We start from the raw sequence: 144,179 nt of genomic DNA, 5'->3' as shown, positions 1-144,179 counted from the left end.
CGCTGTTGTTTACTTGGATGGGGCTGTAGGGAGGCGATGGTGAGGCTGAGAATGTACAATAATGCACCAGGAGGGACCACTGACATCAGTCTGTTGCTCTCATCAATGCACTTGGATGGCCCCACAGTCTCACCCAAGCCCATTAGCAGTGCTAATGTTGGAGTGGTGGCTGCACCACCCATGTTGCTACTGTTTGATTGGTAGAACAGTCTCTGGAATTGTTGACTTGGCTCTGTTACATATTTGACAACACGATTTGTGAGCCACTCTGAGATTTTTAAACTTAAGGTAAGCATATAAATCAACTGAATTAATATGAATACAAGAAGAGTCTGCTGGTTCAGGCCAATGGTCCATCTAGTCCTGCATCCTGTTCTCACAGTGGCCACCCAGATGCCTGTGGGAAGCCTGCCAGCACAAGAAGAGAAGAAGAAGGGTTTGGATTTGATATCCTGCTTTATCACTACCCTAAGGAGTCTCAAAGCGGCTAACATACTCCTTTCCCTTCCTCCCCCACAACAAACACTCTGTGAGGTGAGTGGGGCTGAGAGACTTCAGAGAAGTGTGACTAGCCCAAGGTCACCCAGCAGCTGCATGTGGAGGAGCATGGAAGTGAACCCAGTTCACCAGATTACGAGTCCACCGCTCTTAACCACTACACCACAAGAGCACTCCCCTCCTGTGGTTTCCAACAACTGATATTCAGGAACATCGAGTGTGGAAGCAGAGTACTCCACAGAGCATCCCTCTGCGGAACGCCCTCCCTTCAGATGTCAAGGAAATAAAGAACTACCTAACTTTTAGATGACATCTGAAAGCAGCCCTGTATTGGGAAGTTTTTCATGTTTGATGTTTTAGTATGTTTTATATATGCTGTAAGCCACCCAGAGTTCCCCAGCCAAATGGGTGGGGTATAAATAAAATAATAAGAAGAATCATAATCACAGCTACTGTGGCTAGTAGCCATTGATTGCCTTATCCTCCATGAATTTGTCCAATTCTCCCCAAAAGCCATTCAAGTTGGTGCCCATCACTGCCTCCTGTGGGAGTGAGTTCCACAGTTTACACGCTGCACGAATAAGTGCTTTCTTTTATCTGTCCTGAATCTTCCAAAGTTCAGCATCATTGGATGTCCACTAGTTCTAGCCTTATGGGGGAAGGAGGCAAACTTCTCTCTCTCCACTTTCTCCAGACCATGCACAATTTTATAACCTTCTATCACGTCACTTCTTATAAATTTTGACATTGCCTGTGGATGTGATGATGTCCCTTAAGGTAATCATAGGATGCTTTGCCTTTCATTGCCCAGCCAAACATATTCCGGTGAGAAACGTGACAGCCTCCTTCTCAGGCTAAGAAGCTCTTGGTTGCTAGAATGCAAACATTAGCCAAGCTAGCTTGCAGTTGAGCTTTGGATGTAGGACAGGATTGGGTTTTCACAGGAGCAGATCAGTCTGTTGCAGTTCTTGTTTTAGCTCAGAAGAGGTTACAGCAACAGGCACTTGAATTCTCAGAAGGGCAAAAGCTATTCTGGTTGCATTACCAAGACAAATAGTGCAGTGAAATCAGCTCATACAGGCATGAATGGGTCCCCAAAGGTTGGCTAAGTAAATTTTCAATCCAATACAATCTCTATGGTCCCCTGGTGTGTTCTAATTTTTTCCAGGCAGCATAGTGTGTGGCAGGCTCCCCACATTTTGAATAAGAGTGTGTATCTCTTTCCTTATGTTCATATCTTTCTCCTATATCTCCATGGCCAGCAGTTCAAGACCTTATGATTTGTTGGCGCTAAATCAGGCATATTGCTGTCCCCCATATCTCCAGCTTGACAGCTGGAACACTGAGGAATTCCAGTCCTATCTGATTTTCACTCAAACCAGCTTAACATTTTGCACATATACATCTTTTAAAGGTCTCTCAGCCACCCAGGGTTGAGGAACAAATTCACTGGCAGGAGCAATTCATCAGAATTTGGAAAGGGGACAAAAAAAAAAGAACTGTCATTGTTCAGAATACACAGGTCTGTACAAATGCCCTCATGGTTAATAGTTTTGCCATGTGTGTAAGGCAGAAATTGCTTGATTTTACCCCCTATATGTACCATACATTTTTCATTAGAAAATAAACACTCCATACCTTTCCATTCTCTTACTACAATTCTTTGAGTCACAGGATAGTATCCAGCTAAGTCATAATCAGAGTAAACCCACTGAAATCAACTGGCATGACTCACTTCAGCCCATTCACTTCAATTTGTTTACTCTTAGTTGGATACAGCCAAGGGGCTAAATACACACTACTTAAAATGCATTGTGATCCCAGGTTGTTGTTTTTTAACCTAAGGGGTCCCTACCCTGGATCAGGACCATAATATGAAAAGAGGGGAGATTTAACTCTCTCCTCCCCCACCACGCCCCTGAAAAAATTGTCACCATCACAAAGCAAATAGCAATGATAATTTAAGCTTTGTTGTTTTAAAAACCCACTTCCATGGGCACCACTGGGAATTCTTTTAATTACTGCCATTGGCTTAAAACTCCATTCCCTGCATGCGGTGGTCTGTTTGGTCCAAGAGCCTCATACTTGGTTTCAGTTTTTTAAAAGCCTTTGTCTCTTTAGGGCCCACATTAAAATTAAGATGTAACTAGGCCTCAACATGTCAATGCAGTAATTTAACACATGTAGGAAAGTAGTTAGGCTACATGTCGGATGTGTGGACTGAGGGGCCCATAGTAATGAAATTCAAGTTCAAGGTGAGTCAATATGAAATGGTAACATTGGGACGGTTGCAGGAAGTACTGTCTCTTTGAATTAACTGTTGCTGATAATATCAAATCATCTTAAATGTTTTTAAAACAGAAAACAAAAACGAACAGGAAACTGAGTCTACTGAGCGAGAGCAAATCATCCCATTGACAATGATGACTGGCTGGTATTTGGAGCAGGAAGGTGTTTTTGCTCAGCAAAGGTTATCTTGAAACATATGCTACAATATTGTACTTCTCTCTACCTGCAGTTCCTAGCCACTCCTGAGTGATGGATGGTGACTCAGAATGGATTCTTGTGACCATGAGGTGTGCTGTGGACTGATAAGCCTGGCCTTGCCCTCTTCCCTGTCGGGAACGACTTGGGTCTGTAATATACATGCCCACGTAGAACGCTGATTTCTCTTTAAGGTAGTGAAGATAAAAGTACAGGCACGTGTTGAGGAAGAGGCACCAAATTATTTTGACAAGGCAGCGATTACTTATCCAGAATTCCACTCTTGTGTAGAAAAGAAGAAAGCGTAAGAAGTTCAGTGATAAGGCAGGCCAGGTTGGGTTCCATAAAAGCTTCTGGCATGCCAAAAAGCAACAACGGAAGCAGTCTTCCGTTGGGGGCTGCTTACGGAAGGGAATGACAATAATTAGACGTTGCATCAAATCACCATCCCAATCTTTGCAAAGCCCTTAGTGTCTGCCAACTGAAGGCAAATGGGATCTCGGCATTTATTAGCATCATTTCCCTCCTCCTGCTTTTCAGCTCATAGGCACTCAGATCAACTTAGATACATTGCAAAATAATAATTTCATAAATTTAAAGGCAATGCAATTTTAAAGTCGCAATTGGTTAAATAATCAGTTTAAAGCAGCAAAACATTGTGTTCAAAATCATTCCAGTGTCTTAAAAGAATGTATTAGATTAGACAGATTAATGATATTGTCAATTCCAAGGTGTACATTTGCAAACTATGTGGCTTTGTACTTGAGAAGAACGTAAGAATTGCTAGATGTGTCTTTATTGGTGTTTACTTTGTAGTGATGGTATTCTGTATTCTTGAATATGTCTCAGAGGAAAAAGATTCCCAGAATCTAGAGATGGGGGAGAAATATGATTTAGTTAAGATTTAAAGATGAACTTACCTAATTTGCACTTTTGGAACTATATGCAAACCGAACCACAGTCATCTTTCGAAATGTGCATTTCTCTGAATTTTGCGGTTCAGGTCTTCAGTAAAGTTATTGCACAAAAATGCATATAGTAGGGTAAAGAATGCATTAAAATGCACATATTCATGAAAATGGCATACAAATATGCCTTACATTCAGCAAAATTGCATTTAAACATGTGCATATTAGGAGAAATTTGCACTAAAATGCAGGTGAATTTTTGCAAGAACTTCAAAACAAAAAAGCTTGTGAAACAAGAGAAACTGAGAGAAACCAAAACTGATGGTCGCCCAATCCTACTGAAATCCCGAGATAAAGTAAAGTTCTTTGTAGGCTGCCACGTTCTGTAGACATTTTGTTCTGCAGTTAGTGGGGGAAAGCATTCAAATCATGAGAAAAGCATCCAAATCTGATCTCCTTTGATAAGATTTCACCTGGAATGTTGTGTCCAATTCTGGGCAATTCAGTTGAAGAAGAATATCAGCACTGGAACTTATCAAGAAAATAGTCGCAAAGATGGTGAAGGGCCTGGAGACCAAGTCCTGTGAGGAAAGATGGTAAGAGCTGGGGGTGTGCAGCCTGGAAAAGAGATGGTTAAGCTGTAGTTCCACTCTGTAGGTGGAAGTTAGTGTTACTCCTTTGCTTAGTGCAAGCATTTGAGTTTGCCAGGTGGAACTATTTCCCCTCTCCTGCCCCTCCCATTCTGTTCTGGGTGTTCTCCAGACACCCTGCAGAGCCATAGGGGTGGGGGGAGGGAGCACAGGGGCACGTGAGGGAATAGAGCCCTACTGCTCAAGTTACACTCTAGCTGCCACTAGCACAACTATTTTGTGGACTCTGGCCCTATGATTCAACCCTATTGGTCTTACTAATCAGTGAAAAATCAATTACCCCTCACGTTAATTCCATCATAATTTTGTATCTTTTTATCCCCTTCTAATGTAGGGAGGCACAGTTTTAGCTAACACTAAGTAGCTTACTATGATATTGATGCCATGGAGAATAGCCTCTCCCAGGCCACTACAACAACCCCCTGAGAGCTTCTGAGAGTGACAGAACTACCAATAGGGGCCCCTCTGTCAGTATTGGTGCCTGAGAGGGTCTGTAGTGAAGGAGGCTGTCTCTCAGATCATAGAATCATAGAATCATAGAGTTGGAAGAGACCACAAGGGCCATCGAGTCCAACCCCCTGCCAAGCAGGAAACACCATCAGAGCACTCCTGACATATGGTTGTCAAGCCTCTGCTTAAAGACCTCCAAAGAAGGAGACTCCACCACACTCCTTGGCAGCAAATTCCACTGTCGAACAGCTCTTACTGTCAGGAAGTTCTTCCTAATGTTTAGGTGGAATCTTCTTTCTTGTAGTTTGGATCCATTGCTCCGTGTCCGCTTCTCTGGAGCAGCAGAAAACAACCTTTCTCCCTCCTCTATGTGACATCCTTTTATATATTTGAACGTGGCTATCATATCACCCCTTAACCTCCTCTTCTCCAGGCTAAACATGCCCAGCTCCCTTAGCCGTTCCTCATAAGGCATCGTTTCCAGGCCTTTGACCATTTTGGTTGCCCTCCTCTGGACACGTTCCAGTTTGTCGGTGTCCTTCTTGAACTGTGGTGCCTAGAACTGGACACAGTACTCCAGGTGAGGTCTGACCAGATATTTATTTAGGACAAGAACTAGGAGTGAACCTCATAGCAACAGTTCACTGAATTGCTATACATTTCTGTCGTGAGTCTGAAGTACAACTCTCCTTTCAAGTATGGTACAACTATATGATGAAACAAAAAGGTTTTTGAATTCAACTTCATAACGTATGCAGCCGGGAGGAATGAGGCAGACAAGAGCCCATCGGTGGTGTCAAGGGCCTTGTATTGCAGACATTTTATTGCTTTGGTGAAAGCTCACAGTCATATCGCCAAAATCCATGTTTACACAGAAATGACTTAACCAGGACTCGATATTTACTCATTCAGATTATATCAGTGCAGCTTCTCTATGCCTGTGGCGGGGAAGAAAAGCTATTTGCCTGTATTTGATCAGATTCTCTGTAAAAACTCCACATTCTTTAGAGCAGAATAGAGTTTTATTCTACAACTGTATAGAGTTTTATTGTATAACAACACAGCTAACATCAAAGCAGAAATGAAACATACAGTGGTACCTCGGGTTAAGTACTTAATTCGTTCCAGTAGTCCGTACTTAACCTGAAACTGTTCTTAACCTGAAGCACCGCTTTAGCTAATGGGGCCTCCTGCTGCCGCCACTACGCCAGAGCCCGATTTCTGTTCTTATCCTGAAGCAAAGTTCTTCACCTGAAGCACTATTTCTGGGTTAGCAGAGTGTGTAACCTGAAGCGTATGTAACCCGAGGTACCACTGTATACAAGATACAACTTTCACTTTTTATGCTAAGTGCCATAATGGTCCCCTACCTATCCTATCCATATATAGAGCTAACATGACCCAGCCTTCAAGACCAATGCCCATATTTCAGTTTTATAATATGCAAACTAATGATAGACCTGGTTTACCAATAAACGGACTTGGGGCAATAAGAAGCCATGTTCTGCAAAGAAGTGGCATATCTGGAGAAGATGAGAACCGTGTGTTCTTTTGTCTACACCAGGAATGGAGACCCCCCATGCCCCTCCAGATGTTGTTGGACTCCAACAGCTATCAGCCCCAGCCAACATGGCCAATGATGAGGAATGGTGGCAGTTGTTGTCTAGCAACATCTGAAGGCAAAAGACTCACAGTCTTTGTTCTACACATTGGTAAGTACTGTCATTCCTTCACTACCACCACCTCCAGCATGTGTAGAAGGAAGAAGGGAAGGTCTGCTTAAGATGCAAACAGGGTTCCGAGTCTCACACAGTGTTGCAAACCTAAAGGGTTAGGGTTTGCAAAGTATGGAATGTTTCATGAAGCTCCAGTTTTATGGTATCTCTAGCTTCCTGCCCTCCCATGGGTATTAAAGGTAAAGGGACTCCTGACCAATAGGTCCAGTCATGACCGACTCTGGGGTTGCGGTGCTCATCTCGCTTTATTGGCCGAGGGAGCCATCATACAGCTTCCGGGTCATGTGGCCAGCATGACTAAGCTGCTTCTGGCGAACCAGAGCAGTGCACGGAAATGTCGTTTACCTTCCCGCCGGAGCGGTACCTATTTGTCTACTTGCACTGTTGTGCTTTCGAACTGCTAGGTTGGCAGGAGCAGGGACTGAGCAACGGGAGCTCACCCCGTTGCGGGGATTCGAACCGCCAACCTTCTGATCGGCAAGTCCTAGGCTCTGTAGTTTAACCCACAGCACCACCCGTGTCCCCCCATGGGTATTATAAAGCTACAATAGTTGCTGCCCAGGATACATCAATTGCAAGAGAGAAAAGGCTTATATCAAGGATGGGGAGATTGACCTATTTCCATTCTATGTCACAACTGCATGTGCTCACCCATAACTCTGTTTTGTAATTTCCACAATTTAATCTGCAATTTTAAAAAAATCTGCACAAAATTACATGTTTAAATACACAATTAAATATTCTGCCAAAATACACAGGATTGTACCTAAGTCATACTTAGAGCAAACCAAATGGAATTAATGGGCATGACTAACTTCAGTTCTATTTATTTTAATGGGTCTATTCTGAGAGTGTTTAGTGGGAAACAACTAAATAGGTTTCTTTAAAAAAAATAATCAGTGATGATTTTCTAATGAGCGTATGAGAGAAGTCATAAATATGCTAGCACAAAATATGTGCTGCAACATATTTTGGAACAATATCTGTAGATGGGGTAAATAGCAAGTAGGATAAATAATGGCACATTGCTGCCCGTTGGGGCCTGCCATTCTAGCGAATTCCCACTACAGACCAAATTCATTTTAGCAGGAGAGTTTTAATATATAACATTAGCCTCAAAACTCTTAGAGGAAACCTCTATGGTGTGAAAGTGTGTCATTAGTTTCTCACATCTACCACACAGCTCTCCATGTGGCGTCTTGACGCCATCCTTAGAGCACCCGATGTTTCCAATTAGGAAGAATGTAACCCAGCTTTCATGTTTGGGAGAAAAATCAGTGGCTTTTGGATTGCCTTTGCCCGCAAGCCTTTATTATGTACTTGTTGAGTCCCTACTGATAAATGCATCTCTAGCCAAGAGATGTTTCCAATGTGTGGGGAGAGTGCATAGAGCCAGTGACTGGCAATGAAATAGCCCAAGGCCCAACTGCTTGAGGTGGTTTTTTTGCTACAGAAATGCACAATACAAAGTGTTTTTTTCTCATTAGTCTTATCAGCCCTAGTGAAGCACTCCTGCTAATCCTCGCCTCCTGCTGTTCAATCTGGCCCTTCAAGCAGCCACTTCCAATGGTCACGGATTAATGATACACAGAACTTGAAAAGGGATAAGAGAAAACAGAGATGGAACACTAAACGCAACGAAACAGAAGCTTGAAAAGTTGGTCAGGAAAGCCTGGGAGGCTTCTCAGCAAAGCAGCATATCATAAGGCAGGCTTCCCCAACCAGGTGCTCTCCAGAAGTTTTGGAGTACAAATCCCATCAGCCACACAGTGGTGGGTGGGTTGGTGGGGGTTGTAGTCTTAAACTTCCAGAAGCACTGTATAAAATAAGCCTTCCTTTTCTCTCTACAAACTATAATCTGCAACGATAAAGCAAGTGAATGTGGTTAAACAGAAGCCTAAATGTGTTTCAGATGAGATAAAATAGAGGACCTGGGTATCATAGTTAGTCACTAAAAGTTCCACAACACTTTAAAAAGAAGAGGCAGTGGGTCCTCGTTTCCAACGTGTGAAGCCAAACCCACAGTTCAATAATTATTATTTCAGAATGAAGCAAAATTCCTCCATGACACTTTTCCCAGATTAGAATTCAGTGTTCTTTGATTACTTCCAAGCAACCCATTTCTTGAGCCTTTACCTTGATTTGTTTCCATGAAGTTTGTTGGTAGGTTACATGACATCCTCTGTTAACTGAGCATTCGTTCTGATTGGTTTGCAGGGAGGTTGCACAAAGTCAAGTTACCGTAAGTGACTGTTACCCTGCACTTTTATCCTGCCATGGAAGATGTTGCTCTCAATACTCATCCCATTAACACAAAGAAAATAATTCTGCTGGTGACTAGCTCAGGTCTGCCTCCTTTCAGTCTGAGCTCTTGCTTAGCGGTAATTCAGAAACAGAACATATTGTGACTATGGATCACTGCCAAATTACACCAAGGTGATTTCTAACAAGGGGAAAAGCCTGTTAGTTGACAAGCAGCTACAAAGAATACTAGACTATCCCATCCCTTTCACATGCTGGCTCATTCCCACCCACTTTCCACCGAATTGGCAGCTAATTGAAAATTATGTTTTTAATTCAAAGCCACTTCTTAATTCATCATTGTTTCAAAGCACTTAGGGATCCTGTCTCTTATTGAATCCATTTTTAGGGAAGTCAGGAGAGGGTCTTGTCAACATTTTACTGGCAGGGCTTTCATCCAGACTTGGCTGATAATTGGGAAGGGCTGATCCATGTGTTTTGTACACTTGCACTTCAATAATTTGGTACAGCACTTTAGGGATTCAAACCACTAGGTTGGGCATCCTATCTTATATACCAATAACAAACTCATTTTCCAAGCACTTATCCATATGTAGAACATAACAGGGACATGACTTGGAGAAGTACAAGTAAAGTGACCCTAAGGGAGGAGAACCTTCCCCCCCCAAAAAAAAAGCAACAACAACCAGTCAAATGAGGACTCAACATGCTCAGCAGGCATGGGAATATGACTAATTGTCTGGGGTGTGGTTGAAATCCAAGGAGATGGAATGGGGAATCCTTGAAAAGGGCATAATCTCAGAATTGTTTGACGAGTTCCTAAGACATGATTTTGTTCCTCTAGCAATGAATTTGTTCATGAACTTGTTGGGAAGGAGCCTATGTGTAGAGATAGCAGTGTATCTAGAAACAATAGCTGGGCTACTGGCGAAAGCATTTTCCTGGATTGCAAAATAGGTTCAGGAAATGGAAACAAGGTAACTATGTTGGGCAAAAATATTCCTGCATTGCAGAGGGTTGGGCTAGGTGTCTTTCATGATCCCTTCTAAAGCTACAGTTCTATGATTCTATATATGCTTATTGCCTTGCTCTTCAAGGAAAATAAAATAAATACTGTGGAAGTTTAGGCCAAAATCAGAAAATAAATCTGAGACTGTGTGCCTCTTGCTGCTCTAGTTCACACATCCAGGGTTGAGTAGCAAAGGACAAGTGCCAAAAATGACTCTCTGGAGCCATCTCTGTCAACCGCATTCAAGGAAAGCCATTAAGTTCAAACTAGTTCCAGATCCTTAAATTCCCCTGTCAGTTTCTGTGGTTTTTCAATCACATTTTCCTACTAATTGAATTTCTTTCCTCAGCTTTGCTCCTGTGTGAGTCCCCTTCAAACAAGAAAGGATAAGCGGACTGTAGATGGTAGAAAGGCAGCTTGTCAGAGATTAACAGGAGCTCGAACGCACATCAAAAACAAACCAAGCGGCTAAAGATTCACGGATAGCATTCCCTGTGTAGCCCACTTCAGGTGACCCCAGTCTGCAGAGGAAAGCAATATAATTTATTAATTTTGAGATCTGGCACCCAGCACTCCATGCAGCTCCTTTGCTTGTCAGCTCAGGGTCAGAATACAAAGTTACCCAGCTCAAAATGCTCTCATCTGGATCATGGCCACCATTCCATCCCCAGAAGTTCTTCTCTGACTTGGAATGCTAATTGAAATTATGGGGAAAGAAGGTGGAGGAAAATGTTATTAGGCTCAGGTTCTGCTTGAGTGGCAGGGGCATCTAGTGGGCCACTGTGAAAGCAGAATGCAGGACTAGATGGATCCTTGCTCTGGCCCAGAAGGACTCTTCCTATGTTCTTACCTGCACACTGAACTGAATCCTCTCCCAGCTGCTGATTGTCCTGTTGCCTAAAGGTATTTTTCCCCTGTGGGGCTAATGACAACTAGAGGAGGGTGATTTAGATGAAGAAAATGATGTGCATAAAGATGAAACATCCATTCTCCCAGTGTTGCTCCTCTGATCAAATTTGGACCAGCATCCCAGCTGCCTATTAATTTTAAAAAATAGAGCCATTCACAGATCTCCCACATCATGTATGGCCTGGCCCTTTAGTAAAAAAATATAAAATGTGATTTCTAATTGTGTTCATAGGAGACTGTGCGCATTTAGTCAGAAGGAAATCTCACAGAGTTTAGTGGGGCTTATTCCCAGAGAATGATACATAGGATTGTAAATGTACAGCACAAACCTTTGTGGAGGTGGGCGTACCTAAGCCCACTGAAATATCTCATACGATCACTATCAAGTGCAATCATGATGTCAGGCTTAGGGTGCAATCCAAGCTCTGCCAGGAAGTCAGATGAGGAGGAGACAGGAAGTGGTGTAAGTGCTGCTCTTCTGTCAGAGACAGATGTGTGCTGGCACAATAACACGCTGCTGGAAGTCGCATCCCTGCCCTTCAACCACCTGCATGCTGGTGGAAAGCTGCACCATTGTAGATGGGTGTGCAGGCAGTCACAACAAAATGGCAGGGCAATGGGTGTGGTAGTCTTGAAACAAGCAGATTCCTTGTTCCCCTACACCACCATGAATGTATGCTAGGATTGTTCTGTGTATGAACTCTCCAGGATAGAAATGTTAGAACCTCCCCCTCTGGAAATAGCCAGACACATTGAAGTCTGCAATCCACAAGTTGTAAAGTTGCACAAAAATCTATTGATTCATAGAATATTTATTAATGTTCTGAATAAACTGTGGCGGTTCTGCCCTTTCTCCCCTCTGTTTTCAGTGTGAGCCTGCCTCCCATGCAAAGGATCAAGATACAGTGGTACCTCAGGTTAAGCACTTAATTCGTTCCGGAGGTTCGTACTTAAACTGAAACTGTTCTTAACCTGAAGCACCACTTTAGCTAATGGGGCCTCCTGCTGCCACTGCACCACTGGAGCACAATTTCTGTTCTTATCCTGAAGCAAAGTTCTTAACCTGAAGCACTATTTCTGGGTTAGCGGAGTCTGTAACCTGAAGCGTATGTAACCTGAAGGGTATGTAACCCGAGGTACCACTGTATTCTGTCACAGTCAGACTTCTCTGCTGCCTGTTGTTGTTCTCCTGGCAGTGTCACTGTCATCCCCAAAAGAACTCTGAAAGACTTTGCTTCCCACTATATTCCTAAAACCTTTTTTAAAAAAAGAAAAAAGAAAGAAAAACCAGATTTTAAATCTCACAAATAACCATTCCTTTCACCGCCTCATTCATCTCTGTGAGGAAAGATCCATTGGCTCCTTGATTGGCCACTTAATTACAATTGCTAGAGGCAGCCACTACCTAGGAGGTTAATTGTCACAGAGGGATTTCCGTCAGCTTTGAGAAATAGGGAGGGAGGGGGGAATAAGTCCAAACAGAAAATCAAGAAGCAGAGAACAGACACACCTCTGTGACATAAGAATATTTTGGAAGGCCTTCAAGCAGAAAATATGTAGTGTAATGAGTAGAAGGGCAGGGTAGATAACAGGGCAAGAAAGTGGTTCAGTAGGAGGATATAGGTGATTGCTGTGTGTCTTTGCTGCCTTTGTTTTAAAAATAAAAGTGTCATTTTTCTTCTTCATTTTCAGGTTCCCTTGTCTGATTTTGAGTGTGACTCTTTCCTACAACAAAGGAATGTAACTTTTGAAACTGTCGTCCTCACTTATCTCTTGGAATAGAAATTAAGCAAATGTTGCTCTTATCATATTGCTATTGATAAGTAGCGGTTATTGTTACTGTACTGTTAGGTAATCTTAGATTAGAAAAGAAACAAAGAAAGAACCTTGTTCGTTACAAGTCTGAACAATCTTTTCTCTTAATACTTTAGGTTTGTATCATATTTCTTGGGAGATGTCTGTAGTAGGGATGGAAGTGTGGATATTGAGTATCCCCTGCTGGGCAAATAAAATAGAACAGAAAGAACCCAATTTTTACTCTGTGCCACTTTAACAGCCCATGTCAAGTTCAGAGCACCTGTTTATTGAACATTTGTCTTGTTGGATTTGCACAAAGTTTGTGGGAAGGTCAGATGGCAGCAACTACCTTTTATGCAACCATTCTGATTTGATTGCAGAGAAGTTAAACAACATTGTGTCAAGCGGTTGTTATCCATACTTTCCAGGGCAATTCGCCATCACTTGTTGTTGTTGTTGTTGTTGTTGTTAACTGAATTTGTTGGTTATAGGGGAAAGTTTCTGCCTGCTGCCTAAAGATGATGGCTCCATGCAATTCTCCCTGCGTAAAGCAGTCCACAAATGGGGAACCACTGCAGAAAAGGCCTGTTCTTATGTTGCCACCCTCCAGACCTCTTGAGGAAGGGGCTTAGATGATGCTTGTAGAAGCCAGGTTGGTTCACATGGGAAAAGGCAATCCTTGAGGTACTGCAGTCCTGAGCCATTTAAGGCTTTCAAAGGCCTTTCACTTTCCTTATTGCGAAAAGTTTGATTGGGGGGGGGGAGCAGGTTCCTTGTGCACCAACAGCAAATCAACTTTGCCAGTAGATGATAGAACCCCACCCAAAAAATAACAACAATTTGGTAGCATTCCCACTCCATGAGCCATTTAGCCTAGCAAATTAGATTTAACCTAATTTATTCCCATCAAAAATCATAGTTCAATTCCAAAGAGTCTTGGATTACACGCTTGACTTTAAGGCTGCAATCCTAAACATACTTACGCACTGTTCAAGCCTTCCACCACAGGTGAGTTCAATCGTGTGAGGTGGAAGAGCCAGGATACTTGCTCTGTATCTGCCCCCTCTGTGGCATCACTGTCACCAAATTCATCACCCTCCAAACACTGGGGATTGAACGTCCACACCAGGCAGCCTCTTGTACAGTCATACCTCAGGTTACAGATGCTTCAGGTTGCACATTTTCAGGTTATGGACATGCTGAAACCTGGAAGTACTGGAACAGGTTACTTCTGGGTTTCGGCACTCACGCATGTGCAGAAACACTAAATTGAGTTTGCGCATGTGCAGAAGTGCCAAATCGCATCCTGCACATGTGCAGATGCGGAACTGCAGGTTGCAGATGCTGCGGGTTGCGAACGTGCCTCCCACACAGATCACATTCACAACCCAAGCATCCACTGTACTCATTTAGAATCATAGAATCATAGAGTTGGAAGAGACCACAAGGGCCATCGAGTCCAACCCCCTGCCAAGCAGGAAACACCATCAGAGCACTCCTGACATATGGTTGTCAAGCCTCTGCTTAAAGACCTCCAAAGAAGGAGACTCCACCACACTCCTTGGCAGCAAATTCCACTGTCGAAAAGCTCTTACTGTCAGGAAGTTCTTCCTAATGTTTAGGTGGAATCTTCTTTCTTGTAGTTTGGATCCATTGATCCATTTAGGTGCCCCATGTGATTTAAAACCTTGGACAGCTAGGATCAGGTGTAAAGGAATGCCTGAAAAGAACTCTACTAGGAAGCAACTCCCATCAAAGTCAGTGTGACCTACTGCCAAGAAAGTATGCATGCAGCTTCCTGTTTCCTGTGCGCCAGGGGATGGAAGCCTCTGCCAACACTACAGAGAGAGACAGACAGAGATAATCAGAATATGATGGGGGAATTGCATTTTCTGCATTCCTCTTCAGTTGGAAGAGGAACATGGCTCTCACCTACTGTTTGCCTGGAAGTCTGGCACTCACTTCCCCATGGAATGCGAGGACAGACAAAGGCACTGGGTGCAAGGAGTACTCTGGCTGCCACAACACCCCACCCCCAATCCCATTCCTGGAAGCGCAGGTTATCCTGCTAATTGGTTCGTTTTTTTTAATTGGAGTAAACTAAAGGCGCATGCTAGAGATGATGGGATAAGAAACTGCGAAAACGAACCCAGCTACAAGGATTTAAAAGGTTTGAACTGAGAGGGAATTTCATTCAGTGAAAGAGACGATAGGGGGAGGGGAGCATGGTTTGCTTATATCAAAGTTTTTCTCTACATTTATGATATGGCAACCATCCCTGGAATGCAAGATTTTTTTAAAAAAAACTGTACAAGTGAAGGAAGAAATTGAAATATAAATATGGAATTTAACAAAACTGGAACTGTGTGTGTGAGGGAAAGGAACTGAGAGGGAAGGGGAGGGAACGCCATGCTTTGAAAATATGGAACAAAGTCCTCCCTAATTGCCGTTATCCACAAAGGAATGTGTTTGAGATAAGAACAATTGGCCATAAATCAAGCAGCAGGGAAGAAAGGAGTTTACCAGCTGCGGGAATAGAAGCTTTTGGATTAACTATTTCATAGAATCATAGAATCTTAGAGTTGGAAGGGACCCCAAGGGTCATCTAGTCCAACCCCCTGCAGTATAGGAATCTCAGCTAAAGCATCCATGACAGATGGCCATCCAACCTCTACTTAAACATCTCCAACAGTCCACCACTTCTTGTGGGAGTCTGTTCCACCGCTGGACAGCTCTTACTGTCAGAAAGTTTTTCCAAATGTTTAGTCAGAATCTCCTTTCTTGCAACTTGAAGCCATTGGTTCATGCCCTACCCTTCAGAACATGAGAAAACAAGCATGCTCCCTCTTCCATGTGACAGCCCTTTAGATATTATATATTAGAAGATATTTAGATATTAGAAGATGACTATCGTATCTCCTTTCAAAAGTCTCCTCTTTTCCAGGCTTATTTTCCAGACCCTTGATCATCTTGGCTGCCCTCCTCTGCACATGTTCCAGCTTGTCAACATCCTTCTTAAATTGTGGTGCCCAGAATTGGACACAGTATTCCAAGTGTTGCCTGACTAAGGCAGAATAGAGTGGTACTATTATTTCCCTTGATCTGCACACAATACTTCTCTTGATGCAGCCTAGAATAGCATTAGGGGGGGGGGGTTTGCTGCTTCATCACACTGTTGACTCGTGTTAAGCTTGTGGTTCACCAAGACCCCTAGATCCTTTTCACATATACTGCTAGTAAGCCAGATGTCCCCCATCCTATATTTGTGCATTTGGTTCTTCCTGCTTAATTGCAGAACCTATTTGCAGTCTGGATTCAGACTGTTCTTCCTAGGCTGGAAAAATTGTGAAGACTGCTTGTTTACTGGAAGCCAAATCACAGGCCGAAGTGATGCAGAGACTTTTAGAAACTGTGAGATAACAGCTTCTCCCGAGGCATGACGGGAACCATCAACAGTTGTAGCAATGAAGGATATAGCACCATACATGGATGAGAAAACATCATGGGAGAGAACTATCACACTCGGGAAAGAATAAGCAATACAGTTAGAGTTCCTCACTTGAAACTTTATAAATTACCTAATATACCAACACGAATGAAACACAAGATTGTAGCTGTTATATAGGGGATTATTATACTGGAATGGAATGGAAATTTTTAAGATTTTGGAATGCAGAAAAAATGAAGTCATCAAATCTTGCATGCAGGGAGACCAGTTTGATTAAATTGTATAATTTGACATTGGAATAATTGGCATTAAACATTGTATTAATTGGATAAAATTGGTATAGTTATAATGAGGCTGCTATTGGAATGATATTGGAAAATCAATAAATACATATTTTATTTTTAAAGAAAGTATGTGTGCAATCAGCTTCATGTCTGCTGGCAGGCACATGGAATAGATTCATAAATAAATAGAAGTTGCCTTTCAGGAATAAAGACTGGAATATCCTTAGAGAAATGTCAATGAAGGGATTCATTCAGTGGGCAAGCAACACAATAATTGGTTGTATTAAACAAGAAGTGAGGGAATAATAAGCAAAGTATCATAACACTCTACTGTGAGCATATGTTATGCCCTTGCTTTGAATAATTCATATCGTCTGGAACATTTCATATTCAAGAGACATAATATGAATAGCAAATTTCCAGAGAATGGTAATAGCAATTATTGGAAGCACTAGAGGAAGAAGGAATAAAGTTACTGTTTACAAGTGAAGCAAGTTAGCACTCTTAGAGCATCTCTTAATATGTCCCTACGACCTCATGAATCTGATCACACGAGAGTAGTAGCACAGAATTATCTGAGTGTTTTAAAACGTTTATTAGAAGTGAGTGTGCAAAATCCTTTGCTTGGAAAGGCCTAATATTCCCTTAATGCCTTGCATTCACCCAGAAATACTGCTTTCAAAAATAAAATAAACAGTCATACATTCATAGCTGGCATAATCACCAATGATCATCTAGGAGTTGATAAGATGCTGTCTCATTTGGGAGAAATGTCCTAAGAAATGTTCTAGAAGCTTGCAGAAAATCAGGTTCATGATTTAATCTTTTGAATCGAATGGTTATACCCTTTCTAATAAAACCCAGCAAATGTTATTCAGTCGTACCTTGGTTATTGAATGGTTTGTTGCCCAACAAATTGGCTCCTGAACACCACAAACCTGGAAGTAAGTGTTCTGGTTTGCAAATGTTTTTCAGAAGCTGAACTTCCGACGCGGCTTCTGCTTGACTGCCAGAAGCTCCTGCAGCCAATCGGAAGCCGTGCCTTGGTTTTCGAACGGTTTTGGGAGTTGAATGGACTCCCAGAACGGATTAAGTTCGAAAACCAAGGTACCATTGTAAATTTATTGCCTTGCTCTTGCACCTTAGAATCTTGCAGGGACACCAACTTGCCCCCAAAATTGAGGTGACCCAGCACACGGTGTGTGTGATGTCACACGGATTGAACTAACTTAGTTGGTCTTTAAGGTGCTACAGGAAGGAATTTTTTTATTTTGACTATGGCAGACCAACACGGCTACCTATCTGTATCCTGACTTACAAGTAAGAGTCGCTGTCATAGTGTTTTGGGGCAGGGCCCTGACATAAATTACTGTGGGGAAACACAGACAACTGTGTTGGCGCAGAGGAAGAACATCTAGAATGTACTATAGGGCAATGACTTTATTAGGACCAAGCGTAATGGCACAGAACAGAGAACAAGCTTTCTAGAACCCTTTGTCAGGATGGCTGTCCAGCAAAATGGCGGTGAGGAAGGAGAAAGATGGTATGATGTTAAAGCCATGAAGTCAGCCGTTGCAGGTAGGATGACAGATTTAAACCTGGGAACTTCTGCACTCAACGCAGATGCTGTACCAGGGAGCTATGACCTTTCCATTGCTAACAGGTTTTAGAGACAAAGAAATAGCCATTACATATTCCCCATTTTTTGGAAATGTGAAATCCAGCCAGTACTTGGACCTATCTCCAGCTCTAAGTGAAAGGCATACAGGTTCCTTGTGAAGCAGCAAACAGAAGTAAAAAAGAAATGAAGTTCTATTTTATATTAGTAAAGCTGGAGATTAACTGCAGGTAGACGTTGAACATTCACTTATTTACTGTAAGGGTTTTGTTGCATTGCCCTGAAGAAAGCAGGAAAGGGGCTAATCGTTTAAAAGTCAAAACCTAGCATAAAAATATATAATTAAACCTTATTAAATTATAAACTGTAACTGAATTTATCAAACTTATCCTTTGATTAAGGTGGTACAGCAAATGTATCTGTGCAGCTTTGAAATGTCCTTCTGTGGGTTTCCAACAATGCAGCTCAAAAGTGCCATGGGAACCCACCATTGCAAGTTTTTGTTTCTTTGTGTTTTTCTTACCAGCCAAGGAATTAAATTTTTTTGCTCCCCACTAGTGCTTTATTTCCACACAAGATAAATTGATACAGTGCCAATGCTTGGGTAGATGAAGACTGCCATAGGATCTTACTGCCACCTAGAGGCAATCAGTTACATTCAGCCTATTTCTGCTTATTCACGTCAAAATGGCTAAATGCTACCAAAAAGTACAGGTTATGCCACAGTCTATGGCAAAAGCATTTTGAGATTATGCCATGGTAACTCACACTTCATTTGCACAATGGTAATAACATATTTTGCCTTCTAATTTTTAAAAAACAGTTTCTGCTTTTCTGTCCAATGAAGTTTAGATATTTAAATAGGGTTGTTATTCATGTGTTTTTTAATACTGGTGTTCCTTTTTGATCCAATAATGTAGCCCCCAAGTACCATCTGCTCACAATAGTGGGGTATCTACAGACTTGAGGAAATTTTGCAGGTCTTCTCCGTGTTCTTTCAGAAATTTTTCTTTGTCTTCCACTGATCTTATTTTAAACTTTTTCCCTTTAAAGGTAAAGGATAGGCCTTGGGGGAATTCCCACCTAAAAATTGCTCTGTTTCCTCTTAACAGGGCCACTAGATCTCCGTAGTTGGACCTGAGATCCAAAAGAGTAATCTGGGACGCAAGTAAAGCAGTTATGAGGGGGTTTCTAATTCAACAGAATGCAATAAAGAAGAGAACTCAAAATGAGAAAAAAGATAAAATTTTGGAAAAAATAAAAGAGGGTGAGAAGAAACTGAGAGCGAAACCAAAGTCACAAGAGATTCTGAGAGAAATAAAGTTATACCAAGTTCAATATATGAAGATGATGAATCAGGAAATAGAATGGAAAATTAAACAGATGAGACAAAGGACATTTGAATCGGCTAATAAATGTGGAAAACTGTTAGCTTGGCAAATGAAAAAAAGACAAAAACATAACACCATTACCAACTTGGAAGTGGAAGGAAAGAACATCCAGAATCCAGTGGAAATTAGAAAATGCTTCCAGAGGTACTTTAAACAGTTATATACACAAGGGCCACAGAAAGAGTTTGATTTAGACCAATTCTTAAAAACAAATGGACTTCAAAAAATCTCTCAATAAAATAAGTTAATGTTGAACTACAAAATAACAGAACAGGAGGTGGAAGGTGCCATTCAGAACATGCAGTTGGGCAAATCTCCAGGGCCAGATGGCTTAACCTCAAAATATTATAGATCTTTGAAGGATTGGATAATTCAACCACTAAAGGAGGTTTGTAATGAAATTTTGGAGGGGGGGAAAGTGCCAGAGTCGTGGAAGGAAGCTTATATTACACTAATACCGAAAAATGAGTCTGAAAAGACACAACTTAAGAATTACTGCCCCATATCCCTGCTTAATGTGGATTACAAAATTTTTGCAGATATATTGGCTAAAAGATTGAAAAAAGTTTTAGTTGAGGAGATACACAAAGACCAAGCTGGCTTTCTCCCGGGCAGAAACTTGTATGACAACACGAGAAATATAATTAACATTTTAGAGAAGTTGCAAGTGAATATTAATACTAAAGCTGTTTTAATTTTTGTAGATGCGGAGAAAGCCTTTGACAATATTTCTTGGAGTTTCATGAAGAAAAATCTTCAGGGGATGGGGGTTGGTCAAGGGTTTGAAAATGGTATAAGTGCAATTTATTCAGAACAAAAGGCTAAACTAATAGTTAACAATGTGGTGACAGAGGAATTTAAGATAGAGAAAGGGACACGACAAGGCTGCCCAATTTCCCCATTGCTCTTTATTTCGGTCCTGGAGGTTCTGCTAAACATGATCAGAAGGGACCGTTTGATCAAAGGTATACAGGTCGGAGCTAAACAGTACAAATTGAAAGCTTTTGCAGATGATTTAGTATTGACGTTACAGGAGCCAGAATCTAGTACTAAAAGAGTATTAGAATTGATTCAGGAATTTGGTCATGTGGCAGGATTTAAGTTGAACAAGTTAAAAACTAAGGTGCTTGAGAAAAATTTAACACCGATTGAGAAAGAGAGGTTTCAGAAGGAGACAGGTTTAACACTGGTTAAGAAAGTAAAATACCTGGGGGTTAAAATGACCGCTAAGAACTTAAACCTATTTAAAGACAATTATGAGAAATGTTGGTCAGAAGTGAAAAAGGACTTAGAGATATGGTCAAACTTGAAGCTTTCCTTGTTAATAATAATAATAAATTTTATTTATATCCCGCCCTCCCCAGCCAAAGCCGGGCTCAGGGCGGCTAACAACAATCAAATAATCAAACAGTAAAATAGTTACACAATCTAAAAATATTTCATTATAAAAATTAATTAAATCAAATTGAAGGCAACCAATTAAGCAAAATTCTGTGCAGGTTGCCAGAGGAAGGAGTCAGGCTGCGCCCTGACCAAAGGCCTGGCGGAACAACTCTGTCTTGCAGGCCCTGCGGAAAGATGTCAGGTCCCACAGGGCCCTAGTCTCTTGTGACAGAGCATTCCACCAGATTGGAGCCGCAGCCGAGAAGGCCCTGGCTCTAGTTGAGGCCAGCCTAACCTCTCTGAGGCCTGGGACCTTGAGGGTGTTATTATTTGCAGACCGTAGGTTTCTCTGTGGGGCATACCAGGAGAGGCGGTCCCGTAGGTACGAGGGTCCTAGGCCGTATAGGGCTTTAAAGGTTAAAACCAGCACCTTAAACCTGATCCTGTACTCCACCGGGAGCCAGTGCAGCTGGTATAGTACCGGGTGAATGTGATCTCACAGCGAAGACCCCATAAGGAGTCTCGCCGCGGCATTCTGCACCCGCTGGAGTTTCTGGGTCAGTCTCAAGGGCAGCCCCACGTAGAGCGAGTTACAATAATCCAGTCTGGAGGTGACCGTCGCGTGGATCACAGTGGCTAGGTCAGGGCGAGAGAGATAAGGGGCCAACTGCTTAGCTTGGCGGAGATGAAAAAATGCCGCCTTTGTTATAGCTGTAATCTGCGCCTCCATAGAGAGGGAGGTATCAAAGATTACACCCAAACTCTTAACGGACGGCGCTGGCACTAATTGCACCCCCACAAGAGATGGGAGTTGCTGTTGTTTTAAAGCAGAGTCCCGTGCCCAGCGGAAGGATGAGGAGTACGTGCTGCATACTCTATATTGCTTTATTTACAGTCCAAAACTGGTATATTACAGAAAGACATCTTGCCTCTGCCGGAGCAGAGAATGCATCCTCTCTCCTCAACAGCTCGGAGAGAATCACACAGTGAAAAACAGGAAACCAGTGTACGTCACATCCAGCCTCCCTTTCCCGTGAGAAACTCCAACAGTACAGACTGTGGAATGTAAACACCTGTCTCGTGACAAGCCCTTTCGCTGCACAGTGAAGGAAAGCAGAAACCAACATCCTCCCCCTTTCTGTGAACATCACTGGGCAGCGTGTTCGTACAATATCAGTACAAACCCAACTTCTGTACATAGGTACAGTGTTGATCCCTTGATACAATCTTGGACAATACATCAGCAGGAATTTCATTACCTGGCATATAGGACACCGTTACGAGTCCCTTCTGAATACATTCCCTAGCATGCTGCAACTTTAATTGCAAGTGCTTCGTGCTTTGCTTACAACCTTCAGACTTCAGCAAAGCCAAACATGCTTTGTTGTCCTGGTAAACCTGGATTGGACATTTGACAGGAATTTTCATATCTTTGCACAATTGTACTAACCATTCACAATCCTTAAGTTCAGCTTAAGTTCAGTTCAGCTTCACAAGTACTTAAGCTAACTGTTGTTTGCTTCTTGCATGACCAATCAAACAGACCCTGATTGTACATGTAGCAAACTCCAGACGTACTTTTCCTGTCTGTAGTGTCACTTCCAAAACTTGCATCTGCAAATATTTCAAGACCACCAGACTTCTGATTGTTAAGTCTCAGTCTGTAATGCATAGTGCCTTTCAAATACCGCGCTATGCGTTTCAGAGCTTTCCAATCCTTGACACTAGGATTGTTGACTTGTCTGCTTAGCAAATTACAGCTAACAGCAATGTCTGGTCTTGAACATCTGGCAATGAAGTTTAGCTTGCCTAGCACACTTCTGTACAGTGTAGTGTCAGAAAATGCTTCTTCAGTGTCATCTACCTGAAAACCTGTTGTCATCGGTGTGTCTACAGGGTTAGCATCCATCAGGTTTAGTTTGCTTAACACATCAGCAATTTTCCGTGACTGGTGTACTAGAATGTTACCATCTTGATCTTTCTCTATCTCCAGAGATAGGTAGTTGTTTACCTCACCAAGATCTTTCATGTCAAAGTGCTCTTTCAGTTGAGCTAGGGCGTTATTGTACATTGCGACATCTTTCCAAAAGAATAATAAATCATCAACATAAAACAAACAGTACAGTTTCTTTTGCCCCTCCTCTTTGACAAATACACATGGATCAGCTTTCCCTTGCTGAAAACCTAGAGAAAACAATACTTCAGTGAGTTTTGTGTGCCAACACCGTGCACTTTGTTTGAGACCATAAAGGGATTTCTTCAGAGCACAAACAAATCCTTGTTTTACCTGTACGCCATCAGGTGGAAGCATATAAAGTGATTCATCTAGAGATCCGTACAGAAAAGCTGTATTAATATCATGGTGACTAATGTGTAGATTTTCCTCTGCAGCTAGCTTGAGCATAAGCCTAATGCTTTCATATCTCACTGTGGGTGAGTAGGTCTCGTGATAGTCTTCACCTGGTACCTGTGCAAATCCTCTGGCTACCAGTCTGGCTTTGTGTCTGACTATCTTGCCATTTTGATCTGTCTTCGCTTTGAAGACCCATTTGCTTCCAAGCAGTTTCATTCCTGGAACTACTGGAACTAGTTCCCATGTTTTGTTCCTTTCTAAGGAATCAAGCTCAGCCTTCATGGCATTTAACCATGGCTCAGCTTCCTTTGAATCCAAACCCTGGATTTCTTGGAAACTTGAAGGTTCAAATACCTTCTTGGAGCTTTTAACATCTGTTACTGCTATCGTAGCAAACTCATCAGCAAATCTCTTTGGAGGTTTGCCTTTTGTGGCTCTTTGTGACCTACGAATTAGCCTTAAGTCTTCAACACTCTCCTCTTCCTTCTTAGGAGAAAAGCAACCTATTGTGAACAATGGTTCCTCCAATTCTTGATCAGAGCTTTCAGAGGGTCGCATAGAGGCTTTCGCACTCTTGAAATCCTCTGAATCACCCGATTCAGTTTCAAATTCAGACTCAGAACCTTCATCAGTGGGTGTGGGTTGTTGTGGTTGCTTTTGACTATCCTCAGTCTCATCACCGTCATCAGGATAACATTGGAAAATTCCCACATTCTCCCCCCACTTTGCATTGTACTCAACACTTCTTGTGAGCTTAATTGTCTTGGAGTCAGTCATCATTATTCTGTAAGACCCTTTCTGATAACCTAGAAAGATACCATGCAATCCACGCTTGTCTAACTTGGAGTTTTGTGGTGAGCGAACCCACATGTCCGAACCAAAAATTTTCATGTGTTTGATGTATGGCTTCTTGCCAAACATCTTCTCATAGGGGGTACAACCAATCGCTGAAGATAACCTGCGATTGTAACTGTAAACAAAACACGAGAGAGCTTCGGCCCAATAACTCTCTGGAAGATTGGCATCATGCAGCAAGGTTTTTAACCCTTGAAGCAATGTCTGATTTGCCCGTTCCGCAAGTCCATTCTGCCATGGCGAGCGAGGACTAGACAAATCGTGTTGAATTCCTTTCTCAGTCAGAAAAGCTTCAAACTGCTGAGAAGTGAATTCTCCCCCGCGATCACTGAAAAGAGTCTTTATCTTCTTACCATGCACATTTTCCAACCAAGCACAGAATTCCTTGAACCTAAGAAAAGCCTCTGATTTCTGCTTGAGATTGTACACAAAAATATATCTAGAAAATGCATCAATGAGAACCATGAAGTACCTATTTCCACCCAAAGAGGGCGCTAGTGGTCCAACCAAATCAGCATGAACAACCTGGTATGGTTCTGTAGCTTGCCTACTAGACACCTTACCTTTTGCAGCCATTTTCACCTTGTTTGCTGCGCATGCTTTGCACTTCATGTGGTACCTGCAGGGTTTAATAGTCATACCTTCAACCAAGGCAGGCATTTTAGATACTGCCTCAAAATGCAAATGACCAAATTTTCTATGAAAATCATGAATACATCCTGCATGCAAACCTTTGTTAGAACCTGCAATGCAACAAGTGTCATCCTTTTCAACATCATCATAATACAAAACAAACAAACGATCAACATATTCAGCATGCAATACATAATCATTTTTCTTTGTGATGATGCACTTCTTGTTCTTGAAGGACACGTCAATGTTCCGCTCAATCAGCTGTCCAACGCTGAGCAGATTATGTTTGGCGTCTGGCACGTAAAGCACATTCTGTATCGATAAGTCCAAACTGTGAAGAACAACAGTTCCGTAGCCTTTACTGGGAATAGTGTGGTCATCCGCCTGGTGAATCGCACCTTCCTGCGGTGTAAAAGACACAAACAGTCTCTTATCGTTGCACATGTGGTGAGTTGCCGCTGAATCAACCACGAAGAAAGATCTAGACGTCTTCTGGACCTCTGCAACCTTTGGAGTGAAGCGTGAAACCATAGCCTTGTGCTGCGTTGTCCTAGACACCGGACCTTTGCATTTGCCTCGGCCTTTTCCACGCGATGAGCTTTCGCTGCGCTGCTCTGTCTTGGCCCTGGGATATCTGCATTCCCTCTTCATATGGCCTAAACGTCCACAAGAGTAGCATTTCACTGCCTTCAAAGCTTTGGCGCCATCTGGTGGTTCCACTGCACTATGGGATGACGTCTGTGAAGACTCCCCCTTGCCCATGCAGCTAGCACCCCGGCGATCTGCTTCATTTTGAATCACGGCAGTAACAAAGTCCACTGTCAGCTGAGCGGTTGGCTGCACAGCAATCTGGGTTGCAACAGACTCCCAACCTGAACCCAAAGATTGTAGTATCATGAAAGAATACACAGCCTCTGGAAAGTTGAGTCCTCTCTGTTGCAGCTCATGTCTCAGATTTTGCATCTCCATCAGATGTAAACGCACATCTCCACCTTCAGCAAGAGCCATATTATGCAGCTTGTTAAAGTAAAACATAGTAGATCCAGCTTCTGTCCTTAAGTGAGCCTCTCTCAAAGCGTCCCAAATTTCTCTGGCTGAGGTCTTATCATGCAATAGACAGAGCTCTTCTGGGGATACTATCAATGTAAACGTTCCCCTAGCTTTGGAATCTTTAGTTTCCCATGCATCTGTAACTGGAACTGGGGGGGTTTCTGTAATCACCTCAAACAAACCCTCTTTCCGCAGAATTGCCTCTGCATATAGTACCCAGTCGGCATAATTTTTCTTGTTGAGCTTAGGAATCCCACAAGCATCCTGAAGGGCCATCATGACTCTGGCATTAGCCTTCAGCGTCATATATGCTGCTTTAAATCGTGCTGCGTCACTGCTGCAGCTGCTTTATTCCAAAAGCGCACTTAAAAGTTACTTTCGATTTCCCCAGCATAGTAACTTGAGCCTGGGAGCCTTTTGCCTATCCCCGGCAAAACGGCTTTAAAAGTTCAAAGTCCAGCCATAAAGCAATTAACTAGAAGCTGGCAGGCTGCCCGGAGCAGTAGCACATACCTCATCAATCACTTTTACGCGCAGAGCAGATACCGTTCCGATCTGTCCCTCTGCATTCCGATCCTTTGCCGGCACTCCGATTCGACTTCTGGAGCCCATAACCACGTGTTGTTTTAAAGCAGAGTCCCGTGCCCAGCGGAAGGATGAGGAGTACGTGCTGCATACTCTATATTGCTTTATTTACAGTCCAAAACTGGTATATTACAGAAAGACATCTTGCCTCTGCCGGAGCAGAGAATGCATCCTCTCTCCTCAACAGCTCGGAGAGAATCACACAGTGAAAAACAGGAAACCAGTGTACGTCACATCCAGCCTCCCTTTCCCGTGAGAAACTCCAACAGTACAGACTGTGGAATGTAAACACCTGTCTCGTGACAAGCCCTTTCGCTGCACAGTGAAGGAAAGCAGAAACCAACAGTTGCCCCCTCAATCCCATATCGTCCCGCCCCAGCCAGAGGACCTCTGTCTTCGAAGGATTTAGCTTCAACCGGCTCCCACGTAACCATCCAGCCACAGCTTCCAAACATCTGGTCAGTGTGTCTGGGGCCGAGTCAGGATGGCCATCCATCAACAGATAGAGTTGGGTGTCATCAGCATACTGATGGCAACCCAGCCCATAACTCCGGACAAGCTGGGCGAGGGGGCGCATAAAGATGTTAAAAAGCATCGGGGAGAGAATCGCACCCTGAGGCACTCCACACACCAAGGAGTGGCGCGATGACAATTCCCCCCCAAGCGCCACCCTCTGTCCCCGACCAGAGAGAAACGAGCGCAGACATTGAAGGACTGTGCCCTGGATCCCCACATCGGCAAGGCGGTGGTCCAGGAGTTCGTGATCGACCATGTCAAAGGCTGCTGACAGATCTAGAAGAATCAGCAGCCCCGACCCGCCTCGATCCAGCTGCCTACGGAGATCATCTGTTAGGGCGACCAGAGCCGTCTCGGTCCCATGACCAGCGCGGAAGCCGGACTGGAATGGATCCAAAGCAGATGTTTCATCCAGAAACCTACCAAGCTGTTCAGCAACCGCTCTCTCAATCACCTTACCCAGGAATGGAAGATTCGAGACCGGGCGGTAATTGGATAGATCTGAGGGATCTAATGATGTTTTCTTTAAGAGCGGACGCACCACCGCCTCCTTTAGTTCCCCTGGGAATATCCCGGTGCCAAGGGACAAATTGATGATATCCCCCAGGGGGGCCGAATTTAGGTCGAATTGCTGTTATAAAGATGAATGTATTGCCAAGAATGTTATTTTTGTTTCAATCATTGCAAATCTTGGACAAAGCGGACTGTTTCAAGAAGTGGCAGAGAGACATTTCTAGATTTGTCTGGCAGGGCAAGAAGCCCAGAATAAAATTTAAAATATTAACTGATGCAAAGGCCAGAGGTGGATTTGCCCTGCCAGACCTTAAACTTTATTATGAATCAGCAGCATTCTGCTGGCTGAAAGAATGGCTGCTTCTTGAGAACACATACATTTTGGATTTAGAAGGTTTCAATAATGTTTTTGGGTGGCATGCATATTTGTGGTATGACAAGGTTAAAGCACATAAAGCATTTAAAAACCATATTGTTAGGAAAGCATTGTTAAATGTTTGGATAAGATATAAGGACTTACTTGAAAATAAACCCCAAGGTGGTTGTCACAGATGGAAGCAAAGTCTCTGAAAAAGCTCAATATGGAGGCCAAATGGCTGAAATATTGGGAAATTTTGGAACAAGGAGACAAATTGAAACTGCAGAGTTTTGAGAAATTAAAAGATAAAGTGCGAGACTGGCTTCATTACTATCAGATAATGGAGGCATACAATTTGGACAAGAAAATTGGCTTCCAGGTGGAAAAATCAAAATTAGAAACAGAACTGTTAGAACCTAAAACTAAGATTTTGTCAAAGATGTATAACTTGCTGTTGAAATGGAATACTCAGGATGAAACGGTGAAATCTGCTATGATTAAATGGGCACAAGATGTTGGACATAACATTATGTTTGCTGACTGGGAACAGTTGTGGACCACAGGTATGAAATTTACGGCATGTAATGCCCTAAGAGAGAATATTATGAAAATGATATACAGGTGGTACATGACACCAGTCAAGCTTGCAAAAATCTATCATTTGCCCGATAATAAATATTGGAAATGTAAAGAAAACGAAGGTACATTCTTTCACCTTTGGTGGACGTGCCCAAAGATTAAGGCTTTCTGGGAGATGATTTATAATGAAATGAAAAAGGTATTTAAATATACCTTTCTAAAGAAACCAGAGGCCTTCCTGTTGGGCATAGTCGGCCAATTGGTGCTAAAGAAGGACAGAACTTTCTTTATGTATGCCACAACAACAGCAAGAATACTTATCGCAAAGTATTGGAAGACACAAGATCTACCCACCTTGGAAGAATGGCAGATGAAGGTGATGGACTATATGGAACTGGCAGAAATGACTGGCAGAATCCGAGACCAGGGAGAAGAGTCGGTGGAAGAAGATTGGAAAAAGTTTAAAGACTATTTACAGAAATATTGTAAAATTAATGAATGTTAGAATGATGTTGGATAGAAACTAAGTGGTTTCTAGCTGTAATGTTATAAGGGAATATGAGAAAACGGACTATTAATAGGTAAAAATCTAATGTTACAATACTTTAAGATTGAAGACTAGGATGAACAAAGAGGGGAGGGATTTGCTGAACTAACAAACTGAACTGGAATACAGAAAAGGGAGGCGTGAGGAGGTCCGGGAAATAAGCAAATGAAAGATAAGTGATTGAAAGACTGAATTGTTTTTAACTATTTTTATTTTGTATTTTTCTTTTTTCTTTTTTTATTTTGTAATATTTTGAAAATCTTAATAAATATCTTTAAAAAAAAACAAAAACCCAACTTTGCAGTGCAAAGCCAGGCCGGGGAGCCATCTTAAGTTGAGGCTGCATAGGCCTTGTGGTGCATGTGATTCAGATTCTATTCAGTTGAACCTCTGGTTACAAAGTTGGTTGGACAGTGTTCTCGAAGCTACCAGCATGAGTTTGACCAGACTGCAGGAGGACAGGAAGACTGGAGTGCATGGAACAGGTGAGGCTGCAGGTCCCTTATTTTGGCTGCTGGTCCCTTATTTTCAAGGCTGCTAGTCCCTTATTTTCAAATCTGTAAATTGACAGCTATGAGTGAGAGGGATTCCTGAATGTGACTGACATCACTCGCTCCGCTTCCGCGCCGGTTGCAACGACACCTCCGCGACGGCAGGAGCCGCTGTAGGCAGGACGGGGGGCAGATGCGCCCTCTTCCCACCGCCGCCGGAAGCCGCTCGGGGCCTGACTAGGCGGTTCCGCTCGCTTCCGTCCGCGGGTTGGAGGTGGCGTGAAAGGGAGAGCGGTTGTTTTCGTCGCAGCTTCAGCCGGAGATTGAGAGAGCGAGAGAGGCCGGCCGTGAGAGGACCATCCGCGGCACGATGCCCACCGTGGAGGAGCTGTACCGTAATTACGGCATCCTAGCCGACGCCAAGGAGACCGCGGCCGAGGTGAGGGCGGGCGGGCGGCTCGTACTGTGCGCGGGGCTCCTGGGCCTAGGCGGCGGCGGGGGAACATCTACGCCTTTATGCGGCGGAGGCGGCTATTGGGGGGGGGGGAGAAAGGAGGACGAACCAGGCTCCCCACTCTCTGCCTCTGCTCACATCCCCCCCCCCGTCATGAGTCTGGAGTCGGACCCCCCCCCCTTTTTGAGGGGGCACCTCCTCCCTCTCCGCTAGAAATCTTCCATTGAGAAGGTCCCCTTCCTTAGCTAAACAACCTGAGGGTAGGAGCTTGAAATCACGGGTGGGCCGAGGGCTCTTGGCAATGGCCTGCTTAAAAATAAAATAAATAAAAATCCGGTTCTTCATAAAAGGATAAAGAAGAGCTGTTTTGTGAGGGGGGCGGGGAACGTGCAGCGTAATAACCCCGTGCTCGCTTCTCCCAGCGCTCGTTTAGTTCAACGGGTTTTTTATTTCCCCTCAAAAGTAAACCTGTTTAGAATTGCGGCCGCAGCATACCATGTGCTGCCTGCTGCGCTTGCTTATAGAGGCAGGGTTGTAGTCGTGTTTACGTGGGCGTTCATTCATTCAGAAATCCAGTCGCAAGTGATGCGATATAACATCGCATTTTGTATAACATGCAGCATTACGTTATCGTGAGTATGCATCCCTGTAGCTCAGTCCTATGCATGTTTACTTACCAATCCTCCTGTGTTCAGTGTTTTAGAATTGTGGCCTTAGAGACTTGTGTGCTATGCATCTTCTAACGCCATTGCCCCAAGGGATGCCCTTTCCCCAGTGGTGTATTGTACTCACAAACACAGGGTCCCCCCCCCCCTCAGCTCTTCTTGTAAGCATCTGTGTTTGCTGTGTTGTACCTTGATGTGTAAAAGACCAGGGGGGGGGAATCTTTTTCCCCCCCGTTATACTGCCACCCGGGATGATCCATGGCACTGTCTCCTCCAACACTTGGGGACACCTAGCAGTAGGTTATGAAGAGCATACTGTATAACATATCCATCTAAAATTAAACACTGCACACATAATGGTAAAAGTGTTCAGCTCTTTCCCAGATTAAGCCTGCTCCCCAAAAGCTAGGACAAATAGGATGATATTGCAGTATTTGTAGAAGATGCTTGCAATGCAATCCTATACATGGCTTACTGAATTGAGTGAAACTTACTCCCGTGTACATGGGCATTGGTTTGCAACCTTAGACTTTTAGGAAAGGTGGTTTTATATTTATCTAACAGACACTAAAAATAACTTTATGCGTGCTGTTTGGCACATGAGTAGTGGTGGTGAGATCTGCAGTGGATAGTGGTGATATACTCTCGGATATGCCTAAGCTATAAATATCTCATTCTTTATATGTAAATTTATTCAGAGCCTTAGAACAGTATTCTGATATTGCAGTACATTATTGCATCTGTTAACTGCATAAAGCAGAGAGTTTCTATCTTCTGTCTTAGCACAAAGATGCTTACCAGGTGATCTTGGATGGTGTCAAGGGAGGTGCCAAGGAGAAGAGATTAGCAGCACAATTTATTCCAAAATTCTTCAAACATTTCCCTGAACTGGCAGATTCAGCTATCAATGCCCAACTGGACCTTTGTGAGGATGAAGATGTTTCTGTAAGTATTTTTTCATCAGCACTTAGCACTTGCCTCTTGTTCCTTCTTATTTCATCCGTTCCCCTCTCGTCCCCACCCCACTATCAGATTGACCCTAAAAAAATTGTGGGGGAACAGAACACTTTTCACTCACAAGGTCTAAACCAGGAGAAACTGCTATTACATCTTTGGGTTATTTAACGAGGATTGGCATGCTTCTCAATTGATTGGTAAATTATTTTATGAAACAAAATTATGGGAAGTTGGTAGTGTATTTTTTTAAAAAAATGTACCATATAATCATCTGGGAGCAATCAGAGTGTGGGTGCCTTTTTTACCTGTTCATCAGGAGTTGGGGTTCATACAAACTTCATTTAGGCACAGGCATCACTTTTCAAAAATTATTTTCATATACAGTAGTTTATTTATGAATTTTGTAGCTTCTCTTCAACATGTGCTCCCAACATATATGGCGTAAAAATTAAAATGAATTAACAAAATAATTTAAATACCAATTTCAAAATAACTAAAAGAACAATGCAAACTAGCAAAACCAAAACAGGAATGACTCCCCAAGGCAGGATGAAACTACATCATATTTGCCTGTTTACAAAACATTGACATAAAGTCAGAAAGTTGTACAGAAAAGGTTCATCCTTAAATCTGTTTTAGTTGTTAAAATGTTTAGCAACAGTGCAAGAGGAAATTTGTCATTTTAAACTTGTCTGTGTTGTAGTTTTATTTGGGTGTGTGTTAACCTCAGTAGATATTGATGTGACTTTTAGACTGTTCATCTGTTGTACTGGGATGGTCTAATGACAGATAAACTTGTCATATTTACATATCTACCACAAAGTAAGTCCCATTTTCAGAGGGGCTTCTTCCCAGGTACATTGATAGAGGATTTCAGGCTAAATCCCTTAGTGGAGCTCATGGTAGCCTTAGGCCTCTTGCAATTAAGTAACGGTGAACATAAAAACTGACAGCACAATAAGACAGTAAATTGTGTCTCACTTTCCCAACCTTTTGTTTGAAGCTGTATCATCTGTGTAAGAGAATTTTAATTCATTGGTTGGTGAATGTGTGTGTCTTTGTTTTGTTTATAGATCCGGCGCCAAGCAATCAAAGAATTACCTCAGTTTGCTACCGGTGACAACCTCCCCAGAGTGGCAGACATACTCACCCAACTTCTTCAGTCAGGTAGAAGAGATTGGTGTTTGTATTTGTAACCTCCTTACAAGGTGTAATCAGAGCAAGATTCATTGCTATGGTTGTCTTCCTTAACCATCTTGTTTTTTCCATGTCAATATTTGCTGTTCTGTATTTTAGTAGTATTCACCACCCCATAACTTTTGCTGTCTTACCTCCCATTTAAATTCCTAAACGCTCTGAACCTCCTTTGATTGAAAACTCAACATGTACAGGGAGCTGGCAATCTGTACATTCTGAAAGGTGCCTGTCAATCTTGATTCGTGCTAAAAGGTACATATTCCACAGTGCAGGAAAGGGCTATGCTAATGTACCATTGCAGGCAGAAAAGCACAGGCATGCCTCAGAACCAGGTGGAACCCCTACCATTCTGTGTCTTTCCCTCATTCTTTCACTAGAAGGTGCCTTCTTCTAGTGCACTGGCACAGCAGCTGGTACTGCTACTCTGGCTAGTGCAGGAATTCTTCGTGCTAGCTTCTTGGGGAAGAAGTATCCACAGCCTCTAGGTCTTTGTCTTAAAATCTGCATAGGTTTGTTGGAAACAATGCTGCTTCACATGTTGCAGTGAAACTTTTTGCTTGCCACAGTTAAATGGGATACATAGATGTATATGGCTTCTAGACATTGGGTGAAATCCAGTGGTGTTCATTCACTGGTGGAATGTACACTTTTGGCAGAATGAATTCCTTCTCCTGCCCCTATCACCTAAAACAATAGATTCCCTCTGGAGCAGAGGGGCAGGTGCAAGGGGATAGAAATGAAGGGGGAGGTCTGCTTGTGTGGTGTTGTATGTTGCCCATTGATTAAACATTGTTGTCTTTCTAAGTTTGTTCTGAGTATAAGCTTTCATGAGCATGCACACTTCTTCAGATATTCTTCAGTGTGCATGCACACGAAAGCTTATACCCAGAACAAACTTAGTTGGTCTCGTAAGGTGCTACTGGACAATTTTTTAATTTATTTCAACTGCATCAGACCAACACAGCTACCTACCTGAATCTAGAATTGTTGTCTTTGTGCTTGTTTCTGTTGTATTCTGCTTCTTTTGTTTGTGTCTGATGTAAAATAAGCAGTGTTATTTATAAATTATAAATTCTTTAATTTTCGCAAACCACAATATGGATTATAATAATAGCATTCAGATAACAGAAGAAATGGCATAATGATTAAAGAAGCAGTTTATTAAACAGATAAGACAGACCCGCTTTGAGGAAGACGGAAGTCTATTGGGGAAGATAAGGAATTGGGAATTAAGAATATGGTGGCATAAGTTCTTTTGTCAGAACATATGGCTTTATGGATATATGTATGGGTTTTTTTGGTTTATCATTTTTGTTAATTTCTTGTGTGTGTTTGCTAAGTAAGAAAACTAGTAAAAAGCATATTTTTAAAAAGCAGTGTTATTATTATGTTATCATTGTGCATGGTGTTTTACAGGGAATGTTTTATATGCTTCTTGTAAGGAAATAAACATAAGTCAGCTAGATGCAACTTTGTATTTCTACAGCTGTGTTATCTGCCTTCTGTTTTTCAGACAATGGTTTTGCCACTTTCATTCTTCACCTGGTTCTTTGAATAATTTCTTATCACATGAGATTCTAGTTTGTGTTGATTTCCAGTGCTTCACTTTATTTAGCTAGAATTAAAAATATTTTTCATCTTTAATTTTCTCTTTTCCCCAGATGATTCTGCAGAATTCAACTTGGTTAACAATGCTTTGCTAAGCATATTTAAGATGGATGCTAAAGGTAAAGCAAGCATTATATCCTGACATTTATAATTTGTTTGTACGCTCTGTTGGATCTTTTGGGATGAGAATTGACTGTCTTTTGGGAGATATGGAATAGTTACCAGTCTGAATACCTTTTTGACAATAATAATAGGACAGTTTGCAAAGATACAAAGAATATCATTTTGTGTATTAAAATAATAGCCATTCCAGAGGTGTAGATGTTTTAGAATCAACAGGATTTTTTCTACTAATGTGGTATATAACATTTACAATTATTTATGCCATTTCCATGATTTCCATGTAGCTGACTCATGCTATTCTTTGGCGATCACTTGTAGTCGAGTAAGATTGTCTTCCATACACACGGTTTTAACAGTGAGTCCATAAGTGACTGTGGGGGCCATTTCTGGATCCACCCGTCCTTCCACAGTGGAGACATAGGTTTCTGGGCAGGAGTTGATCACAGTGAGGGTTTGCCAAGCGTGCCTTCCTCTTAGCATGTTTCGTCCTGAGCTCGAACGTCTTCAAAGCCCATGACACCTTTGGTAAAGGCTGTTCTCCAATTGAAGTGCTCTCAAGCCAGTGTTTCCTAGTTGTCAGTGTATATACTACATTTTTTTTTTTTTTAGATTTGCATTGAGAGAGTCTTTAAACCTCTTTTGTTGACCACCAACATTACGCTTTCTATTTTAAAGTTTGGAATAGAGTAGTTGCTATGGAAGATGATAATCAGGCATCCGCACAACATGACCAGTCCAACGAAGTTGATGTTGAAGAATCATTGCTTCAACACTGGTGATCTTTGCTTCTTCCAGTACACTGGCGTTAGTTCACCTGTCATCCCGAGTGATGTGTAAAAAATTTTTGGAGACACCGTTGACGAAATCTTTCAAGGAGTTAGAGATGGTGTTTATAACATATGTTATGTAACATATACTTGGAATACTCAAATATCTAACAAAATTTTATTCCTTTCAATTGTAAAGGGATGCTTATGTGGTATTTATTTCTATTTTAGGAACACTGGGTGGTTTATTTAGTCAGATTCTTCAAGGAGAGGATATTGTACGAGAAAGAGCCATCAAATTCCTCTCCACAAAACTCAAAACACTGCCTGAAGAGGTGTTAACAAAAGAAGTAGAAGAACTCGTACTAACAGAATCGAAGAAAGTGAGTACCTTAGTTTAGTTAAATTACGTTCTTCATAGCAGAATTGCTTCCTATCAGAACACATTAAGTACCACCTATGGGTGTAAATTAAAAATGCACCTAATAGTGTTGCTTCACCAGTTCAAGATTCTGAAACGTTTTAGTTGAGTCTAACAAAGGTATGCTATTTTTACTGTGGGGTGGTTGCTGCCCCCCCCCCACCCCCAATGAACTATCAAGACTTCAAACATTTTTGTCAATGCTTTGGAGAATACCTAAGTTAGCTATCTAGGAGGGTGATACTGGAATTGGAGGAATAAATTTTACTACCTGACATACCATACATGTAGGAAACACGTTGTCAAGCCACTTGATAATGTTACCTATCTAACATCTATTGGATCTTACATTTTACATTATCTAAAATTGAATATCAGCTCTGCTAATAAAAAGACTATAATCTTCGTATTCACTTTTGTTCACAGCCACATAAGGGTCATTTTCCATTTAGTGCTGGAGACGCATCCAAGTGACAGCTGGCATTTATTTTAAGATGGAGAGGAGCCATTGTTCCTTAATCCCATTTTTATATTTGTTCAGAGAAAAGTCCCACTGAGTACAGTAGGGCTTTGGCCCAGGTAAATTTACAAAGGTTTGCAGCCTTAGACCCATTGTATTAAATAAAGCAAGTTAATTTGCAACAGCACTTAGGTTCTATGTGGCATAATGTACAAAGTGTTGGATTCAGAATGTTTGCCCAAGATTCAAATTCTGCTCAGATATGAAGCATTGGGGGAGATCATTCCATCTGACTTTTATTGCATGGAAGCTTTAATACTAAAGGAAGAGCTTTTTAAAATGGTTTGTACACTGAAATGTGCTGTAAAAAAATTAAGCGAGGAATGATCATTTGCAAGGAAAAATAACACATGGGCACTTGTTTCCCACCTGCATTGATATGATTCTTCATTCTTTTCTCTTTTTTCTCTTTTCTTAAGGTGCTTGAGGATGTGACAGGAGAGGAGTTTGTCTTATTTATGAAGATACTATCAGGCTTGAAAAGCCTACAGACAGTAAGTGGGCGGCAGCAGCTAGTTGAACTGGTGGCTGAACAAGCTGATCTTGAGCAGACCTTCAATCCATCTGACCCTGATTGTGTGGATAGACTCTTACAGTGTACTCGTCAAGCAGTCCCACTTTTCTCAGTAAGTATTCATGATGTTTTTTAAGTGTTGTGACTGTTGTGTCAACACAGCATGGCTGTATTGGTTGTGTCAGAATGACTATCCCATAATACAATACATGACTGTGAAAAGCTGCAAGATTGTTGCATGTGTCGCTGATATATATTTATAAAATGGCTTGTATGCTACTTTTGTCCCCTCAAGGACTCTCCCAATAAATAAAGCAAGGCCATCAATTTCATTGGATCTCCCTGAGTATGATTAATGTTTGGTATCACCCAATAAAATCTAGTTAAGATAGATTAAAGTCAAGTGCAGAATAAAATCAACCAAAACAAATCAGGGAGGAGACAACAAAATTCAAATCAGATTAAAAACCAAGTGGAATTAAAATACCTTGGAAGCTGAGTTTAAAGCTTTAAAGAAAGGAAACCAACCCAGTTAAGATACCTGTTTGCTAGAGTTGTAGCTTTCCTATCTCTCACTGTATGTAAATTGCACCACTGTTTTATCTGAGCATGCTTGCTGTCTAAAATCTTTGAAGGTGTTTCAGTCTTGGAAAACAGTGTCATGTTTACTTAGTAGTATGCTAACTTAATGATCTTGTGATTAAAAAGGCTTTTAGTGCTAGCTGCTATCAGTGCTAGCTGAAAGATTGAAATTGTGCAGCAAAGCATTGGAAAATGTTGCTGTTACAGCTGCTATTTTGTTTTTCTACAGAAAAATGTTCACTCCACAAGATTTGTCACTTACTTCTGTGAGCATGTGCTGCCAAACTTGAGTTCCCTGACCACCCCAGTTGAAGGCCTTGATATACAGTTAGAGGTAAGCTAATCTGGAAATATCTCGTGGAGCCTGAATTATAGTTATCCAAGGTATGCCAAAAGAAGATAGGAAGAAATTTATTGCTAATTTGGACCACTGACAAGGCTGATTCTGCTTGTCTTATTTTATACTCTCTCCTAAAGTATTACATAGATTTGCTTTTTTATCATGTGTGCTGCTATGCAGAACAAAATTCAAACAATTTATGCATATAGTCTGCAGCCTGAAAGAATGCTGTTCAACTAAGATCCTACAGGAGGCACTATCTTCCACCCTCTAGGCACATTTTCTGATTTGCACTGTCATATCCAGGAATAAGCCATTTCTTTCTGTCTTTAAATCTGTTCTTTTTTTATAATTGTCATGGTATAAAGTTGCAACTGTTAATTTTCCAATGGCTTTTTTCCTCTCTCCCCACCCACTGTAGGTGCTGAAACTGCTTGCTGAGATGAGCTCCTTTTGTGGAGACATGGAAAAGCTAGAATCAAATTTGAAGAAGCTTTTTGATAAACTACTGGTAAGAGGATTATTAGTCTTAAGAGAGAGAGTGAAAGTTTGTAATTAGATTTCATTATGCCTTTTATTTTATTTGAATTGAAAAGCACGTAGTGTAATGATAGTACTTCCAGAGGGATAACCGTGTTGTAATAGCTAATTGCTTTAGCAGATTTGAACACCAGATGTTGACTAATTTTCATACACAGTGTGTTTACAAGTGTGAAGAAGTTCAATTCTCTGTGGATAGCACAGCACTTGAAAGATGCTTGAACAGCAGCCGGGAGGAAATACATGCTTGGCTTCAGTCGTAGAGAGCAGGGACTCACAAATTGTGTCCAGCTTTGGTAGCTGGACCACCAAACCACAGGTGGGGTACTGTTGTCATCCTCCAACATTGGGCTCCCCTGCCCCCTGCCTTGGTGTAATCTGTAAGGGAGCCATAAATTTGTGGGGCTGGGTGTAGTCTTCCCATCTCTGTCTTCCTGTCTTCTAAGTGGGCTGCAAGAGGAGGATTTATTATTTATAATCTTTTGCATACTGCCCTTCATCCAAAGATCACAGGGTGGTTTAAAATATAAAAACACAAAAATATATACAGTGGTACCTCGGGTTACAGACGCTTCAGGTTACAGACTCCACTAACCCAGAAATAGTACTTCGGGTTAAGAACTTTGCTTCAGGATGAGAACAGAAATTGCGCGGCAGCGGGAGGCCCCATTAGCTAAAGTGGTACCTCAGGTTAAGAATAGTTTCAGGTTAAGAACGGACCTCCAGAATGAATTAAGTTCTTAACCCGAGGTACCACTGTATCACAATAGCTAACAATAACCCCACACACCTTTTTAAAAAATGTCTCTGTCCTGTGGTCTGATTGCTGAGGGTCCCCACCACCACCACTTCTTTAATCACTCCCTTTCCCCATGTTTCCATCTGGGCTCCCTTCACCGACATGAAATTGGGGAAGAGTCTGCCCACCCTTGTAGTAGGCAATGGGAATGAATTCCATCTGAATACATGCCTATGTCTTTGTCTTGCTGCCGAGGAGAGTGTCAGGAGGAGAGCAGGGACACTGGAATGTATAAACACTGCAGACGTCAAGATGCAGTGGAAAATGGCAGACAAAAGCAGACTAATCTTGACAAAGTGAAGTAAAAGGAAACATTTAAAATGTTGCTACCTACTGTCACTCAGTCGGAGAAGTAGAAGAGAGGAGCAGGGACAGAATAATAGGGGAAATGTTGGCAGTTTGTGTGTTCTGGTTTTTAAAAGGACAAATATGTCTTGAGATTGCACCCTAATTCTGACAGCTGGGATTAAATATACTTGGTTGTGCCGCCATGTTTGTGGACCTCTTTCGGAAGGAGATTTGGTAACGAATACATAGTTGAGGCAATGACATCTTAAATACTAGATGAAGTAACAAGTGTCAATTCTTCTGGTTTCTGTTTCTCAGGAATACATGCCACTCCCTCCAGAAGAAGCGGAGAATGGGGAGAATGCTGGCAATGAAGAGCCCAAATTGCAGTTCAGCTATGTGGAGTGTTTGTTATATAGCTTCCATCAACTAGGTCGAAAACTTCCAGACTTCCTGACAGCCAAGCTGAACACAGAGAAAGTGAAAGACTTTAAAATCAGGTAGCATTAAAGTGTGTGCATGTGCAGACTTTATTAGAATAGCAGTAATGGAGTCATATAGGAGCCTGCTGATCTTTCCTCTGCCAGTTATAATTAACCATATGATTAATAAGCAAGCATTAGCCAATAATAGAAAAGGTTAACTAAAACTTCAGTCTGAAAATATTGAAGATACTGTTCCTAGTTTTCAGGGCAATAGGGAAATGTCTATGTCAGAATAGCTGTATAGCCCCAAACTGACATTTCAAACTTGCTTCTGACCCTCTAAAATTAATGAGAGAATTCTTCTCAGTTTCCTTATTAAAAGTTACTTGTTGGATATGTCATATTGTCTTTCTGTAATTCAAACTAGCCTATACTTGTATAGCAATGAAATGAATAGTTTACTGGGTGGTGAAACAAAATGCCGTTAGCTTATTAATATGCACCGAAGGCTTATCGAGTATAAAAGCTGTAATGCTTCCAACAAAGAATTACCTTTACGTTCATGAGCTGTAGCGTATTAATACTGAACTGCAATTTAAGCTGCTCTTGAAGAACTCATAAAGGGCTCACATGTTCCGAATTCTCAGATCAAATGGCACTTTGACCAATAGTAACCCAAATGTGTCTAAGGATTATTTAGTGGATTTTAGTGGATCTCAACATTTGTGTCCCTTGGTGTCCCTAGGTTTAGGGCTTTGCTCTGAGGTATTCTGCTAACCTCCATGTGAGATTTCCTCCATGCCTTTGTTCCATCATCAATTTCTAAAATTGATAAAGGAGTGGTTAGATGCCAAAGACTACGTAGTTCTTTCAGATTTCTCTTCAGCATCAGAACAATCTTCTCCATGGTCAGTGACAGCATCTGGCATCCTGGGGATAGGACCCATCCTTAACACCTGCCTTAGACACTTTGATTCCATCCTGCCCCCCGGCCCAGTGATCCAAGCAGCACAGAGTCTACCCAGCATTTAAAGTGGGCATTATGGGAAATTTTTCATATATATTTGCATTTTCTATTTTACATAATACAAATGAAAACATAAACATATAAACCCCTTTATAAATCAGAGCTTGCCGTCCACTGCCATTCCATGGTAACCTGGAAGTCATTATGGGAAATTTCTCATGGTAGCTGTCGCAACTAGGACCCCCGGTAGACTAGAGAGCCAACTTTGATTTTAGTCACATTTGGCACCAGCTTGGCTGCAGGAATTGCCGGAAGGAGACATACAAGGCACTATCCAACTGTCAAAGGGACTCCACTCTAGGTTTGTGTAGGGTTTACACCTTAGCCTTTTCTTCTCCTGGAAATATCCTTCAAGGCAGTGAAGGATTGGGATCAAAGTTCCCCTTCTCTCAGTAAAATGTTCTTGGTTTTGATTGATGTTTAAATTATATTTGATATTAAAAAGTCTTGATTCATAAATCTGCCCCAATGTTTATTCCTCTATAGAGACACCTTTATTTAGGTCATTCTACATATGGTCTCTTACTTACTCAAATTCAGTTTGCCAAATGTCTTTCTGTTGAGGCTTTTCTTTTTTCAAGATACTAGCAGTTTTCCTTTTTATCATCTTGATTTCACTGTGTGTTGCAAAACTTACTGTTCAGCTATTCTCTTTTGTTAAAGATTACAGTATTTTGCTAGAGGACTGCAGGTTTACATCCGACAGCTTCGTTTGGCACTCCAGGGCAAAACAGGAGAAGCATTAAAGACAGAAGAGGTATGTAGTCCTCTGTGATGGCAGTACCTTAGCTGAATTTACCATAATGATTTTATCACAGTATAGTCTGATGGATAAAGCTTGTGACAGTGGCGTTGATCAATAGTAACTGGGGGTGTTGCTCCCAAAAAATAGTTTTTCCAAATTGCCCTGTGCCTTCTGGAAATCTGCTCCCGAGGGTGGTGATACTGTCAGGATATGATATGGGAGCTGCACAAAAGGGGAATTGATGAAAACCTTTTTTATGACATTTATTGAAAAAAGAAATTTTTTTAAAATTACAAAGAAAAAAGACAAAAAATAAAAAATAAAACTATCATTTTCAAATTCTCCACTTTCATTACCTTCTTTCTATGACCTCCTCCTCCTCCCTTTTCTTGTATCTTGATTAATAGTTGTCACAGCAAATCCTTTCCATAATTCATAGTATTCTGTCATTACATTACCTTACTCTATTTTCATCTTATCTTATAAAAACCTTAAAGCTTAAGACTTAAATCTTATTTTTACCAACTTCTTATAACCATTACCTTTTTACCTAATTCTTTAAACATTTTTACAAGAGCCAAGTAATTTCATTTCAACATTTTTCTAACATTCATCAATTTTATAAGGGAATTGATGAAAATCAGGGATGTCTTTTTCCATGAGCAGAAGTATCTCTCCACTTAAGCAAGCACCCTTGGATTGAACTAATTGAAGAGTGTCACTGTATCGCTTCTATTTTTATGCATCCACTCTGTTTCACAGAGAACAGAAAAGCAGTGTGTTCCTAGAAGTATAGCAAGAGAGGTGGGGGGGGGGCAGTTCTGCACCAATCCTCCACATAAGTCAAAGGGCCATAACTAAACTACATGTTCAGTACATGTGATTAAAGATATTAAGCATGAAAGATTCCAGACTCTAGCAACTGTAATGTTTCAGATGGAAAATAGTTCTCCTCAGTGTTGTTCGTTAAAAGAAAAGAATGCACTGAGCTTCATTGGAAACATCTTAAATATAGACTTAAAAACAATTTAATTTTAACATTTCTAAGATAGCCTTTCTCCTTTTTTGCAGAACAAAATTAAAGTGGTTGCGCTGAAAATTACAAATAACATCAATGTTTTAATCAAGGTAAGCCCTTCTATATTTTATTACTGGATTTGTTTAAAAAGGATGGTTTGGTGAAGATATTAGTCCTGGAGCTATTTGTGACCAATCAATTCTGTGGCCCTAACTCTGTTCTTTCTGGAAACAGTAATACTGTTCCAATAACTTTTGCTGGGTGCTGCTCAGAGCATCTGGCACAGCCCAGTCAGATGGGTTGCATTATTATTATTATTATTATTATTATTATTATTATTATTATTAAATGTAGTAGATTCTTTCCTCACCTGTTGTGTTTGATCATTATACCAAACCTGTAGGGAAATTTAGTCTGTTTTCAAAAACAGTGCAGGAAACAATGGAATTCCATCAAATACTTTACAAGAACATAAAAGAGAAGTGAGAGAGAGACTGAATTCATACTTAATGCTGATCCTAATGATGGATTTTCCCAAATGTGGATTTTGGAGTGAATTTTTTTTAAAATCCAGGAAATCTGTCATCATGCAAGAAATTTTTAATTTGGGGAACTTTATTTTTTAACATCTATTCTTCAGCTGTTTAAAGTACTATTCCCAGAAACATATAATTCCTATTTTGTCTCTAGGATCTCTTCCACATTCCCCCTTCATACAAGAGCACAGTGACGCTGTCATGGAAACCAGTACAGAAATCTGAAGCTGGGTAAGTTAGCAGTGAATGACTTCCAACTATTTATGTATTTCTCTCTTGTCTTTCTGCGCTCCAGCAGATCTCGGTTAATGTAATGTTGGAGTCTTCTTTTAAATCTATTTATACATCTATAAAGTTATGCCAAAAATGTTATTCTGCACAAGTTACGATTTTGTATACATTCATTGGTTGAGTCAGTGTGTTTGAACATCCAAAAGAGAGTTAAGATAAAAGGAATAATAGAATTGTAGAGTTGGAAGGTACCTTGAGGGTCATCTGGTCCAACCCTGCAATACAGGAATCTCAGCTCGATCCTACTTGTCAGATAGCTACCTAACCTCTGCTTTAAAAAGGATATACTTTATTTAGCAAAACAAATAGTCGCTTCAGCAATTGTAATAACTACTCTGGAGAGAGAGAGATGGGTTGGGATCCAGAGAAGTTCAGCAACACGTTCCCATGCACACAGGAGAAGTACAGGGAGCTGATAATCTTTGCGTTCCTTCTAGAAGTACCCACTCCTGATGAGGAGCTGCTCCAAAGACTCCTTAACCTTTCAGAGACTAATGCTGCTAGAATAGGGAGAGCTACAAATACTGCGTGTCTGAGCAGAATACCATATGCAGTGCTTGGGATCCTGGCATCTTGCTCCTTAAAAAGATGCCTAATCTAGGAGTCACCTCTTGTCTAGGCAAAACATAAGGCTACTAGTATCTTCTTTACTTGAGAATAAGCAGATGGTGGGCTTTTCTTTTTGTAAAAATAAAAATAAGCAAGCTGCTTTTATATTTTTCTGCTATTGGTGTCTGGAAATTGAGTAAAAGCCCACCTGTTCTTGCAGAGGAGCAGGCTTTTCCAAACTCAGGGTAACCAAGATGGTGTCTTCCAGATGTTACTTGACTTGTAACTCCAACCATCCCTGGCCCGTAGCTATGCTGGCTAGGGCTATGGGGAGATGGAGTCCAGCAATATCTAGAGAGCACTTTGGTTACTTACCCCTGCTCTAAGAAAAATAGAAGCTTTGGTTGTTAAGGTGATGTTCAGTTTTATCAATTTTGTGATGTCATATTTGCTGAAATCTGCCCTGAGCGCTCTCACTTTATTTTAATTTTTAATTTTACAAACAAATGGGCTAGAGAGTAAGGTAATAGGAATCTTCTTGCTTTGAAATGCTAGGAATTTTTGTTCTATGCTATTAATGTTGCATGTCTGTAAATTAACTTTATACAAAAAGCCTTCATTAAGTTTTCCATTGGTGTACATATTGGGTTCAGTTTTTTAAGTCTTACTTGTCTCTGCAATATTTTTATCCCCTATTTTCTTTGAAGGCAAAAAAGAGCAAGTGAGGATGCAGCTTCAGACTTGCCAACAAAGAAGGCTCCAGCAGGACCAAAAAGGGATGCCAGGCAGATATACAACCCACCCAGTGGAAAATACAGTAGTAACCTGGGAAATTTTTCTTATGGTAAGCATTGCAAGAGATTGTGTTATTCTGCGCAGGGGAGAAATAGGATTCTGTTCTGTGTTGTAAGATGAGCTGCCAGGCTCTGTTGCCTTTGGGGGGTGTTGTTCTCTGGTATTCCTGTTCATGAATTTTGTGTGTGCTTTTTTGAGATACAATATTGGCATGATTTTGCTTTACATATCATATTGAACAATATCTAGACAGGTGTAGCAAGCCTGTGGCCCTCCAGATGCTATTGGACTGCAGCTGTTGTTAGTCGAGCAACATCTGGAAAGCCTGAGGTCTCTTGTCTGTGGTCTAGTACAAGATCTTTATTTTTGGTCTCATTGGCATTTACCTGTATAAAATTTCAACCTGTCACATCCGATTCTTGAGTCAGGTTTTATTCACATTGAATGGGGGGGCTGTAATGATAGGAAACACTTCATTCGGATTTATGGGAAGGTCTTCCATGCCATCACTTAATTCTTTCATGAAAGAGCAATCCAAACTCGTATTCACTATGCCAGACACTGCAGACCCTGCAGCTCTCATATGACAGCAACGGGCCTGATCCAGGCTTCTTTGCTTTGCCTGCCTGAGTACTGGTGCCGCACAAAGGCTTTTTGTTCTGTCCTCCCACCTTCTTTCCCGGCCAGGGCTGTAGGAGTGGCAATGGCTGTGTTGTTCCATGAATCTCTGCCACTGTTGGTCAGTATGGTAGGACTGCAGCCTACTATAATGCTGGAGAAACAAAATAAGAATTGGAGAGATCACTATAAGCAGCTTCAATTAATGCCCTTTCCACACAACATTTTTTTCTCTTTAAAAGGCATTGTTCAGCTTTCTCAGTTAAAGGCTGAAAAAAAATGTATGTTTGATACTCATTCACAAACTTTGGCTTTCATATGCAATCTGTTTACTTAACAAAGACATTGTCTGGATTCGAAAGAGTCTCATAAGTGTATATCGGCAATTAGTGCTTCATCGGAAGTTCCCCAGAGTTTTGTAAGTGGCTTGTCTAGTGTTGCAAACGGCTGCAGGCATAATGAGGAACACTGGAAACTATGACATGGACACTTCCAGAATAGTCCCCTTTGATTCCAACACTTAATAATATACAGGTAGTCACATGCTCCATAAGTGGTGAAGTTATTTTCTATTCTGTTAAACAAATAAGTCCACAAAGAAATGATTAGCCTACCTGTACCTGTGTAGCATAATTGGGGGGTGGAGAGAGCCAATTGACTTGCCATTTGCAAAACCTTTCTTGGAATGAGTTATTACCATAGGTAAACTGGCAAGCGCCTATTTTCAAGTTTGTGTTCAGCTTAGACATCTTGCAAGCGGAAGTAAATTGCTGACTATACCTTCCACTATCTCAAGTTTGTATTTTTTAATGTAACTCAGCCTGTGATCTTAAGAGTAAAGGATGGTTAAGAAATAATGATAACAAGAGACGTGCAGTATGTGTAAAATATGTACATACAGAGTAATTACACGGATTACTACTACTTTTTCTATGTATCAGAGACTTAGATGTTAAAATAGTTTTACTGGATAAGGAGGGGTAGCACACATAAACATGCTAAATATTTCATACTCAGCCTTGTTTCAGAGTTGGGAGGCACATACGAGCAGGTTTATATTCTGACTTGAAATATATTTGCCATAGGAAAAGCTATTCAAAGGCAGATTCACACTGTCCTATCCCTTGAGTGGTTGTGTAACTGGGAGAATGACCATGTGGATCAAGCCTTATGTGAACTGGGCAGTATGCGCTGGGAGCTGGTGTGGTTCTTACTAGTCTTGCTTCACACAGTTGGGCTCCGCACCTACATGATTAGAGAGTATGGTGCAATTCTTACTGTCATGTTTGTTTAAGTGACACTTGTATTTAAAAGCTAGAATTATAACTAGGGGTAGTTGCTGTTTTCCTTCTAGTCAATCAGAGATCTATATGTTTTAAAACAGACTTTTATTTCTCTTTATTTTCAGAGCAGAGAGGTGGTTTCCGTGGTGGACGAGGGAGAGGATGGGGTGGCCGTGGTAATCGCACTCGTGGAAGAATCTACTAAAATCAATGGTGTTTTCATTGCCATGATCATCTTTCAAGTCTTGACGAATTGCCTGTAGGGCTGCATTGTTTAAAGAACTGTCTTCTGCAAAAGACTGATTTAAATGTTCTTATACCTTTGTATGTATGATCTACTTTTCTAATGGACTGCAGACTCACCCACAGTGAAGCTACAACTGTATTTTTGGATGTTTAGCAGCTGGCAGTTTGAGTTTGTGTCTGGGTTTGTTTTTTAAGCATCTTCAAGACTTATTCAGGAAGAAAGCATGGGTTTTCCTGCTGACGTTACATTCATCTATAAATATGGCTATACAAAGTAGGCTCCTTAGTGTACAATAATTTTCATATGCTAGATAAGAGGTGGAAATGTTATAACTGAAGTTGAAATCAGCGGTAACCCTTCTCCAGACAAAATCGTATTTTTTTTTTTTTTTTGCAGTAAGTGGGAAAGAATGATATTGCAGAAAAAGTAGTATAGGCTACCAGTGGTAGCATGATTGTTGATAGGAATCCTTGATTTTTAAAATGTGCAACATGGATGCAGAAGAATCTGTGCTCTTTATCATAAGTCAGTCCATTTACTTGTTGGGAAGGGTGGGAGGGAGCAGGGAAGACCAGGTGTTAACGTGAACACATTTTGCTCTTCTCCATATATTGTAACATAATGTGTGTTTTGCAAATGGCTTTTTAAATGTTCTCTATAAATGTGTGTGTGCATATATATATTTATATATATGCCATAAAATTATAGTGAAAAAGAATAAAACTGCTAGAAATGCTACCCCAAGAATGGCAAATTTGTGATGCTGTAATAACTCTTTTTTGTTAAAGAGCTTGGATCAGTTTAGCCCTTAGAAGAAGCTCTTTTGTTTTTGTGTTTTTTTGTCTTTTTAATTAGTTGGATACCTGTGTTTCCAAATATTAAGCATGGCATTAGGCACTTGAAATTACTGCTATTCAGTTGCACTTGGGTAAAAAGTTAAAACATCTTGGTAAATCTTACGTAATATTGGAATCATCATAGTGATAAGGATTCTAGATATTTTATTTAAAATAATATTATGTAGCAAACTTGATTCTCACCTCCCCTCAAAAATATTTCCCATTAAAAATGTGTGTTGGGTCCTTAGGCATGGGAGGAGGAAGAGTGAGCAGCATAAAATGTCAATATCAGTAACAGATCATAGGAAAATTTAAAACACTGCAGGAATGTTTAAGTTACCCAGTGTCAGACTTTATTTTAAAAAATTGCATATTCATTCTTCGCATCACTCCCCTCTAGAGCTTGATGCCTGTACTGAAAACCAACATTTTGTACAAAGCATATTTCCAGCAAGCCTCATGTATATCAGAGAGAAACAGTTTCTAAACTGGACAAATAAATCATTTTAATCATTCTTTGGGCCCCATCTGTGCTATGAATTTAAAGCAGTATCCTACCACTTTGAACAGTCATGGCTTCCCCCTGCCAAATAATCCTGGGCACTGTAATTTGTAAAGCAGGCTGAGAGTTCCCTAGGGAAAGCAGCTGATTGTTAAACCACTCGAATTGCAGCTCTGAGGGGAACAGGTGTTTCTCACAACTCTCAGACCCTTTAACAAACTACAGTTCCCAGGATTCTTTGGGGCAAACCATGACTGTTTAAACCAGTATGGAACTGCAGGTGAAGCCTTGATGTGTACAACCTTGTTTCGTTTTTCTTTCGATGGCCACAAACATGATTCTAATTAAGGAGAAACATCTACATCTATTCAGATTTTTATTTTAGAAACTGGCCAGGTCAAAGTACAAATAATTGATCAAAATGGATTTTGGGGGGGGAAATTGTTCATTCAGTATGCTGCATATTTTGGTTATCATGGCAATTTGAGGTCCTTTAATAATGTGAAAGCCTAATTTTTAAGGATGGGCATTCAGTGATTACTACTTGCCCAAGTATCTTTGGACAGGTGGTGGGGACGGTCCCCTAGGTAACAAATTGACTAAAAACTATTTCTGTTCATAAATGATGTGCAGATTGTCCTTAGAAACAGCTAGCTTTTTCACTTTTTGTTGTGGCTGCAGTGGCTTCTTTTTGGAGACACCCATTAATCACATTCTCTTTGTAAAATTTCCTTTATGCCTTTGCAATAAATCCATTTTGTAATTTTGTTAGTGACTTCTTGTTGCTTGGTCTTTTTTAAATGATAGCTTCCTGAAAACACACTGGACTTTTAACAAAATATGTCATCTCTAGGTTTTAGGGATAATCTAAATGTAAACCATTTTTGTGTGTTCTTATGAGTTAGGTGTGATGCAAAAGAGAGTTAAATATAATTAATTCAATTAAAAGAGCTTGGTTGGGTGTTGGTGATTCTCTACTTGGCTCAGTCATCAAGGGATAATGCACTTGCAGCATGGTGCTTTTGCATAGAAAAAGCAATGTTCATCCGAAGAAGGTAGAGAATTTCCTACAACAGCAACATCCTTTCTCTTCCTCATCATTCACAGCAAATTTACAGTGTTCTTGGATAGGCAGATTGTGAATAGGAATGGCCAAGTGAGGGAGGGGGTTCCTGCACTTCGTTGTGAACAGGGATTTCAGGTGTAGCTTGCGTGACAAGCCACTCCCTCTTCTACACAACTATTAAAGGTGCAGGAAGGTTCTGTCTTCTTTTTTTCTTACTGGCCTCCATAGTTAGGAATGAACATGCCTGAAGACCATGTTGGTAGACATTATTGGGACGCTGCCTTAAGCTGAATTAAGTCATTGGATCTTCTAACTCTCTAATGATTTCCAGCAATCCTCTAAAGCCATTTGGGGGGTTGCAAGAAGACTGCATGAGGAGAAGGGAAGTCCCATCATGGAAGACCCGTACCCTTGCTTTTGACACCTGAGGTGTATATTTTTAGGGCCCACCTTATATTTTTGAGATAGTACATTGTTTTTAATACTGTGTTTTAATGTAATCTTCCCCAGGGATCGGAGGGTGAAGGACATGTAATAATGTCCACTCACACAATCACCCATTCTATGTATTTCTAAGGGTATTCTATAATCCATAGCTATATTCCTGGTCCTGCAGTTATGTTTAATCTTCAGCCATTGACAAATGTCTTTCTTTTCAATGATGCAATGACTTACATAAATCTCTGGATGGTTAGGAATATTCCTAAATTCTGGTTTGAAAATCCCTAAATTCTTGTATCTTTAATTAGTCCTATTTGGTAATGGGGTGTGCATGTGCAAGTGTTCATCCTGTCAAGTGACAGACCCTGTCATCCCCACTGTATTCAAGCTGTTGAATGCCTTAGATAACTTAATGTGTTGTGCACATGGCACACATTAAACAGCCCCATTTAACTATAGATGCATACTGGAAAGGTGGTCCATTCCTTCTTACTAAAGTCATAATTAAAAATTCAAAAATATAGTACAAAAATACCAGTTTAAAATTGATTAGATGCAGAATGGGGGAGTAGTATAATTCACTTCGTACGTTGAGGAAGAACATTGTTTTTGATGAACAGCGGGCACATGGTCCTATGTTAGAAGCAGTCCGTCTACTCTGGCCCTCCGTGAAAAAGGGGTTCCTCTCGGGAAAGCGGGCACAGGATTGCAGCCTAAGGCACACGTGCAACCAAAGGACTGCAACGCGCTCAGCCAGCTGGCGGGTGCTCCCTTGGCGGAACAAAAAGAGCGCGCCTCGTATTCACCTTCCGATGACAGCGGCTGCGAGCCCGCGATTGGCTGCTGCCTCTGAGCAGCACGTGGGAGGGCGTGTCGGAGGATGCGTAGAGGGCGTGGTCTCCACTCCACTCCCGGCGCCCTCCTTTCGTAGGCCACGCCTCCTTTCGCCACATTCTTTCTCCGCCTCCTCCCGCTTTCCGGGGCGCAGCCACGCGAGACGTCCTCATCTGTTTGACCCACCGCTCTCCTCCCCTTCTTCCGGCCTCTCCCGGTCACATAGAGATAGGAAGGGAGGAAATTTAGAGTGACACGCGCACGCAGGATTTGTGGTCTTAACAGGGAGCTGGTTTCCCACATTTCACTCACAAGGCGAGTAGACTGAGGGAAGAAAAAGCTGCTTTGCTGCTGCCGCAGAGAATCCATCCGCGCCCAGCGGCGTCTCGAAACATCTAAGCTTACAAGTTCGGGCTTCGCGCGAGTCTACACCTTTTCGTACCTCTAAGCTTTCTGAGCGCGCGCGCACACTTCCTTCTCCAAAATGGCGCTGGAGGCCAATCCGCTTCCGGGTGGCGCGGGTAGGCCGGGCTTGAGGAAGATGGCGGTAGCAGCGGCGGCAGCAGCAGGAGCAGGAGTGTCCGGGCGGGGTGGTCGAGGGCTGGCGTGCACCTCTCCGGGCTGGGCGCTGCTGGGCTTTTTCCTGCTGCTGAGCTCTGCGGCTCAGCCTGGCGCCGCCACCACCCACTGGGTGGTCACCGAGGATGGCAAGATCCAGCAGCAGGTGAGGGAGGGGCTCCTCTGGCCGCTGTGGGAACCGTCGCCATAGAAACGCTTCCTCCCCCCCCCCCTCTGCATTCTTCTCCCGGTGCCAAGGAGGGTCCGTCCCCTGTGTAGGGAAGGAGAGAGAGAGAGTCTCTGCGAGCGCGTTGCCGGTGCCTGAGGTGCAGCCCCTTCCCATCCCTTTCCAGCGCTGCTTCCCTTGCTGACTCGAGTTTCCTTCCCTCCCTCTCAGGTCTCCAGGTGCACATGGCCGCGAGGTTCTTTCTAGAGAGGTGCGTGAGCAGATTACTGCAGGATCAGGCCCGTGGCCCAAATAGCCCAGTGTCCTGGCTGAGCTCTTGCCTGTGGGAAACCAGCAAGCGGGGTTCGAGCACAAAAGCAGCTCCCCTCCTGTGGTTTCCAGCAACCTCGTTGCTGCTGTTCTTGAGGCTCTTCCTTTGATCAGCGTTTCTGTGGTGGTGACCTAAGAAGAGCCCAGCAGGGATCCCTTTAGGACAGCAAAGTGCCTCTGAGGAAAGTGTGTCACGTAGGAATAGCGTCAGCAGGCCCTCCTTGTTGTTTTTCTGCCCACACCCCTTCTGGGTGGCCCAGGATTTGGTCTTCAGGTGTATACTCCCTCTGCTCATGGACATTCTCATTTAGTTACGGTAAAGGTTGACCTCTGCGAATTTAAGCTATCACCGTGACACATTATGTAGTGGTGAATTCCGTAAGTAACCATGTGTTACATGTAATAGAGAGATAAAGGTACTATCGGCCGCCTGCCGGTTTCATTGGGACCTTCGTTCCGGAATAATGAGAGAGGTGAACTGAAGACTCCTCAGTTTCTCCACATGATTTTATTAACATGTCATGTGTCTTCATAGTCATCTTTCTCTAAAGAGCCCCAAATGTCCTAGCCTAGCCATTCCTTGTTTGGAAGTCCAGCTCCCTGATCACTTTAGTTGCTCTTGTCTGTAGTGTTTTAAATATCTCCTAATAATTCCCAACATTTAGTTTTTCTTTCCCCACCCTACAATGCTGCACCTTCTGTTGAAGCTTTCATTTAAGGTTTTCTGTGGCACACAGTCATCTTCCACCTGAAATGCCCTTTTGGAGTCCTACAAAATCTCCTTCAAGTTTCATCTACAAACATGGCTATCTCACGGCTCACCCTAACTCCATATATAGGAATATTAAATGGCAATGGACCCAGTACAGAGTTTTCTTCAGAACATTTTGAAAATGTTCTGCTTATTCCTACCCTCTTCTGCATGATCTTTAACCAATTACCATTTCATAACCAATTACCATTTCACAACCATGACTACTGTTTACTTAGGAGCCTTGTTGGAAGTCCAAATATGACTACTGAATCTCCCCTACCTTACATGCTTGTTGACACTCGAAGAATGAAAAGCAAAACATCCTTTGCAGAAGCCATTCTAATTAATTAATGTTGTTTAACCATCTAGTTTCAGTAATGCTTTCTACTAGTTTACTCAGGGCAGTAATTAGGATAAGTGGTTCTGTGATTTATCAGAGCCCCTCTGGCTCCCTTTTTAACAGGCTTGATTTCATAGGCAGCCATGTCAGTTTCACCTTTGCCCTCATTCAGTTTGTTCTGTTTCTTTCTTTCTTGATGGAGAGACTTGATAAGTACAAAGTTCCATGTCACTCTCTATTTCACACATCACTGCTTTTGAGTGAGTTTTATAAGTGAACCACAGAGCCATTAAACCCTCGCTTTAAGTATTATCTGGGCTATACCTGGGTGAAACATTGCTCATTTATTGATAGGAAGATTTTCTGTTTTGAATGGCAAGGCAAGGCATCAGTCCACTAGACAGCAATGACTAGGCAAGGTATAGAAGGTGGTAAATCTATTCAGCAGGTACAGTTAACCAGAAATGTAGTTTGGAAAAAGAATATCATGGCAGCTTGATCCCCCTGTTTTATAAGTTAAATTTTTGCCAGCAGCTTGGAGCATTCCTACCAAATTAAAAGGACTTATCTCATTTGAATTGCTTTTCTGTTATAAGTTGATGGGCTTTCATATAAAAGATACTCCCTTTTATAGAGTTAATTCAGTGGTTATCTACATATAATAACCTGTTTTTATAGGGCTTCCTGGTTTTCATTAGTATTACAAATCACATATTTTGTTGTTACCTAGATTTATTGGTTCTCTTCTGTGCTTTATAATGTATGTCATATGGTGGTGGGGTGAATCTGTAGGTAAGTTTAAGATGCTTGGCTATGCAGTTTGGCTATGCTTAAACTTCATTGTACATTGTATGAAAGTTTGGCTATGCTTAAACTTCATTGTACATTGTTGAGGTCTGCAACTAAATTTGTTTTCTGATCATAACTCTCTTACTTGTTACAAACTGTTCTTAATCTAGAGCCTCTGCTGATCACTTCCCAGTTTTGCTAGCTTTCTGATTTTCCTGTAATAATTAATATCCATACCATTTACCATACGAGATATTGAAAGTGACTCTAGTATTTATTAAACTTCTAATGCAATCTCCTTAAAGGGTACAAAGTCTGAGAGTTGGACTTGCTTCCCTGCTATGCAAAGTTGCCTCAGGTTTTGGTTGGTCCTAGTAAAGCTATTGCCTGACCATGAATTTTAGATATAAAACAGATGGTAAGCAACAAGTGTTTGTCTGCTACTGGACAGAATTAGTCAGCAGAATGGGCAGGGGGGCAATTTTTGGTGTCCCCTTCCTTCTGCCCCTCCTTAATCTGCTCTGGAGGGGACCCTTCGGAGCAGATTTCTGGGGAGCTTCAAGGGGTGAGGGGACAATTGAAATTGTCTCCCTACCCAATCTTGCTGACAGTTTATCTTCTAACTGATCAAATACCAATGGATGTCATACTTTATTAGCTATTCTGGTATGGAGATGCCTGTTAATTAAAAAGTTAATATTTACTTATTAAAATGTGTATACTTTCTTTTATTTCAAATAAATATTGAGGTGGTTATAAATCAATAAAACAAACAACATATAACAAAATATGATAAAACGATATTAATGAAGCAGAAATAAAACCTCAGGATCAGCTGCAGTAGCCAGAAATGCCAAGAATCAGTATTAACTCTTGGGCTGGGTTTTTTTGTTGCGGGGGGTTGTTGCTGTTCGTTTTTTGTATCTTTATTTTAGGTCTTGTGTTTTATGTGAAAATTGTTCCATTTGGTTCTGTATTTTTAATGTTTTATTTATTGTTTATGACTACTTTTGCTATGTTGTAGATATGTATTTTTTCATGTTGTAAGCCATCTTGAGCATGGTTTAAACTGTGGAAAGGCAGCATACAAATAAAATTATGTAAGTGTGTATGTCAGTTGGGAAAACTTTGGGTAAAGAGCTATGTTTTAAATTGTTGGTGAAAGCTTCCAGGAGTTGCTGTGCACCTGATCTCCATAAGGAGATCATTCCACAAGTTAGGGACCACTGGGGAAAGCCCTTATCTGTACATAGACATCTTCAGGCTATGATAAAGTTAACCAGGTCTGTTCAGCAGATCACAGTGCCTGAGCTGGGCTGTGGTGTTAAAATCACCTAAAATGAGTAGACAGTCTTTTTTTGAGATCATGGGTAGAAAGTAAGTTGGTGCTGAATGGTGCCAGCAGCAAAGGTGGACCGGGGCCACATTTCTAACATCTCCTTACTCTTACTCTCCCTCTCCACTCAGCAGGCTGCTGAAGGAGAGACAGATTGTACCCTTAGGACCACATGGGGCCCACTCCTGACTTCAAATATTACTGATTGGTAGATCAGTTTAGTGAATATTGCATTTGGGGGGAAATATCTAAATAATATAATTGTCAAATTATGCTAATTAGATGCTGCAAAATCTTCAGCTGTAACTATTCAAATTTCTTACAATATTCACACCACAGCTGATGTTGTCTATTATGTACAGTGTTTCCAGGGCTTTTTAAAAGAGTTGACAGAATTTCCTCATCTCAGACCTCTGCATTTAGCAAGTTCTGATGTTTTTGCGTAAGTGGCGCAGTGATTTTGCAACTTTGTGCTTGTTTAAATTGCTCGTTCTCCTTTTGCCCAAGCCATAGTGACCCTTTTTGATTTCCAATGGAACTTGCATATGAGAAAATGTTTATAGGCTTAAATCCTACGTTCTCTTAGTTGAAAGTTGGATCCATGGAAATCAAGAGCACACATTTGCACAGATATAATTAGGATCAGAGATGCTCTCCACCCACAGTCACATAGGGATTGTTTTTCCGTCATGTAATTTTACACAGTTGGGGACTGATGTGAATAATGCAATTACTTGGGTGGGGCAGATTGTGTGGGTCTTTCTGTCTACTTATTCTTTTCCCATAATTCATGGATTCTATAAATGTTGCTGTATTCACCGAAATGACCTCCTTTACTTGTGTAAGTAAAGAATAGTTGTAGAAATTCATAGTGCAGTTCGTATTTACTCAGTGTAAGACCCAGTGGGGCTTAATCTCAAGTAAGTGTGCTTGGGGTTATAGCCTTAAAGATCTGTCAAATAGTTCCTCTAAAATACTGTTCCACCATGCTCATTTTGATATTATTAAAGAGGATATGGAGAATATTTTGCAGTTTTGTGTTGTGATGAAAAAGCTGGATAGTTGTTGAACACTCTGTTCAGAATAGAGATAAGACAGGATAGAAATATTAAACATGTTTGATTATATGAATAGTTAACAATAAGGTGACCGATAAAAAGGCACAGGGTGCAATGCCTCTCTGCAATTAAACTCTTCTGAATTTCATGGCATGTTATGGCTGCCTATGCTTCTTCATAGATGTGTAGCATAAGCAAACTTGGCACTTAAGGCCCCATCCTGAGATCCTTGACTAATTCAAAACTAACATTTTTAAGCATGCACCTGGCCTTTCGAAAAGCACCTCTGACTATAAACTAATTTACCATAAAAGATTCAGCAAAACAAGTAACAGAATATAAGAATCTAAAAACAAGCAGAGTATCCCAGTAGACTGTATTATAGAAACAGATAACTCCCCTCACACTGTTAATGGTAGTCTGACATGAGAACTTACCAGTACTGTGTCATTTGGTTGTTATTTTGCATGCATTGCCTAAACACTTATCTTCTGATTTAGGGTGGGATATTTTATTTTTTATCTTTATGATCTTGTTAATACTCAAAAGAAAACTGCTAAACCACCCAGGAGCTTCAATGGGGTCCCACCCCACCCCCATCTCTTGGCAGCTATCAGAATCCAACCAACATCAGTCCCAACTGCATCCAAAAATCTAATTGAAATGGGTTTAGAATGATCTGTTTCATGCAGGAGTATCTTGAACTGCTTAACAATTGCCTTCCCTGCTCATTTGTGAGGAAAGGGAAGCTTATACATATTTGTAATTCTTCAAAACCAGAGGATCTGTGAAGACCTTTGGATAGATGGATGGATGGATGGATGGATGGATGGATGGATGTGTGCGTTTGCACACAAGTTATACTACTTACCGTATTTTTCGTCCCATAGGACGCTCCGTCCCATAGGATGCACCTAGTTTTTTTGGGGGGGGGAATAAAGGGAAAAAAATTTCCCTTTATTTCCCCCCCCCCCAAAAGCAGGTCGGGGAAACAGAACCAGGTCGAGGAACAGCGGAATGGCGGCGCTGCGCCTCCCTGCTGTCCCATGAGCTTGTGGGGCTGGCCGATGTCTGCCCCGCGCGAGGGGCACTCTGCATCAGGGCGCCCCCCCCCCCACGGGGCGGCAGGCTGCTATCCGCAGCGTGGGGAGCCCTGCGGGGAACTCCTGCAAGGCTCCCCACGCTGCGGATGTCTGCCTGGCGCGGGGGGCACTCTGCTTCAGGGCGGATGTCTGCCCCGCGCGAGGGGCGCTCTGCATCAGGGCGCCCCGCCCGCCGGGCAGCAGGCTGCTATCCGCAGCGTGGGGAGCCTTGCGGGGAACTCCTGCAAGGTTCCCCATGCTGCGGATGTCTTCCTGAAGCCTGGAGAGCGAGAGGGGTCGGTGCGCACCGACCCCTCTCGCTCTCCAAGCTTCAGCAAAAGCCTGCATTCGCCCCATAGGACGCACCCAGATTTCCCCTTCATTTTTGGAGGGGGGAAAGTGCATCCTATAGGGCGAAAAATATGGTAATTGGCAACCTTCTGAAAATAGATGTTCTGTTTCTGCCCTAAGGTACAAAGGTGGACTCGTGCTAAATGGCATTATTCCATGTCCATTGAACCCTGCTGCCTGCTATGAAATAGAATCCTTTCCCTACTTCTATTATTATTTGCAAGGGTCCATTTAGGTGTGCTGTCTGCTTTCAATGAAAATGTGATCATAGCCTAGCCTACATGAGAATTCCTCCAGGGTAAGAACATAAGAAGAGCCTCCTCGATCAGGCCATGGCTCTCATCCAGCATCCTCACAGTGCCCAGTCAGATGCCTATGGGAATGTGCTAGCAGGACCTGAACGCAACAGCGCACTCACTTCCTTCACTTTCTAGCTCTGGACCCCTGCCCACTTAGCTGATAAAAACTAGCAGGGATGTGACAGCTGGCTGGGCCAGCGAAGTGATTAATACCTCAGCATCTTTTGATACCATTAACCATGGTATCCTTCTGGGGTGGATGTCCAAGGTAGGGGTACATGGCACCGCTTTGCAGTAGTTCTAGTTAATTCAGTTATGTTCTGGGGATTTTGCTTTGGCCCTGTGGAGCCTTCAATGTGGGGTTCCTCAGGATTCAGTTTTATTTCATATACAGTGGTACCTCGGTTTACGAACTTAATCCCTTCCAGAAGTCCGTTCTTAAACCGAAACCGTTCTTAAACCGAGGCGCACTTTCCTTAATGAGGCCTCCCGCCACCGGTGCCCATCCATTCTTAGACTGAGTAAGCTTCCGTTCTTCGACCAAGGTAAAGTTCACAAACCAGGACACTACTTCCGGTTTTGCGGAGTTCGTAAACTGAACACAGTGGTACCTCGGGTTAAGAACTTAATTCGTTCTGGAGGTCCATTCTTTTCTTTTTTAAAAACTTTTTTTAATTCAAAATTAAAACAAAACATGTTATCCAGAAACACATCATCCTTTTTTATTTCCCCATTTTTCCTCCCTCCCCCCACCCTCCCCCACAAAACCCACCCACCCCCGGCTTCCCTCAGTTCCAGTCTTTTATTTCTCTAAGAATGCTGTTTTCTGCATGTTACACAGTTGTATAGATCCTCAAACTATTTAGCTGATTATTATCAATAAAAATTCTGTTCTTAACCTGAATCGGTTCTTAACCTGAGGTACCACTCTAGCTAATGGGGCCTCCCACTGCCGCCGCGCGATTTCTGTTCTTATCCTGAAGCAAAGTTCTTAACCCAAGGTACTATTTCTGGGTTAGTGGAGTCTGTAACCTGAAGCGTCTGTAACCCAAGGTACTACTGTAGTTCGTAAACAGGACTGTTCTTAAGCCAAAGTACCACTGTACTGTTCAACATCAACATGAAATTGCTGCATGGGGATATCTGGAGTTTGGAGTACGTTGTCAGCAATATGCTGATGACACACAGCTTTGCTTCTCCTTCACATCTGCAGATGTGACAGTGGGTGTGCTGGACCTTTGTCTTTCCTCAGTAACGGACTGGATGAGAGCCAACAAGCTGAAGCTCAATCCAAATAAGGCTGAGGCACTGTTAGTGGGTGGTTCTCTAGACCAGATGGATGGGAGGTTGCCTGCTCTTGATGGGGTTGCACTCCCTTTGAAGGAGCAAGTATGCAGCTTGGGGGCACTCCTGGATCCTTTGCTGCCAGTTGAGGCTTAGGTGGCCTTGGTGGCACAGAGTGCTTTCCATCAGCTTTGGCTGGTGGCTCAGCTGTGCCCCTACCTGGACAGGGATAGCCTTACATCTGTCGTCTATGCTCTCGTAATCTTTGGTTACATTATAGCAGGCATTCCCAACCTGCGGCCCGCCAGATGTTTTGCCCTACAAATCCCATGATCTCTATCAAACAGGACCAGTGGTCAGGGATGATGGGAATTATAGTCCAAAACATCTGGAGGGCCAAAGGTTGGGGGTACCTGCATTATAGCAATATGCTACACATGGAACTGCTTCTGTAGATGGTTCAGAAACTTCAGCTGGTGCAGAATTCTGCAGCCAAAATTCTTGCTCAGTGGGGCATGATGGTTTAAACATATAAGGCTAATCCTGGCCTGATTGCATTGGCTGCCAATTAGTTTCCAGGCCTAAGTCAGTGTGCTGGTTTTGACCCATAAATCCCTAAATTGCTTAGGGTCACAATACCTCAAGGACCACCTCTCCCCATATGAACCAACCAGGACCCTGTGATCATCATCTGACACCCTTCTTCATGTGCCCCCTCCACAAGATGTCTTGTGGAGGATGGCAACACAAGAATCAGCCTTTTCTGCAGTGGCTCCCCATTTCTGGAATACTCTCTCCAAGGAGGCTGGCCTGGCAAATTCATTACATATATTTGGGGGCTAGGCTAAAACATTACTCCTTAACCAGGCTTTTGGCTGATTAACATTCTGTGTCCTTTTAAATGTGTTTGTGGAAGGGGGGGTGTTTTTGTTTTGTTAAGTATTTTGTGTTCTCATTTTGTATTTTTATGTTGTGAACCACCGCGTGATCTTCAGAAGAAAGTCAATATACAAATTTAATTAATAATAATAAGTGGCGATTTTTCCCATCATAAATAACCCTCAGAAAATGATGGATTCAAACTTCTACTTTCCTGTACAGCAGCACTAGCAAACTCACTGTGCATATCAGGGAAAGCAATTTACTGGCATTTTAACAATGTGGATCTAACTTATCTTTTATAGCTAGATAACTATATTAACGATTAACCTACTATACTAAGTGTGAGATTTTACTCTTAACAGACCTACGCCCTTACTAAGTATAAAATTTTAATCTTACATTCAGTAGTGCTGAAAGTCTGAGAAATCAGAGAGATTTGACAAACTATCTCCCAACAAATATTGTCAAAATGTAAATGTTCAGGCTCTATGCAATTGTTGGCACAAACTTTAGATTATAACACGGAGTATGTTTTTAACTAATCAATCCTCATACCAAATTGCCCAACATTATGTAATATGCGTAATTACTGAAGCTAAGCATATTTGGATCTTGTCAGTACGCGGGTTCCATGAGGAAAGAAAAATAGGATATAAATGTAAGAAAACAAAGAAATAAAAACAACATTATGTTTCAGTTTCCTATATCCTAAGCTTCTGAAAGTTGCCTGTAGCCATTTTGCAATTTATAGTGTTCAGAAATTCCTCAGTGCTGTAGCCTGCTACCAGCAAATGCCTGAATATTCAACTGTCTAAAAATTAAGGATGTTTAATAATGCAGCTATTTTGAACTGTCTTCTAGGTCGACTCGCCAATGAACCTGAAACATCCTCACGATTTAGTAATACTAATGAGACAAGAAACAACTGTTAACTACCTCAAAGAGTTGGAGGTGAGGCTGTGTAATGAAATGGTCTTGGAAACCTGCTTTGTAGGTACTGAAAAGTATGAAATGCTAATTTCCTGATAAAGGAAGTGCATTTGGAGAATGATAAATACTGATGCTGGAAGCTTTAGCATCAATAGTTTTTTCTTCATATTTATTATTTCAGTCTCTATGCATAAAACCTGCAACTTAAATAAAGAAGTGTTGAAGCTTTTTGGCTTTCCTTTACTATTGGAACTGCAAAGCGTAGTCAGGTTCCAATGAACCATGGAATTTGTTCTCTGAGTCCAAAGGGCTCCAAGCTTTTTCCCCTTGAAGAACATCCTCTCTCACCTCATGAAAATTTCTTTGAAACTGAGTGGCATTTCAGAAACCATATTTGACATGCTTTTCATTTTAATACTCCAAACACCAAACATGGTATCTGAGCCAAAGCACAGGCTCATGAAAGCTCGTGATTTACTACAGTAGCCCCAGCTTCTACACATCTCCCATCTAAAAAGAGGGACCAGTCTGAAGCTTGAGCAGTGCCAGAAAAAACACGCTAGTTCTCTGTGTGTTTGTCTTTCTTAAAGAGCATCCCATGTCTGAAGCCAGCTAGCAAGTTTATAATGTAGCTAGGATTGGGGGTTCTGCTGGTTAAAGAAACCAAAGCCATACAGAGAATTCCCAGCCCCTTCAGCAGACATAAAGAAATTTCTTTGCATCCTAGTCAGAGACGTCAAAAATAAGTCACTATGTACAGCTAAGAGCACTCTTGGCCCTGTTTTGTGCAGATGATCCTACGTACATACATATCACTGTATTTTGGACCTTAATCACTAAAAGAATGAGTAGCAACCTTGATCCTTTATGAACTCGTTCACATGGCAGTGATTATTTGTGGCTCTCAATGTTTGAAGTGTTCAATCTTTACACTGGGATGGGGGGAAATTAAAATCTTAAGTGTTGTATCCTGAAAAGCATGAGCAACAGAGCTGACCCACCTTCCTACTTTCACTGTAACCCCTTGCAACCCTCCCCAAGAAGCCTTTTGAAATGCCTTGGTATGCGGTTCTGGTGACTACAGTTGAAGGAGGGAAGGGATGGCATGGTAAAAGGTAAAGGACCCCTGGATCGTTAAGTCCAGTCAAAGGCGACTATGGGGTTGTGGCGCTCATCTCGCTTTCAGGCCAAGGGAGTCGGCATTTGTCCGCAGACAGCTTTCCAGGTCATGTGGCCAGCATGACTAAACCGCTTCTGGTGCAACAGAACACTGTGACGGAAACCAGAGCACACGGAAACGCCGTTTACCTTCCCTTTCTGCTTGCACAAGGGGCCTTCTGGCCATTAAATTCTGCATGTCTGTACAATGAATTGAGTTATTCATGTTGGATAAGGATCGAATCAACATTTGTCACAACCTCATTGCCCAATTATTTATGAGAACAAAACTTATATTTAGACTTCTCGGTGTAAATTTCTAGACCCTGAGTTCTTCATAGGGGGTGGCATGATGAGTTCATGAATATTTGTTAGTAATTTTCTGTTTCAAACCATGTTTTGTTTTTTGTATCTCTCCTAGAAACAATTGGTTGCTCAGAAGATCCATATAGAGGAGAATGAAGACAGAGACACAGGACTGGAACAAAGACATAATAAGGAAGATCCAGATTGCATTAAAGCAAAGGTGCCTTTGGGGGACTTAGATCTCTATGATGGCACTTACATCACCTTGGAGAGCAAAGATATCAGGTAGTGAGATGATTAATTGTACAGAATTTTTGCAACAGCTGTAATTTCAGATGGTGGGATTATGATTGTGCCATTGGGAATCAGGTTGAAATAATAAGTGAATGTTAAGGTAATGAGTAGCTCTCCTGAATATTCTCAAAAAGATATTTATAGTCATCTCAACAATATTTGCTTATGTGTCTTTTCTAGACATTCCTAAACTTTGTTGCATTCGTTCTTGGTGAAGTAGGCTTTCTCCAGAGCATGATTTCAAATGTACAGGCAACACTCAACTTAGGCAGGGGTAACGTTGTGGAATAGCACATAAAGCCAAAATTGCATATAGTCAAAACACATTGGGTTCAATGGATTGCCAAAGTATTTTCCTGGATGTCTGCCCCCTTAATTTTTATTTTATTTTTTATGTCAAGGGCATAAAGCTTTATGCACACAAGTTAAATGTGTGAAAGTTTTGAGTTACCTGTATTTCAGAACTTTATTCCAAACCTTCTTTATTCAGTGTCAGTATGGCCGAATCCAAAAGAGTTCCTTAATTTTGAATATTGTTCATTTTAATTATTTGAGCAAGGATATGGACTTCAGAAAGTACCCACTATAGGATCCTAACTGAATTATATTGTGCCTGCTTTGGGGGGGAAAGAGATTAGTACTAGTTTATAGTCTTAAACTGAAGACTCAGCAGATACAATTTTAATGCAAGTTGATCTGATGTAGATAGAAAAATATATAGTGTTAGTTGACTTAAAACAGATAATGTTAATCAGCATTCCTACATGACTTAGTTCCCATTGCTAGTATTTTATGATCTTTTCGACTGCAAACAAATATTCTAATGTTTGCATTGCTATTTGGTTTTAGCCCTGAGGACTACGTAGACACAAAGTCTCCTTTACCTCCAGACTTAGAAGAGCCAGAATGCACAAAAATTCTAGATCTTCCATATAGCATTCATGCGTTCCAGCACTTACGGGTAAGTAATTAATGATGTAGTCTTTCGTTACTTTACCTCTAATCTGCCTTTCTTCCTGAGATGTCCAAGTAGATTCAGATAGTCAGGACTGCTTTGTCTTACGATCGCTTTAAAGTATGTTATCTGTTAATTGAAGTAAATCTGAATAACTTTCTTCTTAAAGCAGCCTAGTAATATTTGTAGCCACATTACTGAACATTTGGACTTGGAAATCATTGCAAAGTTTCTATTGGTGATGCTTGCAATTTCACCTCCAGCTTTCTGGCCTACAATGACTACTGTCTCATATTTCCTCCCCCACATGCATCCTAACTTCAGATTCTATCACTTAATACCTTTTTCTTCCCCGTGTCTCATTTTGTCATAAATGTTCCGTGGTTTTTTTTCTAAAAGAAAAATTTTGGAAAATTTTGCTGGTGCAGAATTTGGATTTTTCTAAATAGGTAGTAAGTAACACTGTAGGCTTGGTTATCTTATGCATTGTAACAAACATTGTTATTCAGCTACAGCACTTAAAGCAGCTGAAGTTCTTCAAAATTCCCCACTAACTGCAGCCTAAATTGTATGTGGGTGTTTTAGGATAAAAATAGCTGAAGGTATTGATGGAACACTACTTAAACGTGATTTTATATGGAATACTAGAACAATACATTTTCTAAATGACAGGTGCAGCAATTTTGTGCGCTTATCTGGAAGTAAGTCTTATTAAATGTTGTGGGGCTTACATCTGAGTAGACTGCTATAAGATTCAGTAAACTAGATATTGCCTTTTCAGAAATGATGCTTTATGTGTTGAAATTTTGGGGCAGTATTTGCTAAATTGGGGAGTTGTGGGTAAATTTGACATGAGGAATTACTGCCTACCTTCTACCACCTTATCATAGGTGATTCCTGCTGATTCCTGGGTATTTCTGTAAAGAATGCTGAAATAGGTGGACCTATGTATCAAAGTGTTACTTATTTTCTTAAACAGATGTTCATACTCAGTATTCACACAGATTAGCTAACTGTTAAGAAATTCTGAATGCACACCCCTGCTATGAAAATGTGAAGACATTACTGGACCACAGAAGTTTTTGTAAAATGAAAAAAAGCAGACAACAAAAGACTGAAGTCTGTCCACCTTGATAGTAGAGAATCCCATTTTATTTAACAGTCACTGACTTTTTTCTTTTTCTATCCTCTCCCCACCTAGGGTATTCAAGAAAGAGTTAATCTTTCTGCACCCTTGTTACCTAAAGAAGATCCTATATTGACTTACTTATCAAGACGGTTAGGAAGAAGCATAGACGAGATAGGCCATCGCATTTATGAAGGTCTCATGAAGGTAACCACCTTGTGTGTGTCCCCAAAATGAGTGCATAGAAGCTTTGATGCAACATGAATATGCTTTATATTTAGCAGGCACTTAAATCTTCACATGCCTTCTGTCTGCTAGTTAAGGAAAAACATCCCAATGGATGCTTACTTACCCTAAGTGCTCATCTGATTTTTATGTGGCTTTTCTCCCTGTGAACCAAGACAATCTGTAAAGTCTGCAAATTTCTACCAGTAGCCATTTAAATGAGGACCACTATAGTGCCTTGAATCTTAATTTGCGTAATTTTTAATTTGGGATTTTATGTGTTCTGTTACATTTTATGTGTGATGTACTCTTTGTATAAATTGCAGTGAGTAGCAGCTGATGCAGATACATTTCTACCTATCTGTAGGAAATATATAGCCAACTCATTTTTGTTTGAATCAGTGGGCAGGACTCAGTTAACGAGTTTCATTAGTGGAAGTTTGTACAATGACTTCCACTGGCACAGCAGGACTCCCCCCCCTCCCCCCGAAATTGGCCTTGGGGGGGGAATCCCTAAGCAGTGCACAAGGGGCAGTTGTTGTGTCTCACAAGCTTCTACTGACAGAACAATTGCCACAGCACCATGTTAAATTCCTTCTAGAGTTTTTATTTCATTAGCCCTCCCAGTTTTCATATACCGTGAAGACTAGAAGAAAATGGATTGCATGCAAGTCCCGGTTTCTGGATACAATGCAGCCCCAGAAAATCGTTCGTTAGGCGTTCACATAATGAGCTGGCAATTTCCTCTTTTTCCTATGGGAACATTTCTAATCCAGTCTTTCTCCCCACTTCATCCATGGTTTCTTCCTGAAATGGCTGCAGCCAAACAGCAAAAGGAAAAACTGATTTGTCTGATCTCTCCTGCTCCCTGATTTGTCCAATCTCTTTCCATCCCTCCCCCCTCCCCACATGGCTTCTGCCCGAAAAAGACTGCTACTGACCAGCGGAGCACAAACAAGTAAGGAAGGGGGCAGGCTCTGGCTGTTCATAGCTGAATCAGCCATTCATGTAGCAAGGTTTAGGCATAACTCTTTATGTTCACATAACTGAATTTGGGGATAACAGGCATTCTGATAGTGCGTGTATGTTCAGAATCCTGTTTCAGCCACCAACAGCTTAAAAATTTAGTAACTTTTTTTAAAAAAAGTAAACATTTATTGTGCCTCCTGTTCTTCACAGAATTCTTCTTCTTGGGTATTATATAATATGGCTTCCTTCTACTGGCGAATAAAGAATGAGCCATACCAAGTAGTGGAGTGTGCCATGCGGGCTCTCCATTTTTCTACAAGGTGAGGCAAATGGGTTTTTTTAGCAGCATAATACAGTCTGTTGTATGATTTGAAAATTAAGCAAATTGAGGGTGGCAGTTGCTTCCCCCTTAGGATTGACAGGCCAATGCAGTTATATGATGGAGTTGTAGATGCATATAGATATCTGGAGATTCTGCCATCTCTTGTTTGACTTACACTAGCCTCTTTGGATGGGTGGCTCTTGCTTTGTGCTGTTGGCTTATCTGAACCATATTACAGTGATTGCTAAATAGTGTGCATGTGTATGTTGTCCTGCTTATACAAAGATGTGTGAGAATAACTTAGGCTAGCTTTGGCATGTTCCCTGCTCTGTAACCAAAGTTACTTAGTCATAACTCACTTCAGAATATTATTCTTTATCAGCAAATGATGCTGAAATTATTATTACTATTTATAACTTACCGAACTACAATAGTTAATTCTGGTTTGAGAACCAAATAAGGAAGAAGACTATTTATACATAATTGTGCGTCATCTGATGGAAGTACTGGCTGAATTGTTCTTCATTATATAAAAAAAGCAGCCTTCTCCAAAACCATTGTACTCAGTCAACCCATGCACTTTTAGACTACTGACATTCCTAGCAATAGATAAAAATATAAGACAGCAGGATAGATATATACGCTTTTGGATATAAAAAGACACTTCATATTAGACCAGTAGCTTAGGAAGCTCTGGGCTATTGTTATGTCTGAATTGCATTTTTGCATAGATTCTGGCTAGTAGCTTCTCAGTAGTTCTCACTTTCCTGAATGCAAGTAACCAGAGATCGAACCTGGGGCCAGAGGCTTACCAGTTGCTTAGAAATGCCTTAGGATATCATCTTAATGACCGCTTTGTTTTTTCCCTCTCTTTCAGGCACAATAAAGATGTTGCACTGATAAACCTGGCAAATGTGCTACACAGGGCGCACTTCTCTGCTGATGCAGCCATTGTGGTCCATGCAGCTCTGGATTACAGTGACGTCTTCACCAGCTATTATACTTTAGGAAACATATATGCAGTAAATAATATCTTATTTTTCAGTTATCTAGAAAGATTATACCACATTGATTAGCTCTCTTACAAATTGCATCTTCAGGACAAGAATGTTTTGAATTTGGCTATCTTTGAAGAACAGTTGATCTTTAAACCGACAGATAACATTTATTTGCATTTTTGCTGCTGTTGTTGTTTTGGAGGGCCTCACTAAAGCAGCCATAATGTATTAAACATGATTCTATTTCCAGAGCAGTCACATGCTGAAAGTCGTAATCAATATGAAATTCAGAAGTTATATTAAATGTTCATATTACATTTGAATGCTTCTAACGTGTCTTTTTCCCCCTCAATCCCTTTTTTCAGATGCTTGGGGAATACAACCACTCAGTACTATGTTATGATCATGCTTTACAGGCAAAACCAGGGTTTGAACAAGCAATTAAAAGGAAGCATGCTGTCCTATGTCAGCAAAAGCTTGAGCAGAAACTGGAGGCTCAGCACAGGTAGTGAATATATCCTCAAAATTCACACACAGGCTTGTTCAGAATTACTTTCTTGTTTCCTACTTCCTTAAAATAAAATAGAAAACTGCATAATTTTAAATTTAAGGAAAATTAAAGCACACACTGCAGCATTGAAAATCAGCTGCATGGTAGCAGGCTGTAACTTAACTGTATCGTTTAATAAAACCTAAGATACAAGTATACAGAAAAACCAGCCTTGAAAGTAAGTACTGACATAAGTGTGTAAGCAAAAGCTATTTTAAGCAACTTAAATGTCCTTTTCTTTGGTGTTAAATTTTTCAAGATCACTTCAGCGAACATTAAATGAACTGAAGGAATATCAAAAGCAGCATGACCATTACTTAAGGCAGCAAGAGATCTTAGAAAAGCACAAGCTGATTCAGGAGGAACAGATCCTGAGGAACATTATCCATGAAACACAGATGGCGAAAGAGGCACAACTAGGTATCTGTTGTGTAACAAGATGTTCATTGGGAAATGTAAAAGCTGAAATGAAATTTGTATGTTTGTCCAAGGAATTCTGTTTCAGGTAAAACCAGGGCTTTTGAATAAACTAACTCACTGACTAGAACACTTGCTGACGGCATATTAAAAATGCCAAAAAGTTGCATTTTAGTGTGTTCTGCTCTAACAAACAGACTCTCCTTTTAGCATGTAGCCCCTTGTCTCCACTACAAAAAGCCACTTTTGAATGTCACGGGACCTTCTGGAGTAACATTCTGTTAAACATGAGAGTCTCTGTTTAACAGAGTTTCTGTTTAATTCTGTTAAATTCTCTGTTTAATTCTGTTAAACATTCTGTTAAACCTGAGAGGAAAACCAGCAACCTTCCTTGTTCAAAAGAAATGTGTCACATGCATGGGCCTCTGAATTCTGCCTGTAAATTCAATGTGCTCCAAAGTACTAAAAATGCATGTTTCTTAAGAGCCCTGTAGTCTGGAGCCAAGGTTAGCAAATGCATTTCTTTCTGGCAAAAACTGAAGTGCTGGCCAAGATAGCCAATATGCACAAGCTCTGTGTGGACCAAGATAGTGAGTAATTTATTATCTAAAATGCTCTTCCTCCATGCAGAATCGAGAAACATAATAAAAAAAGGGAAATTAAGAATCATTTGTTTTCGGATGCTTAGCTTGGAAGAGATCTGTTAGGTATATCTTGTTGATCCTAAATGCTGTCAACCATAATTTTGTTAGCTTTTAACTTGAATTTTATGTTTATATACTGCAGGAAACCATCAGATTTGTCGCCTGGGCAACCAGCAGCACAGTTTGCATTGCCAGTGGGACCAACCTGTCCGTTATCACCGTGGTGACATGTTTGAAAATGTTGAATATGTTGAGGTTTGTCTGTAGAGCATTGCTCTCCCTGCTTCATGATCTATAGTGAGGGGTACACATCTTCCTGAGGTGTCTAATAGATGAGGATATTCCTTTTATACCTATTTCTATTTACCCTAGCACAAGATTTTAAAACAAAACTGGGGTGCAGGGAGTTCCAATCAATCCAATATGTAGGTTCCCTTTGGAGCCCCACCTTCCATCTTGGAAGGCATAAACTGCCTGGCTCCTAAACACAACAGACATTATGCATTCATTCCAGGTTGCTGATCACTGTATCTTGTCCTGAGCATCAGACGGAAAAAAGCACCCAGATATTGAAACAAACTTACTTTGTGGCTCCCTGCCTCATCTTTGGATTTTGATCATCAATAACTCCTTCATGGTGTGCTCAGACACTAGATACGTGATGAATGGGTTTCAGGGAAAACAAAACTTTCACACTGTTCATCAAGAGAAGGAAATTGAAAGTATTGTCTGGCAAAATGTGTTTGTTTGTTTTTAATGCTTTGAAGAAAGATTGTGCCTGCTTTAGAACCTGTAGTTCTGAAGTTTGGGGAGGTGATTTGCACTGCTGCTTAAAATTATTAATATCAGGGCTGTTGATTTTCTCAGCATCTCGTGAGGGATGATTTCCCAACATGCTCAGAATTGCACTGCATGCAACCCAATGTAGTTAGTTTTTTGTAAGGAAGTAGTTTTTTTCTTAAAGAAGTCTCCTTGAGGTGTCAATTTCATGCTCCAAACTTTTCTTATGCATTTTCTGTTTCTAGTTTGGCAGTGATTCTTCCATTTCCAGTATGACATCCATGAATTCTGAACTTCATGCCAACCGCAGTGACTTTGGCCATTCCTTGGAGTCTTCCCCTTTGGTCCATTCTGTCTTCTCATTATGGGGCCTGGAATCTGAGGCTTACAGGGTAAGTGGATAGGGTAGCTATGACTTTTCTTTCCTAGGCAAGGCCTCCTAGCCAGTTTCATTGTTTGCTAGTAGTGTTCTGCTAAAGACAAGTACATAACTAACAATATGCATAAAATAAAGCCAATCTATTTTGGGCCTCTTGTTGGCAGTGGTGTCTGTGCACAAGCAGAATGGGCTTCCACTCATCCAATAGGACTTCTCATTCCTCTCCTCCCCCTGCATCCCCAACCCCATTTGCTTCCTCAAGGTGAAGTCCCATTGTGTGAGCGAACGTCCACTCTCAAAACGTTAGCTTCCTCCCAAGGTACCTTCTGGGTCACTCTGGTTTTGTCTCTCCTCCCAACTCTGGTTTTGTCTCTCCATTCACAACTCTGTCTGCCACCAAAACTGCAAAGATGTTATGATAGTAAACCATGGTGAACAGAGTTCAAAACTGCAGGGCAGCCATCTGACTTTTGTCGTGGATTTTGCTTGATAAACTGGGAATCACTGCCCAAAGAAAGTGGAAGCATTTAGAAGTTCTGGTTTCTTGCGTTCTGGCAAGTTTTCTCTAGCAAGTAGAAAATCAGAGAGTCATAACTGGTAAACCCACTTTGTGATACCTTAAGAAATATTTTCTCTGTGATCAGGAGAAGCAGAATATTTTGTGGCCTAAAAGATCAGAGTGTGTAAAAACCTATCCAGCTATCCCCTCCCCAGGAGAACTACCAACTTATTTCCTGCATCCAGAAAGCAGGGGGCAAAGGTGAGTACTGTTAATAAATTAATTCATCTGTCATTTGTATGCAAGTGTAGCCAGAGCACCCCGCAGCAGCAGCAACATAATAATAGTATAATATAAAAATACAGTTATTGAAACATGTAATATGCCTAGCACTGAAAAACCAACAGCAATGAGACTAAAAGATGTTGCATGTGATGTTCAGTTAGAAAACTGGAAAATAGGCTGCAGTCCTTTGCATGCTACCTTTAGAGTAAATCAGAATGAGTTCAGTGGGATTTACTTCAGTGGGATTTTCTTTTTCAGGTTACCTTTAGTGCTGTGGCATAGTAAAGAGTGCCAAACCAAAGGTACTCTTGTCTGACAGTAATGAACATTTGTTCTGCCTCTCTAGTTTATAAAGCAATTTAATTCTACTATGATTGTTGCCTTTCAATTGGTACTCCTGTAGTCTGAATCATATTCTTATACCTGTGTGGTGTTTGTTTAAATTTCTTAGAATCCATTCAATACTTAGCAGTCCAGGGGATGACGATGCAAAAACAGAGGTCTATGAGCCAGATTGTTCTTCCATTTCTGATGCCCATCACAGTGACTCTATGCACTTTTTGATCAAAGAACTAGACAGTCATCTGGATCTGAGGGTAAAGATGCCAGATGATCATGCCAAACAAGTAAGAGATTTTATGATTATATTTGAAGATTGTTAGTATACTTCTGGTCTTCTCTGTCCTATAAATTGTCACTTCCAGACTTGACAACCTCTTGAAAGCAAGAGGTCTTCCCACATAAAATTCAGTTTGGAAATGGCCAAGTCACCACTGAAAGGAAGCCTGTAGCCATTACAACATGTTTGTTTCAATTGACAGTCACCTATCCTCAAAATGTTTGAGGCAACACCCTGATTTTGCATTACGATCAGATTCTGTGAACTTGGCTTATTCGGTTAGTTGACATGATACAGGTGCAAGGAATCATTAATGCACTCCAAATTAGTGGTGCTTTACATTGTGGTATTGCTGGTGGCTAAGAGTGTGAGCTGTGAATTAGGAAATCCATAACTGGCATCTTACCACTGCTGTGAACTTGCTAGGTGGCCTAAGGCAAGCCAGTTTCTCTCAGTCTTAGCACTGAACCACCCCAGCAATATGGGCAAAATTATTACCTCCTTTCCCTCTGTAAGGGACCAGAAGTAGCTGTTGCTAAATCAAGCCAGCTTAGGTTATATTACTGGACTATTTAGACTTGCGGTTTCTGTTTGTTTTCTGTTGGATTTTGACTATGTTGTTTTCTCCAAACTCTCTACCAACAATAAGCCTTCATGCAGATAGCATAAGACTTATCTGGTTTTAGCCAAAGTTCAGGTTGCTTGTTTTCAGTTCTACGATCATCATTGTCTCTAAAAGCATAATACGTTATTTGTTTAATTTATGAGGTTAGCATGGAGTTGTTGATTTTTCCAGTTGAATTGCAAGGATTTTTCCAATCTTTGCAATTTAGCCATAACCATCAAAATAGAAAAGTAGGCTCTCTTGGATTTTCATTTTGTGATAAAACCTGCTGATCCTTTAGATCATTAAATTTGAATTACCAAACGTAAGTTTTCTGCATTAAAGTCTTACATTCGATAGGTTCAAATGTATGGTTTTAAACACTTCTCTGTCTTGCACAGATATTATACTCTCGTGTCAACAATCAATCAGTTACACAGCAGCAAATAGGATCACTCATCTATCATGCCATTGTAAAGGTAATTCCAATGACCGCAATGTGTGCTTTTTATTTTCCTCTTAAAGTATATGGATTTTTTTCCAGAATCCCAAAGGGCCCTCATGTACAGAAGCAAGAATCTCTTTAATTTATTCAGAGTGTTCCACTTAAGTCAACTGTAAATCATTCCACTTCTTTATTTTTGTCAGAAATGTTTGTGATTTTTGTGCATGAAAAGTGCTGATTTGGTCAGATTTTACAGCCTCCATGAGTGATTGACATAGAGTGAAATAAGGACAGACAAAGAATATAATACCACGAGTACCAATGATGACTAGAAATTGAATTTGTTTCAAGCTATTCTTGTTATGATTGAAAACATACAGGGGCCTTTTGTCAAAAAATATATTGATAGCTGTGAAGCCTTGGATTGACAAATACTGAAGGAGATTTACAGGTCAATATTCCTGCTGTACAGTGAAAATGCTTGTATGGCTATACCTATGATTTCAATAAATATAGGAATCTAGGAAATTGTAGGAAAGAAATTCTGCTGCAGTGCTGCTGCCTTCCAAAAGAAAATGTACAGTGCCAGCTCTGGTAAATGTTGGAAATGTAATAGTATATTCTGAATTATAGCATTTTAACTATACAGGAATGCTAGAAGGATAGGGTAGGTATCCCAGAGACTATAGAATTGTGTATTTGCTTTATCTATACAGGCTTCCTAATGGCATATGTTCTATGGACAGCTCACGATATAAAAGAGTAAAATATAACAACAGCAGAATTAAAATAGCAGCATAAAAGCTTTTGAACCCACAGAAAGGAGACATAACTTGTAAGAAAATACATGCATGTAGATACTCATGTTGTAATGTGAATTGTTTGATTCACAGAATACTAGCACTCTTAGTCTATTTAATTACATATTGTATTCTAAGCAAGACCCTCAAGTAGCTTTTCTTTCTGTAATATATATATATTTTCAAAATCCCTGCTGATTCACAGTTCTACTTAACTGATGAGTTATTAAACAGATCTTAGACCTTAGACATGGGCCTTAGAAATGCAGTAACACCTTCCACATTATATAGGGCCATAATCTTGCAAAACTGCAGTTATGCAAACCTGTTCTTTTATCGTTAATGCTGCTTTTGATGCAAGCCATAAATACTGCAGAAAGCACTTGGATAGCTGTGAAATGGGGGCTAACATGCTCCCTGCCCTTGGAGACTCCAGCCATTGAGAATCAAGCCTGCTCTCACCTGCATCAGCACATCCTATGTTCCTTGTTTCACTAGGGTGTGATAGAATATTGGGAAGTGGTTAGGTCAATGTTTTGCTGTGTGCAGCTGATTTGTATATGCATGACCCTCCGGCAGTGATCTCTGCAAACACCTGTAGCTGTAACATCTAGGGCGGCAATGGTAGTCTAACATGGTAAAGCATGGAATGAGATTAATGAGGGTAGCCTTTCTTTTTTGTGGTTAATTTCAGGCAAGGGATCCTTTATGGTTGGTTCTCAATGAGGCTGGCCTTTACTGGCGTGCATTTGGAAATGGCACCTTCGCCTTCACTTGCTTACAAAAGGCCTTTAACTTGACCCCACATGAATTCCAGGATATCCCTTTAGTCAATCTAGCCAACCTTCTAATTCATTATGGTCTTCATCTGGATGCCAGCAAGCTTCTCCGAAAAGCTTTAGCCATCAATGGTTCTGAGGTGAGTCTTCATTTCCCCCCCCCCCTGTTCTGTTCTGTTTGCTTAAGTAGGATTGAAGCAGAAGTACCGTATTTTTCATCCCATAGGACGCACCTAGTTTTTTTGGGGGGAAATAAAGGGAATTTTTCCCCCCTTTATTTCCCCCCCCAAAAAAAACCAGGTCGGGGAACAGCGGTATGGCGTCGCTCCGCCTCCCCACTGTCCCCCGAGCTTGTCCCCCCGCTGTCCCCCAAGCGCGCTTCTCCCCAGCACCAGCCTCCAAACCAGGTCGAGGAACAGCGGGATGGCGGCGCTGCGCCTTCCCGCTGTCCCCCGAGTTTGTGGGGCTGGCCGATGTCTGCCCGAAGCGCAGGGCGCTCTGCTTCAGCGCGCCCCGCACTCCGTGCAGCAGGCTGCTATCCGCAGCCTAGGGAGCTCTGCAGGAACTCCCGCAGGGCTCCCCAGGCTGCGGATGTCTGCCCGGCATGCGGGGCGCTCTGCTTCAGGGCACCCGCGCGCCGGACAGCAGGCTGCTATCCGCAACCTAGGGAGCCCTGTGGGAAATCCCGCGGGCTCCCCAGGCTTGCTGATAGCTTCCTGGAGCCTGGAGAGCAAGAGGGGTTGGTAAACACCGACCCCTCTCGCTCTCCAAGCTTCAGCAAAAGCCTGTATTCGCCCCATAGGACGCACACAGATTTCCCCTTCATTTTTGGAGGGGGAAAAGTGCGTCCTATAGGGCGAAAAATACGGTATTTCTTTCATACCCCATCTCCGTGTCCAGAAGTGAGTTAGTGGAAGTGGTTTGTTACATTTGAATCTTGGGAAGTGGCTTGAATGTATTGATGTAAAAATATAATTACTCAAAGGTGCCCAGCACATGTTTGCTAACTTCACACAAATTAATTCTTTAAAACCTGTCTTCATTTTGTTAGCTGTTAGTTGACATGGTTGCCCATCGCTCCTAACCAGTCAGAAATATTTATACAAGAGTTTCAGAACACTTCAGTAATGTTCACAAACCATTGAGTGGAAGGAAGCTCACAGAAGTGGGGTTTGGTCCCACCCAACCCCCTGTGCCCCTTCCAAAGCAAATCTAGAGGATCAGAGGACCTCTTGAACAATTGGGAGAAGTGGGAATCTTGAATCCACCCCTTACTGTTCGGAGGATCCCCATACCACCTAGAGAAGCTTTTGTAGGAACAGTGGGAACTGTTGCAGGGCATGCAAAGGACCCCTTGAATGAGTTTCCTTCTACTTTAGCTACTTAAGAGCCAAACCAATAAATTTATATTGTATCTTATAGGCTTGAATACTGTATTATCAGTCTTAATGTAAAAAGATACTGATATCGTAAAGGGCGGCTTTAAGTACATATGCGCGCATACACACACATATTTGAAACAGAACTCCCAAGATGTGAGCATGCTTGTTGTAAATTTCCAGTTCCTTTGACAACTGAACTGAAATCTGGGTTTTGCCTATGCCTGTGCTGATTGAAGTTTGCCTTTCGCCTTTTTAGCCTCTGACCTTCTTGAGCTTAGGAAATGCCTGCTTGGCTCTGAAGAACGTCAGTGGGGCATTGCAGGCTTTCAGGCATGCCCTGGATATTGCGACAAAGTGTCTGGAGTGTGAGAGGAGCCTGAAGCTGATCCGCTGTTTGCAGTTCTATCCATTTCTGTACAACATCACCTCTTCTGCCTGCAGTGGTAAGCAGCTGCTGAAAAAGTCCCCAAATTAGTAATTTTATCCCTTCAACACTACCTGCAGAAATTGGACTACTTTTCTTTCTCTCCCTCATTGATAATCTCTTTTTCATCTGCGCTCTCTCTCTCTCTCTGTCCAATTAAAAAAGGGAACAGTGTTTTTTCCCCAGTTAGATCTAATTGAGAGTAATTTTTGGAAAGCTGTCTTCCCAGAATTCCCTACCTGATTCTCCTTACAAATTGGGTGCAGTGTTTACTAATTAGAGAATGCTAGGATAGTTTCAAGCCATTCAAGAGCATTGCTCTGCTGTAGGGTTGCTGAAATAGTCCCATGTTTACACCTCATCTGTTTTCTTAGCAAATACCAGGAACCAGGGAAACAGGGAGAGAATGGCCCTAAGCATGGAATAACATATAACTTTAAACCCATCTGCACCACTATATAAAAGCAGGCTCCCTGTTCTTCAGAACCTGCTGTAAATATTTGAAGAGATTTAGCTTCCTGTTCAAGTAAAGCTGCGAAAAGATTAAACAAATTCTGTCTTCACCTACAGCTGCTAAATCTCCAGTGCATTTTTGCTCCTTAATAGCACTTAAATTTTATTTGAATATATGATTGGAACTGAACTAGTATAATCCCTATCCAGTTATCCATATGAGCTAACACATTAGGATTATTTAAGCCAGTGGTTCCCAACCTTTTTGATATGGCAACCTGTAAGTCCAAATTTACTTAGAATGGTGACCCATTATTTTATTGTCACATGAATTTTGTTTACCCATCCTTTTACTGCCACATGAATTTTGGACTTTGGTCTTCAGCAGCTGTCTGTTTTGTGCATTTCAATTGCAAGTCTGCCTACTTTTAAACCATCACTTGAGGCATCGAAGCAAAATTCAACCATACCCCTATTAATGTGGAGTTTAATTTATTGAAATATTTATAGTACTTACTAAATTATTACTGGTTTGTTGTGAGAATGTAAGAACACCAACCATCAAATTGCAGGGTATTGCCTCATAAGCTGTAAAACTTTATTCTAAAAACATAGTTACACAATCAGTGTTAGATATAATGAACTAAGAGCATCTTAAAGTTTTATTTATAATAAGCCCATTTTGACAAGTATCAGTGGGATGGCTTGAGCTTGCATTTTATTACCAAGTTGGTGAATGGAGGCTTTGATGGTTGTCAGACATAGTCTCACATCAGTTAATACACAGGATGCAGGTATTTCTTATTTCAACTAAGCACATTTCAAATCACCCTTGGCTCAACTATTTACTCATCCTCTAATTTGCGGGTGTTTACAAGCACCTTGTGGCAAGTTATCACCAGATCTGCTGCAAGCCGCCAGAGAGATGTTTACTAGCATTACAATGTGAAACTTGACCCTTTCTGGCATTTGGTTACAAGTATCAACACAGCATTATAATATGCCAAAAAAAACCAAAATGTTACCTGAGGTATTATACCAGTTAAGGATTAAAAGCAATAATCCTTTTGGGTTTATTTATACAACCGATGACACATTTGCACAAGCATCACAACCCACAGGTCGAGAAACGCTGATTTAAGGGATGGAGTTGCATGGCATTCCCCTACTTAAGTACCTTCTCTGTGCCAAAAGTTTTTTCCCCCATGTTTCATAAAGAGATACAAGGGATTAGAAACAGGATTGCATATGTGCATCCAGGTTCTTAGCATAAGTGCAGAACCTAGAGTCAGACTTCTCAGAATCTCAACTTTCAGAAAGGAAGTTTTTCGTTTCAGTTGAAGGGAGAAGTTTAAAGCTATGCTTTTGTACAAGGCTTAAACCACTGTGGTGCTGAGCAAGACTTCTTGAAGTCTGAGCCGGTAGTGAGGGGGGTCAGCAGAGTTTCCTGTAGTGTACAAGTGCTTTTTTACCTTCTCTCTGGTTAGTGGCTATTAAGACTGTTGACTTCCACTTCATTGTCCTCCCAACGCCCAACCTCCATTCTTCTCTTCTCTTTTTGTCATACCTGACATTGTCAAAACATTTCCAAATTCTTAGGGTGCAAATAGAACCCAAAGATACAGGAAATGTTTGTGAGCTTCCGGAACCAAGTGAATAATCTTTCCTTTACATTCAGTGCTGGTTACAGATTTTCACTACTGACTGTTATTCAACCCTTGGTTATACCAAGTATTAAAAATCATGCATATATGCACTTCAGAGTAGTTTAGGATTGCTAAATTCAAGGCCATCTACTGGGAAAGCGCAGAATCAGAACACTGACTAAAAACTCTGCCTTTGTAACTTGAGATTCTCATGACTGCTACAATATGCAAATTTTTCATGTTTGTCTATCTTTTGAAGTAAAATCCCAATCTTCTGTTACATTTTCAACAAGTATGGCAACAAAACTATGCACAGAGTATGGGTTTTATTGAAATACGGGTTGTAAGGACTGCATCATTCTGATATGTTAGTTCTTTTGGTTGCATGACTGTTTGTGGGAAGGAAGTAAAAAGCTTTCTTCTCTCTGTTCATAAGAATGATGGTCACAATGTGGTTGTTCCCAATTTGGCACTAATCTGGGTTTATAAGGATTATATTTCTTCCCTCTGTTCATAACTATTAATAACTCTCAGAAAAATAAATAAATCAAGATCTACCAGTGGGAAAGTGGACAAAACATGGATTCAATATTGGAAGCTTCCATATTTACATTGTTCTCTCTCTCTTGCTCTTCATGTGCTGTGTTCCTTTCTTTTATAGACTACAAAGGTGGGCAACACTTCAGGTCATCTTGTCTATCCCCTGCTAATGTGAGAACATTAGACATTTGAACATGAGAAATGGTGTGGACATTTCTTTTGTTGTTATTTTTAGAATGTGAAATAAACATTCTAATGACTCCAGCTTCTGACACTTGATTTTTTATTTTTTTATTTTATTGCGGGATTGAAAAAAAAGGGAAAGTGAAAAGAAGAAACCAGGAATTTGCCAGGATGTCTGATGATCATTGTTCTGTGTTCTCTCTCTCTCTCCCCCCCCCCCTTTAATGGGCTCAAAAAGAAAAGAAAAAACCTCCTTGTAGGAATCAAACCTGTGAAAAATATTTGAGCATATCTAAAGCACAGGGACACCCAGAACATGACCGAGTGCATCTAGCTTCTTATTGTGGATGCCATCCTTCCCATGCCTGGTGCCCCCCAGATGGGCTACAACTCCTGTTGGTCCCAGCCTGCGTGAACATGGGGCAGGGATGATGGTGGATGACGTTCAAAACATCTGGAGGGCACCGGTTGGGGAATGCCAGTCTACCTTGACTGGCAATAGCTCTCCAGGGATTGAACCAGGGATCTTTCCCAGTCCTATCTAGAAATCCCAGGAATTGAAACTGGCATATACAACATGTAATGCATATGCTCCACCACTGATACACAAAAAGTAGATAGTGCAGCATTGGTGTAGTGAAGTTTTGTGCCACGTAATCAAATAAATAAAACCTACATGTAGGGTTTGCTTGCATTCCACACGTTACTGGTGCTAACTCCTATTTAATGGAAAGCCATTACTTTGTGGAACACAAGTCCGGTAATCTTGAACGCATCCAGATTAAGGTTCAGTATTAATAAACAACTAAATACCCAGGGTAGTTGAGTATCACCACTATGGTACTTGTTGCTGCGCCAGTTAGATATGGGGTGGGAGTTAATCACATTGATGAATTACCATCTCTCTGAGCAGAACTCTTTAGCATACTACTAATTGAACTGACCATGGGATGGCATGTTGTACAGGCATACCTTGCTTTATTGCGCTTGGCAGATGATTGCTTCTTACAAAGACACAGTGTAGCTGCAAGCATTCTGGCTGCTTCCAGGGGAAGGGAGCCTCACCCTGCCCCTGCCATCCATCTTCTGGCCACAGAAGTAGAACTGGCTAGGGTCTGGAGCTGGAGCTAGGTTTCCCCCCACGCCTGCAGCTGCGGGGTGTGTGGCTTAATAGACTACAGTATCATGTAAACATAACTTGTATATGCACCAAGAAACAAAATAAAAAGTGTGACTTGCTTTATTGCGGTGGTCTGGAACCAAACTTGCAATATCTCCACGGTATGCCTGTACACTCCCATTACTTTTGGTTTCTTACTATAAAGGTGGAAGAATGAAAGGGCTTCAGTAGCAATAGATCCTACTTCTCCCTTGACATGCTGGTTTAGCAGTGTGATAACGAGTGATTTTTATCTGAGGTAAATAAATAAATTTATTTCACAAATAACATAAGAATAGCAATTAGGCACAGGCCGTGCTTTGCCCCTTAGACACTACCTGTCCCAGGTACAGAATTACACGGCAAAAATTAATGGTCACCAGATCTGCTCCAAATATGTCATAATAAAAATAGTTTTCACCAGGGTTAAAAATCCTGTGTGTGTGTGTATCAGGCCTAATAATGCAATCATATACATACAGTATTTACTTACAAGTAACTCCATGTTCAGTGGGACGTACTCCCTTGTAAGTGGATTTAGGATATATCCTAGGTGTTCCAGTGTTTGCCACCTTTTCCTTTTCACTTAAGTGTTTTGCAGAAAGGTTGTTAAAAGTTTATCATGCAATTATGCACATGCTTATTCAAAAATAAGTTCTGTTCCCAGTAAAGCAAGTGTAGAGTTAGAGCCTTAAATTTGCTTGAGCTAGACAATTCTCATGCCCTCCAGGTGTTTTGGACAACAGCCGCCATGGCCAAATAATGGTCAGGGTTCATAGAAGTGTCCTCCAAAACATCTAGAGGACAACAGGCTGGAGAAAAGTTTGGTAGGCCAAAATAAATGTTCAACCACAGTAACTGTTTCTGACTTCCAGTCCTTGATGTACCTACTTTCCTTTATTAACATGAATATCAAGTGCTATTATTTGGGCGATTACCCTGGATGGTCCCAGACGGCCTTTCAAAAATTAACTTTGGTGATATGCTCACGCCTCCCTCTTTCATCTGCCACGATGGTGGCTTCCTCTACATTCTTTAGGACAGCTTTCTCCAACTTGGTCACCTCCAGTTGTTTTGGATTACAGCTCCCATCAGCCCCAGCCAGCATTGCTAACGGTCAGGAATGGAGGAAGTTGAAGTCCAAAACATCTGGAAGGAACCAGGTTGAAGAAGGTTGGCTTGGACTTTCTGTATATGCGCCCATACATGGTGATTCTCATTCTGTAGCATTTTAGTTCTGGTTTTTCTTAGCTTTTTTTCTTATTATGAAGCTCCTGTTCATTCCCTATCCTATATACATTTTCTCATTTCATCTGAATATTCCCACGCTACATACGTGTTTCTTTAAGCAGCATCTATACTGTGCTTTCTGAAAATGCTGTTTTCTGATGCCCTCTTGTGGCATAAGGTATCACATTTCCATTTAGCAGAATGTATTTCTTCTATGAGCTTTTTGGAATAAGCTCCTTAGGTAGTTTCCTTTTGGTGTTGTTTTCTCCAGAGCTATACTGGGAGAATTTATACGGTATTAACCAGCTTTTAGAATGGGGCAGACTAGCATCTTACATGGGAGGAAGCTATTTTTAGACTAGTATCTTATCAATTTTACATCACCCACACCACACATGAGACTTTGAAGAACCTTCAAACATTCTTTTAGAAAAGTAAGATTTCCCAAAATTCTGGTGAGAAATTGTAATTTATAATCCTGTTTTTTCCAGTTTGAACAAGAAGAACAGAATCATATTATTTGGGTAGATGCTAGTGAGCTACACTTAGCAATACAATAATGTCTTAAAAAATTAGGTGCTGGCTCCCAAACGCCACAAACCCAGAAGTGAGTGTTCTGGTTTGCAAACGTTCTTTGGAACCCGAACATCCGACGGGGCTTCCAAACGGCTGCAGGAGCTTTCTGCAGCCAATTGGAAGCCACACCTTGGTTTCCAAATGTTTTGGAAGTCGAACGGACTTCCAGAACGGATTCTATTCAACTTCCGAGGTACCACTGTATATAGAGTAAGGGTTCTCTCAGAATAAATGTTCTGTTACTCAGAAAAATGTAAGAATCTATACCTTACTAGATATTATTTAAAGCTTGTATCAGGTGCAGTACACAGTATAATAACATAAGTATAATAACATCATAAATAGTAAACCTTTTCTTTAAGGGAAAATGGTGAAAGGACAAGATAATAGGTAGAAGCCAAGTGGTGGAATCCCTAAAAGCATCTTCATGAGAGAGTTTTCAGTTGCTTTCTTAGAGTAAGAAGGTAGGAAAAACACAACTAGCATGTGGAAGCTATCTGCTATCATAGGCATTCTTTTGGGAAACAATCTGATCACCTACCAAATTGTGTTTCTGGGATTCCCATGCAGCAGGTGCTATCCAGCCACAGTCAGCCACAAGGGAACTTGCCACGAGCGGGACTCTTGTTAGAAATATATAACGAACCCAAATCTGACAAAACAAAAGTGGTGGTTGCTACATTATGCACATTTAGGAATAAGTTCCAGTGAATTTCGTGAAACTTTGGAGTGTATTTTGCTTTTGTACATCAAATTTGCTATTAAAGTTTCTCTCTGAGCCACTATGAAATGTGGGCCTCCTGGCCACGTAGATGAATTTGAAGATACAAGAAGTGCTGCTGAATCACAAAAAAGGCAAGTAGAAAGAAGATCAAATTTACTTTGCTTTCAGCTCATCAGTTTATTTAGCAATACTTTTCAAGATTTGAAGTTTTACACTTCTAGGTGTGACAATCCTAAAATAATGCTGCAGGCCAGATTGATTACATTTAGGAAAATGAGAGGCATTAGTGGCAGTCTTCCATCACATGAGACATTCCTAGAGGCGGGTCTGTATTGCTGAACAGGTTGCCCCCTGCCTTAACACCAGGAGATCCATTAATGCAGCTTCCAAGAAGTTGTCTTTTTCTCTCTTAGATGAGTTTTTCTGGTCCTGTGGCCATGGCTCAGGAACATTTTCAGGTGTGCTGCTTGGGTGTTTTAAGAGAAATAGTACTGAGCAGATATTTTACCCTAAAAACAAGGAATGTTGGGTTGGACTCTGGCCAAGTCATGGTTTACAGCCATTGAAATCAATGTTAATGTATCTACTATCATTCTGGCTTGCTCTAAACAGCAGTGGATAGATAGAATTGGTTTACATAAATATAGAGCCATAGACCCCCACCTCATTTTATTGCGCTTTGCCTTATTGGGGTTCACAAATATTGCTCTTTATGAGATTGCGGGTGCAGTTGCAAGCAGCCTGGCTGCTTCCAGGGGAAGGAAGGCCCCCCCCCCATTGCTGCCCCTCTTCTGGCCACAGAAGTAGAGCTGGCTACTGGTTTTCCCATCCTGCCCCTGCAGCCAGGGGGCCTGGCTTAATAGGGTAAACATAACTTTAATATACACCGGGAAACAAAAAATATTGTGTTACTTGTTTTATTGCGATAGTCGCTTTCTTGCAGTGTTCTGCAATATCTCCAAGGTATGTCTGTATTTAGGAAGATAATGGCTGAAGATGGGGGGTTCTCCATACAAGAAAGGTTGTGGACATAGATAATATTTTATTCTGGAAAGAGAAAAAACAGAAATGCATACGAGAAACTGTAATACAAAAACCAAAGAAGTTTTCCGAGAACGTGCCATCGCCATTCTAACGGTCTGTGCGTTTCACCCTCCCCTGTCTTCTAAAGGACGTCAAGTTATATTTGAGGCACTAATTGAAATTCAGGCCACACCACTGCTTAGCCTGCTGCTCTATATGTAGCATCAGAGTACCCTGAGAGGCATTGCAAATAGCATTTCCTAGTCTTTCTTATCTGCTGACGATGTTGGAGAGTTAAATTTAGAAACCATCTTCCATGTTGGGCCTCATTCCCAGACAGGGCTGAGAACACGCTGTGGTCTCTATCCACGTCACAGGGAGAAAAATCCTGTTGTAACCATTGACGAGGGAGGACAAGGGCTAGGGTATGGTGGCTTTTACGATAGCTGCTGCCCCATTATTCATAGATCAATTGTGCATTTTTAAAGGGGCTGTGGGGTTGTCAGCCATCCCACTGAATTCTCTGGGGAGGTGGGTTTGTGTACGTGTGTCCCTTTTGTGCCACGTTGTGTTCAAATTTAGCAGACAGACGTTCGCCCTGTTTTTTTTCTTTTCATGATTTATTTAGTGATGGTTTATATTTCATAAGGGTAATTTTTAGCACTATCGTTGCTGGGAACAGAGCCCATTATGCAATTGGTCAGACATTGGGCTATGTGCCTTGCTGGTGCTGGTGCTGCTGCTGCTTTTCTAATGCAAAAAAGAAATGTCACAACTGTAACATTTAAAAGTAATTAAGTTATATTGGAGTAATAAATGTTTTGTTACCGTTTGTCCTATATGTTGATAGGCTCAACCTGTTTCTATATTTACATACAATGTTAGGGTGAGAACACCCTAGTTAAAAGCAAATGTGCACTGGTTTGTTATATAACTAGTTTATTATCAATATAGATGAGGACATCCGCTTGCTGAAATGTATATTGATAATGAACTACATATTACAGCATCAACTAAATTAGTTTTGTTCGTATAATAATATATTGGATCAAAGTATGTGGTATCAATCAAACTTCCATTCATTCCATTATTGCATTCACAGTAGTGTAGCCAAAGAGCCATGGTCAAGTAAATTAGTATGATTCTGCTTCCAGGATTTAAGTTACTGATGTCTTGTTTGGGATTGAATGGGGGAGTGGAAGAAAAGTACACAAGGACTAGAAATACCAACAGGATGGGGAATGGCTAGATTCTGAGCTCCCCTATGGGTAGCTTTAACAGAAGGGCAGGACTACTCAACTATCAGTCACCAGGTGTCATCATGACATCAGGTGATCTATTTTCCCATTGTAGCATGGCATGAATTAGGACCCCTGCCAGGCCTAATTGGAGTCACAAGCTAGAGATCCCCTATCGCAGGAATAGCAGAACAGTAGGGGGACTGGTGCATATTACCACCATGAGAGATGGACAGGGAGCTGTGGAGGGCGCTGGGTTCCTACTCCATGGACATTTGACATCCTGATTAGGACTCTTCTTTTTGAGCTTCCATAAAGTCGCAGGAGGATATACTTTGGTTGAACATTAAGAGAAACTTCTTCATGGTTAAAATAGTTTGACACTTATACATGCGAGGGGGAGCTCCTTCTCTGGGAGATCTTCAAGTAGACACTAGACAGCAGTTTCTTAAGTTGGTATTGGAAAAAATGTGAATAAGAGGATGCATGATAGAGGTATATAAAATTATGCTGTGTGTTGAAAAAGTGGATAGAAATAAGTTTCTCCCCCTCTCTCATTACACTAGAACTGAGGGACATCCAATGTAGTTGAATTCAGGACAGATGAAAGAAAGCACTCCTTCCACATACTGTATAGTTATAAACTATGGAATTTGCTTCCACCGGTGGTAGTGGTGGCCATCAACTCGGGTGGTTTTAAAAGAGGATTGGACAAATGTCTGGAGGATGACACTATCAAAGGCTATGTTCTACCACCACTGTCAACAGGCCATATGCCTCTGAATGCTAGTTTTCTCTAGAATGTGCTTGCCCAGATCCTTCAACCTTTTTTCACCAAAGAACATGTCTAGCATCCTTACTGCTTTACTATCTATGTTGCTTTCTTTGTCATTTCTGGGGTTACTTTATAATGTTAAATTAAAACGTATTATATAAATTGAAGCCTTACCATTGTTGAGAGGAAACCACCTACAACTTGGACATATCAATTATAGCTAATCAAAATTGCAGTTGCCCTGATTTCAACAATATTATGATGTACATTGGCGCCTGTTCAGCTGATGATCTTCTAATAGAGAAGTAAGGAACCAAATGCCTCCATGCCCTTCTCAAGTGCTTTTGCTTGCCTGGAATGTGCCCTTGAACTGTGACAGGGCTTCTTGCTTGGCTGGATGGACAATACAGAGTTGGAGACGTGTAGAAACTCTGACTTTTGTTGGGCTGGATTGTAGACTTCGTGCAGAAGTCAGAGTTGCTCCTATTGGCCCACCCATTTTTGCCCGTGGCCCTGCCCACCCTGCAAGGTGCCTATGAAGGGAGCACAGCTATCAGGCTGCAAAGGGTTCCCCACTTCTGTTCAACTAGAAGTCCTCCAAAGCGGTGCCATTTTCTATTATTTCCCCCACTTGATGCAGTTAGTTTAGTACACACTGGCAAGTGGTGTCAAGACTTCCAGCATCTGAGATCTTTCCGTGTTAGACGTTAGATCAAAAAGTGGCTCTTTGAGCGCTGCTACTGGTTTTCAATATTCCAACTGCTTTTTCTGTAAAAGTAAAACTGCTTTACTTCTGTAAAGTAAAGTAGGTTCCTTAGCTTTCTTAGTACAGTCATACCTTGGGTTACAGCTGCTTCAGGTTGCGTTTTTTTGGGTTATGGACCACCGAAACCCGGAAGTGCCGGGACGGGTTACTTCCGGGTTTCGGTGGTTGCGTATGCGCAGAAGCGCTAAATCACATTTTGCACATGCGCAGAAGCACCGAATCACAACCAGCATGTGTGCAGTTCACTGTGGGTTGTGAACATGCATCCTGCACGGATCACGTTCGCAACCCGAGTGTCCACTATATAGCAGGGTTTCATCTTCTAAAAATGGTGTGTGCCATCATCTAGTCCAGGCATGTCCAGCAGGTAGACTTTGACCCAAAACCCCAAAAAGGGGGTAGATCACTGCCAGTTTTTAACTCTGTGAGTAGATCGCAGTCTCTTGGGAGTTGGTCACCCCTGATCTAATCTATTTAAAACGAATAAAAAAGATGGTGCTAGCTTAACAAGCATATTATTCTAGAATTTCATTCTTTTCCCATTTTGTCCTTCCCTCACCTCTTCTCCACAGTGTTCTTTTTAGTGTGGATGTGGGGGTATATAAACACACGCATGCACTATAAGGCTTTTCCATAGCATCCTCTTATTTATTTTTTTGGAATGCTAAAGTATCCAAGGTTCATTATGCTGAAGGGCATCTCACAATGTAGTCTGGATCAGATGTCACCAAAAAGGCCGCATTTCCGTGTTGTGGTCCTGTGCTCACTATCTCTGATGAATTATACATGAGGCTGCATAAAGCAGATTTTAAAAGATGAAACCAATTAAATTTTAATGGGGGTGTGTGTGAGATGAGTTGGGGGAGGGGAGGGAGGTGCAGTGGTGAGACCAGGGAGAGATGACAAAGACAAATGTAATTGTATAGCAGATGCTTTACAAGTGTGTGAAGTTTAGCTGCTTATGCTACTCTGTCATTAGCCTACATTGTAAAATAATTTTGGTTATCATCTTCATTCTGTTACTGAATAGAATACCACTCACCAGCAGATTAAAGAGGGAGATTCTTACTGAGGCTGCATGTCCTTTAGAGCTTGCTCTGTTTCGTTTTGGCCTCTCCCTAAGTAACAAAAGTCTGGCCTTATTTATGTGAGATCCTGTGCCTTCTTACTTTCTCATATTTCACTTGGAGCAATGGATACCCAAACCTAAAATTGCATTTTAGCAGCTGAGCATGTTCCCAGTATGACTAGTTCACAAACGTTTTCATTGATCTGGTTGCACATGCATACTTGTTTGTTTGTAAACCATTTGAAGTTCACTTGACTTGTTCCAAAATCGTTAACTATGGTTTGGCTGAAACAGGAAACTGGTTTAATCTTGACTCGTGGAAAAGGAGGAACAAAAGTCTGTGTGGGGATGAAAGTCTCAGTTTTTTGATTTGTGAATTTTATTCAACATTGCCATGGATTATGTGGCTTGAGGAGATATTTACAGTGGTACCTTGGTACTCGAACAGCTTGGCTCCCGAACAAATCAGCTCCCAAACACTGCAAACCTGGAAGTAAGTGTTCCGGTTTGCAAGTGTTTTTCAGAAGCCAAACGTCAAATGCGGCTTCCGCTTGAGTGCAGGAATCTCCTGCAGCCAATTGGAAGCCACACCTCAGTTTTCGAATGGTTTGGGAGTTGAACGGACTGCTGAAACGGATAAAGTTCAAGAACCAAGGTATCACTTTATTTCACAACTCTTACCTATAAACTTACATTGTAAGGCTTTCCTGAGCAGATTTGTATCAGTTAAAGAGAAAGAGAGACAGAGCAGTATTTGAACTTAGCCATCAAAATCAACCCAGTAGAAACCAAGTGAGAGTCAAATAACAGGATTTTCAAGAATAGGACCCAGCCTTCATACTGCAGCAGAAAGAAAGAGCGAGCAGGAAAATCGTTGTGCTCTCTGTATAGTCTAACATAATGAATTCTGTGTATGTTCAGAGTCTCATTCAGGAAGCTTTCAAAGCTTGGCTAGAGTTTGGGGTGGGTGTCCTGTCCTCCCTTCCGTGTGTGCACATCAAGGGACATGGTTTTTGTCCCCCACTCAGTTCTGTTTCAACTATGATGTTGTAGGACTTAGGGCACTGTCTGTAGGGTTGGTTTCTAAATAAAAATGCATTCCATATTTTTATTCTTGCCGTCGTTCTCCCTCTTCCTTTTGCACTTGTTGATTTTCTATTCCGTAGCCCATCCAAGTGCCCCTCTTCCCACCTGTGATTGACAAGGTGAGATACTTCGAAAAGTGTGTCACTTAATGACTGCCATTAATTTCCAAAGCATTGTACATGATCATCCTTGTTTGTAGACCATTTGTGTGTATCAGTAATTCAGATGATTATAGCAGCTTGGCCTAAGGGAGTCATGTCTGTGTGTTTCACAGGCCACTGTCATGAGAAGAGCCAAGGCAACAGCCATACCAAGCAGAAGTACCTTGACAAGCCCGATTCTGAGATCATATCCATGGAAGAAAATCTTGTGGCAGTGACTGATGACGATTCCACAGATCTTCTTCACAGTTCCACAACAGAGTCATCCTCTTTGACTTTAGAAAGTAAGTGAATATTGGAATAGTGAACACAGCAAAGGGGGGTTGAGTCTTTTCTTCTTTTTCAAAGCAGTTGTTACTTTGTACCTCTCTAAATTTGGAAAGCCCCTCTTTTTCATTATTAGCGTTGATAAATGTATGAGAGAAGGAATTTCATTGTGTGCAGCTTCTCTGCAGCAATTTGAAACTTCCCACTTTGATACAACCATTAAGGATACAAGGACCTTAATGTTGAAGTTGGCCATCTCTGCTGTACCTACACCCTTGACCATTGTCAGGGAACTGACATCGGAGCGAGAGGCAAAGGGGAGGCTCCCAGATGATGCTGGCGAAGGACCCAGCAGCAGGGGGAGAAACAGCTCAGTAGAGGGGGAAGCCAATCAGCGCAACACCAGGGATAAAGGGGGGCAGACGGGGGATTTGGAGAGAGGGCTCCAGGACTCTTCACTGGACATCAGTGAGGAGAGCCCAGGTCCTCCGCTACCCACACCTTCCCTGCGCAGAAGACTCCCGCGCAGTGAGAGGAGGAGGAGACTGGGTGTCAAACAACTTTTATGTTGGAAGAGGTTCAAGAAACGCCCACTGACGGATTCTGCCAGTGACTGAGGCAGCCATGATGAGAAGGGGCTGTGCAGTCAGAAAGGTTTAACAAGGCAGATTAACCGAGAAAGGCACCAGTTTACGCACGAGTAACTCATACCTATTACAACCATCTTAGCAGAGCAGGCTACAGATAAATCCCTTGCACGGAAATGCATATGTTTAAATGCACTTGCCATATCTGCTGGTTCATTTGTCCATGGCATACCTGCCTGGACCACAAAATAAGTCACCACACCTGTTGGGTGCTTAAAAAAAATAGTAGAGCACCAAAAGAACACATCCTTGCCTATGGTCCATGTCATGTATAAGTCAGGCTTCACTGAGCTACATACAATTTGATTGCAGAACGATTAGGGAAAGTAGAGAGATATTGCTTGATTGCATAGGATTGTAGTTTAATTCCATTGTTAAAGGACTTTCCCATCTGTCAGACATGCCAATGGTGTCACATTGCTCTGAGAGCGCATGTGCAGTTTGTGATAAAATAGGATCCTTGATTAGATTAGATGAAGATCCATCCTCACTCAGAACAGAGGTCTGTCTGGTCCTGCACCCGCTTTCTAATAGTAGCCCACCATAGCACATGCTTCTGGGAGATCAACAAGTGCCCTACTCCTCTTGTTAAGCTCTCAGCAATCACAGTTTAGAGACATACTGCAAGTAAACTCTGGGGACTCCCATTTAGTGATCATGCCTTTGTAGGTACATAGGATGCTTGCCTGATACCCTCTACCCAAATTCATCCTCTTTCATTAATATGAGGCTTCCTAATAGGAAGTCACACTCGCTAATTATTTCTGAGTCAATATCCCAACACAAAAATAGGAAGTAAAAGGGAATTGATTCAGATCAGGGAACAAAAGGTGCAGTCCATATCTCAGTCATGTGAACAGAGCCAAGCAACTGCCTGTTCCTCTCCCCAATTGTACAAATGAGCAATTTGCACTTTCTGCAGCTGCCACATCATTTTGAGGCAATGTGCATTCTCTGCTCGGTGGAAGGGCAAGTCCACAGAATTTCCTTCTTGTCATGCCAGCAGGAGTTTTTTCTGTGAACAATCCCTGTGTGTAATCCCCTCACTTTACATGACTTAGTGAAATGCTCCAGTTTCTGGGAACTGCTGCTCCCTTCAACTAATGGGAACTTCGTGCAGATTTCATTAAGAGAAGCATGCAGCTGCTTTTGATGTATTTTGCCTCTTGAATGATAGCTTCACCAGAGACATTTTTTAGAGGAACTTAATGGAATCGCCTGCATGGTGGCTTGAGAGCTTGAATTATGAGTTGAATACATTTTTAATACCTTTTAGGTTCTGAGCTCTTCAGGCTGGATAGTTCCCCCCCCCCCCCAATATGGGAAAGGGTATTTTCCAGATAACAGAATATTGTCTGATTTTGAAAAATTAGCAATCAAAAAATAATTTTGATTGCCTAAAAATACTCATTCCTGGAAAATACAGTGGAAAGAAATGATGCTTGTGCCAATCAAGCATTTTAGATCTGTCCTTACAATGTAAACTTTACAAGCAGGGTCGCTACCGAGAGCTATTCAAATTATTGCTTTCAAACCAACAAACAATTTAATGAGAGGGCTTTGAAAGATCAGTCCTTTTCAGTCCAAAGTGACAAGTTGTAAGAAATAGATCTTTTAGCGTAGCAACACCTATACTTTGGAACCCATCACTTACTGACATCAGGCAGGCTCTTTCACTTTACTCTTTTCAGCACCTGCTAAAACATCTTTCTTTAAGCAAGTCTATCCAGACACAAAGATGCTGCTGTGTTTTAATCCCTCTTTAGTTTACTATTGGTTTCAATGAACTTTTAAGTGTTTTTAATTACTTAAACTTGTATTAATCTTCTTTAATATTTATGATAAACCGCTTAGAGGTTTTATTACCATCAGCCTGCATTTATATCATTAAAAAAAACCTATGTGTGATTCCCATAGTCTTGGTTTCAGACAAAAACAGAATATGGGTGGGTTGAGAATATCATAGTGCTGAAAGTTTTAATCAGTTCTTAAGCATTGGATCCTTATGCAAAACAACTCTTCTGTTGAATGGTCTTGCAACAAGGATAGGTTCACACAGTCATGCCTTTCACACCATTATTGTAATTAATATGTAATCTTCCATAATGTCTCGGATATTGTGACTTGACTTTTCAACATATATAGGCTGTAATGTATGGCAAGGAAAGTTTATGGATTAGTGTCATAAGCAAAAGCAGAAGTGTGATGCTATCCAGTCTAGCATGTAACCCTAATTATAATACAGCTTTTGATCCGAGTGATTTATTTTGTTGCTCCCCCTTTGCAGGCACCGTCATTGCCGAAAGCAATGGTTCAGAAGAAGTGGAGAGTTTGGGAGATGCTCAGATGTCCGAAGAAATGTTGGCATTGGTTGACGAGTTTGAAAATTCATGGCCCCTTGAAGCCTTTGAGGGGGCACTGGAAGTGAAAGGCCATCGGATGGACTTGCAAGGGATCCGTGTCCTCAAGAAAGGTTCTCAGGACGGACTTCCCAGCTCTTGTTTTGGAGATTGTGGAGATGATGACGATGACGAAACTGAATGGGTAAGAACTCCCATCAGCAAGGTCAAGCTGTGTATTTCTTGTACAGTGTCTCTGTGTTATCTATAGCCTTGCTCATGCATCCTGATAATCACATGAGAGAACATTCACACAAGGTGTGTCCCATGGAACATAGGTTTCTGGGTGGTAGTTGATCACGGTGAGGATTTGCCAGACATGGCTCCCTCTTAGCTCATTTCTTCCTTTCATCCCGAGTTCGTGCTTCTTCAAAGTCCATGACAAGGGGGCCAAACCTTCAGAACACATTACTCAAATTCTATATTGGTTACATTGTCTGCCCGTTGGTTCCTGTAGTTTATATCAAGTGGCTAGAAAAGGCTTAACATAGTCCATTATATAGTCCCTCCCTGTTTGCTCCTCTGAGTCTGTAATAATCATTTTGCTTCAGCATTCTAATAAGTCAATCACAGAGCAAATTGTATTTTGAATATAGCATTCCTTATTAGACCTCTTATTGTTGCTTGATGTATATAATATATAGTATATTATTTCTGTGTTTCTCAGCTGTACTAATGTGTGTTTTCATTGATGTTTATCAATTGTAATTGTCAGTTGTTATAAAATGTTATAAACATGACTGCATTAGTTTTCCATTTTTAAGTGAATACTCACCCTATGGTCCTCTTTACCCTCACCATGTTAATCCTATGACAGGGGTGACGACCCACAGACCCAGTGGCCCTCCAGACTTCTCTATCTCACCCATGAGACTCTCTCCATGCAGTGTTGATTATCTCTTGCAAGTGTGGTCCTCAGTGCTGAATTGTTGCCCAACCTTGTGTTAAGTGAATTATTTTTATATACTTGCGCAATTTGATGAATGAAATGCAATCAGAAGGAGGAGGGCCAGGAGATCCAGGGAAAAGAGAAACTGTCTGGAAATCGTCCTTGAAATCAACTCAGACCACCGAAAGCCAGCTATCTCTTTATTCTCAACAGCACGCCTGATATATTGGTTGCTAACCCTCATGGTGTTTTTTTTTCTTTGACAGATAACATTCCAAGTAAAACGTGTAAAGAAACCCAAAACGGAAAACCTAGATCCACAAGAGCCAGCAGGAAAAAATGGAGAGGAGGGAGTAAACGGAGAAAATGATAACCTTTACCAAATGGCACTGGAGATCAGTGGGCCAAAAATACCCTCCCCTGGACCACCAGGTATATATATTTTGAGGATTATTATTTTTGTAGAGCTTCAGGTTGTCTTTTATTCTTGATTGATTCAAGTGAAGCATAAGAAATGATTACATAGGTGAGGAGTGGGGAACCTTTTTTAAAAAGAATGTAAGTCTGTTGACCCTTCTGTCCTGAAATGACAGTGTAGCCTTTTGCTGTAGTCAGTGAGGTTGTGTTAGATGTATAACATGATACAATATTTCCCAGTAGCCAAAGTCACAGTCATGCGAGCGGAATGAACACGAATAAAAGTGTGACTTAAGATCTGAGGACTCCACAGGTTATATTCATCATACATGAATTAGGGACAAACAAGTAACAAAACTGTGAGGTTCTATGGGTTAAAATGTGGCATAGGGCTTAATTAACCTTTTGTCTAAATTACTTCAGAGTAAAGCTCAGAGTCAAACTTGGGTTTCTGAAAGTATGTATCTCTTAGAAGAATTGCTATCTTATTCCTTTTACTTACCTTATAATAAGGAGCAGGGGCTGTATTCATGTTGGTGAGGGCATTTAAAGTGCTTCTTGATTTGAGCCACCTAAGCTACCCTCGTCTCTTTCACTCTCTCTTTAGTAGCATGATTTTGTTGGAGAAGCATTCATCCTGGGACTAAGAGAAGACCAAGCAACCATGCCAAATGCCATGGCTGAATGCAGCTTGGAAGCAAGGCACTACCTGAGCCAAATTTAACAAACATAGCATGGCCAAGAGAGTATAAAAATAGATGGTCCTAAAACCCCAGAGTAGGGATGGGATGTACAGAATTATGGCAGGGATAGGACTGTTGTTTCCTAAGGGACGTCTGCCAGTTTCTTCCACCTGTGTTGTCTGTTTGCTGCCTTTTTTGGTAATACTACACTTACCAGCAGAGACTTCCAGGACTCTTGGTCTGATGAACTAAGACTGGGCTGAGTGGCGCCTTGTGTGATGCCAAAATTCAATGCCCAATCCCTGCCTTTTGCCTTCCACTTTACATAATAGTTGTGGCGCCCCCAAGGCTCTGTATCCATGCTCCCCTAAATCCACCTGTGCTGGACAGTAAAAAAAAACATTCACACCAAGCCACACCTCTATACAGGGGCACCAACGTGAATAAAATATTGGGGGGGCAAGCCCCGCCCCACATAATCGACCACATGACGCTGTGCACACACACCATTTGAATGGCAATGCCCATCCGCTTTGGCGAGGCCGAGCCCCCTCACATATTGTATTGGGGGGCCGAAGACCCCTCGCCCCCTAGGAGTTGGCTCCTATGTCTCTTATACATGGATCTGAGCAGCAGAGGTCTAGTCACAATTTGCTGTTCAAAAAGTTGCAAAGTAGAATATATTCAACCATTGTGTAAAGAAAATATTGAAGCTTTTCATATTGTGTGTGTGGTTGCGGAATTTCTGGATAGAGATCCCAAAGTTCTTTTAGCTTGGAGTTTCCTATGACCTCTTACCTTAGGGCCAGTATTGATAATTATGTTGATGCTTGTGTTTTAATTAGCCGTTTATTTTTCCATGTATAAATTGTTGACTGAAGGGGGTGCAACATAAAATTGTAGTGTCTAATAAATAGAAAAACGCATCTTGCAATTTTTTTTCATTCTCAGATCTTCAATATGTCTCCCACTTCAGATGTTGACCTGTTCACATGATTAGAACACTCACATGAACAGTTATATATAACAGTAACCAGCTGCAATATCCCTTATTTTGCTGTGTGCACTGCATATTTTGGCTGTGTTCAGACTTAATACTAAAAACTTGTTTGCTTCTTTCCAGGGAAAAGGCGAGACTACCGCAGCTTGGGTTGGCCAAGTCCTGATGAGTGCATAAAACTTCGCAGAGTAGAACTTACTACAGTAGCCAGCACATGGCTTGCTGTTTCTGCTAAAAATATCGAGTGAGTGTTTTTTCTTGAAAATAAACTGGGTTAGTGCACAAACCAGTACAGATAATCTGTGGCGCCCTTCACCAGCTGGGTGCCCTCCCTGCGTGCTGACTGGAGCTGATGGGAATTGGAATCCAAAACAGCTAAAGGTCACCAGGCTGGTGAAGACTGATCAGTGTTCTAAAATATTATGGGCTGGTGCACTGAACTCTGCCTACTCCAGCAGAGGCTAATCTTGTCATAAAAGGGATGCAGGTGGCGCTGTGGTCTAAACCACTGAGCCTCTTAGGCTTGCCGATCAGAAGGTTGGCGATTCAAATCCGTGCAACAGGGTAAGCTCCCATGGCTCTGTCCCAGCTTCTGCCAACCTAGTAGTTTGAAAGCACACCAGTGCAAGTAGACAAAATAGGTACCACTACTGCAGGAAGGTAAATTGTGTTTCCGTGCACTCTGGCTTCTGTCACGGTGTCCCATTGTGCCAGAAGCGGTTTAATCATGCTGGCCACATGACCCAGAAAGCTGTCTGTGGACAAACACCAGCTCCCTCGGCCTGAAGCAAGATGAGCACCGCAACCTCATAGTCGCCTTTGACTGGACTTAACTGTCCAGGGGTCCTTTACCTTTACCTTTTTACCTAATCATGTCATCCATAGTATCCCAGGATAACCAGCTTTGTCTCTTTTAACGCACAATATGTCACCATCTGTTAACAGTGCCCTCCAGCAGTATCTCCTGCCCTGCAGAACTTAAAAGACAACGGTTCATAAATGATGTGGCGTTAGGAATGAGCAGTGAGGTAGTCAGGTTATTAGATAAATGTTCAAGATGGTGGCATTCAAAAGTAAATTCAGTGTTATGACAGCCACATTCTGCCCTAGTATCATTCTGTCAACCATCTTCAAAAGCAGCCCCACATGGAGCACATTGCCATAGTTCAGGTGGTATGTCACTAAAGCAGCAGTGTATCTTAACTTGAGTATATTTTTATATGTGCCACTCAACTTTTAAATCATATTTGGAGCTCTCTTAACCTGAAAGCTGTGTGAGTTGCTGCCAAGTGTGGAATGCCACTTTTTAAATAATATATTCTCAGGTAGCTGACTTGAAATTTTTGTTGCTAAAGCCAGGACCTAAGCCCGGTTGATATAATACAATGCTGAGTGAGCAAGAATCATGTCATAACACAATCTGTTAACTCTGGAACATACTGTCTGGCTTATTAACAGATTTCTTAACGCCTGTGTAGTTTCATTGGCAGTATTATCATTTATACCATCTTACTGTGGGAAAGTGAAACCTAATGCTAAGGGAATGTATTGCGAAGGATTTGGAAGCTTGCTGTTACATATCCACATACTAGGATTGGGAAAGCTGCCAGTTGTTTTCTTGCTCCATAAGTAATTTCTGGATTTTGCAAGGAATGGTAGCAACAGATTTGAGTAGCCTGCTTCTCCCTTAAGCATTATTATAAGAGTATTTTGCAATAAAAGCTCTTTGTCTAAAATGAAGATAAAATCTATCCCCCCCCCTTTTTTAAAGGAAGCTCCTTTTTTGCTTTACTATCTTAAGATGAATCTCATTGAAAATTGAGAAGACTTGTGCAAGCATTCAAAGCTGATTAGCTGAACTTGTTTCATTTGGAGGATTTGGGCAATGAAATAGATGCATATATCAATCCATTATTAAGTGACTGACAGACTACTCAAAGTATAGCTGTACTTGGAGGAGACAGTGGGCTCAGATGTTCCAAGTTTTGACACAATCACGCAAACAATAATTTGGGATGCTGTCCATTTTCTCAGTGCAAATGGTTGTTCCAGAATGCAGAGGCAAGGGGTGGAAGCAAAAGGAACATGCCAGTCCTCAGTCCCAATGTAAGGCTGGTACAGAAGCAACTAGCCAGCCCTGGGGTGTGCCTCTTAAGATGTCTGTATTAAGATACAATTAACATCTAGACTAAAGAATGGATTTTTAGTGCTGAGTGTTAACGTTGCTGCTTATTTACTTATGTTTTAAATTTTATTTATAAGCTATTGGGAGGAGTTCAATTATAAGTCACTGTAGAAACATGGTTTTTTTAAAAAACCTAAATAAATAACTTGAAACCAGTTGGTAGAGTGCAGACATACAATGTGTTGTTGAGAAGCTATTGCTGCCCTGGAACTGTTGCTCCTTCAACCTCTTTCTCTGAATACTTCATTTATGATGAGATTTGGCCTTCCCTTCATTTCTAGTATTACAGAACACATAGATTTTGCAACCCAGCTGCAAGAACCTGCCGTGGAACCTCTCTGCAGTGCCAACCTACCTGCCAGCATGCATACTTTGGATCACCTTCAAGGTGTTGCCAATCGGGCTAGTCTTCATTACATGGGAGAGAGTCAGCTAAAAGAGGTAGGCTAACCTGTGGGCTTCACACACACACTGGTAAGAAGCTTCTTGGCACATTGCAGGTAACATTTCCTATTGCTGTCTACCCAGTGCTAGTGGTAGTTTAGCAGCATGTGTGAAACAGATGTTGACAGATGGCAGTGCCAACGCAGGTTTCTTGTGCTTCCAGCTTGCCCTTTAGCATTAAAACAGATGTGCAGGACACCTGTGGGGAAAGGATGTGCAGTATGAAAAGTGTGCTTGTATTGCTTCTGTTCAACATTTATTCCATGCCAACAACATTGTGGTGGGAGACGGTGTGCCTGTACAGAACAAACCTTTGTTGAGCTGTCCTGCCATGTGACTCAAGTGAATCAGAAGTTCAAATTCCTTGAACCTGACTCCCCCAACAACCCAAATAAAATTGGGAAAAAGTTCTATATTATTATTATTATTATTATTATTATTATTATTATTAACTTAAACCCCGCCCATCTGGCCAAGCTTCCCCAGCCACTCTGGGCGGCTCCCAACGAAATATTAAAACACGATAAAACATTAAAAACTTCCCTAAACAGGGCTGTCTTCAAAAAGTCAGATAGTTGTTTATTTCCTTGACATCTAATGGGAGGGTGTTCCACAGGGCGGGCGCCACTACTGAGAAGGCCCTCTGCCTGGTTCCCTGTAACCTCACCTCACAGGGAGGGAACCGCCAGAAGGCCCTCAGTGCTGGACCTCAGTGTCCGGGCTGAATGATGGGGGTGGAGACGCTCCTTCAGGTATGCTGGGCCGAGGCCATTTAGGTCAACACCAACACTTTGAATTGTGCTCAGAAACATACTGGGAGCCAATGAAGATCTTTCAGGACCGGTGTTATTGTTAGGATATTTCCGTTCCACCTTAAAAGGGAGCAGGCTGTGAGTCACAGAGTCTGCGTATTTCCTGTTCACAGGAAGTTTATGTTTTCTATTGCTTTCGTTTCTCTGTGTCTGGAGACACTAACGCAGGCAGTCATGTCTTTCTTTGTTCTGATCAACGCTGAATAAAACTTGTAAATAATGCTCTCCTGCATGCGACATTTGCTGTGCATTATCTGCTGATAGAGTGTGCATCAGTTCCAGAATGTGGGAAGCTATTTCTGGATCTCATGTCGCTAATTGCTGATACTGCGTGCCTACGGGAGATCGATGGATCGTCCGGCAGACGGCTTGGGGCCATGATGGACTTTGTCTCCCTGGCAGTATCCCAACAGTTATATGGTCTCGGCAGCCACTCCCAGTCACCAATCTAGCTGCCACATATAGACTATCTAGCAGAAGTACCAGTACAAGAGCTGGAAAACTGAATGGTCTTAGGTCAGGGATAAGAAACATGGTGCTCGTCAGCTGTTGGATTCCAGTTCCCATCAGCCCCAGCCAATGTGGCCAATGGCCAGGAATGATGGGAATTGTAGTCCAGCAAAATCTGGAAGGCACCACACCCTGGTTTAGACACTGACCTGGCTTCTCATCACTTTCAGAATAGAAGTTATTTTTTTCTTCTGGTTTGTGTAGCTGCATTTGCACGATGCCGGAAAGCTTATACACAGATATAAGAGCACATAGCCTGTCGGAAGGGAACAGATTTTATCTTCGAAAGGGAATATGCAGATTTTAAGATGGCATTGATTGTATTACCCTAAGCTGTTGCCTTCTCTTGTTCCTCAGGTGTTGCAGAATCTTGGGAAAGACCATTATCCACCACAGTCTTTAGAACAAGTTGGAACTCGAATAGCCAAAGTTCTAGAAAAGGTAGGTGTGCACAACTAAGAGCTTACAAGTTCATATTGTCTTAAATTATCTGGTTGATAGCCATCTCTGTAACCAGTAGTATTGCCTCAATACCTGCGATACAAATCAGGGCTTCTGCTCCCCGCCCCTTACTGACCCTGCATATACCCCAAAATTGGCTCTGGGGTGGTCGGGAGAAATCCCAGAACAGTACACAGGGTGAGGAGGTATCATTCTGTCTGCCAAGCTGGGACACTTGCACAGACAGAACAATTGTGAGAGTGCTACATTGAATTCCACTGCAAGGCTATATTCTCTCTCTTTGAAATATTCTTATAAAGTGGCTCCCAATACACATTTTAAAAAATCAACAACAAATATAAAATCAAAGCCATCATTGGGAGCATTATTTATCAACTGAACACCTTCCTGCAGCCTCTCTAATGTAATTTACAGTGGACGCTTGGGTTGCAAACGTGACCCGTGCGGGATGCATGTTCGCAACCCGCATCTGCTCACGCGTGGGTTGTGATTCGGCACTTCTGCGCATGGGCAAAGTGCAATTTAGCGCTTCTGCGCATGCGCACCCGCCAAAACCCGGAAGTAACCCGTTCTGGTACTTCCGGGTTTCGGTGGTCTGCAACCCAAAAAAACGCAACCTGAAGCAGCTGTAACCCGAGGTATGACTGTACTCTGGCAGACTTCTGGGGAGTGGTAACACAATTTGGGGTCAGTGACTGAGAAGGCTTGGCTTCTTGTGGAGGTCATCCTTACTTCCCATAATGATGCCATGCCAGCAGAGGACCTGTTGAAAAGCTTAACTGGTGGGAAAGGGGCACATATGTGGAGAGCTATCTCGGAAGGCTTGTAAGGCTTCAAAGGTTAAAGCCGGTAACTTGAACTGAGCCCAGAAGCTGGCTAAAATGCTCCAACTTCCTTACATTCTCAGGGAGGCAGGCTATAGCATTCTGCACCACTTGAAGCTTTTGAGTCCTCTTCAAGGGCAGTTCCAAATAAAGCCCACTGCAGTAGTCATTCCAAGGGGTGAGATAAGAGTAGTCTGGTCCCTCCTCTCTAAGAAGTGGCCTAGCCTCCAAATCAAACTGATATTCTCTTATCAGTCTTTGAGATAAAGGCAGGATGTATGAGAGGAGGTTCCGCAGTATGTTGAGGAAAGGCAATGACAAAACAGTGGAAAGCAGAAGCTAACATGCATTAGTAAATCATTATTATTCTCTTTCTTATTTGTGGGTATTATATTCTAGATTGTAATAGTAATCATTGTTGTTTAAAATTTGCTTATAAAGTGGTTCATTCTTGTAAATGGTGTAAATTGGATGTTTCTTTGTGTCGATTTCAGTATTATATTTATTATTTTAAACGGGAAACACCCTAAATTAGACCAGAAACCTCTTACACTGCCAAAGGGCACCTATTTACCATTTCCCTTTGGCAATGCACCAGAGTCTGTGGTCTCCCTAAACTAAGGCTCTGGTCTCCCTAAACTAAGACCCGGGGGCTGGATGTGGCCCAATCGCCTTCTCAATCTGGCCCATGGACGGTCCGGGAATCAGCGTGTTTTAAAATGAGTAGAATGTGTGCTTTTCTTTAAAATGTATCTCTGGGTTATTTGTGGGGCATAGGAATTTGTTCATTTTTTTTTCAAAATACAGTCCAGCCCCCCACAAGGTCTGAGGGACAGTGGACCATCCCCCTGCTAAAAAAGTTCACTGACCCCTGCCCAAAATGTACCTTTTCAGAGATTATAGCGTCTTTATTGGTCCTTTTGAAAAACAGGCATGCTGGCATTCATCCCAGGCTTATTCTCCCCACCACCCTGTCTCTGACCATCCAACTCCTTTGAAACACCTCAAGGGAAACAGAACTCTTAACCAGTAGTTAAAATGGTTACTGAAAATCACCAAAGAGTGGCAGCATTTCTGCACTAAGCAAAATACGAGCTTCTGCTCGTGGAAGAAAGCACATAGCCGTTGTACCCATTGCAGACATCCATGAGCGCCCTTTGATATAATGCTGTCTGCATAGACAAGATGTGCATTACTAAGTTGTTAAGTGCCTTAATTTTTGAATAAGCTTAGGACGGATGAAGGAAAATAATGAGGTCCTTGTGCAAATGTGAATGATATATGATATTGCCCCCTCCCACCCCATCTTGTGTTTTTTATGCCACACCAGAATCAAACCTCTTGGGTCCTCTCCAGCATGGCAGCCCTTTACTGGAGGGTAAAAGGTCAAGGGAAAAAAGCAATTGACTGCCTCCGGCAAGCCCTGCATCATACTCCCTATCATATGAAGGTATTTGTTGTATTACCTGTGTGCCTGTCTGTGATTTCCAGCTTTCAGTTTGTGTGTCTAAGTTTATGTGCTTTCACTGTTACTAACGCCTCCAGAACATCTCCCACATGAATAAATAACTGAATACAGAAGTTTCAAGACAACCTTAAAGTATTTTAGGGCAATCATCTACAGTTGCCTTCCAGTTGCCTTCAAAATAGATATAAAGTGTGGCAGAAACACTTCCGCTCACAATAATAAGATTGGCTTGCTGGTTTCAGCTCTTGGCTGCAGCCTCTTCCCCCACTGGAAAGCTGTTCTGGATAGAGGGCAGTGTGCAGTGCAGTATGAAGGATTATAGCTGGGGAAACGCCCACCTCCCAAAACAAAACAAAATGCAAGAGAGCATTTGGATCCAACCTGTGTTTTGTGTGCTTGCAGTAGGCACAACAGAGGCTAGCTAAGTTTTGCTCCCATAATGGAACACAAAACCAGCTGCATGCCTGCACATAGATGACCTGGACTTTTCAGGATATCAGGCTACCAAACTCTTTCTCCCAAAAACAACAACAAAAAGGCACTGCCTTTTGGACAGTTCATAATCTCAGCATGATTTATTTGTTTAGGAAATTCTGTTGGCACACTGTCAGTTAAACAGTTGTCATTTCATTTTGCCATTATACATTAAAATCTGTCTTGGCAATGCAAGAAAAGAAAAGCCCCCCAAATAGAATCTGACCCTAATAAGCAAAGCCGGTTCTTTCAACAGCTGTCATTTCCAATGACCTGATTCGGCCTAAAGCAACATACTCTTCTCACTAGATTTGTTCCACTTTTCTTCTCTTTCAGGATGTGCCACTCATAAGCCTAGCAAACATCTTTCACAATGCAAAGCTTTGGAATGATGCCATCATTGTGGCTACAATGGCAGTAGAAATTGCCCCACACTTTGTTGTCAATCATTTCACATTGGCTAATGTCTATGTAGCAATGGTAAGTGAATAATCATTAGATCCGGTTCCCTTTCCTTTCGCAGCATCCTGATGCTCCAGTGTTACAGATAGGTAGAGTTTAGGAACAAGGAGAGAAACCACAGTTGTGTGTGGAGACAGCAATTAGTCATGTAGCTGGTAGGTAGAGAGTTGTCCCTTTTGGTTTTGTTGGTTCTGACAGTTGATATCATCTGGCTAATACTCAAAACGCTATGTGGGTGTCTCCAGCTTCCCAATTCTGATCAAGTTTCTCTCTGGTTTGGTGCCTGTGGTGCTTGCCCGCCCCAGTCCCAAGCAATAAGGGTGGGGGCAGCGTCCTGCACTGTTCTTTGTCATGCCACTCTTCCTTTTTCTTCCTGTAGTAGAGTTTTAGGCACCCTCATAGCACGTGACCTGTTCCCCCTTGGCATGAAGCCTGGCTAGCATTTGATAGGACACTGTGGGCTGTGGAAGCATCTCAGTTGATGGGGGACGCAATTAAAGAGCATTGCATCACTGGCAACCTGGAAACAGCACCATGGTCGTCGTCTTCTTCCCATGTCACTCTCTGTTGCCCTGGCAACCACCATATCTCCAGCAGCCACCAGAGGCACTGGCTGGCTTTGTTAAAAAATAAAAATAAAAAGCTCCTCCTGTCTGGGATGATCTGCTGGGAGGGTCATTCTTACTCTGAACAAGGATAAGGGGTATATCTTAGTGTGCCTTTACACATATTTGTATGCACACAGTTGTGAATAGATGGAAAAACATCAATCCATTAAGTTTTGCTGGCAGCAAGTTCACATAACGCACAAGTGATGCCTTACCAACATTGATAGAAGTTTTTGTGTGAAGACGGGTCAACATAGGAGAAATGGCAGAAATTCTGCATTTTGATAAATGTAAAGGTGTTATTAATGTCAAAATTCTGGCCTTAATTGTAGGAAGTTGCATTCAAATAAGGCATAGATTAGGGACAAAATGCAGTGGAGTGTGGGATCAGCCAGTGACCAGTCATGCCCGTCTGCCAGTCTAATGTTTGAGTCTGGAGTTTTTGGGTCATCAGGGAGTGCAATAACCTCATGAATGAATACATTAGCTGTGAGGAGCATCTTGACATGAGAATGCTAGCAGGTTAGAAGTGTTCTCTTCCGGTATAAGAACAGCAAGGAGTAGCAAAGGGGAAAACAGATCTTAACTGAAGACGCCATGAAATAGGCATCACTGAAACCTGGTGGGATAAGTCCCACGATTGGAATGTAATAATGGGGGGATACAATCTATTTCAGAGAAACAGACCAGACAAGAAAGGAGGAGGAGTGGCGTTATATGTCAGGGATGTGTATACCTGTGAAGAGATCCAAGATTTAGAACATCAAAGCCAAAGTGAGAGCATTTGGGTCAAAATTAAGGGAGAGAAGAATAACAGGGACCTCATTGTGGGAGTTTACTATAGATCCCCAAGCCAAACGGAGGACATAGATGATGCCTTCCTGGAACAGATGGCCAAGCATGCAAAAGGAAGGGAGATAGTAGTAATGGGGGACTTCAATTACCCGGATATTTGTTGGATGTCAAACTCAGCCAAGAGCATAAGGTCAAACAGATTCCTCACTGGCCTTGCAGACAACTTCATTGTCCAGAAAGTGGGAGAAGCAACAAGAGGAACAGCCATTTTAGATCTGGTCCTAACCAATGTTGATGACCTGGTTAGTGGGGTAGAAGTGGAAGGATCATTAGGCGCGAGTGATCATGCTCTTCTGAAGTTTACTATACAGCGGAAAGGAGCAGCCAAGCATACTAGGACTCAATTTCTTGACTTTAAGAAAGCCGACTTCATAAAACTTAGGGAAGTGCTGGGTGAGATCCCATGGACAGTAATACTAAAAGGAAAGGGAGTTCATGATGGCTGGGAGTTTGTTAAGAGGGAGATACTAAAAGCACAACGTCAGGCAATACCAATGAGAGGGAAACATGGAAGGTGCCTAAAGAAGCCAGGGTGGCTATCTAAAGAACTTTTAACTGAGTTAAGATTAAAAAAGGATGTGTACAAAAAATGGAAAAGGGGGGAAACCACCAATGAGGAATTCAAACAAATAGCCAGCACGTGTAGACACAAAGTCAGAAAAGCTAAAGCACAGAATGAACTCAGGCTTGCTAGAGAGGTTAAAAGCAACAAAAAAGGCTTCTATGGGTATGTTCGTAGCAAAAGGAAGAGCAAAGAAACAGTGGGGTCACTCAGAGGAGAAGATGGTGAAATGCAAACAGGGGACACAGAAAGGGCTGAACTCCTCAATGCCTTCTTTGCCTCAGTCTTCTCCGATAAGGAAAACAATGCCCGACCTGAAGAATTTGGAGCAAATGATTCAGCAAAGGAAACACAGCCCAGAATAACTAAGGAGATAGTACAAGAATACTTGGCCAGTTTAGATGTATTCAAGTCTCCAGGGCCAGATGAACTGCATCCAAGAGTATTAAAAGAACTGGCAGATGTGATCTCAGAACCACTGGCAGTCATCTTTGAGAAATCCTGGAGAACAGGCGAAGTCCCGGTAGACTGGAGGAGGGCAAATGTTGTCCCTATTTTCAAAAAGGGGAAAAGAGAGGACCCAAATAATTACCGCCCAGTCAGTCTGACATCAATACCAGGGAAGATTCTGGAGCAGATCATTAAGCAAACAGTCTGTGCGCACCTAGAAAGGAATGCTGTGATCACCAATAGTCAGCATGGATTTCTGAAAAATAAGTCATGTCAGACTAACCTGATCTCGTTTTTTGACAGAATTACAAGCCTGGTAGATGAAGGGAACGCAGTGGATGTAGCCTACCTTGATTTCAGCAAGGCATTTGACAAGGTGCCCCATGATATTCTTGTAAAGAAACTGGTAAAATGTGGTCTTGACTATGCTACCACTCAGTGGATTTGTAACTGGATGACTGACCGAACCCAAAGAGTGCTCATCAATGGTTCCTCTTCATCCTGGAGAAGAGTGACTAGTGGGGTGCCACAGGGTTCTGTCTTGGGCCCGGTCTTATTCAACATCTTTATCAACGACTTGGATGATGGACTCAAGGGCATCCTGATCAAATTTGCAGATGACACCAAACTGGGAGGGGTGGCTAACACCCCAGAGGACAGGATCACACTTCAAAACGACCTTGACAGATTAGAGAACTGGGCCAAAACAAACAAGATGAATTTTAACAGGGAGAAATGTAAAGTATTGCACTTGGGCAAAAAAAATGAGAGGCACAAATACAAGATGGGGGACACCTGGCTTGAGAGCAGTACATGTGAAAAGGATCTAGGAGTCTTGGTTGACCACAAACTTGACATGAGCCAACAGTGTGACGCGGCAGCTAAAAAAGCCAATGCAATTCTGGGCTGCATCAATAGGAGTATAGCATCTAGATCAAGGGAAGTAATAGTGCCACTGTATTCTGCTCTGGTCAGACCTCACCTGGAGTACTGTGTCCAGTTCTGGGCACCACAGTTCAAGAAGGACACTGACAAACTGGAACGTGTCCAGAGGAGGGCAACCAAAATGGTCAAAGGCCTGGAAACGATGCCTTATGAGGAACGGCTAAGGGAGCTGGGCATGTTTAGCCTGGAGAAGAGGAGGTTAAGGGGTGATATGATAGCCATGTTCAAATATATAAAAGGATGTCACATAGAGGAGGGAGAAAGGTTGTTTTCTGCTGCTCCAGAGAAGCGGACACGGAGCAATGGATCCAAACTACAAGAAAGAAGATTCCACCTAAACATTAGGAAGAACTTCCTGACAGTAAGAGCTGTTCGACAGTGGAATTTGCTGCCAAGGAGTGTGGTGGAGTCTCCTACTTTGGAGGTCTTTAAGCAGAGGCTTGACAACCATATGTCAGGAGTGCTCTGATGGTGTTTCCTGCTTGGCAGGGGGTTGGACTCGATGGCCCTTGTGGTCTCTTCCAACTCTAGGATTCTATGATTCTATGAAATTCTGTTGCTTTTAGTTTTCCAGTATGATGCAACTGGTTGTCCCATCTTGACATGTAAAAATTCCACATGATCCATCTCTTCCTGACACAGTATACTTCATAAACTGATTTTTACCATTTTTAATTTTTTTCATTTAAAAACTAAGCCTTTTTTTAAAAAAACAAAAACTTAAAAATCTGCACCCCTCAGCAAAATGTGACCATATTATTTCCATTTCCTGAAGGTAATGCTAAACTGGAAATAACTTGTGCTAAGTCATTGAGGAGCCATAAACTAGTTCCATGACTTCAGGCCAATTTCTGTGTTACCTTGATGACACTGTCACTGGCAAAAAAACCCACAAAACCCTAGTCCTCAAGAGAAGCAGTGTGTATGCTGGCTTCTTATGCCCTGCCGGTATAGTTTGAGCCGATGCATACAGTGCATTGCCTTGCACAAATAGCTTCTCATGTGAAACTGTGTGCATACAACTCCCATTTTTCAGTGGCTACCGTAACACAAAAGTAAGATATTGAGTCTTAGGCCCCTTACTTAATGTCTTTACACAAAGGACCCAATTGGATATAACCCTTAATCATATTTTAGCACTACAGAAATTAGCAGAAGCAGGCCACAGACTTCCTTTCCCCTTCCCCTTTTCAAGCATTGCTGTGAGGAAGAGATTCAAAGCATCTACTTCCAAGTTTATTTTATTTCAGTTATTTTTTAAAAGTACCTAGTTTCTTGCAAGCTTACTTTAAACTATGGTTTATTGAAAGGTGCCAGAATTCAGCTGTTGTTTTTGTTCCTGGCTCGATCCAACAAGCAGCACTGTGAAATTTAGCCTGATGTTCAGCACCATAGACTTGCTATCGATAGCATGGTACCTGTTTGGTAGGTGCTTTGCTGGGGCTTTTGGTACTTTGACCACTAACCATTTTGCATCTGGGCCCTACAGGAGGAGTTTGAGAAAGCCATGAGATGGTATGAATCAACATTGAAACTCCAACCCGAGTTTGCACCAGCGAAGAATCGGATCCGTGCCATTCAGTGTCATTTACTCATGAAAAAAGAAAGACGTTCTCCTTAAAGATCACAATCTTCTTCATTTTTCCCTTTTGTTTTTAAAAGACAACCGAATCATTCTTCACTATTATGCTTGTAATGAGGTGTGCTAATATCAATTGGGAAACCAGGATTTTAACTAAGAATTTGGGATTGTTTTTATTGTTCAGAAACGGAAGCATCCTTGGAAGCATTACAGGGAAAAAACATTTTTACTAAACATCTGTATAATTAAATATTGAGCCCAGAAACTTTCCACATGCCTGTGACCCATACATCCTTAGATTTTTTTTCCCCATAAAACAAATTGGTGCCAGCATAGAATGTAACCTGCTTCTTGTCTAGCATATCTATGAAAATGCAAAGCACATCATTTCACCAGACACACTACGTAGGAAGAAGATTTTTATCCATCAGAAACTCACATTTTACCATTTCTCCCAGTCCATATTACAGCATTACCAGAGATTGATTGTGAGATAAGAATGCAGGTGGCTGCAGACCCTTTTTTGTACTGTTTTTAGGGGGAGGAGGAGAAGCGGCAAGCACAACATCTAGTTGTAAAATCATTTTTATTTTGGTTACCTGAAGAAAAGGGAAATAAAACAAAACATTATTTAAGAGATTTTATATCCATATATATGTGAAACCCACTGCAGCCCTTGGCCTGTCTTTACTAATTTTTTGTTTTACCCAGCTGAGTGCAAGGTGCAAATGTTAAAGGCATTTGTCCACATGCTCTGTGACTCTACAAGTTAGAGAAAGTGAGAGCATTTTAGCAAACAAGGCAAACGGTCTGTTTCCAAATCAGTACCCACCTTGATCAGTGAAGGACTTGAAGCTCCATGTCTCATTGTTGAATCAACAAGGGCACATAACTTGGAACAAAAATAAAGAATTATGTTAATGAAGAGAATGCTGTTCTCTCTTTTTATATAGTCAAATGTCTTTTACAACAAATGTGGTGCAATTGCCTTAAGTTGTATTGAATGTACAATAAGGATCAGGTTCAGCTTTGTTACCCTGGAGTACAAGTGGTCTTTGGATTGTGTTCTATATGTGACTCTCTGGGCATTTGACTCCACACACTTCCTGTTGCATTGAGTGGGATAATAAGATCACACTTGTCCATGTGCTGCAAATTAGAATGCAGCACAGTCTGAACTTTAAGACACAGGGAAAGCTTACAGACTCCCCTCCTCAGACTTTTTCTCCTCAGCAAACAACATATTGCAAAATCTTTCTAAAAGTTTGCATTCATTACATATGATCAACTAGGAACTGAGAGCAGCCAGCTCCTGCCTAATGTCAACTTGGAGATCAGGCATGCCAGACCCTAGTTACTGCTGAAGGCTTGAAAACGCAGTTGACAATGGCTCCCACTGAGCTAGACGTACATGTAGGTCACAACTGATGGTCCAAAACAGGCTCACAAGTTCCTTTAAATATGGTAGGCAGGTGCATCACCATACATACCTTGCACATCCAGCCTGCATCTTCAGCTTCAGCAAGATAAGCACACATGGAAATCTGCTCCAACACTTATTACCATTGCTGGATTGCAAAGCAGTGAGGACTAGTATAATTACATTTTTGCCAGAGGACATTCTGTAGTGAGGATGTCTTGGTAGGGAAGGTCCTTGGAACTGTTCATCTATAGCTCAGTAGATCATGAGACTCTTAATCTCAGGGTCGTGGGTTGGAGCCTCACATTGCGTGAAATATTCCTGCATCGCAGGGGGCTGGACTAAATGATCCTCATGGTCCCTTCCCATTCTATGATTCAAGCTATTCAAGTCCTTTTCCAGGTGGAATTGTCTTTCCCTCCAGACTTACCCTTTTCTTTCTTGTTTTGGGGCAGGGGGCGGATCTATCTGATTGATCCTTTCCTGCAACTTATCAGTTCTTTTTTCCTTATGTTATCTCCCCTTCTCTAGTTTGTTGTCCTCTGCTCCCTACTAGAATTGTTTTTCTGATTCTTTGCCTTGGTTACTTGTCATATAGCACATGATATTTCGTGCCTTTGCCTGTCCTGAGGTTGTTTTCTTCACCCCACACCTTGTTACAGTTTTCTACATGGTTCCTGAGATTCCAGAGGTGGGGTGAACATGTTCATCATGGGGTTGAGGAGCTTATTTTGGCTCTGCTGGTTTGGTCTTGAGTGCCACTCTTCTGCCTGGAGACCCTTCCTACGAAGTATAGTGGGATGCACCCTCTCTCAAGAGTGTCCTGCAACATAACCTGTAAACAGAAATGCACAGTGAGAACCAAATTCCTTTTTCATTGAGTTATGCACACTATTGGATCACCAGATAAGTAACCAGTACAACTCGGGGATTTTTTCTAAATCCATAACTTACATATTGCTAATTTGTGTGTAGCAGAGAGAAATACTGAAATGATATTTCCCCAAAATAATTAAGAAGCTTTCAGTCTCTTTCACCTGAAGAGCAGGAAAGGTCAATCATGGCATTCTGGCAGATCAGGTCATCGCTCCTTCTCTGGAGAATGGTCTGGAGGTCTGCTTTCTTGCACCCAGTTCCTGTTCCCATTGCACTTGCTTCCACCACTTGAGAAACAATTTTTCTGCCTGTGCCAACCACTACCTTGTACCTAGCGCTGCTAGCATAGAGTCTGCCCATGCCTACAACATCTGCCATTAAGGAATATGATGAGGTTATGAGTCCATGAGATTTAATTCCATGCTTCTTGATGTTTGGGGGCATCAGAAATGAAGCTGATGTATGTTCATGCACATTTCAGAAGAAGATTACATGGATCTTCTGTATGGGGCTACTGAAGAATTTAATCAAAGATAGGCATCAGGTTACAATATTATTATGAGTTTGTGGGTGCTAAACCCTAAATTATTGGGTTCAGTATTAGACGCTTCTAAATCTTCTGGAATTAGCATGTATTTAGGGCTAATTAAGCTTGTCTAAGCTTCCTGTGTTGAGGTAGTCACCTGAGGAATGGGCCATTAGGACTACAAAGCATCAAAGATACTCTTTGAGAGATGGCAGAGAGGTGGGGGCCCTCTCACTTAGGAGATAAAGCCAAAAGCTTAAGAGAAGAGCGAGAGGAAGCAATGTGGGCCAAAAGCTTAGAAGTAATGTGACAAGCAGGAGGCAGAGTTTTGAATACAGGACTGCATCTTGGGAAGAAGCAAGACGCTCTTGGTGTGTGGTACTGGGAACCTCTCCATCGAAAACTCAGGTTATATATCTGTGTAATTAAACCATATACTGTATCATAAAGACACCACAATCTCTGCTGTGCCTCATTTTTCCAAAAAGAAACACAGATCCTAGAATATCTCACTGCTGAGAAGATTGGGATAGTGCATAACAACATATAGACATTTTGTATATCTGTTGATAAAATGACATGCTTACCTTCCACAGATTGGAGTGAAAATAAGTAATAAAACTCAAGAATTTGAAAGTGTGCTCATTTTTCCAGGAAAACAAGGTCTGTTCACTTTTCAGAACTCTATTAACAAACCTAATAAGTGACTCATAAAAACAGATATCTCATCTTTTCTTTATGCCCCTTCCACGGGAAGAAACAATCTTCCCATTGAAAGGGTTTGTTTTACACGTGAGAGATACTATCCTACACAGTCTCCTTCTCTAAGCACCTGAGTTTAAACACTCTTGACCACACAATAGCTTCATCTTCCTGAATTTTGATAACTTAAAGGACCCTTGATGGAAATAAGTACAGTGGTGCCTCGCAAGACGAAATTAATCCGTTCCGCGAGTCTCTTCGTCTAGCGGTTTTTTTCGTCTTGCAAAGCAACCCTATTAGCGGATTAGCGCTATTAGCGGTTTAGCAGCTATTAAAGGCTTAGCGGCTGTCAGAGCTGCTTCAAGATCCTAGCTCACAGAGGATCACGCTAGCCAGCGGTCATTAAGTAAAAGTCTTTATTGAATTACAGTTTCCATTCTCACGCTGCTGTCTGCAACTCTACGTCTACTAGCTAGATCGGCGAGGCTCCGTCTGAGTCTCCGCCCCGTGCGCACCAACTTAATATCCTAGCCTTGCTCCACCTTTTCCTCCTGACTGTCCTCCTCTGGGTCCCTCTACCCCCCGGGGCTTCTTCCTTCCGGGATTCTTCTGACGCTGACCCAGACCCTTCTGCCTCCTTGCGCCGGGCTTTAGGACCCGGTTCCCTTTCGGGGCTGCTCACTGCGCCGCCTTCCTCTGCATTTGAACTTGGTGCGCGCGCCCAACCTTCCACTTTCCTCTTAACCGTTTCTTCGCTCCCCGATGGAGGTGTGGCCACTCCTGACTCCTGCCCTCCCTCCTGTGGTGAGCTGCCAGCGCTTCCCTCCTGGCTCCTTTCCTCTTCCCTGCTTCCTGGCGGTGACGCTGGTCCCGATTTCCAGCTGCTCCCCCCTGAGTCTCCTCTGGCTCTATCTTCCTGGGGTGCCTCCCTAGACGCCCCCCTTGCCCTGGCCACTGGTGCTCCTTTCTGTGAATCCTCTGATTCACTGGAAAGACTGGGAGATCTCGGGTCGTCGTCATCACTCATCCTTTCCTCTGTCTCCTCCCCTTCGCTCTCTGTTTCCTCCCTTGCCTGTGCCTCTGCACCTAAACCCCTGACATCCATCCCCCCCTCGAAGCCCCCCAGTCCCCCCTCCCCTCCTTCCGGTGCTGGAGCTGGGGGCTGCTGTTGCAAAGGGACGAACGTCGGATATCGGTCGCTTCCCGTGGCAGGCCTCCAGCGGAACTCTTCCAGGTCTTCCTCTCTGCTCTCGTTGACGACAGTCACCTCCTCTTCCATCTCTGTGCCGCCGTGCTCGAAACCAGGGTCGTCCCCGAAAATGTCCATGTCCGTCTCTCCCGCACTTCCTCCAGGCGGCGTTGCTCGGCCGGAACAGTCCAGCCACTTCCTGCGGAACTGCTCCTCCGGCCTATCGTCCCACCAATACGAGGGTTCTGAGACAGATCCCGAGGGTGACCCCTCCGGGGAACGGACGTCTCGTGTTGGTTCCTCGTCCGAGTCAAACCCCCTGAACGTGCTGTCCGAAAGCGTGGGCGTGAAAAGCCAGTCGTCGAAAAAGTCTGCTGGCATAGGTCTATGTGGGAAGAGGGCATGAAACTCGTCTTTGAGCAGAGGTTCGTCTAAAGCGTAGCCCGGCACCCAGCTGTTCGCACTGGCCGGGGTGCCCTCCCTGGCGAGAAAGTATTCTACTCCCTCTTCCCCCCATCTGGAGTCCAAAATCTCCGTGACTTCGTTGATGCGCTCCTCCTGTGCCACTCCCGCGTGCCCCGTTCCTTCTCTGAGCGGACTCGGCGCCGTTCCGGGTTCCTGGAACCTGTGCGGTGCCTTGTAGGGAGTGAGCACCGATCTGTGGAACACCGGATGCATTCTGGAACCCTCCGGAAGCGCCAGCCTGAAAGCCACCGGGTTGACCTGCTCTTCGACTTGGTAGGGCCCCAGTTGTTTATGCCCTAGTTTCTTCTTGGCCAACGACCTGGCCGGCACTGCGTGGGCTGCTAACCAGACCCAGTCTCCCACGTGGAGCTCTTCGCCAACCCTTCTGTGTTTGTCCGCTTGTACCTTGTATGCGTGTTTAGCCAGCTCCAGGTGGCGCCGCAGCTGATCGTGGACTTCCTGCAGCTCCGACGCGAACGCATCTGCTGACTGCGGCTCCCCTTCTCCCCTGCATTCCAGTCCCGGAAAGGTTCTAGGGTGCCGCCCGTTGTTGGCGAAGAACGGCGTGACGCCCGTGGATACGTGCTTCGTGTTGTTGTAGGCAAACTCTGCAAGCGGCAGGTAATCCACCCACGTCGCAGGCTGTTGGTTTGCATAACATCTCAGGTACTGCTGCATGATGGCATTGGCTCGCTCCGCTTGCCCGTTGGTCTGCGGGTGTCTCGCCGACGCCAGATTGATCTTGACGTTTAGGAAGCCCATCAGTTTCTGCCAGAAGTTCGAGATGAACTGCCGCCCGCGGTCGGACAGAATAGACCGTGGCAGACCGTGAACCTTGAACACGTGGTCTATGAACAGTTTGGCGGTTTGCTCCGCCGTGGCCACCTTAGCACACGGAATGAAATGCGCCATCTTGGAGAACAGGTCCACCACCACCAACACTGCCGTCTTGCCCCTTGAGCTGGGCAGATCCGTGACAAAGTCCAGAGCCACCCTTTCCCAAGGTTCGACCGGAGTTTGCAGCGGCTCCAACAGTCCAGCCGGCGGTTTGTGCACCGGCTTTGCCCTCTGGCAGGTGTCACACCTCGCTACGTAGTCTGCGACCTCCCCTCTCATTCCAGGCCACCAGAAATCCCTGGCTACTAATTCCACCGTCTTCTCCTTGCCAAAGTGCCCGGCCGTGGGTGCGTCGTGCAGCTGCTGTAGCACCTTGGCTCGAAGTTCGTCACCCGGCACGTAGATGGCCCCTTTACGGATGAGCAAGCCATCTCGTAGCTGGAAACCGTCGGCCGCTGCCTTGCCCCCTCGCACCTCTGCCATCTTCGTTTGTGCGAAGGAGTCCCCCTGCAACGCTCGCCGCACCGCCTCTAGGTCTACGGTCGCCGCGGCGCACGCCCACACTGTCGGTGCAAAGATGTGCATGGCGGCCGCTGGTGTTGCGTCCTCCAGATACTGTGGCTTGCGGGAGAGAGCGTCTGCCATGATGTTGGTGTCCCCCGGGACATACTCTATTCGGAAGTCGAAGTCCGCAAAGAACTCAGCCCAACGTATCTGCCTCTGGTTCAGGAACTGTGCCGTGCGCCAGTGTTCCAGATTCTTGTGGTCCGTGCAAACCTGCACCGTGTGCTTGGCGCCGATCAGAAAGTGCCTCCACGCCTTGAACGCTGCATGAATGGCCAGCAACTCCCTGTCCCATATGGTGTAGTTCTGCTCGGACTTGCTGAGCTTCCTGGAGTAAAACGCTCCCGGCCGCCACACGCCCTGCGGGTCCTTCTGCAGCAGGACCGCCCCCACTGCTCTGTCCGAAGCGTCTGTCTCCACCCTCATCGGCATGCTGGGGTTGACATGAAGCAGCTGCTCTTCCGACGCGAAGAGACGCTTGAGGGCCTGAAAGGACTGCTCCGCCTGCTCTGTCCAGATGAACTTCTTCTTCTTGGAGCTAAGGGTGTCAGTGATGGCCGCCGTCTGCATCGCGAAGCCCTTGATAAACTTGCGATAGAAGTTCGCAAAGCCGACAAACCGTTGGACCTCCTTCCGGTTGCGTGGGCTCTTCCAATCCAACACCGCTCGAACCTTGGCGCTGTCCATGGCGAGCCCCTTGGCAGACAGCTTGTAGCCCAGAAAATCCACCTCCGGCACGTCAAATTGGCACTTCTCCAGCTTGGCGTAGAGCCTGTGTTGCTTTAGCCTGCCCAGCACTTCCTTGACGTGCTTGTCATGTTCTTGCTGCGACTCCGAAAAGATCAGGATGTCATCCAAGAAACAGACGCACGTCTTGTAGAGAAGTCCCGCCAACACGTGATGCATAAATGCTTGAAAAACGTGAGCGCCATTTTGTAGTCCAAAAGGCATAACTCTGTATTCGTAGGTACCCAGTGGCGTGAACATGGCTGTCTTCCACTCATCACCTTCCCGCATGCGAATGAGGTTGTACGCCCCCCGCAGGTCCAACTTGGTGAACACCTTTCCTTTCCGTACCTTCGCCAGGAGGTCGTCGATGCGGGGCATGGGGAAGTCCGACGGCTTGGTCACACTGTTCAAAATCCTGTAATCCACTACGAGTCTTTTTTGGGGCGTGTCTCGCTTCTTAACAAAGAATACAGGACTGCCCCCCACTGCCTTAGACTCCCGGATGAAACCGCGCTCCAAATTATGATCGATGAAGTCTTTGAGTTCCTGCAGTTCGTCCTCAGACATGGAATACAGCTTCCCTTTAGGCAGCGCCGCCCCCGGCAGCAGGTCAATTTTGCAGTCATATGGTCTGTGAGGGGGTAGCCTGTCCGCCTCCTTCTCGCAGAAAACTTCCAGAAATTCTGCGTACTTGTGGGGAATCGCTTGCAGCGTGCCTAGCAGCAGCTGTGACTCCTCTTCCTCTCCTTCCTGCCTGGGTACGATGCAGTGTTCAGCACAAAAGGAAGAGCCGAAGACCAGCTGCCTCTGGAACCAAGCCATCGTTGGGCTGTGCTTGTCCAGCCAACTCATACCCAATACAATGGGCGTGTCAGACAGTTGAGTGACGTTGAAGCTGATGACTTCCCTGTGATTCCCAAGTCGCATCACCATTGGTGGCGTCTGCTTCACCACTTGCCCCCCTAGCAGCTCCCTGCCATCCACCGTGACAACCTGCAGGGGCAGTGTGGCCGGCAGCAACTGCACAGCGTGCCTGTCGACAAATTCCTGCCCTATAAAGTCCGCGTTGCTGCCGGAGTCGATGGTGATTGGCACGTCCATGGTGATTCCATTGGGCAGCTGGAGAGATGCTGTGAGCCTCACTACTGGTTTGGGCGGGAGGGGGTTCACTGGCTGTAAAATTTCTGGGGACTGCGTCACTAACACGTCTGGCTGGGCCCCAGTGCCTCTTCCTCCAGCCAGACATTGTCGTTTCCCTGCTGTGGTCCTCCCTGCTGCGTTGCTGCAGTCACCATTGCTGAGGCTGCAGTAAGCTTGTGGGGCCTCTGGGGACACTCTTTCGCCATATGCCCTGGCTGCTCACAGACGTAACACTTCCTGGTCCCTCTAGGAGGCTTCGCCTTCACTGCTGCCGGTGCTAGGGCTCTGGTTGCTGACTGAGCCCTTGCACCTCCAACCTCCATAGGTTCGGCTCCTCCTCCTGGCGGAGGCGTGGATTGCGTTCGCGCTGCTTCTCTGGGAAAGAAGGAGGGGCCCCCGGCTGGTTCGCGCCCTCCACGTCCTTCGTCCTTGCTCCACGGACGTCCTTCCAGCCTCACCCCCACGGCCAGTGCCCTCTGAACGACTTCCTGGGTGGTTCGGGGTCTCTCCCCCCTCGCTATCTCATCTTTAATCGAGTTGTGCAGTCCCTCCCAAAAGAGGTCTCTTACAGGAGCCGAATCTCTGTCCCATTCCAGGGCGCTGACCAAGGCGAAAAAGCGTGCATGATACTGTCTGACGCTGGCCCTCCCTTGTCTCAGCCCATGCACCTCCTTCCGTGCAAGATCAATGTCAATACTTGATAAGAAACACCCATCCATCGCTTTAATAAAGGCATCCGCATTCTGGAGCGCCGGATCGTTATCTCTCCATAAATTGCGCAACCATGCTTTCGCCTCCCCATGCAGATGGGACATGATGAACCCCACTCTCTCCTGTTCATCTCTAAAGTCTTTATGCAACAGTTGCAGTGCGCACAGTACGTCGGCTCTAAAGTTGGGATACTGTTGCAGGTTCCCATCGAAGTGAGAGAGCAGCCCGCCTGTCCGTCTCGCCAACCCAATTCCCTCCTGCCGGGGTGGTTGCTTTGCCAGTACGTCTAACCTGACCTGGAGATCCCTGCAGGCGGCAGCTGCCTCGTCCTCTCTCTTCCTGGATGCGAGAACCTCGGCGTTCAGTTGTGCCACTGCTTTTCTGAGGTCCTCTATCTGCTGCTCAGCCGTCATGTCTCCTGCCGTTCGTGAGCTCGCTAGTGGGCGCCTGTTTCTCTCCTCTCCTCGAGGCTGCAGATGCCCACAATGTTGAGACGGAGCCTACTGTCAGAGCTGCTTCAAGATCCTAGCTCACAGAGGATCACGCTAGCCAGCGGTCATTAAGTAAAAGTCTTTATTGAATTACAGTTTCCATTCTCACGCTGCTGTCTGCAACTCTACGTCTACTAGCTAGATCGGCGAGGCTCCGTCTGAGTCTCCGCCCCGTGCGCACCAACTTAATATCCTAGCCTTGCTCCACCTTTTCCTCCTGACTGTCCTCCTCTGGGTCCCTCTACCCCCCGGGGCTTCTTCCTTCCGGGATTCTTCTGACGCTGACCCAGACCCTTCTGCCTCCTTGCGCCGGGCTTTAGGACCCGGTTCCCTTTCGGGGCTGCTCACTGCGCCGCCTTCCTCTGCATTTGAACTTGGTGCGCGCGCCCAACCTTCCACTTTCCTCTTAACCGTTTCTTCGCTCCCCGATGGAGGTGTGGCCACTCCTGACTCCTGCCCTCCCTCCTGTGGTGAGCTGCCAGCGCTTCCCTCCTGGCTCCTTTCCTCTTCCCTGCTTCCTGGCGGTGACGCTGGTCCCGATTTCCAGCTGCTCCCCCCTGAGTCTCCTCTGGCTCTATCTTCCTGGGGTGCCTCCCTAGACGCCCCCCTTGCCCTGGCCACTGGTGCTCCTTTCTGTGAATCCTCTGATTCACTGGAAAGACTGGGAGATCTCGGGTCGTCGTCATCACTCATCCTTTCCTCTGTCTCCTCCCCTTCGCTCTCTGTTTCCTCCCTTGCCTGTGCCTCTGCACCTAAACCCCTGAGGCTTAGCGGATTAGCGGCTAAAAGGCTATTAGCGGCTTAGCGGCTTAGAAAAAGGGGGGAAGGGGGGGGAAATCGGAACACTCGCAAGACGTTTTCGTCTTGCAAAGCAAGCCCATAGGGAAAATCGTCTTGCGAAGCAGCTCAAAAACGGAAAACCCTTTTTGTCTAGCGGGTTTTCCGTCTTGCGAGGCATTCGTCTTGCGGGGCACCACTGTAGAAAGTGTCCATTTCACAAGGGCAGTATTGGCTGTCAATCTTTTATACTAGATTTCCACGACTAATGAACAGCCACCCTAACAAGGCTGCCTCTCTGAGGATCTAATGACTGGTTATGGATTTGCTGTTGCTGGTCACCACTTTTGCATATTTATGAATAAACAGAAATGCCATAGGACAAACCCTGAAAGTTCTGCTACTATTCAAAGAAGCCAGGAGCACGTAACAATATAGGACTCCAGGAATGCATGGTGCCTCCTTATCTTGGAAAATCCAAGGCTTGCAGATTTCTAGAAATGTGAAGAATTCTTCCCCAACACACATCAACACCACATTAAACTATGAGGCTGCAGAGCGGCCAAAAGTGGTGAAGGGAAAATGTAGTCAACACTTCTGGAATCCTCCAGGTGGCGGCTGGATCCTATTCTAAGCGCAGCTGTGATATAAGCAGAAAAAGATACTCATATCTATAAGCTGGACCGAGCACCTCTACTCACCTGCAAGAACCTGCAAGAGCTAAATCCATGAGGAATAACAATATTAAAAGAAAACAGCCAGGGAAAGGTCATTAGCAATGTGGATAAATTCTAATGTGTAGGTTTTGTTTTTGTTTTTGGCTTTGCCCTTTGCTCTCTGTAGAAAGATTACAGTTAAAGACACCAGAAAGATTGGGGGAAGGTTAGTCTTTTTCAAAAAGAGGGTTGAAGTTTGGGATTCCTCTGCCATATGCAGTTGAAGGTGGCCTGAAAAGGGATTTCCTGCCCTCCATCCTCACCCCACTGATAAAGAATGAAAGACATCTTACAGGCGTCAAAGGTGACCATTTTCCCCCTAATACATTCATAGTTGAACTTGTTGCCCATTTGTTGGGAGTCGGTGTGAGAGAGGAGTGTTCAGCTTGCTTATAAACCTAAAAGTGCTCACCCCCACCTCTTCCTTCCCTGGTTCCCAGCGACATCCTCCCATCTCACCTCATTTAATTCATGTTTGTTTTGGGGTTGTTGTTTTTTAAAAAAATGTTTTTTGAATTCAACTCTTGGCAGCATGCTTCAGTCTTCTGTTGTGGGCATCAGATGCATAAAAAACAGAAAGAAAAGCTAAGTGGGGAATGTGGAAATTTGGAATAATCTGATAGAGCATTTATGTCCCTAGCTGCACAGAGAAAGAGATGCTTTTTTTTTGGCACAAGAGGGCACCATTCTAAAAGGACTGCTTTGGCTCTATATCGGAACAGAAAACATAACTCACATGAAGACAACAGCCCAGTGAATATTATGGAGCTCCTTATTTCCCATGTACTCAGGATGAGAAAGATTCATGCAACCAAGTCCGAGACAGAAAAGGCTGAAGTTTAAAACACACACTCATAATCCTTCCAGAGGCTTAAGCAATCAGAACGATTTGGTTGCAGTGAAAAGCTCCCCGACGCCACTGAGTCATACAATTTAGCAATGGAAACATTAATTAAAGAGATCTGGTCAGGAAAGGTCTGTCCTCCAATGCAATATATTCCTCAGGCAATTGTCCTGTGGATTTCACCCCATCCATGTCCACATTTACCAGCCAGTCTTATGCCTTTGTCCCTGTTAATAGTTTTCAGCTACAGCCCAGGTAGTGAACGTGGTGCCTACCATAATCCCTGATCATTGGCCATGCCAGCTGGCACTGGTGGAGGCTGGGGTCCAACAACGTCAAGAGGGCATTGCATTAGCTACCCCAAACTAGTGATTCCTGTCCTTGAAACAACATGTTGCTTTGCTGTTCGTAGCTAGGCTAGACTCTATACATAACCATACCCAACTATCCCCCATTTCACACCTGGTACCAAGGTGACTAGGCATTAATGGAAGCAAAGCTACACAGCTAGCTACAAAGGAAGGTTTTTCTGCATTGAATGAGACAATTGAAACAGATAGACCTCTTCACACATTACATAGCAGCAAGTGTGTGTCTACACAAAGTGTGGAGATGCAGTCACTTCCAGCCTCCTGTTGTGTAGTTCACCCGTCACCCACACAGCTAAAAAAAAAGGCACCTGTCATGCACACACGTTATATGATTAGGTGTATATATAAAACTTTTTAGATGTGAAGTATCTTGAAAGCCTCATGTGAGGAGTGACCCTAAATCTCCATAGCCCATGTATCTCTGCACTGTGTGTCGCATTGACATCTAAATGCTGCTTTGGACGTTTGGAAGAAGTGTAAGTGAACGTGAGGGATCATCTGGAGCAACCCCAAGACTGAAACGCCATTCAACAGTCACCCTTTGCAGTTAACTGGTATAGAAACTATAGAACCTAGTTTCCTCTATTCTGTGATACAATGTAAGGTCCTTTTTCAGTTGCTCTGAAGATTACAAATGCCATGATTCTGTCACTTTAGATTTTTTTCTGATGTGGACTACATTGGTTCTTTTTTTAATGTACGTTTTTCTCTTTTTAGTTACAATAAAATGTAAATGGGAGGGAAAGGTGTGGTCTTTTCTGCAGGCTGTGATGATAACACTGTAATGCATAAGGCGTAAGCAGTGGAGAACCAAGGCTAGTGGTGCCTTGCCTTCCCTATGTATACTAAGTACCTGCTCACTGGAAAAAGAAGACAGCAGTAAATCTAACCTCTGTTGCCATGCTTTAAAGTGTGGTTCTTATAAAAAGGAAGGGAGGGGAACCCACACCACTAAATGCAAAGAAATCATGAAAAATAACAAGGAACAAAAGCTCTCAATCCAAGCTGAGCGCTGCACAGACAGGAACCTGCTCTGACGTACATGAAAACCCCACAGGGATTAACTCTTTCTTACCCAGGAAAGCCAGCCTTGACGTATCTGCTTTGCCGTGTGTTTCGTGTTCCTTCTGTTATAACCACAAATACATTTGATCTTGCTACCTAGATTCTTTACATTTAGATTTTTGTATGCAACATTAATGGATGTGCTGGGGGGGAAATCACTCTCCATCCATTAATTCTTTTTGCACATGTGTTTATTGATGCATTGTTTTGAAAGTAAGGGAGAGGAATTTAGCGTCTGAAATTGGTGTGCTAAATAAGCAAGAGCTCCAACACACACCCAACAAAATGGAGAACAAAGTCTTTTCAACTAGTTCCCCAATACCTTTTCTCTCATCGCAGGAACACATGTTGCAATCCTGTCGGTGGCATCCTTCATCAGATAATTTTAAAGCATATAATAGAGATACGATTAATGAAGACTTGTATCATCTCAGATCTACATCTGCCAAATAATAGGATGAAAAGCTATTCGCAGACTGGTGCAGCTAATTGTCCATAATGGTTGCAGCATATCACAGGAGATAGAATCCCCATCATCTAGTTGCCACTCCCTCTTACAAAACTGCAGCACAGAGGTTGCAACTATGCTAACAGCTTATTGGAATCTTCTTTGTGGCAACAAGGGTGGAGGAGGAAAAGAAAAAGAGAACTTGCATACACCTTAAGAACATAAGAAAGGCCTTCTGAATCAAGCCAAAGCTCGATCAAGTCCAGAAACACTTTTCCCACCATGGGCAACCAGATGGCACTGGGAAACCCACAGTGAAGACCTGGGGGCAACAGTACCTTCCTGCTTGTTTTCCCCAGTGACTGATATTCAGAGATATGAAATTACCATGAACCCATGTGGGAAGTTTTATGATATGGAAAATACATATTCCTGGCAGCATATAAAAACCATCTATGTCAACATAGCAGCCTCTGTTGAAATGATTATCCAGTGACACAATCATGATCGTCCACAGGTCTTTGATTAAATGGAGATTACACAGGAGAAATTTCAGGTGCACACTGCCCCAAATGACTCTGCCCTACCCACACACAAAACACAGAAACAGAATTAGTCAATGTACTTACTACCTATCCACTTTGCAGTGTATGGATGTTGCAAAATGAAATTCAGACAGAGTGCATCTTGGACTCATCACTGGCCAATTGTATGATAGGTGAAGATGAAGAACTGCGATGACATCTGCAAAAGGAGATGTGAGTTATATTTTTCGGTACCTAAGATGTCGAGGGCTGATTATACAAATTCCAGATCTTGCAACAATACAGATTCTAGGATCACATGGAACGTGTGAACATTTGTATAGATTCACTTGATCTACACAATTCATTAGAAGCTTGTTATCTATTCCACAGTGATCTGCCCTTTCTTAAGATCTATCTCACCCACCTGCTTTTACCTCAGGTTCATGTATATCACTCTTTTCTCTCATCCTTTTCTTCAACCACTAAATTCAATTCTATTCATTTGAGTGTGAACAGAGACAATGATTTCCCCTTTCACTACATCACTGCTGCTGTGAAGGGTCATTTTGCACACATTTAAGTTCAAATTAAATTGTCACAGAATCATAGAATTCTAAAATTGAAAGAGACCCCAGGGCTCATCTAGTCACAGATTGTACTTTTTGTATTCTGTTGTCTCTCCACTTGAGCTTGACTCTGCAGTTGATTCAGCTCAAGCTGAAGTACCCAATGCCAGATTCGGTGATTGTGGGATCAGTTTCAGTTTACACTGTCTGCTGATGGGGACAAGGTGCCGATGGCAACAAATCCCATGTGCCCTCTTAACCCCTACCCCTCCTGGCTTATTAAATCCAACAGAGGAGGTCTGACTGGTTGAGTCAAGAGCACGGTTAATGCTTCATTGTGCAAGGGGCTGGTCGCTGCTGCCTTGAAAGATGCAGTTGTGTGGCAACTCCAAAAGAAACCAGGTCTGGACTGGAACAACTACTGACCAGTTGCAAATACTCTCTTCATGGGGAAGGTGGTGGAGAGGGTTGTGGTGGGGCAGCTGTAAATAATCTTAGATAGCACAGATTTAGATCCATTCCAATCTGATACAAGTCTGACTATGGTACTGAGTCATCTTTGGTTACCTTGTTGGATGACCTCTGCAGAGAGTGGGACAAAAGGAATATGACTGATTGGACTGCCTGAATTTCAGCCCTACAAGGAAGGCTCCCACTCCATCTGTTGCTATGAGAGTAATCCAGCACAGCCACGATAGCAGATATAGGAGGGGTTAGCACTGCTTCGAGAATAGCCCCATGTGCTAGCACTAGACTATATCAGAATCATGCACTGGTTCTGCACATACTCAGAACGATTTCCCTAAAGACCAGGTGTATTCATAAGTAACCAGAGAAGCAACAGGGAGGGTTTCCTACTTTGCTAAAGAAAAAAAAGATGCAAAGAAAGAAGATCTACAGCATTTTAAACCTTCAGCTCTGAACTTAAATTTGAAGAAAACTGTAAGATAACTCTGGGACACGGGTGGCGCTGTGGGTTAAACCACAGAACCTAGGGCTTGCCGATCAGAAGGTCAGCGGTTCGAATCCCCGCAACGGGGTGAGCTCCCGTTGCTCAGTCCCAGCTCCTGCCAACCTAGCAGTTTGAAAGCACGTCAAAGTGCAAGTAGATAAATAGGTACCACTTTGGCAGGAAGGTAAATGTTGTTTCCGTGCGCTGCTCTGGTTCGCCAGAAGCGGCTTAGTCATGCTGGCCACATGACCCAGAAGCTGTATGCTGGCTCCCTCAGCCAATAAAGCGAGATGAGCGCCGCAACCCCAGAGTCGTCCACGACTGGACCTAATGGTCAGGGGTCCCTTTACCTTTATAAGATAACTAGCACCCCTCTGTGCTCTCTTTCTCTCTCTGTGTGTGTGAGCTTGTCCTGCTTAGCTTCCAAGAGAAAGCAAGGCTGGGGAAGAGCCATCACTGCTCCCACCTACCCCAAGCTGAGCCCTTTCTAAGTGAGATAGTTGTTTTTCCTTCCTTGGATACAGGGGTCAGATCTACTGCTAGTGATCGGGCAGGCAGAGGAGCTGGATGGAACCTTCAAGAAAAGGCATCCCCAACCTTCAGCCCTCCAGATGTTTTGGACTACAATTCCCATCATCCCTGAACACTGGTCCTATTAGCTAGGGATCATGGGAGTTGTAGGCCAAAACATCTGGAGGGCCGCAGTTTGGAGATGCCTGATCTAGAAAGTCTGTCCACCACTGAAAATTTATTAATGTTATTGTGTGACAGGAAAAAGATTGAACCATGGCTTTGGAAGTTTTGGTGAATTCTGAATCTTGGCAGGACTTTGCCCCACTTTGCTTTATAAGAGGGGTTTACCCTGAGGTCTTGCATTCTGGGAAGGTTGAGAAAGGCTGGCATTGCTTCTCACTGGAACTTTTCTACTGGAAGTTCAGTATCAAAGATTGCTTTTTCAAACCTTGCACAATTGAGGTGAGGTGGGGGACAAGACAAAAGTTTGATAAAGCTATTGCTTTTTAGGGAGCTGATGGGACTAGCACAGCCAGGGAGTCAAACAGCACTGTGCCTGACCCAGCAAAGAAGTATGTTCAGCCACGGGAACATCTACTGGGTTGGCCAGTAATGATGATGGATAGATCCATAAGAGCCAGCAGAAAAGCAGCAGCTGGGGATCTTGCAAAAGTGAAAGGGTACTAAGAACCAGAGAAGGACGCATGAAACATTCTCCGAGTTCTGGTTAGTGCTGTCAGGCAGCAGTAAAGAAAGTCTTCCAAGGATGCCAGTGGCAGCAACAAAGGATTGCCAAAAAATTGAGGATTGGTGCCAATTTCAGCATCAGCATTTGAAGCAATTGCTTCATTTACTCAGGGGAAGGCCCTGCACCTATTCACAGTTACTACTGCCTGGGCCAATCAGAGAGTAGGGGCAGGAGGCCATTTGGCCTAAGCCTGAAACTCAAAGAGGGCCTCAAATTTGGACACATGTTATAATAATAATAATAATAATAATAATAATAATAATAATAATAATAATAATTTATTATTTATACTCCGCCCATCTGGCTGAGTTTCCCCAGCCACTCTGGGCAGCTTCCAATCAAGTATTAAAAACAATACAGCATTAAATATTAAAAACTTCCCTAAACAGGGCTGCCTTCAGATGTCTTTTAAAGAGAAGATATCTGCTTATTTCCTTCACATCTGAAGGTTCCACAGGGCGGGCGCCACTACCAAGAAGGCCCTCTGTCTGGTTCCCTGTAACCTCACATCTCGCAATGAGGGAACCGCCAGAAGGCCCTCGGAGCTGGACCTCAGTGTCCAAGCTAAAAGATGGGGGTGGAGACGCTCCTTCAGGTATACAGGACCGAGGCCATTTAGGACTTTAAAGGTCAGCACCAACACTTTGAATTGTGCTTGGAAACATATTGGGAGCCAATGCAGATCTCTCAGGACCAGTGTTATGTGGTCCCGGCGGCCACATGTTGGTTTTTTAACCATGTTCGCCACTTTATTGCCAATTCTCCCAGTTCGGAGAGATCCATTTGGAGTTCCTCCTCGTTCCTTTTTTGTCTGAAACACTTTAAATATATAATTTGGTGACTTGGTGTCATCAGCAGACCTGGAGGCCACTTGTTCTCACTGCTCATCCCTCACAATGGACCATTTAAAAAGCACCTTTCCTAATCCCAGTCCTTGGAGAACTCTGGTTTTTACATTCCTCCACTGGGAGAACAGTCCATTTATTCCTACTCTCTGTTTCCTGCTTTTTAAGCAGTTACCAATCCATATGATGACTTTGCTTATCCCTTGACTGCTAAGATTACTTGGGAGTTTCTGGTAAGTGATTCGTATCTAAAGCTTTTTGGTACAATGCAGGTAAACAAGTTTTTTAGATCATCCCTCCTCCTCCCCTCCCCCCCCCCCCGCAAACAGTAGACAATATTTGCCAGGACTTTCAAAAATGTTTTTGAGGGTTGATGGTTCACTTAGGTGCAAAAAGAATCTGACAATCTGATCACTGATTCAAGACTTGGGTACTGCTACCGTGTATTATTAGATCAACAAACACTAACACAAGAGCTTTAGAAAACTCCACGTTGAACTGTGGAGGCTTGAATGTTCAACAAGAGGGCACAATGTGAAAGGTTTAAAATATCCGCACAATGCACCAAATTATTTGTTCTGCAAAACACTTTGGAGAACAAGTTTGATGGCCATCTGTCAGGGATGCTTTCGCTCAGATTCCTGTGTTGCAGGGGGCTGGACTAGATTGACCCTTGGGTCCCTTCCAGCTCCAAGATTCTATGATTCTTGAGGTTGATGATCCTAACCACTAAACCAGAAGTCCATGCAGCACCTCAGCCAAGAAGCTTAAAACCCTTGGTTTCCTGAGTCATAATCTTTGGGCTGCTGCCATGACCACGATATCAGAGATTCCCCTTAGCTGATTTCCTTCAGCCCCTATTCATCTTGCTCTCTCCATTTGTTAATTGTGAATACGAAAACATGATACCTGGTAACCTAATGCTAAAACCTCACAACTCTCCAGCCAGCAACATAATTAAATTGCAAGAGATGTCGTTTACCACTCGCCATCTAATTCTTGGAAATGGGTTTAAATGCATGGCATATGTCCAGTAACATGAGTCACTATTTATTTATTCTTAATCTATCTAGATGAAAATAGCAAATGATAGTTAGCATGGTGCCAATGTGACACCAGATCAGCGTGCCAATTTGTGGGCACATCAGAGGTTCACTCCCATGAACATCTGTAGAAATGCCTAACCATGGTTTATATAAGACTTACACATCACCTCACTTATCTGGAATCACACCCTCCATTGCTGCATTCTCACTACCATTCTATTCACCTCATTCAGCAGTGCTTCAACTGTAAAAAGCGTATCTAGACAGAGTTTGTGTGCATCACTTTCATGGCGAGGGCTCCTAGCAGTGCACCTACAGCTTCCTACAGCAGATTAACTGTGGTTCCTGTTGTGCTGTAGAACTGCACCAGCTTATCCCGACTTTGTATTATTGTATTTAAAAGAAGAAGATTCTTTTCTGATGCAGAGGACCCTCAATGTATTCCAAATGCTTAGTTCCTTTTACAAAGGGCAACTGCATAAAGCTCTTGGGTTTCGTATAGCTATTATGGCTAACTGCCATTAATAAACCCTCCATGAATGTACCTAATTGACGCTGAAATTCATCTAAGCTGTCGCCATCACATTTTGTGGCACTGAATATCAATTTAAAGAATTTATATCCCACCCATTTCTTTAAAAACGCTACACTATTTTGTCTGTTCTAAATCTACAGCCAATCTAGTATTAGGAAGAAGAACATTTCTCTATCCACTTTATCTACAACAGGGATGGGGAGCCTGCAGTCCTCCAGCAGTTGGACCAAAGCTCCCAACATTTGTGACCATTGGCCATGCTGACTGGGGTTGATGGGAATTGAAATCCAACAATTTAAGGAGCGCTCCATCACTTGTCTACACCATGAATCATCTTCTAACATGTGGTCATCGTTCCACCCTCCCTTAGTTGTATCTTATCTGTTGTTGTTGTTTAGTCGTTTAGTCGTGTCCGACTCTTCGTGACCCCATGGACCAGAGCACGCCAGGCACTCCTGTCTTCCACTGCCTCCCGCAGTTTGGTCAAACTCATGCTGGTAGCTTCGAGAACACTATCCAACCATCTCTTCCTCTGTCATCCCCTTCTCCTTGTGCCCTCAATCTTTCCCAACATCAGGGTCTTTTCCAGGGAGTCTTCTCTTCTCATGAGGTGGCCAAAGTACTGGAGCCTCAGCTTCACGATCTGTCCTTCCAGTGAGCACTCAGGGCTGATTTCCTTAAGAATGGAGAGATTTGATCTTCTTGCAGCCCATGGGACTCTCAAGAGTCTCCTCCAGCACCATAATTCAAAAGCATAAATTCTTCAGCGATCAGCCTTCTTTATGGTCCAGCTCTCACTTCCATACATTACTACTGGGAAAACCATGGCTTTAACTATACGGACCTTTGTTGGCAAGGTGATGTCTCTGCTTTTTAAGATGCTGTCTAGGTTTGCCATCACCTTTCTCCCAAGAAGCAGGCGTATTTTAATTTCATGGCTGCTGTCACCATCTGCAGTGATCATGGAGCCCAAGAAAGTAAAATCTCTCACTGCCTCCATTTCTTCCCCTTCTATTTGCTTATCTGTACTAAGCTCCAAATGCTTTAGTCTTGCAATCCTCTGGTCCAAAGAAAGCACAGGAAGCTTCTGTGAATGCAACAGGATATCAACCTTCCAACACTGGCTCCATTGACCAACAAGCCACTCTTGAAATTTGAGGGACTCCCGGGAACAGTCTCTGATGAGCTGTGCCTAGAGAAAACTACGGAAGTCGTGACACACATAGAAAAGTCACACATATGCAGCAGTTTGGTAGGCCTGGTAGAAATTCCCACGTCCAGAATTTCTGGGTGTGATCAAGGACTTGTATTGACATACCTCCGGCTAAGCTGGGATGAGGGACTAAGTTTAGCAAAAGACCTGCCTATTCCAAATTCCTCTTATTTCAACTGATCTTCGATTTTTATTGCTCTGTAAATTGGAATACTAGACTGCCCAATATAAGAGCATGATGCCAAATTTTATGCTGATTAATTAGAATGGTTACAAGTGACAGCTAAAAGGGCAAATGACCAATGAGGGGAATCACCTTACGAAAGAAGTACAATGAAGACCAGACATCAATGCGGAGTCAAAGGAATACTGGTTTGATACCTGGCTGGCAGAACATGGTGATATGGAGTCTGCTATTCCCATGTTTTATTATGTCAGGCTTCTCAAGTTCAGTGATTCTTAGCACAATGTTGTTTTTTTTAAATCAACTATCACTTTCCTTCCAACGCCTGCAAATGTACTTATTTTTCTTCTTTCCAGTCTTCACATCACTGGCAGACTTCTGGTGGCTTTGCACATAATGCACCAAACGTGCATTTCATTTGTTTACTTTTAATGTATGGGACTGCTCACCACAAACAACTGCCTGTGTAAAACACTTGCTTCCAAAAATGAGTACATGCCACTTAAAAACTCCACAAATCCCACCAAAACAAATTGGAAGGTGTTCCCTTCCAAATGCAAATAGCCTGTGTTTTTTAAATATATATATATATAACCCCATGATTGCGATGTTGAAGGTAGTCACTATCTGAGTTTCAAAATATTTGTTCTCTCTCCTGCCTTGTCCTTTATCTCTCAGGTCTCCATACGTCACTAAAGCAGCATTCACTACTCACAGCCAGGGCTGCCTTGGTGAATGTGTTCCACTGTTATTAATGGAAGCAAACTCTGTTCCCCTGTATTAAAAATACACCTTCCTCTAAATATAGGCAATCTCTGTGTGTCTAACTACTACAATGGGAGAACTGAAAGGGACCAAAATATTGACATCCACTGGGTGTTGATAATTTGTTTTGGTTCATGCTCTCTTCCTGGGTATTATCTACACCTTCATGGAAAATCTGTTATTATTTAGCAGGAGGAATGTGCAAGGCGTTGTTTAGATGTGGGGTTGTTAGATGGAGTTTCCTCTGTTTGTTTTTCCATGCTCTGTCCAAGCCATGTCAATGAGAAAAGCGTTTACTGAGCTATTTATAACCTCACTTCTCTCCCTCTCCCTCCTTCCTTCCCTTTCCCCCTGCGTGGCTGTACCTTTTTCATCCACATTGCAGAAAGATGGCATCGCTAGCCTGTGAGGGGAGGGCTTCTGGGGACATGGTTTGCCTAGTGTGCAGTATGGGGAGAAGTGGGGGGGATGAGGACAGACTGTACCTGACAAAAGAAATTGGGGAGAAGCAGGCACTTGGTAGTCAGGGAAATAATGAAGAATCAGGGAGAGAGAAAATCTGGGGAAAGAGAGAATAGCAGAGGGAAGCATGACGACCTGGCATTAAAAGGATGTGGAAGCTCCATGTTCATTCAAACATTGTCATGAATGACTCCGTATCTCATTCACTGCCAGCTCTCCACTCTTCTCTCCGCTCCTAGTTTGCAATTTCTTTCAATTTCTTAGCATGTTTTGTGTGATTGTATGAATGGGTGTGGTAGCAGGAAGAGGGATACTTGATTCACTGATTTGCTTGCGCTGCTGTCAGGGTTGTTGTTTTTAAACCAGGGCAACACAAAGCAGTTGGGGCAACCAGCCTCTGAAGATTTAGAGATGAGACCTTAGTGCAGTTTGCAGGGCACATAGTGTTAAGTAAAGATAAAGGTACCCCTGACCATTAGGTCCAGTCACGGACAACTCTGGGGTTGCGCGCTCATCTCGCTCTATAGGCCAAGGGAGCTGGTGTTCGTCCGCAGACAGCTTCCGGGTCATGTGGCCAGCATGACTAAGCCACTTCTGGCGAACCAGAGCAGCGCACGGAAACACCATTTACCTTCCCACCGAAGCGGTACCTATTTATCTACTTGCACTTGATGTGCTTTCGAACTGCTAGATGGGCAGGAGCTGGGACCGAACAGCATCACGGTTATTCGAACAGCCGACCTTCTGATCAGCAAGCCCTAGGCTCTGTGGTTTAGACCACAGCACCACCCGTGTCCCTACAGTGTTAGGTAAGCACATGTTAAATTAGATCTATGTCCGCCTCACCTGCTCTATGCAGGGTATGTATATATTGTTGCATGCAACCCAAATTTTCGAGGGGTGTGAGATTCCAGCGGTTCTAGGTGCTTACTCAGGGTTCAGTTTCCTCAGACTGACATACGGTTTATTTACACACAGAGCCTAGGACTTGCCGATCAGAAGGTCGACGGTTTGAATCCCCGTGATGGGGTGAGCTCCCGTTGCTCGGTCCCTGCTCCTGCCAACCTAGAAGTTTGAAAGCACTTCAAAGTGCAAGTAGATAAATAGGTACCACTCCGGCAGGAAGGTAAACGGCGTTTCCGTGCGCTGCTCTGGTTCGCCAGAAGCAGCTTAGTCATGCTGGCCACATGACCCGGAAGCTGTACGCCGGCTCCCTCGGCCAGTAAAGTGAGATGAGTGCCGCTACCCCAGAGTCGGTCATGACTGGACCTAATGGTCAGGGGTCCCTTTACCTTTATCACCTGAGCCTAAGATGGAGGGGCTCACAATGTTACCATCCCAAGAATGTATTGTTGCTCCCACAGCCACAGCCTCAGCAGAAATCAGGCATGGCTGTCTCTCAACTGCCCAGCCTACAGCCTGCTTCTAGCTTACATACACCACTATGGTCTGGTCTTTGTCCTGGATGGGGGCCCCATCCATTTGACGTCTGGCACAGAGCGACTTCTTTTGTTATCTATACATAGGAGGCATTATGGCCCTTGCCTGGCTAATTCAACAATTGAATCCTTGCTCAACTGAATCCAGGAATTAGAAGGGACTCAAATATACTGCCCACCCCACCCCACCCCAACCCCACAGCAATATGCTTTGTCTTGTGCACATATGTCAAAATAAAGAGGCTAATGTATGAGTATGTCTTTCTGATTTTATACATGCAGGTCTTATTTTAAAGCACAGGGGAAGGACCTATAATAAATATTCATCCGTGCATGCTGCCAATCTGACTGGGTTGCCCCAACCACTCTGGGCAGCTTCCAACAATTTATAAAACCACATCAAACATTAAAAACTTCCTTATATAGGGAGGGTCATACCTATGACCCTCTAGATGTTGTTGGGCTCCAAATCTCATCAGCACCAGCCAGGATGACCAATGGATGATGAGAGCTGTAGTCCAACAACATCTGGAGAACCACAGGTTCACCACCCATGGCTTATAGGGACAGATGAAGCTACCTTGCACAGAGCCAGACTACAGATCAATGTCTGTTACTGTCTACTTCTGCATGGGTTCTTTTTATAAACGAGCTATACCTGAGGACTGAATCACAGAATCATAAGGGACCCCAAGGGTCATCTAGTCCAACCCCCTGCAATGCAAGAATCTTTTGCCCAACATGGGGCTCAAACCCACAACCCTGAGATTAAGAATCTCATGCTCTACCAACTGAGCTACCAAGGCAACTTCGAATGTTCTACGTGTGCTCTGTAATTATGGTTTTGAGCCAGGGCCTACCTCAGCAACCTGTTTTCAGCACCAGAGTTTAGCTCTTGGACATGTGAAGCAGTCATAGTGTGCCTCTGACCATATTCAGAGTGCTCTTCTTTCACCACAGAGCAACCTAACCACAAATAGCCACACATGATAGAAATCAGTCAGATAACAAGACTCCTAAACAGGATTGATCCTGGCCCCACCACTTCCTCATTTTAGAAATTAAAATGTGGAGAATGTAGACATCACAGAGTGATATATGCTCTGTACTTATATACAGGCATGTGTTTATCTATAAACATACAAACACCTACATCTATATATTATATATTACCAATTCTCTTTCCTGGTCATGCTTCATAATCAGCAACAACGCCGGGCACCTTCTCTATGACTACTCCTTCCATTTGCAGATAGATCCTGTGTTGAGAGCAGTGGAACCATCTCGTCGGTTGCTATGCCATCCTCCTAGGACATCAGGTTTGGGCAAGTGCTGTCAGGTATTGCCTGCTTGTTCTGTTTGGAAGCTGTGGTAAGTTGTGTGTGTAAACAAAAATATGGGGGCTCACACCCTGTATCCTAATATAATGTAGTCATCGCCCTTCTGGGTTATATTGACAGAAATCGTAATAAGCCCATTCTGAGTCAAACACAGCTGAGAATTATAAGGGGGAAAGCAGCTTGTTCCCCCAGCCCAACGTGCCCCCTTGATCCCTGCGCCCATCTTCCTCATGGAACTATTATGGCTGCAAGGCTGTTCCACCCCAAATTTCCACCCACCTCTATGAATGCTTTTCCCACCCCATGTGCACAGAAGGCCACACTCCAGAATATCCCAAGGCTGAGTGACCTTGTCTCTAGGTCTAAATGGTGGGCCACCAGTATTGCACTCTGGGCACGGACTTGACCAGCTCCAGGGATGCCTTGTCTATGGGGCACATCTCTTAGCAATGAAGTGCACAAACCAGCCCCGCAATTTGTTCCTGGCCACGAGTGATCCTTCTTTCAAATCATCCTGCATTTAGGTCTGAGGAGGTATAAGCCAACCCCGTCACAACAAACGCTTTTAAAATTTCGTTGTGGGGTTTGGCGAGGGTTAATATTTGCTTTTCCTGCAGAAGCTTTGTTTTTGCCATTTAAGCTTTGCCATATCCCAGAGGGGGGCCTTTAGCCATTGCTTTCCCCCTCCCCGGAAACTTCAAAGGACACGTCTGCGTGTCCCGCGATGTGCTTAAAATTCGACATCGTGAGGGAAGCGCATGGATGTGCATCAATCTCTCGCACTCCCTCTCGCACGGCGGCTCTCGGCTTGCGCGGGAAGTGGGCAATTTTGGCGGGGTCCCCCGTCTTCCTGCCACTGCTGCAGGCCGAGGGATTCTGCCGGGCTGAATAGGCAGGCAGCGCGCCGCTGGCTCGCTCGAGCTGGCAGAGAGGAGGCGGCGAGCACGGGGAGGGGGGCAGAGAAGGGGGGGACGGCCAGATGGAGGGCCGAAGGGAGGGGGGAGCGCTCGAGGCAGCCGCGGGAGGGAGGGAGCGAGCGGAGGAAGCGAGACACCTACGCAACCACCGAGCGAGAGGAGATCCTTGGATGCAAACACAGGCGTCCTCCTCTCCCTCCCCCCGCCTGCTGCTCACATGCCCCTGATTCATTTCCACATGCCGTACACGTGACATGCTAATTCAGGGCTACTACACAATTCCAGGGCGGTGGGAGGAGGAGGAGGAGGGGCGTGCAAAAGCGAGGCGCACGCTGCAAAGCCAAGACTGCAGTTTCCCTCTCTCGTGCGCGCAGGGGAGCTCGGCTGGCTGGCTGGCTGGGGCGCATTTTTAAAGCAGCCCCCGCAGCAGCCTGTGCCCCCGTCCGCCCCACCTCGTCAGTGTGTCTCCCTGCGAGTGCAGGCGGCGGCGGCGCCTCAGCAGCGCCCTCCCGTCTCACCCTTCGTGGGGACACGGGGTGACGGCAGACGGAGGCGCCCTTCGCCTGCGCTTCCCGGCGGCGGCAGCAGCAGCAGTACGAGGGGGTCGGGGAAGGCGGGGCCAGCTGCTGTTGCTGCCGCCGCCCGCCTCTGCCCTTCTCCTCCGAAGTTGGGAGCCTTAGAAGGGTTGAGGCTATATTTAAACACAAACAAACGCACGATCTTATTCGCTAGGGAGAGGCGGGCGGGGGAAAGGGGCGCGCGGAGCGAAATACGCAAGCGGGCTCAGGCCCCTCCCCGCGCTCGCCTGCAGGAGGAGAAAGAAGGGGGGCGCATGTGGAGACTGCAAGCCTCCGGCACGTTTCCCTGAGACTTGGCTCCACGGAATTCAGTGGGGCTGCCTTGCGAGGGAAAGAGAGGCGCGGCGCTGCAAAGAGAGAGGCGAAGGCTGCGGAAGGTGGCCCAGGCTGTTTGTTAAACTGAATAGATCATTTTAACCCGCGGGGAGCGGGGCTGTCTGAAAGGAAGGAGAAGGGAAATTCCTCAATGGAACGAGTCGCAGTCACCCGTAGCAACGAGTGCTTTTCATTACTATTTTAAGATCAATAAATACGCGCCTCGCTCACAAATGGCTTCGGTCCATCGGGCTGTGCCACAGAATGACAGGGGGAGGAAGCAGGCAACTCTCCGCAAGAGTCCAGATACATCGCGCTTACTAATTTATTATCTTTATTAGTGGCTGCATGGTGGTCAAGGGTCTCTGGGCGATGAAAACGATATAAAACCGCGATCCAATAAAAATGAGAACAACAGCACACAAAATCCCCAGTCAGTGACAAGAGATTAAAGGGATTCCAGTCACATTCGTGTGGTCTAATAGCAAGCAATGCCTTGGTGTGTTCACAATACATCACTAATAGGTTGAAAATTGCAGAATCCAGTGATGACTTTGCGTATGTGAGGTGGCCTTCAGAAGTTTAACACCGCAGAACTCTGGCATCAGGTCAAATGCAATGTTCAATAATTCTAGAGTGCAGAAATACCAAATAATATGCATGCAGGTGCGAGTCAGCCTTGTACGCAACGTATACCTGTACTGGGAAGCAGCAGCCAGGTTTGCAACATATATTCACCATAGTTGCACATTGTGAATATAGGAATTGTTTCAAACTTTTTTTTTGCATAATTTCCAGTTATAATACATATTTTGGGTCTTAATCCAAGACACATGAACCCTGCTAAAGTGACTGACTAGCATGTGTATTTCTCATCCCTCCTAGAAAAAACTTTTGATACTGCCACATTTATTGTTTCTTTGTTGTTAAGGCATGACAGGAGGTGTTCCCTTTGTCCCAACCTATCTGGCCTCAGGTAGCCTCCAGAAGAGGTTGGAGAGCTTGGTGCGCCCAAGGGCAGTGGCCCTTCCTCTGCTCAGTCCAGATCCCCAGGCTATGAGGAGAAAGCTGTCTCAGGTTGCTGGAGTAGGATAGCTTCTGCTATTAGTGTCTGAGTCAGTCAATTGCATGGAGCAGAGGAAGGGCTAATGGGAGGCCTGCTGCGATGATACCAGGCAGGGATGGCCCATCAGACAAGAGGGAGATGCCCACGTGGGTTGTCAGGGGGGAGGGTGGGCTGAAGGGTTGATTGGCAAATGCAGGAGCCCGTCACTTGATCCACACAACACTACTCCTGGAGTGGCTTAGGGAAGCTCATAGTAGGGCTTTCCTTTCCTAATGTAGAGCTTTATCCTGAATTCAAACCAGCCCCCTCCACCATGTAAAATTTTAGCTGTTCCATCACACCAGAGCTCTTCCTGTAGCTTTCCTGGTTTCTGTGACTGAGGTGGGAGAGAGGGAAGCCAAATGCCCCATGTTATGTCCAATGCCTCTCTCTCTCTCTCTCTCTCTTGGTCATTATTGTATTTCCTTGTGTGTTTTCCTCTTTCCTTCCCAAGCTCAGCATGCCTTGGATACAATTATCCCCCACTCTGCATTGCTGAATATAGCAATATATACTCTGCCCATTTTGGGGGGTTTGTTTGTTTTAAAATGCAGTTATTTATTACAGTTTTTGAGTAATACAATTAAAGTAACATTGAAATATAAATGGAAAATTAATGTGTATGCTAAGAAGCCATCATCTGTGTTGTATTAGGGAATGATTAAGCTAGTGCATTTAATGGACACTGCGTACATTTGCCAGATGTGAGGGTTTGACTCAAATATCTATGTTTATGCTTCTTTTTATACTAGTTTAAGAGCGTACAGGCCATGAATTAGTGTTTAATGCTAGCACAGTCAGAAAACTTACCCAGGTCAAGAAACAATTGATCTCTGAGCCTCCACTAAGGATTGACTGAAAAAGTGGGTGGTATAGCCATAAAATACTAAAGATTTGCTTTTCTATTAAAAATAAAGTATTGTGGTGAAAATCTAGCTTATTAGCAGGCAGGTAGACTTGTACGGCATTTCCGTGCGCTGCTGTGGTTCGCCAGAAGCAGCATAGTCTTGCTGGCCACATGACCGGAAGCTGTATGCCGGCTCCCTCAGCCAGTAAAGCAAGATGAGTGCCGCAACCCCAGAGTTGTCCGCGACTGGACCTAATGGTCAGAGATCCCTTTACCTTTTTAGATTTGTACCTGTGTTCCTAATATGCAAGTTTTCAACTGAAGGAAGCATGATGTTCAAGGAAAGCATTCTAATATATGACCTTCCAGCATCAGTTGCATCTTCTGCATATTTGAACTGATCCTGAATGCAATGTAGACATGATGCAAAGCCTGCCCCCCCCAACAAAAATCCTGGCTACGACCATGAGGGGGGCAGGCTTTGGTTAGGAGGGGGAAACCTCAGATTTGTATTGATTTTGATTGACTGGGGGGGCAGCTGCCCCCCTGCTTCCCCTTGGCTGTGCCCATGACCATGAGTTTAGCAGTAATAGATTCAGAAAAGGCAAATATAACTTTGCAGTCAGAACTTCTATCTTGGACATTCAGGATCAGTTCAAATATGCAGAAGATGCATATTTCAATGGAAAGGGGAGCGAAAAGGGATACCTATATTGATGACATGATTCAAATATCTGTTAAACGGAGGGCAGGAAGACAAAGCCACATTACAAAAAGAAAGGGGTTATTCAGTTGTCTCAATCGCCATCAACCAATGGATTTATAGAAGTGCATGCCTGCCTGCTTTAGACTGATTAGTATCTGAAAAGGTAAGAACAGTTCCATGTTCTACATCCCAATCAAATCAAGATATACAAAACGCCAGGAGGAAGGGAGATTTGAGAAGCAATTTCTGTTTCCTCTAGAACAGGGGTGGGGAACCCCAGCACCTCAGTATAAACTTCTTGCTGGTTTCATATACAACTTATTTCTGTTTTTTGTTTTGCTTCTCCTTAAATATGGCACAAGAAAGATAGAGCCAGATCATCTTGGATTACTGAACACTAGTGTGTACTTCCATTAGGAACGTAAGTGTATAAGAACTGTCCTGCAGGATCAGACCAAAAGCCCATCTAGTACTGAGTCCTATTCTCACAGTGGCCAACCAGAAGCCTACGGGAAGTTCACAAGGACTTGACTGCAAGGGCATTTTCCATACTTGTGACTCCCAACAACTAGTATGCCTATGTCATGCTAGCATAGTTACTTGTGAACCCTGGACACCATGCTTAAAATCAGCCTAAAACTGCACTTTAATATGAATATACCATGATACTTCAGTGCTTCTGCCACATTCAGGTTTTCATTGTCTATTCACACATGGCAAAACTAAGCACCATGTGTGATGCTCTGCCTCCTACTAAGCAAATACCATATTTTTTGCTCTATAAGACGCACCAGACCACAAGACGCACCTAGTTTTTGGAGGAGGAAAACAAGAAAAAAAATATTCTGAATCTCAGAAACCAGAACAGCAAGAGGGATTGCTACGCAGTGAAAGCAGCAATCCCTCTTGCTGTTCTGGCTTCTGGGATAGCTGCGCAGCCTGCATTCACTCCATAACACACACACATTTCCCCTTACTTTTTAGGAGGGAAAAAGTGAGTCTTATAGAGCAAAAAATAAGGTATATGTTCTCCTGCTCCCCATCACTCTTGCCTTGCAAAAATAAAACATAATAAAGCAGTATTCTCTCTCTCTCTCTCTCTCTCTCTCTGTGTGTGTGTGTGTGTGTGTGTGTGTGTGTGTGTTGCTACTGATCTCATTTGTATAATGCAGAATTTCTCCATGGACCACAGTTAGTGACATATGCTTTCTTGATTCTCACATCCCTTTTCTTTATGTCTTACCTATGGAACTCCAAGTAGCATCTCTCATTAGTTCAATGAGGGGCAACTCAGGACAGCAGCTGGCTTGCTTGCTGCTCCTGAAAACCTCCCAGGCACAGAAGGTAATTTCAGTTCAGTCATCGCTCAAGGTCTTCCTGGACAAGGTGGGTGTATGTGTGCATGTGCCCGTGTGACCAGCTACATCACCTCTGCCTCCGTGGCTCAAGAATGGGTGATTATTGCTTCTTATCCCAAGTCCAGTGAAGTGGATGTCTAGCGTTCCCATTATACAGACAGTGAACCAGCTATGCATCTTATCTACAATTTAAATTAAGGCCACCCTGTTCCAGAACCAACACTCTATGCACCTTAGGACTGGCTTACCCATGCCAGTACAACACTTGATCATTCAGTGTTTGATTAATCAGCAGTGCACTTTGAAGCAGAATATGTGGTATTGAAAAGCACATTGTTGGATATGATGAGCTCCAATAAAACACAGACCAGAACAGATAGCACCAGCCATGATCATCTGACCTAATCACAGAGAATTAAACCATCTCATGAGGGCTAAAGCACACTCTAGCCATCAGAAAAACAGAGGCTAAAATACTAATAGGAATATTCAAAAAATGTTAAAAGGCACAGGGTTGATGTTAAAAGGGCCTGGGAGAATAAAATAAGTCTTTGTGTGGTCCTGGAAGGATATGAATGTAGACACCAAATGAGACACTCTTGGGAGCAGGCCCAGACAGAGGGGGGGGGGCATATGGGCCACTTGGCCCAGGCCTCCGATTCCAAAGGGGGCCTTGGTCAGCATATTCACAATCGCTGGGGATGCACTGGGGCAAATGTGGAGGTGCAAAGGTGGTGGCAGCGGTGAGTGGATTCCCTGGGGCCATGGCTGGCAGCGCGAGAGCAAAGCTTCCCCAGCGTCCATCAAAAGCACTATTGTATATCTATATTTTCCATTTTGTCCTTATATGCAGATACGGTTCAAGCCTTGAAATAAAATTATTTGTCAGCATAACTTTTGTGAAAATTATTTATATACTTACTTATTTATAAGACTTCAGTTATCCCCAGGGTAAAAAAAGGGGGATACCTGGCCCGGGCCTCTGCCTAGCTCTGCAAGGCCCTGCTTGGGAGGGTGCATTCCATACTGAGTGTGGAAGGCACTGCCAAAGGGCCCACTCCCTTGTAGCTGCCCTCCAGTGTTAGTGGTTCCCCCAAGAGAAGGGCATCCCTTGGGGATCTCAGGGCTCAAGTAGGTACATATGGGAAGAGGTGACCCCCAAGACGCGCAGCACTTTTAATTCGAAATGCATTCCATGCTGCTCAATTAAAAATGTAAGTCCTAGCATCTGAACCCTAGTTCTGGTTGAAGTGAAATCCTGGGCACTGAGGTTAGGAAAGGAATAGAAGGAAAGAAAGTCTACGATGGCTGAGTTTAAAAATGCTCATCCTGAGCTTCAAACAGAAATAGTTGATGAGGGAGAAATGAAGTGAATCACGGGCAGGTTAATAAGGCTTCGTAAAAGGTTAGAGCAAACTATTTAGGATCTGTGGAATCATTGCCTAGCCAAGGAGTTACATGCTTCATTTAAGTCTGGGACAGATCTGGGTTACATGTCAGACTTTAAATTCTCAGAAATGGGGAGCAACTAGGAGCAAGCCATAGCAGCAGAGAGGAACTCAGTCTTGGAACTTCTATCAGTTGATCTCTTGGCCTATCAGCCTAATTTTTGTGTTTCCCCCTTCCCTCTCTCTCACTGATGTACTCTGTGGCTAGGAGTGCTTTTCACCAGCTTCATTTGCTTCATCAGTTCTGGCTGTTCCTGGACAGGTACAACCTGACCACTGTAGTCCATGCATTGCTAACCTCAAGGCTGAATTATGGCATTGCACTCTATTGGGGGGGTGTCTGCCCTTGGGTACCATTTGGAAGCTCCAGCTGGTGCAGAATGCAGCAGCCACTGCTGATGGGTGTATGTGACACCATTGTTAGAACAACTGCCCTGGTTGCCCATCTATCATCCTTGTATTAACCCACAAAGCCTTGAACAACTTAGTTCCAGGGTGCCTTAGGGATCGCCTGAGCCCTTATATTCTAGCTCAGTCACTGAGATCATCTGCAGCAGCATCGTTAGTTGTTTCCCAAGTTGGCAAGTCTCACTTGATAGCAGCAAGAAGGAAAGCCTTTACTCGGAGAGCACAGATAGCTCAGCTGGTTAGAGCTGAGCATGATGCTGGTAACATCAATGTTGCAGGTTCGATCCCTGTATGGGACAGCTGCACATTCCTGCATTGCAGGGGGTTGGACTAGGTGATTCTCAGGGTCCCTCTCAACTCTACAATTCTCTAATTCTATGTCTAGTGTCCTCAGCCCAATATTGTGGAAAACTCTGCTGACAGAGATTCAGCAGGTGTCTTTAGTGTAAAAGTTAAAACCCCTGCTGAAAACTTTTCTATCCCCCCAGGCCCATGCAGGCAATTAAGAATACATATTTCCACAACGGTTAATTGATGTTTGTTTTTAACTTTTTAAATATGTTTACTGTGTGGTTTTAAGTTTGTTTGTTATAAACTGCTCAGGAATATTTTTATGAAATATTTATATAAATTATTACATATGTAACTCCATGTGCCTCATAAGTTTTGGAGAACACCACAAAAGCTTTGGTTTTGTGACATTTTGGCTGGTTCCAATAAATGTGTTACCCAATATTATGGGTTTTAGCACATATGAGTGCAGATTCAGGACTGGTAACTAATTTGGAGTGCCAAGTCTGGTGTATAATGAGGGATATTTACAATGCAGTCAAACCATGTGCGAGACAGGCACATGGCAGGATTTGAAGCTCAGAGTTTTCCTGTAAGTTTGCTACTGCCTGTGTTGCTCTTTTCCCTCCCTCCCTTAGCAGACTTTACCAGCTCCTTTGGCAGTTCCTTTCTTTGGGCTGTGCCCTTGGATTTTTGCGGGTCAGTCGCTCACGCTGGACAGTTTGTTCCTGCACGCGCTGCCCTCCTTTAAAATCTGCAGGCAATGCCTGGGGGAATCAGCAAAAGAAACCTTTTCTCCTGCCGCCCTAGCCCCAGTGTCACCAGCTCGGGCGTGGAAGGGGCTTGCATAGCAGGCAAGGGAGCCAAGGCAAGCCACAAGGGGGCATGTGCTGTTCTAATTCATAAAATGTGCATTCATTGACAAAAAGAGAGAAACCTATCGCTGAACATTTGGTGAATGGTGTGTGCATAAGTTAATGCTGCAGTAGCCGAGACTCTAGCAGGTGATAGCTGGGGGGCTGGGGCTGGGTGAAAAACAAGAGAAAGGGGAGGGAGGGAGGGAGACCAGTTTGCAGATGAGAAACAGAGAGCCTAAGGAGGCAAATCTGCATGAGCCTGGCAGATTGGGGTCTGAGAGTGTACCTTGGGCTTTGAGGGATATGATGGTGTTGGTGATTTAGTAGTAATAGTGAATTCATGGCTTTGTAAGTCATCATCACTAGAACTAGTAGTATTAAATCCATCACTTTATAAATTTGAAGCAACTAAGACTGCAGTCCTGTGCAGTCCTCCTTTCCCAGGAGTAAGCCCCACTGAAAACAATGGAACTTATTTCTCAGTAGGTATGTACACGATCGTAGGGAGGAGAGGATGCTAGCCTCTTGTGGTTATCAACACCCCCTTCCACAAGGTGGGCAGGATCTATTACAGAAAGAGGGGAGGGGGAGAGTTATGTATACAGTCTACACATGCCTCCTCAGATGGAGCCAAGTGGGGAAAACAAACACACACCAGAGCTGCCGACTCTCACCCAAGATTGGGGGTGGGTACAGCGGCATACATGTGTGATGCTGAGCTCCATCCTCAGCCTCCTCCTGATGCATGTGCAACATTGCCAGCCAGCCACCACCACTCCCTGCCTGCAAAGGCAGCCCAGACCGCCGCCTGCCACTCACCCACCGCTTTGCTTCTGTTGGTTCTCTGCTGCTGCCACAGTGACTAGGTCAAGGCCTCTGACTCAGTCATAAGGCCTCCACTGAGGCCTGCTGCAGCCGCAGACATACTTCTGAAGTGTGGCCCAGCTTCTAGAAGTACATCTGTGGCTGCAGTAGACTTCAGTGGAGCCTTTGCAGCAGCAGCCTTGGCCTAGTCGCAGCAGCAGAGCCAGCAAAGGTAAGGCGATTGGCAGACAGGCTGGCAGTGGCAGCGGTTCGAGGCGGTCAGGCCTGTGTTTGTAGGCAGGGGGCAGCAGGGGTGGCAGGGCATGCTGTGCAACACATGCATCATTGGGAGAAGGCCAAGGAGGAGGCACACATCATTGTGGGGGCTCGACCCTACCTGCAAATATTAACTTCCCCAAAGAATCCTGAGAGTTGTAAGGGTGCTGATGATCCTCTGTTGGAGCACCACCAGCAGTTATCTTTCCACAAGGGCTGACATTGATGCCAAAATCCAGCATCGCCTGAGCTCTGCAAGTGCAGTTTTCTCCCAATTGAAGTGTTTGGGGACCTGAACATTCACAGGGAAACCAAAATTCACAGGAAAACCAAAATGCTTGTTTACAAAGCTATTGTACTACCAACTTTACTATACACTTGTGAAACATGGAGCACTTATAAATGCCATCTCCAACTCCTCAAAATATTCCATCAACGGTGTCTCCGGAAATTTTTACACAGCACTTGGGAAGACAAGCAAACTAATGTCAGTGTACTGGAAGAAGCAATGATTACCAGTGTCGAAGCAATGATTCTTCAAACACCAACTTAGCTGGACTCGTCATGTTTGGATGCCTGATGATTGTCATCCAAAGCAACTACTCTATTCCCAACTCAACAATGAAAAGCAAGATATGATGGACAACAAAAGAAGTTTAAAGACGCTCTCAAGGCAAATCTTAAAAAATGTAGTATAAGCACTGATAACTGAGAAACACTGCCCTGTGAGCATTCCAGTTAGTGAACAGTCTTTACTAAAGGTGTCGTGGACTTTGAAGAAGCATGCACTCAGGGCAAAAAGGAGAAACGAGCTAAGAGGAAGGCATGCATGGCAAACCCTCACCGTGATCAACTCCCACACGGAAACCTATGTCCCTACTGTGGAAAGATGTGTGGATCCAGAATTGGCCTCCGCAGTCACCTTTGGACACACTGTTAAGACTATGTTAATGGAAGACCATCTTACTCGGCTACGAAGAAAGAAAGAAAGAAAGAAAGAAAGAAAGAAAGAAAGAAAGAAAGACTATATTTCCCAGGATTCCCTGTAAAGATGGAATGCTCCACATCAACTGATTCAGAGGCATAATGATTCTGAACACTGAGTTAGTGTATAACATCATAGCTAAAAACTGCTCATAGAGCTGTAGGAATGGATTTAGGCAGTAGGATATTATATATTACAGTAGTACCATATGCTTCAGGTTACATACACTTCAGGTTACAGACTCCACTAACCCAGAAATGTTACCTTGGTTAAGAACTTTGCTTCAGAATGAGAACAGAAATCGTGCTCCGGTGGTGCAGCAGCAGCAGGAGGCCCCATTAGCTAAAGTGGTTCTTCAGGTTAAGAACAATTTCACGTTAAGAACAGACCTCCAGAACGAATTAAGTTCTTAACCTGAGGTACCACTGTATTCAGTTATTATTGTTCCTGAGTGAGATCAGCAGAGTACCATCCTTGCAGCTTAAACTTGGAAGCTAAGACAAGGTTGAGTTAACCTTCTAGAAACAATAATCCAGAATGCTTTAAGGCAGCCTGGATTTTCCTGGTAGTACACCCTTTGCTCTCCCTTAAAAACAACAATCATATACACATTGTTTTGTGAAGAAATAAAAGTAGTATTTACTTACATAATCTAGGTCTTGAAGCAGAAGTTACAGTAGAAAAATGAAAGTGGTTTATAACTACTAACTTACAATAGTACAAAATATAAGTTGAAAATCGTGCCTGAGCTCATGCGCATGTGGTCAGCTTGGAAGCATGATGAAGAAAGAGAAGGCTGCCTAGGCAGGGAGGAAGTATGTAGGGTTACGGCTTCCTGCCAAGGCAGACAAAGGAAGTGATCTCACAGAGTTCTTTCTGTGAGCTTCAGCCCCTTCAAATGCCTATCTAGCAAAACATGAATTGTTGGTTTGACTGCACTAATGTCCCACAAGAGCCATACTGACTAAACCCTTTAAAGCCTTCTAAATTAAGGTTTGCACAGACAGTACTAGTTTGGTCTATAGCTGGAGTGGGTCATTTTCTAATGATTTCTCATGGGTGTGGGGCAGGGCAGGAGGGACTAACACAGCAGGAAGAAAGATTCTGTCTCAGTTTCTCTACTGTTTTTTTTTAAACTTGTTTTGTTTTTAAACATGGTTTAAGGAGTACCATGAGTATTTGTAGGGGCCAGGGCCCTGAGTGCAGTGAGGAGTTGCAGAACCACACCCTTGCTGTGTTTGCCTTAAGGGAGTCGGGTGAGGCCTGGGAAGTGTGGCAAGATCATAT

At 43.0% G+C, this 144,179-nt stretch overlaps 2 protein-coding genes and 1 long non-coding RNA gene across 8 annotated transcripts; 2 read left to right on the top strand and 1 right to left on the bottom strand.

Annotated features, from left to right (window-relative positions):
• Positions 1-29,545: 29,545 nt before the first annotated feature.
• Positions 29,546-48,732, top strand: API5 (apoptosis inhibitor 5). Its single transcript, XM_081165149.1, has 14 exons — positions 29,546-29,746; positions 31,210-31,371; positions 32,457-32,550; positions 34,242-34,307; positions 35,310-35,461; positions 36,439-36,645; positions 37,345-37,449; positions 37,877-37,966; positions 39,401-39,582; positions 41,198-41,291; positions 42,351-42,407; positions 42,988-43,064; positions 44,381-44,517; positions 46,495-48,732. The coding sequence occupies exons 1-14, from the start codon at positions 29,678-29,680 to the stop codon at positions 46,572-46,574; spliced, it is 1,572 nt and encodes a 523-aa protein (XP_081021275.1). The 5' UTR covers positions 29,546-29,677; the 3' UTR covers positions 46,575-48,732.
• Positions 48,733-50,767: 2,035 nt separating this feature from the next.
• Positions 50,768-107,921, top strand: TTC17 (tetratricopeptide repeat domain 17). Of its 3 annotated transcripts, none has more exons than XM_081163729.1 (25): positions 50,768-51,022; positions 60,389-60,478; positions 62,037-62,206; positions 63,065-63,176; positions 64,372-64,503; positions 65,701-65,810; positions 66,690-66,834; positions 67,176-67,315; positions 67,620-67,780; positions 68,564-68,676; positions 69,447-69,593; positions 70,225-70,340; positions 70,816-70,990; positions 71,989-72,066; positions 73,527-73,751; positions 75,250-75,436; positions 88,160-88,330; positions 91,248-91,504; positions 92,515-92,680; positions 94,472-94,592; positions 96,815-96,974; positions 98,657-98,740; positions 100,916-101,035; positions 101,864-102,007; positions 106,899-107,921. In XM_081163729.1, exons 1-25 carry the CDS (start codon positions 50,783-50,785, stop codon positions 107,028-107,030), a joined length of 3,696 nt encoding a protein of 1,231 aa, XP_081019855.1. In that variant the 5' UTR covers positions 50,768-50,782; the 3' UTR covers positions 107,031-107,921. The 3 variants fall into 3 exon arrangements, with proteins under 3 accessions (XP_081019855.1, XP_081019857.1, XP_081019856.1); XM_081163731.1 differs by lacking the exon at positions 50,768-51,022 and adding an exon at positions 51,099-51,182; XM_081163730.1 differs by lacking the exon at positions 50,768-51,022 and adding an exon at positions 51,202-51,293.
• LOC308571562 lies at positions 107,789-143,715 on the bottom strand. Of its 4 annotated transcripts, none has more exons than XR_014001518.1 (4): positions 143,540-143,715; positions 121,492-121,606; positions 108,482-109,246; positions 107,789-107,883 (listed from the first exon to the last, which is right to left on the bottom strand). It is a non-coding gene; the product is annotated as an uncharacterized lncRNA (long non-coding RNA). The 4 variants fall into 4 exon arrangements; XR_014001519.1 differs by lacking the exon at positions 143,540-143,715 and adding an exon at positions 131,831-132,558 and having other exon boundaries at positions 108,482-109,234; positions 121,488-121,606; XR_014001520.1 differs by lacking the exon at positions 143,540-143,715 and adding an exon at positions 131,831-132,557.
• Between the last annotated feature and the right edge of the window lie 464 nt (positions 143,716-144,179).

This window comes from Podarcis bocagei (genome assembly GCF_964188305.1).
Source record: "Podarcis bocagei genome assembly, chromosome: 1".
Taxonomy (NCBI): domain Eukaryota; kingdom Metazoa; phylum Chordata; class Lepidosauria; order Squamata; family Lacertidae; genus Podarcis; species Podarcis bocagei.
The sequence above is the reverse complement of the archived record's forward strand: the minus strand, read 5'-3'. Positions and strand labels throughout refer to the sequence as shown.

What these genes read in the sequence shown, in the direction of transcription:
- API5 (XM_081165149.1), top strand. Translation starts at nt 29,678, where the DNA reads ATGCCCACCGTGGAGGAGCTGTACCGTAATTACGGCATCCTAGCCGAC. An exon ending in TACTAACAGAATCGAAGAAA is followed by an intron (nt 35,462 to 36,438) that starts GTGAGTACCTTA and finishes TCTTTTCTTAAG; the next exon opens with GTGCTTGAGGATGTGACAGG. An exon ending in AAGCATTAAAGACAGAAGAG is followed by an intron (nt 41,292 to 42,350) that starts GTATGTAGTCCT and finishes CCTTTTTTGCAG; the next exon opens with AACAAAATTAAAGTGGTTGC.
- TTC17 (XM_081163729.1), top strand. Translation starts at nt 50,783, where the DNA reads ATGGCGCTGGAGGCCAATCCGCTTCCGGGTGGCGCGGGTAGGCCGGGC. An exon ending in TTTATGAAGGTCTCATGAAG is followed by an intron (nt 64,504 to 65,700) that starts GTAACCACCTTG and finishes TGTTCTTCACAG; the next exon opens with AATTCTTCTTCTTGGGTATT. An exon ending in CACCTCTTCTGCCTGCAGTG is followed by an intron (nt 75,437 to 88,159) that starts GTAAGCAGCTGC and finishes TGTGTTTCACAG; the next exon opens with GCCACTGTCATGAGAAGAGC.